The 114572-nt window shown below is 40.4% G+C and overlaps 6 protein-coding genes and 1 long non-coding RNA gene across 8 annotated transcripts; 3 read left to right on the top strand and 4 right to left on the bottom strand.

The window, feature by feature from the left end:
* Positions 1-5178: 5178 nt before the first annotated feature.
* Positions 5179-7262, bottom strand: LOC135085483 (uncharacterized). The gene is made up of 8 exons (XM_063980272.1): positions 7090-7262; positions 6622-6808; positions 6254-6340; positions 6029-6164; positions 5814-5948; positions 5621-5695; positions 5447-5527; positions 5179-5352 (listed from the first exon to the last, which is right to left on the bottom strand). The coding sequence occupies exons 1-8, from the start codon at positions 7167-7169 to the stop codon at positions 5180-5182; spliced, it is 954 nt and encodes a 317-aa protein (XP_063836342.1). The 5' UTR covers positions 7170-7262; the 3' UTR covers position 5179.
* A 1477-nt stretch (positions 7263-8739) lies between these two features.
* On the bottom strand, positions 8740-20100 carry LOC135085190 (uncharacterized). The gene is made up of 7 exons (XM_063979943.1): positions 20027-20100; positions 19511-19602; positions 17995-18115; positions 16907-17053; positions 15050-15789; positions 13765-13879; positions 8740-8839 (listed from the first exon to the last, which is right to left on the bottom strand). Exons 1-7 carry the CDS (start codon positions 20098-20100, stop codon positions 8740-8742), a joined length of 1389 nt encoding a protein of 462 aa, XP_063836013.1.
* A 1713-nt stretch (positions 20101-21813) lies between these two features.
* Positions 21814-68100, bottom strand: LOC135085353 (uncharacterized). Of its 2 annotated transcripts, none has more exons than XM_063980142.1 (4): positions 67878-68100; positions 25249-25396; positions 24416-24651; positions 21814-22003 (listed from the first exon to the last, which is right to left on the bottom strand). In XM_063980142.1, the coding sequence occupies exons 2-4, from the start codon at positions 25363-25365 to the stop codon at positions 21829-21831; spliced, it is 528 nt and encodes a 175-aa protein (XP_063836212.1). In that variant the 5' UTR covers positions 25366-25396; positions 67878-68100; the 3' UTR covers positions 21814-21828. The 2 variants fall into 2 exon arrangements, with proteins under 2 accessions (XP_063836212.1, XP_063836211.1); XM_063980141.1 differs by lacking the exon at positions 67878-68100 and adding an exon at positions 26334-26532.
* Positions 42001-51832, top strand: LOC135085531 (uncharacterized). Its single transcript, XM_063980311.1, has 16 exons — positions 42001-42103; positions 42973-43275; positions 44310-44343; positions 45040-45063; positions 45702-45749; positions 46065-46109; positions 46265-46309; positions 46716-46736; positions 46824-46907; positions 47374-47568; positions 48008-48064; positions 48407-48457; positions 48835-48879; positions 49301-49321; positions 49897-49950; positions 51148-51832. Exons 1-16 carry the CDS (start codon positions 42068-42070, stop codon positions 51729-51731), a joined length of 1647 nt encoding a protein of 548 aa, XP_063836381.1. The 5' UTR covers positions 42001-42067; the 3' UTR covers positions 51732-51832.
* On the top strand, positions 54498-63259 carry LOC135085561 (pancreatic triacylglycerol lipase-like). Its single transcript, XM_063980336.1, has 8 exons — positions 54498-54608; positions 55251-55428; positions 55932-56080; positions 56650-56733; positions 56946-57092; positions 58015-58204; positions 59493-59633; positions 63135-63259. Exons 1-8 carry the CDS (start codon positions 54563-54565, stop codon positions 63190-63192), a joined length of 993 nt encoding a protein of 330 aa, XP_063836406.1. The 5' UTR covers positions 54498-54562; the 3' UTR covers positions 63193-63259.
* Positions 68101-72241: 4141 nt separating the features above from the next.
* On the top strand, positions 72242-76081 carry LOC135085361 (uncharacterized). Its single transcript, XR_010260082.1, has 3 exons — positions 72242-72349; positions 75400-75433; positions 75786-76081. It is a non-coding gene; the product is annotated as an uncharacterized LOC135085361 (long non-coding RNA).
* Positions 76082-77244: 1163 nt separating this feature from the next.
* On the bottom strand, positions 77245-114185 carry LOC135085338 (uncharacterized). The gene is made up of 9 exons (XM_063980115.1): positions 113907-114185; positions 103448-103528; positions 98379-99236; positions 97074-97261; positions 96514-96617; positions 95676-95828; positions 80687-80778; positions 79062-79222; positions 77245-78255 (listed from the first exon to the last, which is right to left on the bottom strand). Exons 2-9 carry the CDS (start codon positions 103515-103517, stop codon positions 77524-77526), a joined length of 2358 nt encoding a protein of 785 aa, XP_063836185.1. The 5' UTR covers positions 103518-103528; positions 113907-114185; the 3' UTR covers positions 77245-77523.
* Positions 114186-114572: the final 387 nt, after the last annotated feature.

Here is a 114572-nt window from a genome sequence, read left to right as displayed (position 1 = left end):
GTCGTTAATAATCTAGCTTGATTTTTATGATTTCGAATTACTACTTATTGGTGTAATTTAACGCTGCATTTACACGAAATTAACATTTTTATTGGAAGCAATGTCGTCGAAAATATTGTTTGTAGGTCAGACGTGAATTATTTCTCGTCCGCCAATATTTAGCTCTGATTGATCGCTACTACAAAGTTATGTCGTTACTTTTAATGGCAGCTGTCATTCTAATCAAGCTATATTGGATAGACTATAGCAATAATTTAAGGCGATGTTATTATGTCAATTTTATCGACAAAAAATGCCCCATATGTGGGCCCACCCCCCTCCTCTTGAAATGGGGGGCTTAATGTTTTAAATTTATTTTTTATGTTACTCTACATAAAAATTGTTTATATTTCTTATTCTGACTTCTGGTCACCCATCAACTTTTGACTTCCGGTCACCCATCCAACTTTTGACTTCCGGTCACCCATCCTACTTTAGACTTCCGGTCACCCATCCAACTTTAGACTTCCGGTCACCCATCCAACTTTTGATTTCCGGTCACCCATCCAACTTTTGACTTACGGTCACCCATCCAACATTTGACTTCCGGTCACCCATCCAACATTTGACTTCCGGTCACCCATCAACTTTTGACTTCCGGTCACGCATCCAACTTTTGACTTCCGGTCACCCATCCAACTTTTGACTTCCGGTCACCCATCCAACTTTTGACTTCCGGTCACCCATCCAACTTTTGACTTCCGGTCACCCATCCAACTTTTGACTTCCGGTCACCCATCCAACTTTTTACTTCCGGTCACCCATCCAACTTTTTACTTCCGGTCACCCATCCAACTTTTGACTTCCGGTCACCCATCCAACATTTGACTTCCGGTCACCCATCCAACTTTTGACCAGACTAACTTCCGGTCACCCATCCACTTTTGACTTCCGGTCACCCATCCAACTTTTGACCAGACTAACTTCCGGTCACCCATCCAACTTTTGACTTCCGGTCACCCATCCAACTTTTGACTTCCGGTCACCCATCCAACTTTTGACCATCCTCAAGGTACTTTACCCTAACTCCACTTACCACAGCTGGTCTGTATGCTGGGCCAGCACGGGCGGCGCGTGGTGCGGCGCGGCGGCGGCGACGGCGGCGCACGCGCGCTGCTCGGCCGCCAGCAGGCGCGCCTGGCGCACCCGGAGCGGCACCAGCGGCGTCGGCGGCTGGCTTTGCCCTGGGAGCGGGCGCAGCTGGCGCGTGGCGCTGGCGGTCGCTTCACTACTACACACATAGCTGGCTTGTGACGCGCTCTGACGGTCGCTAGACTGCTACTTACACAGTTGATTTGTGACACGCTGGCGGTCGCTTCACTACTTACCACGGTCGCTTGACTACTTACCACAGTCGCTTGACTACTACTCATCCATCTAATTTATTTACAAGGTCACATAATCTTACTTAATTCAATGGCGCCTATAGTTTCTTACCACAGCAGTGTCTTAAGCACTAACTATTGACGCGGGTGTTGTGCTCGGGGACCAAGGTCCAATTGTCACCAGCTTGGTTTGTCTATATATACTGGGCAGGGTAAAAAACTTCGTCACCGCGATGCAGGATCGTACGCGCGGTGGAGTCTGCCATAGTGGAGTAGTAACAGCGCCATCTGTTGGTGACTGTTGGGAGTTCTATGTTGCGGTCACCCATCCAACTAATGGCCACTCCTTAGGTTGCTTGATTCTCGGTCACCCATCTAACTTTTAACAATCCTCAAGCTTGCTTGATTGATACCCGGTCACCCATCCAACTCTTGACCACTGTCAAAGTTCCTTAACTTTCGGTCACCCATCCAACTTTTGACCACTGTCAAGGTTACAACTTCCGATCACCCATCCAACTCTTGACCACTGTCAAGGTTACAACTTCCGATCACCCATCCAACTCTTGACCACTGTCAAGGTTACAACTTTCGGTCACCTATCCAACTTTTGACCATCCTCAAGGTTACAACTTCCGGTCACCCATCCAACTCTTAACCACTGTCAAGGTTACAACTTCCGGTCACCCATCCAACTTCTGACAATTATCAAGGTCGCTTAACTTTCGGTCACCCATCCAACTTTTGACCATCTTCAAGGTTGCTTAACTTTCGGTCACCCATCCAACTTATGACCATCCTCAAGGTCGCTTAACTTCCGGTCACCCATCCAACTTTTGACCATTATCAACGTAGCTTAATCTTTTAATAGTTTAACTATCAAGGTAGTCTATCTCACCACAGCTGGTCTGCATGCTGGGCCAGCACGGGCGGCGCGTGGTGCGGCGCGGCGGCGGCGACGGCGGCGCACGCGCGCTGCTCGGCCGCCAGCAGGCGCGCCTGGCGCACCCGGAGCGGCACCAGCGGCGTCGGCGGCTGGCTTTGCCCTGGGGAGCGGCGGGAGCGGGATATAGTAGGTATTCTCTATATATATAAAAGAAAGTCGTGTTAGTTACACCACTTATAACTCAAGAACGGCTGAACCGATTTAGCTGAAAATTGTCAGGGAGGTAGTTTAGAGCCAGGAGAAGGACATAGGATACTTTTTATCCCGTTCGAAATTAAACAAAAAGTCTGCTTATTTATTGCCATTAAGGCGGAACAAAGTTCGCCGGGTCAGCTAGTTTGAAATAAAAGCTAACATACGTAGAAAAAATTTCATTATACACTCGGCATCAAATAAATCGCACCTCCCATAACAAGCACTTTTCAAAAGTATGCATCCCCACTTCCCACCAACATTGGTACCATTTGAAAGCCTAGTTCTAAACTTAATTTCATTAAAAGAAAGGTTTTTACCCCAAAAATGTGTCTTTAGAAGGATCCAGTCACTTCTTCGAAAAATAGGTAGTTACGCTTGAGCCAACTTTTATGGCTATAAAACTGATAAGTTGGGATTAATCGCTATCCATCTGTTAAAGAGGACACGTGAGATCTTTATTTGGTTTTATAACCATAAAAATTGGTCTAATTGATCCCACAAGTGAGCCCAAAGTGAGGTCATTTTTCAAGTCACATTTATGGTATATGTTAATCATTTATTAAGAAATTAAATGTGTTTTTCTTTAAGGATATTTATTGGGCTTTCAAATAACACCAATATTGTTGGAGCACCATGATTGTGTCAGAAAAAATCTCTAAAGTTCGCGTCGCGGAAGGTGCGATTTATTTGATGTTGAGTATTATGTCATAAATGCTCGGTGTTTCTTTACGAGATCTAATCAGAAATGAGGAAATCCGTAAACAAATAAAGTCGCTGACATAGCCCGACGGATTAGCAAGCTGGAGTGGCAATGTGCCCAATACCACTTCAGCTTGCTGCACTAACACCCAGTTGCAGAAACAGACTTTAAATTTTAATGACTTCATTAAACTCTAATGAATCATTAACTTGTTGCACAAACCAACATTAACAAAGATTTTAATGCCTCATTAAATTTAAGTAATGAAGTGTCAATCTTGCACATTAGCTTTGCGTTGCACATTTTTGCGTTGCACAAAACGTCATTAGCGCTAAATGAGCGTCTATTTTGACAGTTTGAGGTTATAATTTTTAATGACTGCTGAAGCGCTCATTAAAATCGTCATTATCCAATTTTAAATCTACTTTTTCAGTGTTTTAGTGCTAAAACCTATTCTTGCCGTCGTAAAATGTCGCTCTCAAGCCTATCGTCGCTGTCGGACCCGGAAGAAGTTGTTTCAACTGGACGTAGAATACCAGACAGAATAAACTTGATTGATGAACACGATGGTGAAAGTTTCCGCCTCCGATATCGTGTTTCGAAAGGAACGGCTCTGCAAATTTCAGAGCTTTTGGATTTAGAACCACTAACACGTCGAAATAAAGCCATAGATGGCATAACACAATTATTAATTTGTCTAAGGTTCTTTGCCACTGGATCTTTTCAGCAGGTATTAGGTGATTTAACTAATATACACAAATCGACAGTATGTCGAATAATACAGAGAGTGACGCGCAAGCTTGCAGATCTGAGCTCAATATATATTAAAATGCCAGATAGGCAAGAGCTGAGAAGAATTGCAGAGAATTTCTATGAGATTGCTGGATTTCCTCGGGTTGCAGGAGCCCTAGATTGCACCCATATCAAAATAGTTAGCCGAGGAGGGTCGTTAGCTGAATTATATCGTTGCAGAAAAGGGTTTTTCTCTATAAATGTTCAAGCTGTATGCGATGCTTCTCTAAAAATAAGAGATTTAATCGTTCGATGGCCTGGATCTGTACACGATTCTACAATATTCAATAATTCCCATTTGTGTGCAGATTTTGAAAGGGGAAAATATAGCCCATACTATTTATTAGGAGATAGTGGCTACTTTAACAAGAACTATTTGCTGACCCCTTTTTTGAATCCTCAAAATAGTGCAGAGGAAGCTTATAATAAAAGCCACATTTCCACCAGAAACACTGTGGAGAGATGCTTTGGGGTACTTAAACGTCGCTGCCCATGCTTAGAAAAGGGAATTACCCTGAACAAAACATCAACAGTTCTTCAGGTGATTGTAGCATGTGTGGTGTTACATAACATATGCATTGAATTAAATGAAGTTGATCCTCCAAACGACATTGAAATTACAATAGATAATAGTAATGTTCCATTGTCTATAAGTTCCCAATCCGCACACAGTGCTGTACGTGCTGCACTAGTAAATAGTGTGTTTTCTTAAATGTATATTATTTAATATACCTAGTATAAAATTGGTGCTTATGCCTTATTGTATGTACATTTTAGGATCTTTATTACTTGTTTATGTAATAACAATAATTTTAATAAATGAGTTATACCTATGTGCCAAGTTTATGTTTTTATTCCATTCATTCCTTTACATAGATGAAAGCAGAAAGAAGTTTATATTATTACCATGGGTCATGGGTTGATAATAAATTATTATAATTAAATATCCTCGGACACTCCTTGGGGACACTGCTATTTTCACACACTTAAGTATGACTTCTAGTTCCAAATTAAGCAAAGCCTATTATGAGTACAAGACAATGGATATACCTATAAACATATAAAATACAAATCCTATTCAACAGGGAAACTTCAAATTGTTATATTTCAAACACTTCTTTGTTTTATGTTTTATTTTGTAAAAAAATATACCATTAATTTCTTTAATGAAAGAACTCAGTCTTAATTAGTTTGCTTTTTTAAAATCAGCATTCGAAGTTCATGCTCTTTTTTCATTTGTAAAATTTCTAGCATGAACTTTTTCCTCTCTAAGTCAGCATTTTGACATTTTTTCTTAAAATATAATTTCTTCAACTCATCTGCGGAGGACTGTTTTATTAATTTTCTTTGCGTCACTGAAACAAAAATACCAATAGGTATAAAATGTTTGAACAATATGTAAGTTCACAATGTAAACCAAGATAGTTTAATGCTTAGCCGTATTCCTACCTTTATTTTTATGTAGCAGTTTGCTATGTGCTGCTGGTGGTCTACTAATTTTCTTTATATTGCCAGACTCCATTGATAACTCTAGAACAGGAAAAAAATTGTAGTTTTTCACATCACAAATTAATAAAAATATTTCTGAAGTTTTACAGTGAAATTTTTATGTTTAATTATTACCTTTTCTCTTATTAACTTTTCCCTGACATTCGGTAGTTACTCTTTTTGGGGTTTCTATTATTACTTCTTCGGGACCTGAAAATGAAAAAGATTACATAAATTATATTATTTATGGGCTAATACCTGCCTAATTCTGGTTAAATAAAAGACATGTACATATTCATATCATACACAAATATTAATTATAACTTACATGAACTCATAGTTATTTCCATTACTTCTTCTTGTGTAGATAAGCAAGGTGTGTTCAAAGAAGATGCACATAATATTTTATCATTATTTTCAATTAATATGTTGTTTTGGCTGGAACAAGTTATTTCAACTACATCTGAAATGAAGGTTTCTCTGTAAGTCACCAAAATCAAAGTTATTTAAAAATAAGTAAGTAAATTTAAAAATTATACAAACCATTAAAAAAAACTGCAGCGCTATCATACGGATTGTGTAGTGGTTCCGTTTGTTCTTTTATTATAGAAAGGACTTTTGCATCAGAGTCTGTAGTTTTTGGTTTCCAATAGCCACCACCAGTTTTTTTCATTTCAATCTAAAACCATAATAGTTTATTAGTTACAATAATAAAGATTAATAGGTACCTATTAATATTTGTAAAAATCATTATTAATGGTATGTTACCTTGTCTTCTTTAATATTCATTAAAGCTTGTGTTAAGTCTTCCTCAGTCACAACTTCCATTTCTGTTGCCCGAATGTATGCTTCTTTCTGTGGAAATAATTGAATCCTAATATTTAAATTTCTTACAATATAAACGCACACTCAGTAAAAATTATGAAGCTTGTCAAAAACAAACTCCTTTGCATCCAACACAAAAGTTACTTTGCAAGCTCTGGTCACTTAGGGTAGTTATACACTTTTGCGGGTCTGCATTGTTGGTTCAGCATTATAAACAACACAACCAACCTTCATTTTCACATAAGCCGCTCTATAGCTACCCTATATTGCTGATCTTAAACCATGCCCTGAGGATTTAATAATAACTTTACATTTTTTTCACCAATTTCTTTGCGAGATTTTTGCTTCATGTTGTCATACAATGCTTTCAGCTGGTCTACATCCCTGGGACCACTAGTGCAGCTGCTGTTATATTTAGAAGTGATGGTGTTCCAAACCTCCTTTTTCCTTTGAATAACAATGCCACCAGTTCTTTTGCTTTCCACAATGTCCTTATATCTGTGAAATAAACAAGTTTACACATAATTATATTGTCCTTCAATCAGATGGTCCATCAGAGATAATAGTGTTTGTTGATGAATCTTATCTTGATGTTGCAGTCAAGAGTTAAACTTTTGTTTTGAGACAAATACATTCTATTCTATTAAACTGGCTAAGATTTACCTATTCTTCTACTAGCGAACATCTTTTAAACTGTAGAACACTGTTCAGAGGATTTATTTACCGGTGCAACGAGCGTAATGTTACCTAAACTCTAAAATAATTTAAATCATACTTACTGCATGATGAGTTGCAGCAATATTGACTTTTCCTCTTGGGTGTAGTTTGCTCCACGTTTCCTTGTTTGCTTTTGCGACATTTTGTTCAATTTATTATTCTAACAATAGAAAACAAACAAAAATATCCACAAAGATTTAGACGCACAGAACAGATGAGACCGACCTGACAGGCAGCAGACGCGCCAAAATCACCACGGAATTTGACATTGACTATAGAACCTTGACGTTTGCGTTCTGTTTCCATTGATTTTACATTAACAAAGTCAACATTTATGTGAACGAAACGCATATCATTCACTCATATCGTTCAATTTTAATTTTAGTGTTGGCAATACTTTTTAATGGCACCTTTAAATATTCCTTAACTAAAGGACCTTTAAAAGGGACTGTTAATGTTTTGTGCAACGTCTTTATTTTAATGAACTAATTAGTACTAATGACTCATTAACTAATGGTATTTTTAGGGAACGCTTTCTGCAACTGGCTGATAGCACATAGTACGCAGAACTGACGGCCGGATGGCCAGCAAAGTTCTGGAGTGGAGGCCACATACCGGAAAACGCAGTGTACCACTGAAAACCAGTGTCTTGGCATTTGGCAGCAAAATGTCAACTGGCAAGATGATACTAAGTGGGTGACCTTCTTGGCAAATTTTTTTTTTCTTTTCCCTTAATTGTTTTTGTACTTTTTTTTATTATTAGTAGTCAAATAAATAATTTTTCTTTCTTTCTTTCAGTGTAGGACGTCCACTCACAAGGTGGACCGACGACCTGATAAAGGAGCTGGATGCAGGCCGCTACCAACAAAATTCTTTCTATAGGTACTTAAGTACTACAATAATTTCACTTCGCGATTAACGAGAGGTTTTGTCGCCTCACTAGTGCACAGATTAAAAATGTTTTAATGCCAGATGGCCATATTTGTTTATGTTTCTGTGAATTCTAGAGAATTCGACTTTATTTATACCCTAAAATAAAATTAAATTACGCCCCTAAATAAAATAAAATTTAATTTAATTAAAAAAAAGCTAATCCTACCTTCTTATTGACTTTATCTATTCTTGGTTTCATGTAACTTACGTTACTCTATAAGAATACGAACAAAGTAAGAAACTTCTACACTCCCACACTCTCACACACGTTACACCTTACACCTCACACCACCCACCACACACCACACGTTTAAATTATGTCTTTTCTAACATAATCAGTAAGAAAATAAACCTTATATTAATTCTTGTATTGCCATGTTAGTTTAGTTTAGAAGCATTCTTTCTATTGCGTTATTTTCGGTTTGAGAGGTGGAGACCTGGTGTCTTGTATTACAGGTTGTCTCAACCCATATCAAGCACCAGTCTTCACAATAAGTAATATTGTTTAAAAAATGCGTTTTATTGTTAGTACATGTAATTGGAAACTTACTTGTGAAGAAATTAATAAAGATTTATTCATTACTAGCGGCCGCCCGCGACTTCGTACGCGTGGATCCCGTTTTACCCCCTTTTCCCGAATTTTCTTTGCTATAAACCTCACGGAGCCCGAGACCTTTCCAACGAATGCAAAACCGCGGAAATCGGTTCGTGCGTTCTGGAGTTATAGCGTCAGGGAGGAAAACCCGACTTATTTTTATATAGTAGATTATTATTTATTATTATTTACCGTTGCTAAGCGAGCTGCTCCTCCGTCGGGCAGCGTCGGGTCGTGCTTCGGGCCGCGATCGCCGCACCACCTTCGTCGGCGCCGCGCCGCTCCTGTGGGCACCGAGTTTACAATTTACACAGGTTTTTGAAAACAATTAATCAAAAAAATCGTCGGCCGTTTGGTGTAGTGGTTCGAAACGGACTACTATTCCGGAGGTAGCGGGTTCGATTCCCGCACAGTACAAACATTTGTGTGCATGAACATATTTGTTTGTATTGGACTGGGTGTTTTCTATGTATAATAAGTATGTATTTACAAAAAAAAAGTATTTAAGTATGTTTATATCCGTTGTCTAGTACCCATAGTACAAGCTTTGCTTAGTTTGGGACTAGAAGCGCAGTATAAATGTAAAAAAAAAAAAATTATAAGTGAAAAATAAAGTCTTAGCCTTAGTCTCTCCACTCGACCTGTGGTTGACTGGCAGAGAATGCCACCTGGCATTAAGTCAGTTTTTTTGTGCAAAAGTATAAATAAATAAATAAAAAATATACAGCTATTGAGATTTTTAGAGGAAGGGTAAAAAGTTCAACCAAAATGTTTGACCGAATTATTTGTTGCTGTCACCATGGTTACCATTCTAAAGGCTGATTTTAACAACCGTCGGATATCTTTTACCCCAAGAATTTTTAGTTTTCTAAATAAAATAAGAATAAAAATTACATTTCGATTTTCGACATATTTCCCATAAGAGAAATATACTATACTAATAGGCCAATTTAATTCTTAAGTATATTTTATTTATTTTTATTTTTATTTATTTTATTTTATTTGGGATAACAAACAATTGCGCAATATTGCAAATACAACTGCTGAACATTAAATAAACTTATACTATTACGCAACCAGCACTATTATCCTCATAGTAATATTACAAACTTATTTTGGTACAGATCGCGCCAAACTTCTAGTCCGCTCTGAAGTTGCTTCGCGCAGGGGTACAGTCACGCACCAAATTAAGTTGATTTGCAACACAAAACCTCCACCATAACTATACACTGAGGAACTAATTTTGCAATAGAATATTATAATAATATTAGTTAAATGTTATTATTACATTGTTATTCTCACATTATTTAATATATCTAGGAATAGGCAAAACACAGGTTTTATTCCAAAATAGTTTTATTTAAAAGTTTATAATTGTTTAACACCTTCAACATAGTTTGATAGTGATATTGTTGAGTTGCTTGAACAACTTGCTTGAACAGCACTGTCATCGTCGCCACTATCTGATTCGTTAGAGTCTGTATTTTCACTCTCATCATCGCTCTCCGATTCCGATTCGCTATCGGTCACTTTTATTATAATTTCATCGGTTAATGTATCTATTACGTGATCACTCTTTCTATACTCTTCTTCATTGTTTCGAACTTTGTTGCACAATGCCGTCCACTCTGATTCACCCATAATATTACATTTTTCTCGGACAAGTTCCATGACTTGATTAATATTCCAGCTTATATTTTTCTTCGCTACATAACCCTTCACAGCTGCCCATGCCATTTCTATAGGATTCAAGTCTGGGTGATAGGGTGGAAGCCGTAATACCGTATGTCCACTCTCTCCTAAAATACGGTCAATGAGAAAACGTTTGTTTGCTTCCTTGTTTTTTTTAATGAGTTCGTATAGTTCAGGTTTCAGCATCTCAGGACTGAAAGTAATTCCTTTCTTGGTGAGCCATGTCTGCATGTCAGATTTTTTTGAATTTGAGGTTGGGCAGTGCTCTTCTTCTTTATTATGGTAGGACGCATTGTCAATAACTACAACAGATCTAGAGGGCAGATTTGGGATCAACTGAGTTCGCAACCATTTTTCATAATTAAGAAAATTCATATTGTCATGATAGTCTCCACTCTTTGTCCCCGCCTTAAACATAAGGAGAGCATTAGGTACAAAACCGGTATTTGACCCGGCATGCACAATGACAATACGTTGCCCCTTTGAAATTTTTTTCTTAAGTCCCTCTTTCGAACCATCACCCCAGGCTTTGGAGCTGACATGTGTCGAGTCAACATACGATTCATCTGTATAAATAATCGGCCTTCCATCATCACGGTAACGTTTAATTTTTTGTAGAAAATCTATGCGTTTCAATCGTATATTGGTTTGTTCAATAAGAAGTTTTCTGTTATCCTCCGTTCTTTTCCATTGAAACCCCATGCGTTTTAATATGCGCCGCAGGCTGGTTCCAGAACCTTCGAAATTTATGTCGTCCTTTAACTTTCTTAAAATGCCCTTTACTGTCGGTAACTCTTTTTCGGTAATGTGAAAATTGTGGACGCACCTTTTTATTACCCCTTCGTTAAAACTGTCAATATTAGTTATCTTCTTTTTTCCCGTCCTCTTCTTCCCAGGAGTTCGAAACACAGCAATAAATTCCGATTTGTTAGCTTCTGCATTAATTCTGCGCACTGTTTTCGTTGAAACTCCAGTAGCTTCTGCCACTCTTTTTTGCACGTGCTTGATGTTTATTTTTATGCCCTCGTCCGCTTCTTTTTGCATAAATTTCAAAACATTGTACACAATTTTTCTAGCTTGACGACGTAAAACCGTATTCCGATTAGGCATGTTCAAAATTTTGTAATTAAAGGAACAGCAAAAAAAACGATAACTGAACAACTAAAAAAAAATTGACAACAAAAGAAATTAAAAGTAACAATTAAATAACTGAGCGTGACTGTACTTCACTACGAAAAACGAGCGCGTGTGCTATTCGGAAGAACATTGAATGCACACTAACGCGCACGCACTGATGATATAGGTGTGGGGGCGGTGAAGTGGGGCGAGCCCTGCCGCCGCCACCTTCAGCCGCTCCCCGCTCATACCCATTTTTTGCTACTGCGACGCGGTTCGCGCTGTGTTAAGAGCGGACTAGAAGTTTGGCGCGATCTGTACAAGCTAACCAAGCAAACAAACAGTGTTATATGTGCTTTAACTTAATGTAAAGAAGAGAAAAAACAAATACAATTAAGGTACATTCGTTAATACATCAAGGATGCACTTTCTGAACTTTGAGGGAGACACTACAAATAAATCGATATCAGTAAAATATTTGTTGTATGCATCCATTAATCGCCATAAAGGAGCTCTTTTGCCAGCGTTAGTTCGACATCGTTTAGGAGCAAAAAGTCTGTGAGTGTAAGCATCTCGTATACGCTGGGAGCGACTGGGGATGCGCAGGTAAATTTGATTAATTAGTTGGTTGCAATCGAAGCCATTACGACAAATTTTAAAGAGAATAGATTGGTCAAGATACAGTCTCCGTTGTTTGAGAGTTAATAACGAGTATTTATCCAAAAGTGATTGATATGAGGCCCATACCTTTACAGATTGGTAATTTAGATTAAGTAGATATTTACGTTGTAAGGTTTCAAGTTGATCACTGTATTTATTGTAAAATGGGTTCCAAACACATGTAGCATACTCCACCTGAGGTCTTACGAGTGATTTGTATAGTAACAGGTGAGTACTTAGCTTCTTGAAAGAACTGCAGGTACGTCTCAGAAATCCAAACATTTGAAAACCCCTAGCAGTGATGTAGTCGACGTGAGCATCAAAATGCAATTTAGAGTCGAAGAGTACACCTAAATCTTTGATTAAAGAGACTCGTTCCAGAGGAGTGTTACAAAGCACATAGTCATATTGAATGGAGTTGATTTTTTTAGTGAAGGATATAACTTTGCATTTAGGTATGCTCAAGTGAAGTTTATTGGCTGAACAGTAAGCAGTTAGTCGGTCCAGGTCCTCCTGTAATTTGACACTATCGTCAATGCAAGTTATTTTACGAAACACCTTAAGATCGTCTGCGTATAATAAAAAGTTACTGTGTCTAAAACAGGTGTTTATATCATTAATGAAGAGTACAAAGAGTAGAGGACCCAGGATCGATCCTTGCGCCACACCAGAGGTCACGCTGACCACATCTGAGCTGAACCCTTATACAATTTTGATTGATTTTTTACCTTATATTAAAGTCGTATCGTTCAAAATTATGTCTTATTTCTTATTATTGGATGGAAGGTCAATGTTCTGTGTACAAAAACTAAAGTCAAACGATTCTAAAACGTCTAGTGGCAAAAATCGGAACTAATAACCCAGTACTGATGGTAGCGCCCTCTTGTCAATGTCATAGCTGGGACGGTTCAATCCCAACTAATCCCAACTAATATTATAAATGCGAAAGTAACTCTGTCTGTCTGTCTGTCTGTCTGTCTGTCTGTCTGTTACGCTTTCCCGCTTAAACCTCGCAACCGATTTTGATGAAATTTGGCATAGAGATAGTTTGAGTCCCGGGAAAGAACATAGGATAGTTTTTATCCCGGTTTTTGAAACAGGGACGCGCGCGATAAAGTTTTTCTGTGACAGACAAAATTCCACGCGGGCGAAGCCGCGGGCGGAAAGCTAGTATTGAATAACTTTATTATACTGACCTATCATGAGGCGGCGGACTATTCTTCCTTGCTAAATCCCGGTCCGTGAGCACGTAGAATTTTGTCCAATGACCCCTAGCTACCCATCCTTATCGCTCGCGCGTTATTATATTGCTGTCGCGACTGTGCGACGGGCGCCCGCAGTGAGTGTGTGAGCGCGATAGCAACACAATTACGCGCGAGCGATAAGGATGGGTAGCTTGGGGTCATTGGACAAAATTCTACGTGCTCACGGACCAGACTATAGCGAGCGTAAACGCGTCAACAGTGACAGTTCTGTCAACCCGCGCCGCCATATTGGCTTCATAGTTGACATTAATACATAGCAACATACTTCAAAATAGTGTGACAACAAAATAGTTTTTTGTAAAAAAAAATGTTTAATCTACATAATGACTAACCCCAATAGATTTTGAACTCTAATACATTTACTTAAAGTCCAAAATAACACCCGCCTTTGATTGAGCTGAGCACTTTATATCCTGTCTCGTCGGATTTTAAACTTTACGTCTTCGCTATAAGGTCTAAAATCAAGCTTCACTAACCTGTCATGAGGCGGCGGACTGTTCTTCCTAGCTAGCGAACGCAGGCGCGTCAGTAATGACAGTTCTGTCAACCCGCGCCGCCATATTGGTTTGGCTGCCTCTGAGTTGTCTCTGTCTACGAAATTGTAAAGCAATCATTAATATCATAAGGTCATTTAGGGCACTTTCAAATAATAATAATAATTACAGTAGAACTTACAATGAAGAGGTTCGACATATTCTGCTATAAAGTCCGGTCGCCGAGCAGATAGAATCTCGTCCAATGACCCCAAGCTACTCATCCTTGTCGCTCGCCGGCAATAGCTGTCGCGGCTATGCCGGGCGGCCGCAATGAGTGTGCGAGCTTGGGATCATTGTACGAAATTCTATCTGCTCGGCGACCGAACTTTAGTTTGTTGACGTAGAAATTATAAACCTCTTAATAAAAAGTTACAACTAGGATGAACATTGGAATAAAATGATATTACCATACTAAATGACAATTTAAGCCAGAGATAATTAAAATTAAAAATTGTGTGCTGTCACTTGTTCTCTCTCTCTTTGCAATAACCCCTCTTTTTGATCTCAAAAATATAAAGTACTAGGTCTAGCGCTAAACTCAGGCAGAGGTATGGGACCGACACGGGAAGTGTTTTTGTAACGTCATCGTCAGAGAGACTTCAAATGTGCTTCAGATTTGTATGCTCTGTCACGTCATATGTCAATGTCACCCCTCCCATACCTCAAGCACTGAGTAAGTTAATCGCTAAACCTACACTCAACATCAAATAAACCGCACCTTCCGCGACGCGAACTTTAAAGATTTTCTTCTGACACAATCATGATGCCCCAACAATATTGGTGTTATTTGAAAGCCCAATAAATATCCTTAAAGAAAAACACATTTAATTTCTTAATAAATGATTAACATATACCATAAATGTGACTTGAAAAATGACCTCACTTTGGGCTCACCTCTGGGATCAATTATACCAAATTTTATGGTTATAAAACCAAATAATGATCACACGTGTCCTCTTTAACAGATGGATACCGATTAATCCCAACTTAACAGTTTTATAGCCATAAAAGTTGGCTCTAGCGTAACTACCTATTTTTTGAAGAAGTGACTCTGGATCCTTCTAAAGACACATTTTTGGGGTAAAAACCTTTCCTTTAATGAAATGAAGGTTAGAACTAGGCTTTTAAATGATGCCAATATTGGTGGGAAGTGGGGATGCATACGTTTGAAAGTGCTTGTTGCGGGAGGTGCGATTTATTTGATGTTGAGTGTATTATAACTCACCATTGCTCCCCTCTCTCTTCGGACTAAGATTATTCACTCGTCTCACACTGTCCCTCCTTGGCGAATCGTACGCGTTTTGACTGTGCGACCGTTCCACATTCGACCTTGCTGCCCTCGTATTAAAGCTCACATTTCCCGCCACAGTCACGGCACTTTGGATCCTATCTACATTAGAATTCACTTCTACCCTCCCGTTAGAGTCAGAATTTACTTCTACCCTCCCATTTTGCGTGGAATTCACTTCTACCCTCCCATTCTGATTCTGCGTTTCACCGTTCACTGTCACAGCTGTATTTGTATTTTGATTTTGACTTTGACTAGGGTATAAATATTCGTACGTAGTGTCACAATTAGACGTTTCTAAATTAGGCAACGAAGATTTTCTCACTCGATCTAGCTTTTTCAATTTCGTCACCGCTTCGTTCGACGTCGACGCTAAACACAGTCGTTCGTAGACGCCATTTTTGTCTGTGCTGCTGTCATTGACATCTGTCAAGTTGACAGTTGTTGTCAAACTCAAATGGCCGTAGTCGTCTGTGAATACGGTTCCGTAGCCGTTTTCAGAGTTGACGTTCACTTCAGTGTTGACAATGTTCACGAATGACGTTTCGGTGTTGTTTTCAGGGTTTTGAGTGAAGTTGAAGTCGAATATGTCAGTTTCTGGGCCGAGGACTGGTATGGCGGTGTGGGGTGGCTTGTTTGACACTTGGATGACAGTGATGTTGGTCGCTTGACGGTCGCTGGAAGTAAAATGGTGGATGATAGCATAGAAAGAATAAAGTTAATTGTGTAATATTGATGTTAACTTTTTATAGACCTAACAGAAATAAAGTAGCTCAACTTTTTGAATATTTACTCTACGGAAATAAATAAAAATACCATTGCTGAAAATAAGCAGTTAATGAAAGACTCTTCTTAAATAACTTTACAAGTTTTCAACCAGACGCGATGTGACTTATTTCTACCAAAGTAGAACGAGAGTTTTTGAGAGGTCTTCACAACTTCGCTCCGTTCCCCTCGCTTTGGTGGAAAAAGGGCCTAAAAACTCCTTACGCTTAACGATTACATTTAGCAGTGGACTGTTAAAGCCTGTCAAATTGTTAACTGTAAGGCTGAGTTGCACCAGCTTATTTTTACCATAAACGGTGTTTTTTGTATGGAGTTTATTTTATTTTACTTTATTCGGAAAACAAACAGTGTTAATTGACTTATTAACTATCTGAGTATAAAGCTTTACACCAATTATATGTTCGTTTGTCAGACTTTTGACCTTTGTGGAAGTTAAAGCAAGATAGTGCAACCCAGCCTACGTTTGTTAGCTGCCAGTCGTGTGTAGTGCATAACCCGCAATGATCAAACGCCTTCTGACTTACTTTTGCGCATCAGCAGTTGTAGCCACTTCGTCAGCAACCACGACCGTTTGCTTGTAGTTATTGTTTATGTGTAGCCTCTCAACTAATCCGCTGAATTGTTCTAACTCGCTGAAATGGTCAGCAAACTTACCTCTGGTTGTCAGCAGCCGTAGCCTTTTCGTCAGCGACCTTGTAGCTGTTATAGAAGTGCAGAAAGCTAAGTTCCTTGGGAGTCTTTGGCTCTTTGGCTAAGTCTACTAAAACCCGGTCTGTGAGCACGTAGAATTTTGTCCAATGACCCCAAGCTATCCATCCTTATCGCTCGCGCGTAATTATATTGCTGTCGCGACTGTGCGACGGGCGCCCGCAGTGAGTTTGCGAGTGCGACAGCAACATAATTACGTGCGAGCGATAAGGATGGGTAGCTTGGGGTCATTGGACAAAATTCTACGTGCTCGCAGACCAGACTATAGTGGCTGTAATCTGCCATGGTCAGCAAACTTACCTCTGGTTGTCAGCAGCCGTAGCCACTTCGTCAGCAACCATGACAGTCTGCTTGTAGTTGTTGTCTATGTGTAGCCTCTCAACTGATCCGGTAGCGCGGTCCAACTCGCTGAAGAATTCCTCGTCGCTGTCCGTTGTGTCTACGTTCCTGATATTTGAATAGAGAGTTAACAGTACATAACTATGATAAAACTATTTCAATTACATACGTTGCCATTCATTTTATTTTATTTATTTATTTAATAGGACAACCAACAAGACATACACTATAAGACAATCAATATTTACAACGTATTTGAACTTAATCTAAGTGCTGCCTTAATAGGTTGCCACGGCATGCAATAGTTGACTTATATATTTTATACATGCAGTGTCTACATTTAAAGAAAAGAGTTTCTTCAGCGAGTATTATTTAGCTGGAATAACATTTCGCCAACGACTTCATGATCATGTCATTAACGTATGTATGTATCATGGAAGAACAAAAAATTTACGGTTTCGGCTATTATCTGCAACAGCTAGACTGATTTTGATGAGACTTTTACAGGTAGATAGATAATTATTTAAGAAAAATCTGAGCAAGCTTGTTCTACCATAGATCGCCTCTATTCACCCCTTGGATCACATTCTTACAAAGAGCAAGCCATCATTCAATGAGGGCTATCGTTTTTATACTTAACAGTTGGCACCCCTGGCGATTGACAGGACCTTACTCTACAGTGGCGCCATCTTGATGAGTGCAAATGCGATAGTCCTCCTACCACTTTAGCGCTCACAAGCTGGTGCCTCTGTCTTCGCTACTAGCAAGTGACAGGACCTTACTCTACAGTGGCGCTTACTGGTGAGCGCTAAAACGATAGCCCTCATTATCTTATAATAAAGGTAATTACTTCAAGATTAATTTTTCATAATATATGGAGAACCTCCAAAAAAATTACTTTTCCTAAATGTGCCTTGAACACAAAAAATTGCGAAACACTGCTCTAGCTTACTAAAGGCGAACCAAAAAGCTCTTACTTTAAAAAATAATATCTATCATTCGCTGTGTAAAAATTACTAGATATTTATTAAAAAACTACCATCACTTACCGTTTCAGTATAGAGTCGTCCAGGCATATATTCTGTCCGCAGATCTTGGCCACGCTCTTCTTGGGCTCACTTTCTTGGCTTGTGCTTGGCACGGGGGTCGTTTCATCCCAGCTGGATATGTCTGGACAAGTTTCAGTCGATTATTATGGATTTTGATGATATTAGACGTGATTTGTGGTAAATTTCTATTTGATGGTATGTATTTCCCGAATCCAATGAAGATTAGTATATTATAATGATGTTAATAGTTAATGTTAGGGGGAGGCCTATGATCAGCGGTGGACGTCTTTCGTCTGAAACGAACGAACGAACATAGGCCCTTTCTAGCGCTTATACGCGTCCCAAATATTTTTTGCATAAGGCTAATATATCGGCTAGTGCAGAGAAGTAGCGGAAGAAATTTGCCGGGCTCTTATTTAATACAGGAAATACAATTTACAAGATGTTACAAGTGTGAGCAAGGCCGGTACAACTCGGTCGAGTTACCTGCGCACTTCGCTGGAACTGGAATGTTCCGTCGCCAGGTGCGCAGTTAATTTCACCGGGCTGTTTAGTACCTCTTTGGTACTGTCAGGAACTAGTTTTTCTAAACCTTTTGACCTTGAATAACTGACGACGCCGACACGTGATTTTATGTGACTTACACAATTTTCAGAATACCAAAATAAAGGTGTATACGAAAATTCAACTTATCATCTCACATTCCGAGGTTGATTCCTTATTTGGTTGGACTAATAATAAAGCTATAATATACCTATAGGTAAATGAAGAGATCCGTAAACGAACTAAAGTCGCTGACATAACCCGCTACCAACCGGGCAATATGGAAAGCATTGGGGGAGGACTATGTTCAGCAGTGGACGTCCTATGGCTGAAATGATGAATGATGAAATGTTCGTGAAGCATTTGAATTGCGAGTGAGTTAAAGTAGCTTTCAATCAGCTTTTACTCAGAGGTGCAGTCGCATTCCGTTTACGTTACAGCTTCGTTTGAACTAGCTGTCAAAACAACCATGATACGGATTTGTCACAACAGCTGATGTTCGTTCGTCGTCCAGTCGCGTTGCAGTTGAAAATTTTTAGCGCAATCGGGGCCCAGATCTAACCTTTACAAGATCTAAACAAGGTGACTGACTGACTGACATAGTGATCTATCAACGCACAGCCCAAACCACTGGACGGATCGGGCTGAAAGGCATGCAGGTAGATGTTATGACGTAGGCATCCGCTAAGAAAGGATTTTACAAAACTCCACCCCTAAGGGGGTATAACGGGATCCACGCGTACGAAGTCGCGGGCGGAAAGCTAGTATGTTATGATTGCAAGCTATAGTCTGGTCGTAAGCACGTAGAATTTTGTCCAATGACCCCAAGCTACCCATCCATGCGCTCGCACACTCACTGCGGGCGCGCGTCGCACAGTCGCGACAGCAATATAATTACGCGCGAGCGATAAGGATGGGTAGCTAGGGGTCATTGGACAAAATTTTACGTGCTCACGGACCGGGCTTTACATACCTATAGGTTGCGGCGGGTCTGGGACAGGCTCGGGCGGCGGCGGCTCGGCGGGCGGCGCCCTGGCCGGCGGCGCCAGCTCTATGCCTGGCACTCTGGAAGTTACAACTTTTGTTATTCAATCACATAACATTTATTTACTTTCATTAATAAGACCTGTGGCCTTACTCACGTATTTTGACAGTCCAGATCTCGCTGACGTTTAGAAGTCGTCCCATTGAAACAGTTCAGAACAACAGTTCAGTTCTAAAGAAAACAGTCTAAATCCGTATTCACAAGAGTCATTTTTGATAGAACGATTAGGTACCCGATAGGATCGCAACTCAGTGTTTTGTTGTCGTTGAAGTTCTGTTACGTGAATAAGGCTACAGCAGGGTTTGTAGTTTGTTCACAATTTTACTGAGTACATACTAATAACGGGGCTATCTTTAAGGCCTCAGCCTCGAACTTAGCGGGCAGCGGGGCGGCGGCGGCGGCGGCGCGGGAGCGGCAGGATCTTATGCGTAAAATCAAATGGACCGGTTCTCGAAAACAGCGGCGCGGCAGCGGGGCGGCAGCGGGCAACGAGCGGGCAGCGGCGAGGGAGCGGGCATCGAGCGGGGAGCGCACTCCTTCTTTTGCCCACAATAAATCGAGCGTTAGGAATAAATTTGAATCGAAATAAAATTGTCGCCGTTGTTCAGACATTTCGTTTGCGAATAAAAACAAATATCTCGACAACACAACCCCGAACACAACACTTCGCCGCTAAAGCGCCGCGCGAGCTGCCCGCTGGTTTCGAGAACGGGTCTGCGTTACCCGCCCCGCTCTCGCGCCGCCGCCGCCGCCGCCCCGCTGCCCGCTAAGTTCGAGGCTGAGGCCTAAGAGTCTCCATACTTGGAGAGGCTAGGGTCACGGTCAGGGGGCTAGGGAACACTTATATGAAGCTAGCCGGCAAGGCGGCCTGTAGTTGTCGGTGAGGGTAGCTATTGTCTGAGTGTTAGTTTGAGGAACGCTATTGTGTGCGGGGAAGGAGGGGCTATAGTCTGAGAGGGGGAGGGGGACTTTTGTGTGGCGTAGGGGGGGGGAAATAGTGTGAGTGGCTAGGGAGTCACTTTTAAAAATTTCAGGGGGCTATGATCAACGTCAGGGAGAAATTTCAGTAGGGGGGGGGGGGGGGGGTCGTCTCATCTATCAGGCAGTTTCAGGGGGGCTAGGAGACACTATCAGGGGGAGCTAAGAGTCACTGTTGTTGGAGCTAAGGATCACTATCAGGGGGATCTAGGAGTCGTCACTGTAGGGAAAGCTAGGGATCACTGTCAGGGGGGCTAGGGATCACTGTCAAGGGGGCTAGGGATCACTGTCAGGGGGGCTAGGGATCACTATCAAGGGGATCTAGGGATCACTGTCAGGGGGGCTAGCGATCACTGTCAGGGGGGCTAGCGATCACTGTCAGGGGGGCTAGCGATCACTGTCAGGGGGGCTAGCGATCACTGTCAGGGGGCTAGAGATCACTGTCAGGGGGGCTAGCGATCACTGTCAGGGGGGCTAGCGATCACTGTCAGGGGGGCTAGCGATCACTGTCAGGGGGGCTAGCGATCACTGTCAGGGGGGCTAGCGATCACTGTCAGGGGGGCTAGCGATCACTGTCAGGGGGGCTAGGGATCACTGTCAGGGGGGCTAGGGATCACTGTCAGGGGGGCTAGAGATCACTGTCAGGGGGGCTAGCGATCACTGTCAGGGGGGCTAGCGATCACTGTCAGGGGGGCTAGCGATCACTGTCAGGGGGGCTAGCGATCACTGTCAGGGGGGCTAGAGATCACTGTCAGGGGGGCTAGCGATCACTGTCAGGGGGGCTAGCGATCACTGTCAGGGGGGCTAGCGATCACTGTCAGGGGGGCTAGCGATCACTGTCAGGGGGGCTAGCGATCACTGTCAGGGGGGCTAGCGATCACTGTCAGGGGGGCTAGCGATCACTGTCAGGGGGGCTAGCGATCACTGTCAGGGGGGCTAGGGATCACTGTCAGGGGGGCTAGGGATCACTGTCAGGGGGCTAGAGATCACTGTCAGGGGGGCTAGGGATCACCGTCAGGGATGGGCTAGGGGGCACTATCAGGGGGGGGGGGGGGTAAGCGCCGCTGTCAGGGAGATCTAGAAGTCACTGTAGGGGGAGCTAGAGGATCACTGTCAAGAAGAGCTAGGGGTTTGCTAGGGGGCTACTTTCTGAAATTTAGGGGCATTGTCAGGAGGGGGTACTGATGATTACTTACCTGGGGACTAGGGATCACTGTCAAGAAGAGCTAGGGGTTTTCTAGAGTCTTGGGGGGGTTGTTATGGGCTACTTACCTATCAGGCGGCACGGGCGGTGTAGGCGGCAACGGTGACGTGGGATCTCTGGCTGCCGCGCGGGGGGCGGGGGCGGCGGGAGCGGCGCAGTACACATTCTCGCCCTTAGAGAGGATACGGAGCTCGTGCAGCTTGTTGCGGAGAGTGGTCACCCAGTCTTGCATCGACTCCCTGTTAATACATGGCGTTGATAATAGAATTGTCGAATATTATATGTAAAAAAATCCAGAATAAATAATAAAAAATACTATCAAAACTAATAATCATTTTATGCAAATAGGCTTTTAGGCCTCAGCCTCGAATTTAGCGGGCAGCGGCGCGGGAGCGGCAGGATCTTAAGCGTAAAATCAAATCGACCGGTTCTCGAAAACAGCGGCGCGGGAGCGGGCAACGAGCGGGCAACGAGCGGGCAGCGGCGCGGGAGCGGGCAACGAGCGGGCAGCGCACTCCTTCTTTTGCCCACAATAAATCGAGCGTTAGGAATAAATTTGAATCGAAATAAAATTGTCGCCGTTGTTCAGAAATTTCGTTTGCGAATTTTTTTTTTTTTTTTTTTTTGCTGTGATCATTTGCAATCAGTCCCAAGACTATGAGCAAATCTGTTCTTTGATGCTGTCATGCGGAGTGGCTTCCCATTGGAAGCATCAACTCATCTGCTGTCCAGATCTACTGGCGATCCTCTAGCTCCAGGATATGATGACGTTTCAGTCGTCTCACATACTGGTCCATGGTAAGTTGGCGAGCAAGTTCGTTAGGATGATGGATTAACCGCTCTTTGTACTTAGTTGCCAGACTCCGAATTTCCTCCTTTATTGTTTTCATTTCAAGGTGCTCGTGGACTTGCTCGCTATGCTACGAATAGGGTACTTTCCGGGCGCGTGGAAGGTCTCTGAAATCATCATGATATACAAGCCTGGCAAAGTGATAACCGAAAAAACATCATATCGACCAATCAGTCTGTTGCCTACTCTGTCGAAGGTAATGGAGAAGATAATACTTCGCAGAATTATGCCAAGCCTCTTGGAGCGCAAAGTGATACCAGATCACCAATTCGGCTTCAGAGAACGCCATGGCACAGTAGAACAAGCCCACAGAGTATGTGACGCCATAAGAAAGTCCCTAGAACAAAAAGAATACTGCTCTTCAGCGTTCTTGGATATCCAGCAGGCATTTGACAAGGTCTGGCATAAAGGTCTACTATGTAAGATCAAGCAGAATATTTCTCACTCATACTTTCCCATATTCAAATCTTACCTCGAAGATCGCATATTTTATGTGAAAGAGGGTGACGCCACCTCTGAGTTCCAAGAGATTGACGCCGGGGTGCCACAAGGTTCTGTTCTCGGCCCCATGCTCTACACGCTGTTCACAGCGGACTTACCGCTGACGCCGGGGATAACTACAGCTACTTTTGCAGACGACACCGCTATATTAGCAAGTAATAAAGATCCAGAACTGGCATCAGAGAACTTACAGAAAAGCCTCAACAATGTAAACGAATGGCTTCAAAAATGGAAAATCAAGGCTAGTGCTGCTAAGTCAGTGCAGGTGACATTCGCCCTAAAAAGAGGAGACTGTCCACCTGTAAAGTTGGGCCAATGTACTCTACCCCACAGTGACCATGTTAGATATCTTGGCTTACACATTGATCGTAGACTAACCTGGAGGCACCACATCAAATGTAAGAAGCAGGAGCTTCAGCTGAAGTACAACAGCCTATACTGGATGCTAGGAAGGAACTCGCGACTCTCCTTGGACAACAAACTCCTAATATACAAAGTTATCCTTAAGCCCATATGGACTTATGGTTTGCAACTGTGGGGCAGCGCAAGCGATTCCAACATAAGTATACTCCAGCGCCAACAAAACAAGATCTTGAGAACAATTGCACAAGTACCATGGTACATTACCAACAACGAAGTCCACGTTTGCGAATAAAAACAAATATCTCGACAACACAACCCCGAACACAACACTTCGCCGCTAAAGCGCCGCGCGAGCTGCCCGCTTGTTTCGAGAACGGGTGTGCGTTGCCCGCGCCGCTGCCCGCTAAATTCGAGGCTGCGGCCTTACACATCCCAGTACTACTTTAATCCTAGCACTGCTTTTGTATAGGAAATGTAATGGGACCACAGAAAATTTTTGTATGGAAGTCTATTATGGCTCTTTTTTTACTCAATAACTTGGACGATATACAGCATGCCATAGGCAACAAGATCAATGAAATTTACAGACAGCAAGATGAGTGCGACATAAAGGACGTAGCACACTTATCAAGTCGGTAAGGGATCGTAACCGTATCAACTCGAGGCGGTCATTATTCTGTGTATGAAACTCCATACTACAACGCACACTTATCCGCACCGTAACGTAAACGCCTCGCCTCGTGGTTGACAGCGCGCAAAAGGCGATACGGTATTGATCCTTTTCAGAGTTTATAAGTCTGCTATGTTGTAAAATATAAATAACTTGAAAAAATCGAACTGCCTAGGGCAGGAATCGAACCCACGACTCTTCACTTGAACTCTTGTTTTCAATATAACATAAAATCAATAATTTAGTACGATAAAATTTAAAGCTTACCAGTCCGGCGCAATCATCCTCACAGGTCCATGGTCGGTATCAATCAAGAAGTCATACTCCAAGCCCGAGTGCGGTTTGACACTAGCCGTCACATGTCTAGCAGTCCTTAGACACGCCCTCCACACCGGCTTATGTGATAGTGTAGCAGGGCTCTCCGCTAGTGGATATTGCTCGAGGTACGGTGAACGACCGTTGTGGACGCAGAATAACGTCCACATTGGCTTTAGGGGTGGTTTCTGGAATGTAATAGGAATATTTCAGTTGGTTTTAAGTAAATACAAATGCAATGACAGCACTATAGTCGACAATTGATTTTTGTATGTAGAAGTTACTACTAGGTGGACCGACGATCTCGTAAAGGTCGCGGGAAGAGCCTGGATGCGGGCAGCGCAGGACCGTGCATTGTGGAAAACCTTAGAGGAGGCCTTTGTCCAGCAGTGGACGTCATTTGGCTGAAACGAACGATGTAGAAGTTAGGCTATAGCTTAAGGTATTGTAACTTTTTTTGGAAAATCCATCTTTTTTTGTTTTAATTATGTCTGTAAAACAGTTGATTTTGCCAATTATATTATTATGATCCTCATCAATGAGGAGCTGAGGAAGAAGAAGATATAAGAGTTCTGTAGTTCGAGTGAAAAAGTTGTACTAAACCTAAATTTAGGAAACTGAGTGAGTTTACTAGGGCTGACTCGCACCACCTAACTTTAGCCATGTTCATAATGATAACTGGTGTTTTTTGTATGGAATTTGTAATTTTTTCGTTTGTCAAAGTTATTAACCTTATTTTAGGACACATTTATGTAGTTCTTGTGTTTAACCATAAATCTACATACCTTGTGCCCCAGAGGCCTGAGTTTGCTTCCGCCACTCTCGTTGGGTATCCGTTTGAGGTACGCATTTTTCTGTATCTCCCTGTAGTAGACAGGGCCCTCGTCGTGTCCGTGAGACATTGTGCTTTGTTCGTAGAATCATTCAGGTGTACTAAAAACAGATGGAAACATGAATTGCCTTTTAATATCTTAGCTCGAATAAGTTTTTATAAGAACAGTTAAGTATTTTATATTCTAACTAGCTGTCCCCCCACTTCGTACGCGTGAAAACCCGTTTTCGCAACATTTTTCATTGTTGCTCTGCACCTATTGCTCGTAGCGTGATGGTATGTAGCCTATAGCCTTCCTCAATAAATGGGCTATCTAACACTGAAAGAATTTTTCAAATCGGACCAGTAGTTCCTGATATTAGCGCATTCAAGTAAATAAACAAACAAACTCTTTAGCTTTATGATATTAGTATAGATAAGTCTGAGTGCAAATACCATACAAGGGTTATGATGGAGACAGGATGTCCACTGCTGAACATGGGCCTTCCCCAAACACATGTAAAACTTAATTTTAATGTTATATTAAAGCCATAATTAGAAGATTGGGGCCTACTAAAAGATTCTTGGAATTTATTTTTAAAAATACACCTTTGTTAAAACTTGATATCCAATTAAAAATATATAGAAGTTACGTAAACAAAAAGTTAACTTTTATTCAAGAAATCATTAAATACTTCTAAAAAGGCTAACAACAAGTAGATAGAAACATTTTTTAAGTTAGGTATCAACTTTCTTGCGTCGTCTGACATACGACATACCATTAATAACATTAATAAGTGATGCTCGCATCAATTAACGGTTCCAAGACAATCCGTGAGTCAATTGAAAACTATGCACAAAACATCCTTGTAAGGACAGAACTTCAAAGGAAGTTACAATGATGATAGAAAGTTGTCCACGACTCGCACACACATGAAACTACCGTGAAAGGCAGAAAAACTTACTGCACAGCGTTGAGGAAGCTTTAAAAGACAATCGTTTGTATAATTACGTTGGAAATAACACGGAAACTATAGCAATAACGCAATAAAAAGTTACCTTGAATAGTTGGTTCACTTTCTCCGAGTGTAAAAACTTGCTCTTATATTACGACCTTCATATTATCAAACTGCGTCTTCTAGTTAATGATTTCGCAACTAAATTAAGATGTAATGTTGTTTTAAACCACTAAACAAATAATATCAAAGTAACAATAGATGAATAGAATGACACAACACAACAATGCACACTGCGGCCATGTTTATTTAATCAGTGACATTTTGTTTTTTAAATTTAGTGATGTTCTTTTCTGGCTTTGGGTGATCGTTCTTTGAATATCTTTTGCATAGATTATAAATTACTCAAAATGTTGAGAAAATCGAGAATGTATTAAATCCACAGTATATAAGTTAATACATAGCAATCAAAATAACTATATGGCGAAGTACTTTTTAAGGAAAATAATTCTACTTTTACCCTAACTAGTCCAACCCACTTCTCGTTTCTTGATGCAATCTTTTTAAAAACAATCAGGATAACGGTTGAGTAAACTACGTACGTTGAATTAATTGAATTAAAAAGTGGTTAACTTAGGAATTCGAACTTCTCTTTGTACCTGTGAGTTAGGATAATTATTATTTGGAGTCTGGCTCCAAACTTGCCATGGCATGGCCCACGCATGGCCATTGAAATGGGCGGGATTAAGTAGTTGTTACTTTTTTTTTGTCAAGTTATCTTCGAATCCCAAAATCCTGGGGTGGGACAGCTTGAAGCTGTCGACCCTGACTGCTTCAAGCGGTCCGTGTATTGCCGGCCTTATTGTGTTAGATAGCTAATTAGTTCTTCTGTCGAGGATTCTGGGTGAAGCTCGCTTCCACCTTCGGTCTGATCATCACTTTCTTTGAAGCGAGATGCAGGGCAAGATCCTCCGATCTCGACGTTGCTGCTGGCGGATTTCTAGTAGCGTATCCTAGGAATTTTAAATATTAAGCTCCAGTCAGCGTCAAAAAGTTCGCAACACTTCTTTGTTACAAATTGAAATAAAGTTAAATCAACTTTTTCTCCATTTGGGTGTCACAAACTATTTGACGCCTACTTTATGCTTTTCATTTTATTAACTGACACATTTTGTCCCAGCCACCCGGCCCTCTAAAATCAGTCGGTACCATCATGTGCATCCAGTGCATTACCAGTTACCACGCATGCCTACCCCATGAAGTTTTAAAATTAGTTAAGGTTTCATGGGAAACTTTATTTTAGGTTTTAGTCATTATAATATCCACCACTGCTTATTATTGTTCTAAAATGCCTAAATTATTAGGTATGCGTGTGTAAAAGTAAATACGCGATAGAACAAAGCCCAAACATACGAGTATTTAAGGCTTGTTCAAATAAAATAGTTGCTAAGAATAATAAAAATTTAATGTTTAACATCACCAGCTGTGCATACCGCATTGTCGTCATTACATTCTTTTACGTAGATAGCAAAATATTACTCATATAAATTGAGAATTAATAAAATAATCTTACAAACTATTTTAATTGATAAACCAGTCAAGGCTGAGTCAGATTGAGTCATTGAGGGTTCCGTTCCTTACGCCAGTATTCACAAACATTACTATGAGGTCTCACAGTGCGCGTGGACGCACTAGGTGACACCCGAACCAATCACAGAGCTCTTCGATTTGCTGCTTCACTTAAGCAAGCATCGTTTGTGAATACGGGCGTTAGAACCTCACTATAGGGCCCACATTCGGTGGACTGACGATCTAGTGAAGGTCGAGAGAAGCCCTTGGATGCGGATAGAGAACGACCAAGGCCTCTCCTGAACATAGGCCTCCTCCAAAGATTTTTTTAGAGGCCGGTTGGTAGCGGCCTGCATCCAGGGCCTTCCTGCAAACCTTTATGAAACTAATGTAGTTATACTTATGTAAATAAACAAACAAATAATTATGTAGTTAAGGTAAACGGCTACTAGTTCGTGATAGTACGTAAGTTCGTAAGTTTTTTTTCTAGCTCAAATAATAAGCAAATGGAATATTATTTATAAAAATTCTTCATTACTACAAAAACTCTATTATTTAAGCTATCTAAAAAACCAAGTACCAACATTGTGGCGCCAAAAATGAGAGCAATACGAAGCTTCAAACTCTCAGAGAGCCAAAAACAGCCGTGCGGCTTGCAAAGGTTGCTCTCACCGTAAGGTTAGCGCTCCAACTTCTTAAGCTTATAAAAAGGCGAAGGAACGTCCATTTAAATAAAACTTGTAATAGTGGTTTCATGTGTTCCTTGACAATTTATTTGGCTTAGAAAAAAGTTATATGAAAACGTAGAATTCCTTTAAAATTGCGATTAATTGACTCACGAAATAGCGTACATATTATTTTTCGGGTGTCCCCTATTTCGTGACACTGCCGATTCAAGGATATTATGGATAACATTTTGATGCTTGGTTTTTAAATAATTATTTATGATAATTTAAATGTAAGTTATGAAACAAATAATGCATTTATTTAAGTTTCTCATGACCTAAATTCGGTATATGTTTCGTTCACTAGAATTTATATGACACGAGTTTGAAGTTCACATATATGACCAATTTTAAGATAAATTAGCATAAGTAGTACCAGCATAATTTTGGTTTTATTTCGATTTGTTTTATTTATCTTTGTTTATTTGTATTGTATATGGGATAGATAATAGTTAATTGACACATTTTGACAATAATCCATGAATTTTACTTGGGGAATTTGGAATAATCAGTATCACGAAACAAGGAACCGTATTATTGTTACTTTTTTCCAAGTTCGTGATATATAAATGTATGGTGTTAGGTACTTTTATGACACACACCATCAAAGAAATCGACATATTTTTTAGTTTTCAATATTTACCTACCTAAAAAATTAATTAATTACTTACTTTTTATTACGAGTCATTGGCGTATCTGGGGTTATTTTTAGGGGGGGGGGGGGTACCCTCACTTGAAACAGCTCCAGGGGTGGAATTATGGGGAGAAGGGGGGGGGTTAAAAATCAATTTTTATGGGTACGAAGGGGGGGGGGGGGGTAAGTCCCCCCACATTTCTAATGGTTAATATAAATATTTTCACATATCGCTAGAAACAACAAATCTAAATTTTATGGGTACGAGGGGGGGGGGGTTAAGTTTCCCCCTCCCCTACATTTCTAATGGTTATATAAATATTTTCACATGTTGTTAGAATTAACAAATCAAAATATTATACTAGACTCACATTATTTCTTATGAATATTTCAGGTAAAATATCGTGAATTTCACATAATTATTTTATTCTAAATTTTTATTATCGTTTTTAAATTTATTAAACCCTTAATCATTATTAAAATATCCTAACTGTATGCATAAAACCTTATCCCGAAATAGGGGACATGAGTTCACGAACTTAGAAACAGAGTAAAATTTTGTCACGAAACAGGATCCAAACAAGAGGTCCGCAGAACAATTAATATAAAAAAAAGTTCAAAGTATATAACTATAAATTATGTATTAACTTACTGTCAAAAGACCAAAGTTTAGCATACAAAAGCTTTCATACTGATATCATGCTTGGTTATTTTTAAATAAAATGTTAAAGTCGTAAGAGCCTTAATATACCGAAGTAGGGGGCACTTACCTTACCTATCTGAATTAGTTGAGGTGAGATCTGTGCAAGGTTGACCGACGACCTCATAAAGGTAGCAGGAAGGCACTGGATGCAGGTCGCTACCAAGTGGATATCATTGGGGGAGGGCTATGTTCAGCAGTGGACGGCCTGTGGCTGAAATGATGATGATGATGAGATCTGTGTTTTGCTCTTAATTACTCTTAAGAGCGTTTACGCCGTTTGGCGCAAAAACAGTACTTTTTCAACTCGTTACAATCATTAACCAGTAATACTACAAATATGTTATAGGCATAAATAGTTAGGCAATTTCGTCGTCTAAATAGTTAATTGAGAAAATATTGCCATTAGTTTAGTATTCAAGAATTCTATCAACATAAGTCCACACAGGTTTTGTAAATTTCCACTTTAGTGTCAGTTTACAAGCTGAAATTTTTATAAAAATACTGTGAAAACGATTTAACAAACATTTATATCCTATAGCATAGATTCTTGGGTAAATAGTTATCTGAGAAAATTTTTAGATTTAAGCATTTTACAATAAGAAATCACAAATTAAAAGAACGTGAACTACCCAAAAATCAAAGTGATTTTTTCACCAATATTCTTCCTTAATTCAACACAAAAATAGCTTAATATGATAGAAGACTATCTTATCTAAAATATGTATATTGAAATGTTAACTAATTCATTGTAATTTTTTTGCTATGAGTATTTGAAAACTACTATAAATCGCCGCGCACGAATCGTTCAAATTCAGTCCGCCTCGAGGCGTTCCAGAGTGAGGTCACGTCGCTCGGTGCTCTGCTGACATGTGTCACGCGTACGTTGATCTTTGACAGGTAGCTGGATGTTTATAGTGTATCCGCAAAATCTTGGTGGTAGATTTTGCAATCACTTGGTAATTAAAATATTTTATTGTTATTTTTCATTACAGTCTATTTTTACAACAAATTCTATTTCAGACGTAATGAAAAATAAAATTAAGTTATTTTTAGCGATGAAACGAAAACGAATGACGAAAATTTGGAACAGCAAGTTATGTATGTATACTAATATTATAAAGAGGAATAATACTAATAATTTATTCACCATAAATAGGTGGTTACAGAATAGTTAATAGGAATGCTCTGCCAGCAGGGAATTACAGTCGGAAAATCTTTGCGGTAGGTACCTCGGATTGTAGTTAGTTGGACAGTGGTCATTTGACGGCCACTTGAATCGTCTTACCCCTAAGCTTTTGGCTACCGCCGGCGCACTAAGCCGGTTGATGCCTAATCTCGGAGGCCCGGCTGCACTGAGTCGCTGACTATACTTTTGCGTCGCGCGTTATATGGTCCTATATGGGGCTCGAGTATGGCACAGTGCTGTGTAGTCGTGGAGCATCCTACTGTTCAAAAAAGCGCAACGCATGATATCACTGAGGCACAGGCTGAGGTAATTCGTGGATACCGCATGTATCCGCAGTCCGTCTATTCCCGGTTGTGGACACTGACTATGTCCCTACTGAGGATAAATGGAAAAAAAATATTGTCATTAGTGGCGACGTATAACAATCCTACTAATATTATAAATGCGAAAGTTTGGATGTCTGGATGTTTGTTACTCTTTCACTCAAAAACTACTGAACGGATTTTGTTGAAACTTTACAGTATTATTGTTTACGATGACGATGTGTGACAAATAAATTTCAATAAATAAATAAGACGTGTCTAAAAAGCGCAATCTATCGTCATTGGTTAAAATCTACAGCGCTGGACAAACTACTGTTTTTAACATTCGTAAATATTCATGCGGGGGAAGCCGTGAAACGCCATCTATCAACATGATATCAAACAACAGATTTTACGAACTAAGGAGTAAAACGAGGTCCACGCGTACGAAGTCGCGGGCGGCCGCTAGTTCAAAATAAAATTAATACCTAATATTTGTATTCATCTGGTCTTACTTGACTTTTACTTTACGTATGTCATGCACGATGACATTTGCGTCAATATTTGTGTACGTCCCCACTAGGCATAATTGGGATGTATTATTCTAATTTGTCATAAGTTGTGAGAAAGCCTGTAGCTACAACTGGGAAAGTATGTGTCACCACTGGTGACAATCGATATTATTTATGCCATTTATCCTCAGTGGCGACAAAGCTAGTGTCGACAACCGAGAATAGACGCCAGTTGCGAGGTGACCATTGGTCCCAAGGGGAAATGTACGTGTACGTGCACTACTAGAGGTGGAAACCAAAAGGTAGAGGCTTGAGGATCTAGGCCCTAGAGTGCTGAAGGGTACGCCTGGCCGTCAGCCAAATTTTACGTCGCACCATAGAGGCAGTTCTGTCTGTATTAGAGGAGTGGGTGCGACGGCATGATCGCCTCACACAAAGGGCGACCCAGGTTCTACCGGGCCATGGGTGCTTCGGGCCATTCCTCCACCGTATAGGCCGAGAGCCTGTAGATGGTTGTCAGTTAACACTGCAGTCTTGGCACGTGAGTCACCGCAGCAGACTGACACGCTCCAACAGTGCCCAGCCTAAGCGAACGAGCGGCGGTTGGAAATGACCTCTCCCTACCAATCGGGAAGAGGCGTGAGATAGATAGATAAATTGTTTATTTGTTGTAACACACTTTTTTTAATGCTTTTAACATACACATTATGTATAGTTGCTATTGAAATTCAATTCAATATCGAAATAAAGTTAGTTAGTCAAGAAACACACTAGGTGACACCACTGGTATTTTGTTACACAGGTTATTAATAATTTCAACAGTTGCAACATAACAAAAGTGACAAAACAACATAAGATAAAGATGACTAGCGTTTCAAATAGTTCCCTGCGTCAGAGTGATGTGTGCCGCAGCGATGCAAAAAGCAAAGAGCTCAGTATAAACACTACCCTCAAAAGGGCAGAACACTGATTTTCAGCTTTTGCTAGAGAACGCATGAAGCGTACAGGTACGGAATGAACCCGCTCGCTTTCGGAAACAATATCTACATTAGTAGGTATAAAATATATGATGAGACAAATAATCTTATGGTATAGTGTGCTTACTTTCTGTGAAAGTGTTCTTTCACAGAAAGAAGCAGCGGAAAGGAGGAGCGAGAGTCCTCAGCCGACACTCCGGTTATCCGCCGCCGACACCCTGGGCGCAAGAGGACAGCTTATGGTCTCCAACTGTCCCTTCCTAACAGGCCTCGGTCGCTAGACATGGAGGTGTCTGGTGGCGGCTAAGGACGAATGCTACAGGCAACAGCCAATGGCGATGTCCCGCGTTCCCTCATATCACTCATATGGATCATGGCAGAAACAGTCAGGTTTTTAGTGGGTGTAGGGGCTACCCACCTTCTGGTAGGAAGAACCCCACATAACCCACTAGCTGCCCCCGCAGCTGGTGGGTATGAAATGTTATGCATTTTCCGGATAAAAAAAGAATAGTAAACAGGAAAAGTTTGTTTTGAATAGAATCGATTTGAAAAAATCTCTCACCATTAAAATTCAATTTTTTTCTGCTGAACATAGGCTGTATAAAATATTCTCAAAATAGTAAAAAACCTTTGATAATTTACTATTTGATAAAGAATTTACGTATTTATTATTGATTAGGACTAATGTATACCATTATTTATAATTATGGAGTCGGTGTTGGAAGATTTGAAGATTTTATAGTTTCCTTGAGCTGTCACTTGACAGCCTGGCACACTTTTACGATGGTGGATCAAAGTATTTTGGTTTGACTATAGAGCGTGAGAATACGCACACAGTCATAATTATTTTAGTGTGAATAAAAATAGCATCGAAATTACCTGAACTTGACATGCCACGCTAGACGTAAACGCTCTTAATTTTGACCCCCCAAAAATTAAAATATTCCTAAAAAACACGTGTAAGTAGGTAAGTGCCTTGATACAACAACTCACGTGTTTAAACATAATCTGCCTACGTCAGATTTCAAGGCTTAGGGTTGATGCACATACCCAGCTTTTTTTTTTTTTCAAAAAACTACCTACATGTAAATCGGTTATTAAAATTTTTGCTTTTCAGTTTTAGATTCAGAGGTCCCGGGTTCGATTCCCAGTGGGGACAACATTTTCTGCTTGGTTTGATTGTTCTTTGGTTGTTCTAAGTCCGCTTGGCTAGCTATCATCATCGTACCATTGATAATTTAGTTTGAGAAGCGACTCTAATCGCTAAGAAAAATAACAAATTACTTCGCTCCTGTTTATGTAAGTTCCTTCGCACCGTGAAGCGATTTCTGTCACGACTGTCATTTTGTCTAGGGGTCTTTGGTTTTACAAAACTTGCGGAACCCTCAAAACTGCACTTGTGCAAACTGCAATGGAACAAACATCACACTATTATTTTATTTTGACAGTACATTGACGCATTTTTTTATCAAAATAGTTTGGTTTGGTCGGATATTGATCGTCTTTTTAAAAGATGTTAAAAAAAAGTCACAAAAAAATTCAAATCTTATCTTTTAATGGTAAGATTCTTATATATGCCCGTTTTCACCATCAATCAGTAATTTTAAGAGACCCCTATGAAAACAAAATGCCTGTTATGTGTCATCATAAGGGTCACTTAAAAATTAGGGATTGATGGTGAAAACGGGCATTAATCTACATTATTTACGGAGGATTTAGTAGAGTAATCCCATTTTCACCATCAATCCTTAATTTTTAGTGACCCCTATGGTAACACATAACAGGAATTTAGCTTTCATAGGGGTCACTTAACAAATAGGGATTGATGGTGAAAACGGGCAAGGCTTTGCCTTTGTTCCACCATCTATCTTTAACCGTAACTTTAACGATAACCGGTGTTTTCTGTGTGGAGTTTGACAGATTTGTGACTTGACGTTTGATAAAGTTAAGTAGGTTTTCATTCCACTGTCCAACGTGTCTCTTATCCCAGGTCCCAAAAATAACAAAATGGCGTTTGATTTGAAAGTTACGCTCGTATTCACAAACATTACTATGACGTCTCACAGTGCGCGTGGGCGCACAGGGTGACACACGAACCAATCACAGAGCTCTATTCAACGCTTGCGTTTGATTTGCTGTTTCACTTAAGCAAGCATTATTTGTGAATATGGGCGTTAGTCAAGTAAATGGTTCACAAAGTAACTATCAATAATTTTTTTTTATTTTAAGCTTTTTTCAGGGCCTGTAAGAAGTTATAAGTCTCTACTAAATCATGTTACCTAATCATACGTCGGCCGTTTGGTGTAGTGGTTCAGAACGGACTACTATGCCGAGAGGTCCCGGGTTCGATTCCCGGCCGGGCAGAAATTGAAATGATGAATTTTAATTTCTGTGACGGGTCTGGGTGTGACTATGTATAATATTTATGTATTTTAAAAAAAAGTATATAAGTAATATATCCGTTTAGCTAGCACCCATAGCACAAGCATTAAGTTGCTTACTTTGGGGCTAGCTGGCGCTGTGTGAAATTGTCCAAAGATTTATTATTTATTATTATACCCTACCACCATAGACATTTCACGTCCGACCCCCTCGTAGCTGATAGCTACGCCATAGATCGACTACGAGCTACGTGGTTTGTAGATCTACCATAGTACTAATATCATTAATTTTAACAAGTTGCTGTTTTAGATGATTTTCACTTCTCACTCTCTCTCACACTAGCGGCCGCCCGCGACTTCGAAAGCGTGGATCCCGTTTTACCCCCTTAGGGGTTGAGTTTCGTAATACCTTTCTTAGCGGATGCTTATGTCATAACCTCTACCTGCATGCCAAATTTCAGCCCGATCGGTCCAGTGGTTTGGGCTGTGCGTTGATAGATCACTATGTCAGTCAGTCTGTCAGTTAGTCACCTTTGAGTTATAATATATTTAGAAGAAGAAAATACTTACCATAATCCCATAATCCATATTATTAGAGAACCACCCCCACTATTCCCGAATGTCGTAAGAGGCGACAAAGGGACAAATATATGCGAACATCAGGCCTCCCCAACCCGTCTTGCCAGCGTGGGGAGTGTAGGCCAAATCCTAAATCTGCCTCTGGTGAAAGAGAGAGTCGTTTCTGCAGTGGAAACAAAAAATTACCTGATGACCTCTGCTCTGGGAAAAATGGGCAGTGTTGAGAAGAAGCAGCGCAATATTACTACAAAAGGTGTGTTTAAGTATATGGATACTAGCTTTCCGCCCGCGGCTTCGCCCGCGTGCAATTTTGTCTGTTACAGAAAAACTTTGTCGCGCGCGTCCCTGTTTCAAAAACCGGGATAAAAACTATCCTGTGTCCTTTCCCGGGACTCAAACTATCTCTATGCCAAATTTAATCAAAATCGGTTCAGTGGTTTAGGCGTGAAAGCAAGACAGACAGACTGACAGAGTTACTTTCGCCTCTTTATAATATTAGTATCTAGATAGTATAGTTATTATAAGTTATATTAATTCATTACGTTAATAGACTACAATTAATTAACCTCTATAGTGCAGTAAATAAATAATATTTACCCACCTTGCAGGCTATCAAAGGTTATAAACACAACGAATACTTCATGCTAATTATTTTTATTCAATTTTACGACCTTTAGCAATAGTGACGTTTCTTGCGCTGCTTCTTCTCAGCACTGGCCCATTTATTGTCCCGAAGCAGTGGTAGGGTTAAAGTGATACTTACTGGGACGTGTAAAAGAGTTTTTTAAAAACCTACTAGCAAAAAATATGAGTTTTGCATATTTTTTTATTTATTTACAAAATCCATAACATAGTATTTTTGTGACAGACATAGCTCGTAGGGCTGATGGCCGCTGGGGCAGAAAAGTTCTCGAGTGGCGACCACGAGCCGGAAGCGTGGGCAGGTCTTCTAGGTGGACCGACGATCTGGTGAAGGTCGCGGGAGGTGATGGAAAGCCTTAGGGAGGCCTTTGTCCAGCAGTGGACGTCATTCGGCTGAAACGAACGAACGACATACAGTAAATAGAATAGAAGGATTTTTAGGTAGAGAAATTAAATAAGTTTAAATAATATTTTTAATTCAGATAGAAGTAATAAATTTCTGTTGCTTATTTTTAGTTTCATCTACCTTTGTCGGGTTAAATTGTTTTTCTTCAATTTTCTACTTATTTCTAGTTGTTGTGGATTCAGCCTGCTAAAACATACAGCCTACATGAATTCAAATTACCATAAAATAATATCAAATAAACGTCATATATCACAAACAATACATTTAAATATAGTAAGTAAGTATTGCGTAGTAATTTAATATGTACATTTAATTATGTGCATATTAAATATCTCACGCCCGTATTCACAAACATTATTAATGAGGTCTCCCAGTGCACGTGGACGCACAGGGTGACACACGAACCAATCACAGAGCTCTATTCAACGCCGTGCGTTCGATTTTCTGGTTTTTTTTTATCCTCAACGAGGAAGCTCTTGGCCTGTATCTCACACGGTAAGTGACGATCAGGCCGAAGGTGGAAGCGAGCTTCACCCGGAATCCTCAACCACGGAGGAACTGGCTATCTTACCTCTAACTGCTGAAAAATAACAATGCTGTTGGGTCATTCCACCGGCCAAGAAAATCACGTGTCCGGGGCCAAAAAGTACCCGAATATCATAATATTTTAGTAACAAATATTTTTATCTAATAGTATAACTTTGGTTCTTGTTGTTAAACCACATAGATAGTTAATAATAGTTAATTAAGTAATTAAAAAAAAATCGTAAGTCGTCAAAAATTGATTACCACGGCGTGTCCGCGCTCCCGATTTCAGAACAAATTTGCTCGTATAAATTAATCCGTTATTATTACCGCTTTCAATGCTTATGTAATCGATTACTGATTAAATAAACATTGATAAATTAAATACGATATAACTATATCACTAAAAGGTTTTGTAAAATAACTATTTGAAGTTGTGTCCGGGCGTTAACCGTGATTACCCCGACACGTCGCTAATGTGCGCCTACGTCCCTAGCTACGCAATTTAGAAACGAGCTCTATCCTCCCCCGTGAATCTTTAGTGGTGGCCTCCGTGCCGAGGTGTCCGGTAATGCGACTCGTCGCAAGATTTCGGAGTTATCGAGATAAGAATATGATTACCCAGACCTTGGTTCAGTGCACGGTTGATTACTCTATCCTGTTTTTTTAGGTTTCTTTACATGGAAAGTTTTTGAGAATGTACAGGAATAATGGTCCATGTAACCGCATTTTTGTGTATTAAAACATTTGGGATTCAACTTACAGATTGGGCAGGGCTCAGGATAAACCTTAATTTTTTGATTACCCCGACCTTGATTACCCCGACTTTTGTCACCGGGTAATCAATAGAACTGTAATTTTACTAATGAATGATTAACTAAATAACGTTTAATAAGCAAAAATAACCATTTACTAATATGAAATCCTGTTAAAACATATTATTAATGATAATAATATCTTATCCTATCTTCCGCCCTACCGGTGTAACAGTTGCCACCACCACGCCTGAGCCTCTGTGGGACCTGAGACACTCTACTCCACCTAGGCTGCTCGACGTCAACGTTAACCCACCAACCCGCGACAAAGTGACCAAGGCTATCCTGTCTCTCAAAATGGGCAAGACCCCTGGACTCGACTTTATCACCGCAGAAATGCTGAAAGCCGATGTAAACTCCGCCGTCGACGTCCTGACACCTGTCGCTGAAAACATCTGGATGGAAGAGGAACTCCCAGATGACTGGCATAAGGGGCTTCTAATTATTGTGCCGAAAAAAGGGTAAAGCAAGGGTATCAGTATCGGAAGACCCAAGAGATGCAATCTGGTGTGAGGAATTGCACACCGTTGGTGCAGAGGCTGTGGAACGAGTCCACAATTTCACTTACCTCGGGAGCATCGTGTCAGAGCCTGGAGGTACCGAAAAGGACATTATTTCGCGCATTGCCAAGGCCAGAGCTACCTTCGCACAACTTCGAGCCGTATGGCAATTACGGAAATTGACCCACGCAAGATCAAAATATTCGGGTCCAACGTCAAATCAGTTCTGCTCTATGGGTGTGAAACGTGGAAGGCCACTAAGGTTATCTCGCACCAGCTGCAGATCTTCTTCAGCCGCTGTATTCGCCGAATTCACCAAAATCTCCAAACGACAAACTCTTGGAACGCTGCTACGAAATACCGATCGGCCAGCAGATCAAACGCTGCAAGTGGAACTGGATCGGCCACACTCTCCGAAGGGACCCCGATAATATCCCCAAGCAGGCTCTAGATTGGAAACCTCAGGGAAAATGCAAACGTGGTCGCGCCAAAAAAACATAGCGGCGCACTGTAGCAGACGAGGCGAAGAAGATCGGCAAGACTTGGAGCGAGATCAAACGCGAAGCTCAAGACCGAATGCGATGGAGGACTGTTGAGTTGTGGACGCCTTCTGTCCCATATAGGAGACATAGGACATTGAGTCACTAATATTATATGTATAAGCGAAAGCTTTTTACTCTTTTACGCAACAACTACTTAACAGATATTGTTGAAACTTTACAATATTGTCGTTTATACATCAGAATAACAAATGGCTAGTTTTAATAACATTTATTTCACCATAACTTAAAAAAACCTTAGAAAATAAAATATTTTGTTTTATTTTTGATTACTCTGACTCCCAACTTTGATTACCCCGACCATGAAAATTTTGATGTCACATAACTTTTTATACCTGCTTGCTACAGATGGGCCAATATAAAAAATATGCACGTAAAAATGTCTATTTTGAAATGTTTTACCTAAACTTACTCTAAATTCAAAAATAAAAAAGGTCGGGGTAATCAACTAAATAATCCAGATCCGGAGAAATACCCTGTTAACATTGTTGTATGGCGACAGACTTAGGTAAGATGGTGGTAGTTAGCCAGGCGGACTTAGAACAAGCTCTACCACCAACCAAACCGTACAGAAAAATTAAGCAAGCATCGTTTGTGAAGACCGGCGTACAGTGGTGATTTTGACATTATTACGACGTGACAGAACATACTCAGATGTCTCACTGACGAAACAAAAAGCACCCCCGTGCCACTTCCATACCTCGGGCACTGACTGAGCTAAAGCGCTAGACGTTTATCTCCACAGGACTTTTCCCACCTCTCGTTCCCACCGCTGCAACTCCTGTGTAGCCAGGATCTACAGCTTGACCGCCAATAACCCAACCAGTGAAGGGCAAGTTTGTCCCGGGGGAAAGTTAAACTGTCATTGGACCCGCAGCGAAATTAATCAAGAACATAGGAGGAGTTCGAAGTTACAGTTTGTCAAAAACTCTTAAACCATAAAATATAGGTATCAGTGATCCGTCTGCTCGTTTGCCTCCTGTCCCATAAAAAAATATCAGCATTAAAAGTCCTAGAATGCAGAGTCCTCAGCACTGGCCCATTTATTGTCCTGAAGTAGTGGTAGGGTTAATACTGGGACGTGTAAAAGTGCTTTTTTAAAGCCTATTTACAGAAATAAATGAGTTTCATGAGTTTTTTATGCCATTGTGTACAATTTCTGTAGGTATGTAGTACCTCTGTCACATGCCTTTGTAATTTTGTATGAACTAAATAAACATTTTTTTAATTTATTTTATAATTTCCATATTTTCTGCAAAAATGTTTCCAAAAATGACTATTCATATTTATTTATCGATGCAAATAAAATTCATTATTAATTTTAACCGGCTGATGGTTTATTTATTTATTTAGAACTTATATTATGGACATAACACTGTACATAATGCGGACTTAATGCCAGTCGGCGTTCTCCTCCAGTTAACCTTAGGGTCAAATTAAAAATGGTTCGCGTACCGGAATATTATGCTAAGGGACCGGGTTCGATCCCCGTAAAGGGCAAATGAATGTTATGTATTTCAGCCATAGGACGTCCACTGTTGAACATCAGCCTTCCCCAAGGATTTCCTTAATGGCCGGTTGGTAGCGGCCTGCATCCAGCGCTTTCCTGCTACTTCTATGAGGTCGTCGGTCCACCTTGTACCCACAAGTCTACCCGGACGTCCTACGCTGGGTTTTCCGGTACGTGGCCTCCATTCCGATCCGTAAACGTACTTAAAACTGACTGACTTACCTTTTTTTGTTACAGGGAAAAAATGCGTTGAATCGCATACCTACCCTGCGGGGACAGGGTAGGTTATGTGGGGCTCACCAAGTCAGAAGGACGAGGCATACCCACTAAAAAGACCCGGTGCTCTGTCACTCGCCATAAGTGGGAGGAGACTGTGGGTTTCTGGACAAACCTAAGCCAACTTACTATACTATGAGGACATCATTATGTTCATATCAACCCTTACCCATATGACATGCAATAAATAATTTGAATTTGAAACTTGTGGGTGTTGCACAGAATTTCTTTACGAGGACGAATCAGAAATGAGGAGATCCGTAAACGAACTAAAGTCGCTGACATAGCCCGACGGATTAACAAGCTGAAGTGGTAATGAGCAGGGCACTAAATTAATAAATGAAAAATAAAAAAAGGAATTGCAAGAAACAAAAAAAAAGGTAAAAAAGCAAATGGAGGTGGCTCAGCGCGTGCTGTTTTTAAGGACTACCTGTCCAAGACAGCACTGATTTTCAGCTACCCCATTTCTCATGAGGTGTTGATGGAGTAAAATGGCAACGGGGGCTTACGGGACTATTCCCACCTCTCGTTCCCACCGCTGCAACTCATGTGTAGCTAGGATCTACAGTTTGACCGCCAATAACCCAACCAGAGAAGGCCAAGTTTCTCCCGGGGGAAAGTTGACTGTCATTGGACACTCAACGAAATTAATCTGAAGAACATAGGAGGAGTTCAAACGTTCACGGGGGCGAAAAATATGAGTAAAAAGAGAAATAATAACTGACTAAATAGAAATAATTAAACTTTTAAGTTTTTAACCTTGGAGTAAAAACGTGCCGAAAATATTTGTAAAAAATATCCAGTGATCGGAGTAAGAAATGTGATCACATCTAAATATGTGTTTATCCAGCTGTTCCACTCCAATTATCTATGTTATTTACTCACCAACGTATTGGCTATATATCAAATTAAATATAAGCATCAACATCTGTGTAATTAATACAATATTTGGAATAAAATTAAAATTTCCTTGCTATATAAAGTGGGGGTTTTCGGTGCTTCTTCACATTCGGTTGTCGCTCTATCGTCAGCAAAATGATCGGTCTTAAGCTGGTAGCCATCGCGTGCCTGGTAAGTTCCTTTTATTGCACTTTGCACTCCCTCCAGTGCCTTCCAGTCGAACCTTTACTTCGAACTCCTCCTATGTTCTTCTTATTAATTTTGTTGCGGGTCCAACGACAGTTTACTTTCCCCCGGGACAAACTTGACCTTCACTGGTTGGGTTATTGGCGTTCAAGCTGTAGATCCTGGCTACACAGGAGTTGCAGCGGCGGGAACCAGAGGTGGGAATAATCCCGTAAGTCTTTTTCTTTGTCGACGAAAAGCCTCTGTGGTCTAGTGGTGAGAACCGGGTTCGATTTCCGGCTGGGGCAAAATTTTCTACTACACTTGCAAAAATAATTTTCGAATAATGTTTCCCGGCTTCGCAACATTTTTTTAATTTTAGGGACTTTTACGTAGCATTTTTCTTTACTGCTCCGCAAGTCATTGTCTTTCTGAATAGCAACAATGTATACAGCATTGTTGTATTTCAGCAGTTGGAGGTAGGATAGCCAGTTCCTCTGTGGTTGAGGACTCCAGTAGCTCGCTTCTATCTTTGTCCTGATCATCACATTCCATAGATCAGTTAAAGCAGGGGTTCCCAAAGGGGAGGCGCTAGGACCTTTAAAGGGGGGTCGCGGGCTATCTATGTAGTTAAGTATTAAAAACCTGCGACCCCTGAGAGGAGACATTCCAGACTGCTCGATACGACCACTAAATAATCTGGACTGGAGGATGGGGGGTGCCGATTTTTTTATGGTCGAAACTAAAGAGGGCGCATCTCAAAAAAGTTTGGGAACCCCTGAGTTAAAGGCCAAGAGGTCCCCCGTTGTGGTTAAAACGACCGTTAGAAGTAAGATAGGCAGTTCCTCCTTTGATTTGATTTGTATTTGTTACAGTTCGCCTCCGCGTACTCGCAGCCAACGCTCGACTTAGGCAGTGCCTTAACGGGTGACGTAACCGGTGACGTAACCTCAAAAGCTGTAGACACAGTTGAGGGTGCAGGCAAGACTGTCCTAGATACTGGTCTAAAGGGTGCCGGTAACCTTGGCGGCGGTTTGGGTCTTGGCGGCGGTTTGGGTCTTGGCGGCGGCTTAGGCGGCGGGCTGGGCGGTTTGCTGGGCCAAGTCCTTAAGGCACCCCTGAAGCTTGCAGGCGGTTTGCTCGGTGGATTGGGAGGAAAAGGCGGCCTCGGACTCGGGGTAAGATCACAAGATTTTTTCTTCTCAGCACTTGCCGTATGTTAATCTCGAAGCGCTGGTAGGGCCCAAAAGATAAGAAGACATGTAAAGTGCCCCATAAGGACCTTTTTTATTAACTATATTTTGACGTTCATAAGTGCCACTTGTGGCACAGAATAATAATAAGTACTACTTTGTGGTCTAAATTGCATAAAATATTTTTGATTTTGATTTTGAAAGATTAATTTTATTTGTATATGCTAGTTTCCTAAAAAGATACTTTCAGTCCGTCAATTACATTAGCAAAATATATTGGACACGTTATATTTTTATTTGTCAAGTTATGATGCGTTGAAGTTCCGGGTGACGTCACAAAGTGTTACTATTTTAAGCATGCCTTGACGTCACGGACCTCGTTGAACTTTGGCGCGCTTTATCTCTTTCAAATTTTCATTAGAAAATGTGAAAACACGTGTCGAGTATTTTTTTGATTTGACAGATGGACCAATTTAAACTCTTGCTTTTTTACCCAAGAAATATCCCTATTTGGTCCTAATGGATAGTCCCATTTACCCCATGTTAAGCTAAGTTATGACAAGTTTAAACTGAAGTAAGGTCATAACAGACTTATCAACTGTCAACCGCGAGGCGAGGCTTTTATAGTTCCAAAATATTGAACTGTCCTATCCATGACATTGACAGTGGGGCGCCACCGTCAATACCGGATCGCTGGTTCCGATTTTTGCCATGTTGGAAACCTTATATGTAGTTGAACGATGGTAGCGCCCCCCTGTCATTGAGTTTGGTGGGACAGTTCAGCGTGGGTCATCTATACGTTACGGTGCGGATGACGTGCGTTGACAAATAATACTACTGCCTCGAGTTGATATGGTCACGATCCCTTTCCGGGTAGATAAGTGTGCTGCGTCCTTAAAATTGAGCAAAATACCTTTTGTAAATGTAAATTTTTACGTTGAGAGATTTTTAACTTTGTAAATGTTAGTTTTTTGCTGGTGTTTTAATTTTATTTTGGTAAAAACAATAATATTTTACAGGCAAACGGCAAACTTGGTCTCTACGGAATCTTCAGTGAGTAGATGTTTCTAGACTTTTAATTCTGAAATCAGTTTTCAGCTTTTTTAATAGTACATTAAATTTTCACGGCACACTGACACCAGTACCTCTAGCATGAACAACTTTCGTCTTCGAATCGTTTGCGTATTCGATAAAATTCGAAACTCAATCTTCGAATTAAACGATAACGTGACAATTTTGATTCTCAAAATAAGTTTCGTGCAACTACATCTCATACTAAGTTCACTTTACGACACGTTCACAAGGGCGCTGTTCAAAAGATTTAGTACGAAAACTGCAACAGCGCCCTTGTGAACCTGTCGTAAAGTGAACTTAGTATGAGAAATGGTTGCACGAAACTTATTTTGAGAATGAAAATTGTCACGTTATCCTTTAATTCAAAGGTTGAGTATCGAATTTTGTCGAATACGCAAACGATTCGAAGACGAAAGTTGTTCATGCTAGAGGTACAGAGGTACTTTTCTATGGACATTTATAACTAAAATTGGTCATAATATGTCAAAACTTACGTAACTTTTCTATGGACATAATAATATTAGGCTTGCTCGATGCGTCTTAGGCCCAGCTCAGTGAGTTAGTTGTCCTTATTTTTGGGACACCTGTATTAAAATAAAAAGATTACGATGTTTTTATTGTTTGTTTTGAATACCTACCTTTATTTTGATTTATTAATGTTTTTAATATTTTCAGATGCCCTCGCTCGTGGTCTTACCAGTAAGTAAAAGTACTATAAATTAAAATTCTTTAATGAAAGCCATTTTTAGAGCATTTTCACGGTCAAAAATACAAATATTGGTTAAAATAAATAAAAAATTAGCTAGCCATTATTACGCGACTTTGGCCTGTTTTCACTATCCTAATTTTTAAGTGACCCTTATGAAAACAATTTTTTTATGCATAACAAGGCAGGTATTTGACCACAATCACACCTGATGTTAAGTGGGATGGAATGCAGTCTAGGATGGTACATATCTGCCCTGTAAGTGCCTATTCACTCTCGCCTCGAAAAGGCCCGGATTATAGTCTTCGGGAAAGACAGCAGCAGGCAGCGAATACCAGTCCCTAGTTGTTCGCATTATAAAAGAGTCATCGAAATGCTTAGTGCGAGCTGGTGGAATGTCAACAATATAGGGATGGTACGCTAACCTGCGTCTGGTTCCTGTTATGTCACTTAAAAATTGGGGAAAAGTGTCGATGAAAAGCAAAAATAGATTAAAGAATTAATATTTTTTAATTATTAAATTAGGTTGACGACTAAAAAGTTTCAATTTCTTTTTATTATTTTTTCTTTGCACTAAATTGGTACTGTCCCCTTTCATTTACGATGGACTAACGTATTTTTTATTTTTTAGGCCTCTCTGTCGACTTGGGCGCCCTCTTGGAAGATCTTAAGGATCTGAGTAAGTGTTTTTTCAAGTAATTTTACCGTAACAAATAGAGAAAGCTTGCAAATATTTATTTGTAATAAAAGTTCAATCTTCAATTGAGAAGAAACATGTCAATAATTTTTTTTTTACTATTACTCTTATGAATAAATGGTATGGTAATGGTAAATCGTAAATGTTGAAAAAAAAAAATTCCAAGAAAAAACATAGAATGCTTTTATGAAGCCTTATAATAATCATTATGTCTCATAATCTTTTGACGCGCCTCGTAATATCGAATAAGTAGAATATAATTAAAAAGCAAATTAATAATGATAATTTCGTTTACAGAAATCCCAGGCACAGTCGACGACGTCGGCAACGTTTTGATCACTGGTAATGTATAACAAATAAAATGTTATGTAATAATATAAAAAAATATTTAAATCCCACTTTTTCCCGCGACTTCTCCCGTGTCCATGCACCCGTGGAAGAAAAAAAAGAAGAAAAAGTAGTTTATTTCACTATTTAGAGTTTAATTTTTTTTTCAGTTGCCAGATTCGGCGGTCGTGTGATCAACTCCGTTCTCCCAGGAAGTAAGTTTATTTTATTTTTCTCAGTCAACTACGACAGAAGTAGCGTCTTTTGTCATCTTTTTTTACACGTTTTTGACCGCTTTAAATTTTAAGTAATATGTAGGTACCTAAAGCATTATGAAATTACAATATTATGAATTTTCATTGTGTGTGTATATTTATTATTATTTATACTAATCTCCAGTTGTAACTATTTATAAATAAATAAATAAATAAATAAATAAATAAAAAATTGTTTATTTGGCACAACACATTAAAATTACAAATTAAAACTTATGAAAGTATTTTTTAAATGGTCAAAAAAGATGCAGTGACCGCAAAGGGAGACCCCCTTTACCCTAATTAAATTTAATTCTATTGTTTTTTATGGGAATGTATTTTAACCAATTTGTTTTTTTGTTTTCAGCCGGCACCATCCTCGCTAGATGTAAGTACTTTCCGGGTTGATAAGTGTGCCATGTCCTTTAAATCGTAATAATATTGTATTAAAATAATTTTCATGGTTCCTTTCCAGTGGTCATCGGTGTGCTCAAGAGCCTCATCTGTCTCCTGGGATCCCCAGGTCTCACTGGTAGCATCCTCAACGACCGCAGACCAGGTAAACATACTCAACAATACACCACGAAACCTTTAATAAAGTTTAAAAATTGTCTTTCAACACTTCAAACTCCTCCTATGTTCTTCTGATTAATTTCGTTGCGGGTCAAATGACAGTAACTTTCCCCCGGGACAAACTTGGCCTTCACGGTTGGGTTATTGACGGTCAAGCTGTAGATCCTGGCTACACAGGAGTTGCAGCGGTGGGAAAGTAACACTAGAATGATGGAAAAAACTACTTACCTCGAAAGACGGAGAAGGGATTTTTAATATCAAAAAATTGCGAAAAATATTAGCCGCCAAGTTTAAATTAATAATAAAAAAATAACCAGAAAATAGTACTGTTCCCTATCTGTCCTAAAATTTAGTAGAGTCGTTAAGACCTACTTACAGAAACTAATTAATAACTAATCACTAAGTTATTCAATAAAGAATTTATTTATTTATTAATCAATCCTTTTGTCCAGGACTCAGAAACTCCAGGGACATTCCAGCCATCTGCCGTGCAGGATACGCCAAGCGTTTCGGAGTCAAGCCATACACCGGCGACTACGAAAACGGTGCTGACATCTACAACTTCTACGACCTTGGAAAGATCAACGACGAGTTCCAAGTCGCTCTGAACAAATACACCAAGGGCAAGGGTCTTAAGGGACTGAAGGGTGAGTTTTAACGGTCATCATCATCATTCCAGCCATAGGACGTCCACAGCTGAACATAGGCTTCCTCAATGATTCCATATTGACTGGTTGGTAGCCGCCTGCATTTAAGGGTCATTTAAGGGTACAGCTAAGTGCCTGCGACTTCAGAGATTGATTGAATAATTGAAGTTTTGGCAACATTTTTCGTTGATCCTCCGCTGCTATTGGTCATAGCGTGATTCTATAGTATTTCTCAGTCAATAGACTATTCAAAACAAACATATTTTCAGCTTGATTTCAGTCGAGTACCTATAGTAGATTTGCTCCTCATACTTTTCTACTGTATATCAACGGGAAAAGGCCGAATTACAGATTTCGATGGTTTCTACACGTGGTGAATTTGTAAGATCATGATTATTTATTACTTTTATTTATTAATATTGTTTTTGTTTTGTTCCAGGATCACAAAAGATCATCGCCAAGTGGGTTATCGAGCTGACCCTGATCGTGAAATCCCGTAAGAAACATTTTATTCTAATAAAAATCATTTGTTTCTTGATTATAATTGAACAAAGGTAAAATCTAGATTATCCGGATATCTGATTATTCGGATTGACTGACACCCAATTGACTAAAATGATGAATTATGTAAAACCTTTCCTATAATAAAAAGTTAATTTTTGTTCGACTTGACTTTGAAATTGATTATCCGGAATACGCCTGGTTTTAATTGATCCGTATAGTCGGGATTCTACTGTACCTATGTACACTAAATCATGAGAATTTAAATTTTCTAGTAAATCATCCGCCATTTTTGTATAGTTTTACGATGGTATTTATTTTTCTGTTTTATTTTCAGACAAGGACGGTCATTACACCAAAGCTGAGTACACCCGCATCGTCAGACTGCGTAAGTTAAAATTTAAATATTTGTTAGATTTCATATTTCCGTTAAAATAATCAAAACGCATAACTTTTAACCAATGTGTAATTGCCATCCGTCTGGGTTTCCCCGTATTTGTCTTAGTTTAGTTAGAGTACCCTCTACCCTCATTCAAAACACATTACCTATTTACTATATTTTACCTATTTCATAGTGAATTTTGGGGTGATTGGTAGCGTGCCCTATATAATTGTAGTGCGTACCATTAATGACATGCGTACCATCAATGTCACGCATGCCATTGGTTCGCCATCCCTGCCCATAGCTATTTAGCTCTTCCTACAGCGCCTAGCTACTAGTTTATAGCTCTCAATTTGACGTTAAATGTGTATATTTCTTTCCAGTTATCAAGATCATTGGAGGAATCGGAAACTCATACAAGAGTGGACGTAAGTTGAAACATTATTATTATTTTGTTTATAATAACGAATATTTCTCTACAACTCGATCGAGTTAACTGCGCACCTGGCAGCCGTGACGTCACAACGGGGCGAACGCGGGGAGGTGTGCGGGTGAGTGCGAGGAGAGTCGCATTCCAGCGAGGTGCGCAGTTAAATTTTCAAATTCAAATTCAAATTGTGTTTTATTATTCAAATTCAAGTTAGCTCGATCGGATTGTAACTAACTCAAAATTATCTTGATTACTTTATTTTCTTTATTTATGTATCTTTAATTTTGACACACAGTCACTCTAATGACGTGTAAATGAGTTACTTATTAAGTTAATACAAATTATTAAATAATTGAAGCCCTTATTTCGATGAGTTTTGTTGTTTATTGTATCTAATAACTCTTTCTTATTATTTACAGTTGGAGACAAACTTGCTGCCGGTGAGTATACAAAATCTTTCTAAACCAATATTTGAACAAATTTTAATATGAAATGTCTGTGAGACTTAAATCGAGCTAGTAACAATGGTTTTTTACTGAGTTGAGAATAAGCAATCTTGGATAAAAAAATGTCCATGTTCCAAGGGTGACTGAGTTTCTTCTGCCACTTTTTCTCAGCACCAACCGGTATGTCGTCCCGAAGTGGTGGTAGGGCAAGCTATATTTGAAAAGAATCTAGCGGGAAACTTTCAAAAACTAAAATTTTCATACATTTTTTACGCTCACTAGTGAGCGCGTTTGATGTAAACTCACACTCAACCCACAGTTATAAGTACGAGTTTAAGTTAAAAGGGTGGATTCGATCAAACAAAAGTAAATAATAATCTCAGAATAAATCGTCAGTTATTTGACATTTTTATTTCCTATACTGAAACTGTCAATGTGCCAGTTATACCAGGAGTTATTCTCGGATAAAAGTTTGGTCGAATCGGGCCTAGTAACTTAAGTGTTTACGCAGCGTTTCACAGTTACCTACTTATTTCCGAGTACGTAACTTATTATGTGTCTGTTTCCAGAACTTATCGTTTACTTGGCTGCCAGCACTAAGGGCAATGGACAAATCAACATTGGTGAGTATCATTAATTTTACAAATAGTGCAAAAAGACAGGGTAATTTTGCAAACACTTGCTAAATTTTTAGGAGCGACTCAGAATAAATAAATAAATATCCTTATACATTTTATACTGCGCCGCTAGTCCCAAACTAAGCAAAGCTTGTACTATGGATACTAGACAACGGATATAAACATACTTAAATACTTTTTTTGTAAATACATAGAAACATCCAGCCTCGTCACATAAATTCAAATTCATCATTCAAAGAAATCATTTTTTTCTTTAATTATTTTTATCCGCTGCGCGCGGTTCCAAAATTGGCACACGTGCAAATTGGGAACACACTTAACTACAGTTCAGTTTTACAAAACTTAATAGACATTATGGTGCGCAAATATGACTTACCTTGTCATAAAAGGGAATAAATCTTCAATCGAAAAATATTACGATTAAAAATAATTACGATAAAGTTATATTTTATATTGTTTGATAGAGCTAAATTTTGGCAACTGTTTGCGAAATCATCCTGTATAAAGGCCTATTCAAACCTGAGCGATATTCGCTGCCGCTGTGGGTAGAGGTACATACCACGCGGGTTTCGCTCAGGTATTTAGTATCAAGTACCGCGGCAATACCGCTTAGGTCTGAACAGTATTATTACCGCCCTTCAGCACAAAAAATTGCCTTGTTTCTTTGTAGCAAGTAAAGGACGAAGCACACTTGTCAACCCCGAAACGGATCATAACCGTATCAACTCGAGGCGGTCAGTATTCTTTGTATGAAACTCCATACTGCAACGTACGCTTATCCGCACCGTAACGTAAACGCCTCGCGGTTGAAAGCGCGGCGGAAGGCGATACGGTGTTGATCCCTTTCCGAGTTGATAAGACAAGTGTCATCCTTAAAGATTAACGCCCGTATTGACAAACATTACTATGAGGTCTCACAGTGCGCGTGGATGCACAGAATGACAGACGGACCAATCACAGAGCTCTATTCATTTTGCTGCTTCACTTAGGCTGAGTTGCCTAACTTTGACTGTAACTTTAAAGACAACCGGTGTATTTTGTATAGAGTTTGACAGATTTTTGACGTTTGTTAAAGTCAAAGTAATATGGTGCAACCCAGCCTTAAGCAATCATCGTTTTCAAATACGGGCGTACCTATTCTGAATAATGTTGCATCATTCTGATTTAGTCGTTTCGTTTCAGATTTGTCAGCGGAATTCCCAACTATCAAGAAAGAGATAGACGAGTGCAGCAAGGACAACTTCAAGGGTGCCTTCAATGACGACAACGGTGACGACAGCACTGGCTCGTACGCTACCATCGACAACCAAAATTCAAGCGACGACAACTCAAATGTCAACTCAAACGCAGACACAAATGAGAACACAGACACATCTGACAACTCAAACACAAATGAGAACACAGACACATCTAACAACTCAAACACAAATGTGAACACAGACACATCTAACAACTCAAACACAAATGTGAACACAGACACATCTAACAACTCTAACTCAGAATCAGACTCAGATAACTCAAACGGCTCAAACACCAACTCGTACAAGAACACCGAGACCAACGACTCCTCCAAGAACTCCTCATACAACAAGAACACCTCAGACCAGAGTTCTGAAAATAACACCACCCAGCAAAACGACGGAAACTCATCCTACTTGAGCGCATCATCCTGCAACCAATCCTCTTCTACCTCCGAGCAAGGAGACCAGAGTGAATCTACCCACTCATCCAAAACTGAGGAGGGCAGTGAAACTACCGTCTATTAAATAAAATATTTGTAGTCTTTATACAAATAATTTAACTGCGACATGCATTAGCTTAAACTAGAGTGAGATGACCTCTTATTGAAATAAAAGCATTCCAGAAATACTGTGTTTACATTATTCTATCCTTCGACCTTTTAGCCTAGGCGCAGACCATCGATTTTTCGTCGGCCGATAGTTTAGTCGGGCAGTTGATCAGTATGGGCATGTAATGGAAGTGCGCACATTACACCGATTTGATTTGGCCGATTCTTCATACAATAAAATTAAAATCGGGTCCAACTATCGGCCAACTAAAAATCGATGGTCTGCACTTTAAGGTCATCGCACATTCATTAATCCGGAAAGGGATCGTTACCGTATCAACTCGAGGCGGTCAGAATTCTTTGATGATGATACGCAAACTTATCCGCACCGTAACGTAAACGACAGCGCGCGAAGCGCAAAAGGCGATACGGTGTCGATCCCTTTCCGAGTTGATAAGTCTGCTATGAGCTGGCTGAGTTGTACCACCTTATTTTAACCGTGACTATAAACATACCCGGTGTTTTTATAAGATGGTGCTCGTGTGGAACCCAACCTTACCCGTATTCACAAATGATGCTTGCTTAAGTAAAGTCAAAGTCAAAATTTCTTTATTTGTAGGTATAGACTAAATATAGTGCTTACAAATCGTCAAATATTTTGCTCTTAAGGAGCCTCTACATGTCTCATAATCTTTTTACCCTACCAGCGCTTCGAGACCAACTTAGTAAAGCAGGACATTCAATGCACAGCGTTGAACAGAGCTCCGTGATTGATTCGTGTGCCACCCTGTGCGTTCACGCGCACTGAGAGTCCTCATAGTTATGTTTGTGAATACGGGCATTAGTTAGCATGATGAGGCAGTAATGATGATGATTATCATCAAAAATAGATAAATTGCCCGGATAAAAATTATATAGTAATCATTAAGTAGGGGTCAATCAATTAGGTACTAATTAACATAATGACTTCACGAATGTGTTATCTTATCAATTGTAATTAGATCTTGATTCAAATAAAAAACAATTATTGATAAATACATTTATCTTGGACACGTGTTGCAGATTAAGTATCAAATATTTTCTAATAGTACTATTAATTATATTATTTATTTATTTTATTTTATTGACAAAGATCTACCAACAACACATTTTTACACAAACAATAAAAAATACATGCAATAATGACAGGACTAAAAGATATTGGAGGTCAAATTTGTTTGTAAATATAGGGTTTCTAAGAACTTAGGTACGCCCGTATTCATAAACATTACTACGAGGTCACACAGTGCGCGTGGACAACGTGGACGCACAGGGTGACACACGAATAGGGTTGCCAGGCCTGTTTTTGTTAGGCTTTTTATGTGGCTGCCGCGCCAGTCGAAACTCGAGCCACAGAATAATGTAAGATGATAGTACCCACTCATGAGCTATGACGCTTATTGCACCCCCCCCCCCGTGACATGGTACGTTAGCTATCACAGAGAGCACAGAGTCCGGCTTTTGCGTTTTTGGACCTGGCAACCCTACACACGAACCAACCACAGAGCTCTATTCAACGCTGTGCGTTCGATTTGCTGCTTCACTTAAGCAAGCATCGTTTGTGAATACGGGCGATAGACCCTGTATCATCATACTTATCTAAGCCTACAATCGATTATCTAGTAATTAAGTAAAATATTAAAGTAATTAGGTTTTCACCAGGTGTTTTATGCGTCACAATAACATTTCAAGTCGTAAGTACTCACTAAAATTAGATCACTGGCTGTGTCATTGGGGAGACCTATGTTCTGTGGGCTGAGTGTGAGTTTACTTCAAACGCGCTCACTAAGAAAATGTATGTTTTGGAACGTTTTCCGCTAGGGGCGCTATACAATCCGTCATACATTTAATGTAATTTTTTGACGCGCTCACTAGTGAGCACGTTTGATGAAAACTCACACTAGGCCCTCTAGATGTCCTGTGGCTGAAATGATGATGATAATAATATGATCAATGAAATATGTAGAAAAACGGGAAAATTATTTCAAACAATTTTCACACAACAACCCGATCGAGCTACGAGTAACCTGTACGGCTAGCACGAAAAACTTTCGAGTTCGAATCGTTTGCGTATTAGAATCGCCATCAAAAGATTTAGTACGAAAACTACAACAGCGCCCTTGTGAACGTGTTGTAAAGTGAACTATGAGAAATGATTGCACGAAACTTATTTTGAAAATCAAAATTGTCACGTTCTCGTTTAATTCGAAGGTTGAGTATCGAATTTTGTCGAATACGCAAACGATTCGAAGACGAAAGTTGTTCATGCTAGAGGTACTGTGATTCTGGTGGAATGCGACTCCTTCCCACTTAGCGTTCGCCCATGTGACGTCACGGTCGCCAGGTGCGCAGTTAATTCGACAGGTTGCACGAAGTCGGTACAGATACGGGACTATTCCCACCTCGTTCCCGCCGCTGCAACTCCTGTGCAGCCAGGATCTACAGCTTGACCGCCAATAACCCAACCAGTGAAGGTCAAGTTTGTCCCGGGGGAGAGTTAACTGTCATTGGACCCGCAACGAAATTAATCAGAACATAGGAGTTCGGGTACAGCTAGTTCGATACCAGAATGTTATTAGAAGTTGTCATTTTGATACAAACACAATATTTTACTATACTTCTAAATAGATTGAAAGATACCTCCGGTAATTCCTAAGATAGCTACCTTTATCAATAATCATGCGTTGAACCAGATATAGGAAAGTATATAAAGAGAATTTCCAAATATATTGTCAAATCGTTGCCATTTTTGTAGAATTTTTAACAAAGATGGCTCGTTTCATCATTTTGTTGTGTGCCATCGCTGCAGCTTCAGGTAATTACTTTCTAAAATATGATTTGAAAACGGTAAACTCCATAAAAAAACAGTAAGATCCAAGAGCGATAAGAAATAATTTATTTTCAAATGGATGAAATGTTAGGTTCTCAGTAGCATCTTGTATGCTTTGAATACCTGTGTATTTGTGGAGCTATCCTAAGGGTGACTGACTGACTGACTGACTGACTGACTGACTGACTGACTGATTGACATAGTGATCTATCAACGCACAGCCCAAACCACTGGACGGATCGGGCTGAAATTTGGTATGCAGGTAGATGTTATGACGTAGGCATCCGCTAAGAAAGGATCCACGCGTACGAAGTCGCGGGCGGCCGCTAGTTTTAAATAAAAAACTTGAAAAAATCGAACTGCCCAACATTGATGAAATAAAAATGCGGCCATAACAGCGAACTATACTTGAAAATTTCGACAGGTTCATCCAGTGTCTAAGTAGCTCAGTTGGAAGAGCAGTCGCCCGGCAAGCGGAAGGTCGTGGGTTCGAGTCCCGCCTTAGCCTTGGTTTTTTTTTAACTTGTTTATTTAAAATTAAGCTTCCTCCGCTTCTTTGAATTTTTCTCCATGAGTGAGAAGCAGGCAGCTTCCTTGTTGTGGATAAAAAGCCATCGTTTTTCACAGCTCTCCCAGCTCAAGACCAGGTCATCACCAGGCTGGTGCCCGATGGCCCCCGGTTCATGTACGCTGAAGGAGAAGATGGTCAGAGCCAGCTGGTGGACTCCTGGATCAAGGTCAGCGACCTCGCCAGGATGGCCAGGTACAATCCGGAGCAGTCCAACCAGTACCATCTGTTCACCAGGTAAAGTGGCTTGAAGGTTATGAATTCTTTGAAAATAAGGCAGGGTGTTTAAATCGTTGGCATCTTTTTAATAGAATACTCTGGGTAATCATGATACATAGTACTTTCCCCAAATATGAGACAAATTTAAAGAAGGTACTTTTCCAGAGAATCTAAAAGAAATTGATTCTATCTCTTTTGTGACTGGACTAAATTAATTATCACCATCAAACCGAAATGTAATGTTTTAACGTTTAACGAAGTAATTTTTTTTAGTTACGGATTAACGATTAACGAAGTATTTGATTAACGGAGCCCAGCTATGTTTTCCAATAAGTTCTGTCTCTTTAGACCCCTATAGCTTCAATCACACCAACGCGTGCAGATCGCCATCGCCGGCGCGATCATAGGCCAATGACAGGTCGCGTGACCTGCACGCGTTGGTGTGGTTGAAGTTATGTGTGCCAAACAAAAAACAATTCTATTCCTATCAGACCTTGGGCTTAATATTGCTAATCCGACAGGTCCAACCCCACAGTCAGCCAGCCCCTCGTCATTGGAAACAACTTGATCCTCCAGCAGAGCAACTTCAACCCCCAGAGAAGGACTGTGGTGCTTATCCACGGGTTCCTTGGCTCTGCCACTGCTGGATCCAACGCTGCTCTGGTCCCTGGTAAGTTATAACAAATTTTAATAAAATGTAGTTCACCTACTAACCCAAGGGATCCCAAAACTGTGCGGCATTATTGAAAAAAAATGTAGGTAGGATGGACACGGAAAATGGAAAGACACGGGTCTTAACGCGACATTTATGACTGAGTTACATTATGTACTTACTCACGGCTTGACGTTTCGGCTGCTATGCTGCAGTCGTGGTCACAAGCATAAATAATGCGTTAAAATCTTATAGAGCTCCATAATTTTCAAGCTTGAGCCCTGTTTTAAGAAAAGAATAGCAAGCACATCCTTCTCATTATTAGCTACCTACCTATTAGTAATTATTAACACAATAAAGTAAAATAATCTTCCCTTAATTAATTTTCGTTTCTAGGTTTTGTTTTTGTATAGGTACATAACTCCCACTAACTACAATGCAAGTAATACATGAAGCCAAGTATTATGGCCTAAGATGACCTACATTCTCCAAGCTAGCCTAAGTAGGCTGATATTTGCATGTTGGTACCTTAGTCGCCTTTTACTATGACATCCATGGGAAAAGATAAATGTAAATTTTGTCTGCAGCTTACCTCCAAGGTGAAGATGTGAACGTGATCGTTTTCGACTGGAGTGCTGGTTCCCACTGGGGCCCTAACGGATCTTTGGCAGGTGAGCATATTTCTTAAGGTTTGAAGTCCTCTTTTTTCGGGTTTTTGCTTATATCTCGGAAACTATGCGTCCTAGAGACATGACCACTATCAATCAAACAAAGCTGATTAAATATACTACAAGTGCCTTACTCAAGTTTTTCTGTATCTTGTAAAGTTTACGAGATATTTGCTCTAACAATAATACTTATTATTTTAATTGGATTGTCATAGGTCGTGCCGCTGCTCTCTTCTTCAATTGGCTGAACCAAATGACCGGAGCCACCGCCTCTCAGTACCACATCATCGGCTTCAGCGTCGGAGGTCACATGGCTGGTATCGTCGCCAGATTCATGAATGGGAACGTTGCTTATGTTACTGGTAAGTTTCATACATCATCATCATCAATAGCCCTTTACAGTCCACGGCTGGACTATGAGCCTCCTCCACTATAGTGGAGGGTTTTGCCATAATCCCCACGCTTGGCAGGCGGGTTGGAGACAGTGAGCGCTGCTGTCCGTTCTCTGTTTGATGTGTAGTCCCTAAGTCGCCTCTTACGACACCCGCGGGAAGAGTGGGGGTTGGTGATAAATGTATTCTACTCTGCCGTCACCACACGGCTTGATATAGGAGTTTCATACACATACGAAATGCTATCAACCTGCTGAAACTTTTTTAATGCAGAAAAAGGCAGGTATTTAACCGCAATCACACAGTCTAGGGTGGTACATACCAGCCCTGTAAGTGTGCCCTATTTACTCACACCTTGAAGAGACCCGGATTATAAGTGTTCAAGAAAGACAGCAGCAGGCAGTGAATTCCAATCCATAGCTGTTCGCATTATAAAAAAGTTAGCGAAACGCTTATGGCGAGCTGGTGCGAGTGTCAACGTAGGGTGTACCATACACTAACCTGCGTCTGGACCCCGGGGATGGAAGGGGGATGGTGGAATTGAATTACTTACTTGTGTACCCCTTCTTATGCTAGGTGTTTCTTTACGAGATCGAATCTGAAATAAGGATAGCCGTAAACAAACTAAAGTCGCTGACATGGCCCGACGGATTATCAAGCTGAAGTGACAATGGGCAGGGCACATATTACGCAGAACTGACGGCCGATGGGGCAGCAAAGTTCTGGAGTGGAGACCTCGTACCGGAAAGCGCAGCGTAGGACGTTCACCCACAAGGTGAACCGACGACCTCATAAAGGTAGCGGGAAGGCGCTGGATGCAGGACGTCCTATGGCTGAAAATGATGAATGATGTACCCCTTCTGTCAAATTACAATATTCTCATCTATTCCAGCCCTGGACCCTGCCTCCAGATGGGAGCTGGACGACCTGGTGGGTCCCAACGACTCTCTCTACACCGAGGTCATCCACACCAGCGCAGGGGTCAGTGGATGGGGTGACCCTCTTGGTCACACCGACTTCTACCCCAATGGGGGCAGGGTCATGCCTGGCTGCTTGTTGAACGTCATCTGCGACCACCAGAGGTATTTATCATCCTTTTCTATACGGGGTTTCCTTAATGGCCCTTGCCCACGGCAAGCCAGTAATGCAGGATCCCCAGAAAACTGGACTTTTGTTTTCATTCACACGGCAATATCCCGATTTTTTCAGGTACGGTTTTTTTGCGGGTGTTTGCAAAAACATAATATTTTTTTTGGTAGTTGCTTAGTGGGAACACGAACAATTACTTTTTACTTGTCCAGCTTAGTGACAAAACCGATTTCTAAATTATCAGATTTTTGCTGTTTAGTTTAATATTTTATTTAAAACGCTGTACCTACAAAAACGGGATGACGCCGTGGGAAAGTGCCTTAATGGTATTGTCTAGCTAGGGTCTTCTTGTCTCCGGGATAAATTCTCCTATCACCAGCTTCAGTGCCAGAAGATAGAAGCTCTTGGCTTGCATCGCACTTGATGGAAAGTGAAGATTGTAGTAGCGAGGTGGACTCATAATAAGCCTTACCACCAATCCAACCGATCAGAAAATTGTGCCCCTACTAGGAATCGACTTAAGAATCCCTAATGTACAGTCACGGAATGAATGGGTTCGTCAGTTTTCAAATTGATTCCTTCAACGAATCGCGAGCACATATTACCTTTTGAAACTACGTTACAGAATAATCTCGAGTTAAAGAAAATAATCTTTAACTGTTTGTCAGTAAAGTTCAAAATTATTCAGATCAAAGTTGTTTGACGATTTATCTTGTCAAGAAGATTATTATGATTGATAAACTAAAACCTTCTTGTTGGTTCAACCTGCCATTATTATTTCTATTAAATAAAAAAATTATTGTCAATTGGTCAATGTCATCATTGCATTGCACTGATGGGATAGAAAAATAAACAAGCAAAACCTTATTCGTTAGCAAACGTCATATTTATTTAAATGTTAGCAGCACTGTTTCTTGCACTGTTATGTTGGCAGGTTTGACTCTTACAGTACCTAGTGCAAGCGAAAACCGACACTAAGGTGACGAACCTTTTCATTCCGCGACTGTACCTATGGGGCACACTGAAAACCAGCGCCGTGGCCTTCGTCACCGTGGGCCACGGCATATGCTGAGTGGGGTCCCGTTGCAGTGGGCATCTTGTTGGTGAATGGGTGGCACTGCTCAGTTTACTCTTGTTTTTATTTTTTTCTTCTTTTATTATTATGTGCCACTGTCATGTCTATGTAATTGCCTGTATTTGTGTGATGTCCATTGTAATAAATGTATCTTTCTTTCTTTCTTTCTAATGGAAAATGATCTGATGATGAATCTTCTTTTAAAGGTCCTACGAGTACATGGCGGAGTCTGTAGCCACTGCTGGCTTCACCAACAGTATCGAGTGTCGGAACAGAGCTGAAGCCTCCATCGGTGCCTGCACTCTGACTAGACGCCTGCATATGGGAGGACGCATACCTAAGACTGGGTAAGACTTGACTTAAGGTCCTATGTCCCCTAGATGGGGCAGAGGGCGTCCACAACAGTGCTCCATCGCGCTCGGTCTTGAGCTTCGCGTTTGATCTCGCTCCAAGTCTTGCCGATCTTCTTCGCCTCGTCTGCCACAGTGCGCCGGCAAGTTTGCTTGGGGCGTTTGCGTTTTCCTTGGGGGTTCCAATCCAGAGCCTGCTTGGGGATGTGATCGGGATCCCTTCGGAGAGTGTGGCCAATCCAGTTCCACTTGCGGCGCTTGATCTGCTGGTCGATCGGAAATTCGTAGCAGCGTTCTGGTTAAGACACCTCATGATTAATTCTTTCACCCGTATTCACAAACATTACAATGAGGTCTCACAGTGTTCGTGGACGCCCAGGTCACAAAAATCTATTTACAATACTTGATTTGCGGAGTGACACACATGAACCAATCACAGAGCTCTATTTCGACTTCGCATAGCGTTGCTGTTTCACAAGCAAATATCGTTTGTGAATACGGGTGTTTGACTTTTGGCATGCTTTGACTTTATTTACAAAGCAGCTACCAACCGGGCGATGTGGTGTGGAAGTCATTGGGGGAGGCCTTTGTTCACCAGTGGACGTCCTGTGGCTGAAATGATGATGATGATGATGAATAATGCATGTAGATACTCGTACATTGGTCATTAGGTAGTTGCAGATATAAAAGAATCATCTTTGAAGCAATGACGTAACGATGAAAAGGTCAAAAGGCTTCCAGAACAGTATTACCATGTCTCCAGACAGAAATTAATGACGTCATTACTCTTTCCTTCCTTCCTCCTTCTATGTTCTTCTGATTAATTTCGTTGCGGGTCCAATGACAGTTTAACTTTCCCCCGGGACAAACTTGACCTTCACTGGTTGGGTTATTGGCGGTCAACTGTAGATCCTGGCTACACAGGAGTTGCAGCGGTGGGTATACTTAGTCCCGTTTTCTTTCCTTCCTTCGGTACCTATTCTAAATATAGATGACCCACGCTGAACTGTCCTACCAAACTCAATGACAGGGGGGCGCTACCATCGTTCAACTATATGGTTTCCAACATGGCAAAAATCGGAACCAGCGATCCGGTATTGACGGTGGCGCCCCACTGTCAATGTCATGCATAGGACAGTTCAGTATTTTGGAACTATAAGTAACTCTAACTGTCATTCCTTCATTCCAACGTTGTCTGTGACATAATGTAGTGTCCGGTCCGCTTTAAATTGAACCAAAAAATTATTTACCTTTTGATTAGATTCGGATAATAAACTAGCATTTATAAGCCTATCAATGTAACATAGTAATCTAACAAAATTGATAGTTTCTTCCAAATTACAATAAGTAGTTCCAATACCCCCCACGTATACAATCATTAATTACTGCCTAAACTAATTCTATTAAACAAATTATCTTCATGAAGAAGCACTTTTACAAAGCGGTACCGATAATAAAACTAATCTTTATACATTGAAGTAATCTTTTTAATGCTTTGGTAAATACACGATTAAATTTCACGCTTGTGATTAGTGTAAAATTAATAGATATCGGTATTTAGGCACGTGCTGTCAAATAACCGTAGTTCTAGTTATTGACAATGTCACTCAAGGTTTTTTTGTCGCGGAGGAAATGCTTTGCGCAACGTCACCACTGCTGGGGGACAGGGTGGTGTGTGGGACTCCCGGCGCCCTGAAAAGGGCGCTGCTCCGTCCTGAAAAGGACGGGTATACTAAAACCTCCGCGGCGTTCCGTCATCGCCCGAGTGGGGGTGTCGCGAGTATCAGGCCATAGCCCTAGGCCCTAGACTTCCGCGACCTTCACTCAACCCCTAGGAAACCATGTTGTAGCTCAAAATTTACTTTTAAGTCTCTTTCTAACTCAGTATTCGTTGGTTTCAAACCAAAGGCGTCAACTGCTGGACTTTCTCCCTTAAGGATTTCCACAAAGACTGGTCCTGCGCTGCCCGCATCCAGGCACCTTCCGCGACGTTTAATAAATTCAACTTCAAATTCAATAATTTATTTGCTAGAATTCAAAATAACTCGTAGAACTGATGGCCGTTGAGGCAGAAAAGTTCTCGAGTGGCGACCACGGGCCGGAAGACGTAGTGTGGTCAAGCCCCACTAGGTGAACCGACGATCTGGTGAAGGTCGCGGGAAGAACCTGGATGCGGGCAGCGCAGGTCTAGGTAACTGGTCGTTATGGAAATCCTTGGGGGAGGCCTTTGTCCAGCAGTGAATGGCATTCGTCTGAAACGAACGAACGTCTGGCCAGCGTGGGGAGTGCAGGCTAAATCCTCCATTTGCCTCTGATAAATTAGAGGGTCGTGCTCCTGCAGTGGAGACCAAATGACCTGATGATGATGACGTTATTTATTACCAAAACACTGTCCTTTACGCGTAAGCAGAAGAAAAATATGACATATTAATTAATTAGAAAACCAGCGCCGTGGCCTTCGTCACCGTGGGCCACGGCATATACTGAGTGGAGTCCCTTTGCAGTAGGCATCTTGTTGGTGAATGGGTGGCACTGCTCAGTTTACTCTTGCTTTTATGTTTTTTTTTCTTCCATTATTATGTGCCACTGTCATGTCTATGTAATTGCCTGTATTTGTGTGATGTTCATTGTAATAATTGTATCTTTCTTTCTGTCTAATTATGACGTCCAAAACTGATAATAAATCGTTATAATCCAATCTTTACCACTTTAAAAATCATCGATTATTTACTGCATGCTCAGGTTCATGTATAAGATTCTGATATTCCTGACTTGATCGATGTCGATGATGAAAGCAATAAAGAATATAATAATATTGTTATCAAATCAATCAATCAAGTCTGTGCGTGATATATTACGCGATAATTTAGGAATGTGTTTTGATAATTGTTTATTTACTATAATAATTTGGACATTAGATATTTGTTGAAAAATTTTACCTACTTTTGTTTTGCATTGGAGAGAAGTCGAACCTTAACTCCGAACTCCTCCTATGTTCTTCTGATTAATTTCGTTGCGGGTCCAATGACAGTTTAATTCTTCCTCGGGACAAAATTGACTTCACTGGTTGTGTTTTTATTGGCGATCAAGCTGTAGATCCTGGCTACACAGGAGTTACAGCGGTGGGAACGAGAGGTGGGAATAGTCCCGTACCCAATTATTATTAGTCACTAAAATCATCATCATCATAATCAGCCACAGGACGTCCACTGATGAACGTAGGCCTCGCCCAATGACTTCCACATCGCCCGGTTGGTAGCGGCCTGCATCCAGCGCCTTCCTGCTACCTTTGAGAGGTCGTCGGTACAACTTGTGGGTGGACTACCCAATAGATGGGATTAGCCCGTGGATTAGCTACAGGACGTCCACTGCTGATCATAGGCCTCCCCCAATGACTTCCACATCGCCCGGTTGGTAGCGGCCTGCCTGCATCCAGCGCCTTCCTGCTACCTTTATGAGTTTCCTACTTATATTTTAACCTGTTTTTTTTGTCCACAGAGCAACTGGTCTATACTTCCTGACGACCAACAGGTCTCGGCCTTTCTCTATTGCTTAAACAAGGAATACCAACTAATTAGTAAAATATGGCACACTGAAATGGATAATAAAACGCTTAATTGTAATTTGTTGTTTTAATTTACCTGTATTCTTATTATATGACCTAAAATGAAAGGTGGTTAAGCTGGATGAGAGCTAGTACTCGTATCATAAAAAAGCAAAAGCTCTACCTAACTATACATACATATAACTGATATAACTTTGTCGGCCGTTTAGTGTAGTGGTTCGGAACGGACTACTATGCCGAGAGGTCCCGGGTTCGATTCCCGGTCGGGCAGAAATTTGAATTCTAATTTCTATGACGGGTCTGGGTGTTACTATGTATGTATAATATGTATGTATTTAAAAAGTATATAAGTAGTATGTCCGTGAAGCTAGCACCCATACGTAACACAAGCATTAATATTAAGTTGCTTAATTTAGGGCTAGCTCACGCTGTGTAAAAATATCCAAAGATAAAAAAAAAGTCGCCCGCCCACCCCCGCGGTAACCGCTGAGCGATATTCGCTGCCGCTGTGGGTAGAGGTACATACCGCGCGGGTTTCGCTCAGGTATTTGGTATCAATCAAGTACCGCGGCTAGAGCGTTTTCTCTGCAGCAGACGATAGCGATTACCGCTTAGGTCTGAACAGTATTATTACCGCATAGCATACCCACTGGGTTTTCTCTGCCGCAGACTGTAGCGAATACCGCTTAGGTCTGAATAGGCCTTTAGCCTGGTATGGGAGCGGCACGGGAGGGTGATTTAAGGGATGTTAAATGTCAGCGAGACTTCAAATGTGCCTCAGATTTTTATGCTTCGTCACGTCATAATGTTAATGTCACCCCCCGTACCGCTCACATACCTCATGACTGAGATAAGCTCTAGAATTATAGTGCGTAAAAGCGCTTAGTCTGATTGCACTGAGATTGTTAGTTTTGGAGGTAATCTTAGTACAACCAGTGCAAAGCAGTGACAAAAATCCGGCATGAGATATCTAGATTTACTAATAGTAATTTTTGGCTATACTATTATCATTAATTTAAAACGCCTATCCTCGATAAGTAAGCGGCTTAAAGTAAGACTGATTAGTTAGTTTGTATTGGTCTTGCACCGACACAAGCCAGGATTAAAAAACTCTATCAGAATAACAGTGATATGATAAGCTTATGATTTTTAAAGGATAGCCCATTTATAGAGGAAGGCTTTAAGCTCGTAGCAGATTCACTCAGACAGACCCGTATTCACAAACATTACTATCAGGTATCACAGGGTGACACTCGAGCTCTATTCAACGCTGTGCGTTCAATTTGCTGCTTCACTATTTTTTTTACACAATTTTGACTGTATACAATCCTACGCCCTACAGCCAATAGGGGCGGAGCAGTAAAGAAAAATGTTGCAAAAACGGGAAATATGAAAACTATGTTTATGCATACGAAGTCGCAGGCAATGCTAGTTAACTAATAGAGATAAGAAACAGAAAAAAATATGATGATTAAAACTTCTTTACTTTTTTTAAATAAAAACCCTTTTTAATGTGTTTTTAAGTCTTCATTGTGAAATAAAATTAAATGAAATAGTTTATTCAATACATAGGCCCTTTCCAGGGCACTTATACACGTCCCAATTATAGCTTGCCCTACCACCACTTCGGTACAACAATCATGGGCTGATGCTGAGAAGAAGTGGCGGAAGAAACTCAGTCACCTTTGTCAGCCTTTGTTTTATTTATCTCAGCATATTATTTCAAAATCTTATGAAATCATTGCTTCAGTTTCTGTTATTATTAATAAACACTGTGTTCTTTACGACATCCACGTGTAATTTACTTACCTAGTAATAATAAAAACGTATTTTATTGAAACAACTGAGTCCAACTTTATTTTTCTACTTCTTTATTAATGAGGAAAGATTTGATTGTTTGTTTGCATTGAAAAAGGCTCCGAAATTACTGAAAAGATTTAAAAAAATATTACATTAGGTATTCCATTTATTTTATACATTATCAAAAAATGGGTCGTCACGGTGCAGAGGCCCGGTTCTATTATTATTATTATTTGTATTTGTTAGGAATTGGGATAAAAAGGAGTAAAAATGATACCCGGGCTCAGGGAAAGGGCTATATTAAGGAATAAGGGAACATACAGGAATACAGGGTATCGAAGCGACAGCCAGATGACAAGAAGCAAACCATAGAAAAAAATAAAATTATAAAAACATAGACTTAAAAGGAGGCCGTTCGTAACATCTCTCCGTCTCTCTCAACAATGATAGAATACGAGTATCAAAGGAAAGGAGTGAGAGCGGGAGAGATTGATACCAGGCCTGGCTCACTCCGCGCGGTACATCCGATAATTACCTACAGCGAAGCGCCCCGCCGGCGGGTATTATATCAGTCGAGTGTCGCGCGCGCCCGTCAGGACGCTGGCGTGCGTTGTAGTAAATTCTATGATCGAAGTATTATTTAATAATGGACATAAAGAGAAAGAAATATTGTGCGGCGTTCGGGTGTTTGGGCGTTGAAATCTACCGGATTTATCTTTTTTTTCGCTTCCCAAAGATGCTGAAAGGTATGTTGGCCATGTAGGTAATCAATAATTCTTAGGATAGTATAGGAACCTAACCTACCATGACTACTGCTCAGAATGCGTTCGTTCGTTTCAGCCAAATGACGTCCACTGCTGACAAAGGCCTCTCCCAAGGTTTTCCATAATGAATGCGTACTTACATACATACGTGTCATGAGGTACGTACCTCATGACATATAAGTAGATTAATTATTTTTTTCACTAGACAGCAACCCTAACAGCGTAAGAAGAGTTCAGAGGCACGCGATAGAAAGAGAAAAAACTTGTAGGTGAATAAAATTGTAGGTACGTAGTGCTGTGCGAGCTGAATTCCACTGTATCGCGTCGCAGCAAGACTCGCATTTATTTAAATCGTCTTGCGGAGTAATCCTTCTGTACCTGTACTAGTTATTACTTATTCTGTGTTGATACGACCGGCCTTAAAATGGGATGTACATATGTATATACAACGGCCTTCAGACAGGCAACCGAACAAGTTTTCTTAACGGTCTTCGTAACACCCCTCCCGCTGTGGAGACCTCGGCCACTCTAACAACGTTATAGTTATTATAAAAACTTTCAAAGAACTAAATATAAAAAAGACAGAGGATATATGGGGCATATCAACAGACATAATAAAACCCATCATTCCTCTTATAGCTCCCCATTTAGCTCATATCTTTAATGAATGTATTAACGAAGGTCAGTTCCCTACCCTGATGAAACATAGTAAAATCATACCATTATTTAAAGCAGGAGACAAAAGTGACCCATCCAACTTTAGACCTATATCGATACTACCTGCGCTCAGTAAAATATTTGAAAAAATTATTTTCAATCAACTACTGTCTCATTTTAACTTAAATAAACTGTTTCATGAAAAACAATATGGGTTCACAAAAGGGAAAAGTACGACCGATGCAGGGGTTGCTCTTATCAAACACATTTTCGATGCTTGGCAGGAGAAAAAGGATGCTATTGGTGTATTTTGTGACTTATCGAAGGCGTTTGACTGTGTTGATCATCAAACTCTGTTATTTAAGCTAGAACATTATGGCGTATCAGGCAAGGCCTTAAGCCTATTACACTCTTACCTCTCAGACAGATTACAAAAAGTAAATATTCACGGAACTAACTCTTCGGGCGCCCCCCTAAAAATGGGAGTGCCCCAAGGCTCAATACTGGGACCATTGCTCTTTCTGATTTATATAAATGATCTACCTTTTTATTCAAAGGACCTTTGTGAGATAGTATTATTTGCTGATGACACTTCTTTAATTTTTAAAACTGACAGGCGTCAGGAAATATTTGACGACGTGAATAATGCTCTTTCCAAAGTATTAGACTGGTTTACAACTAATAATTTGCTATTAAACGCAAAAAAAACTAAATGTTTAAAATTCACTATGCCTAATGTCAAACAAGTTAATACTAATATTACAGTAAATAATGAACGCATTGAACTGATAAACTCTACTGTCTTTCTAGGTATTACCCTAGACTGTAAATTACAATGGGGCCCCCATATTGCTGCCTTGGCGGGAAGACTTAGTTCAGCTGCCTTTGCGGTGAGAAAGATCAGAAACTTGACTGATGTTGAAACAGCAAGGCTTGTATATTTTAGTTATTTTCATAGTATTATGTCTTATGGTCTTTTACTGTGGGGCTCAGCAGCAGACATAGAATCAATTTTCATTTTACAGAAAAGAGCTGTTCGGGCAATATACGGTCTTAAACCACGTGACTCGCTTAGAGAAGTTTTTAAAGAAATCAATATATTGACTGTGGCTTCGCAATACATATTTGATAACATTATGTATGTCCGTAAACATATACATTTATTTACTAAGAAAAGTGACGTCCACTCATTTAACACGAGACATAAGAATAAACTTGCTGTTCCATCATTTAGGTTGCATAAGATAGGTAATTCATTCTTGGGGAAATGTATTACCATATTTAACAAAATACCACACAACCTTGTCGAATTGCCAATAAACAAATTTAAGATACATATAAAAAATACCCTTATGTCCAAAGGGTACTACAAGGTTCGAGACTATATTGATGACAAGGATGCGTGGTCAGTTCAGTCTGCACATATTTGATGTACTTAAATTTGACTATTCTTACCGTTAGATAATTCCTGGCAATAAGTGGTGACTGAGTTTGTTCCGGCGTTTCTTCTCAGCACTTGCCATATGTTTGTCTCGAAGCGCTGGTAGGGCCCAAAAGATAAGGAGACATGTAAAGTGCCCCATAAGGGCTACCTTTTCTTTTTTTATTATTTTCTATTGACGTTCATAAGTGCCACTTGTGGTCTAAACTGAATAAATATTTTTTGATTTTGATTTTGATTTGATTTTATCTCCACCCGGAAACAGTTTCTTTACTCGACCTCTGGGCCAAGTTCCCCGCGGCAAATTCCCGTCAACAATAAGGACGAGGTCACCCACACTGAGAGGGGTTCCTTCAACCTCGCTGCCGCTGCGCCGAGGAACGAGGGTTGGAAGGTATTCTTTCAGCCACCTCTGCCAAAAGAGATCCGCCAGTCTCACAGTCTTCCTCCAAGCGGTTCTACCATACAAGTCTTGAGGGACGGCGCCAACATGATGGTTTCCCGTTGAGGAAGTCCCGATCAGAAAATGAAATGGTGTGAGAGCTTCGTTACCTTCTTGTCCAACCGAAACGTGCGTTAGTGGCCTTGAATTCACGATTGCCTCCGCCTCAACGAGAAGGGTGGTGAATATCGGTTCTTTAGGGGCTCTGTCCTTGAGGATCACTTTAAGGGCCGTTTTAACGGAACGCACTAAGCGCTCCCAAGCTCCGCCCATTGAGGGCGCCGAAGGCGGTATGAAACGCCATTCTATTCCGTTGTTCACAGTGAAGTCGTTCAATTTTGGACCGTAGAGCTCGCGAAGGAATTTCGTCGCTCCAACAAAGCTAGTTCCATTATCCGACCAGATCTCCTTAGGCGTGCCTCGACGGGCTACAAACCGACGTAAAGCCATTATCGCGGCGTCAGTTGACAGATCGTGCACAACTTCCAAATGAACTGCCCGGGTCGTCAGGCACGTAAACAAGGCGACATACCGTTTTTCGTGCCGCCTGCCACTCGTCACCTGGACGGGGCCGAAGTAATCTAGTCCAACACACGTGAAAGGACGACAATGGTGGGTTAGACGGGAAGCAGGTAGATTTCCCATAGGAGGAATCACAGCGGTTGCTTTCCTGATACGGCAAAATTGACACCTGTGCCCCACAGATCTGACGGTGCTTCTAAGGTTTAAGATGAAAAACTCCTGGCGTAGCTCGTTCACGACGGTTTCATTATTGCCATGGGCTAGTCGACGGTGCTCGTGCTCAATTAGTAGTCGCACGGCTTGATGAGTTCCATCCAAGATAATAGGAAAATTCATTGCATCTGGCACGCCGGTAATTACTCCCACACGCCCTGAGAGTCTCAGTAGGCCGTCCTCCCCAAGGACCACATGAAGCTTTTTCAGCTTGCTTTGCCGAGGAATGGGCAAACCTTGGCGTATAGCAGCCATTTCTTCTTGAAAGGAGTCCACTTGGGCCTGGAGAAAGATGTGAGACCGGGCGATGTACATATCATCGGCAGACAGCGGCATAAGTTTAGTAGAGCTAACAGAGCCAGGAGCGTGGGAGGTTGAGGCGCACACACTAGCTCTACCTTTCAAGCTCCTGATGTACAAATGCGCGCGCGCTGTAGAGCGGAGCAAACGCAGCCATTGGCTGAAGCGGAACGGATCCGCACACAAAGGTATGACAGATGGAATAATGGATGTGGTTGAAATATGACCTACGTTAATGAGGTTAATTCTAGCGCTTGGTTTTAGCTCGTCAGTGTTAAAGTGCCCACTGGTAGAAATTTCAACAGGCCAGTCACTAGACGGGGCTTTCAAGAACTCTGGACCTTCAATCCATCTACTGTTAGGAAGGGGAGTATTTGAGTTAGGACGTGTGGCATCGTCAGCGACATTCAACACAGTTGGAACCCAACGCCACTCATCAATGGTGGAAAGCTCCAAAATATCTGCCAGGCGGTGCGCAACAAAAGGAAGATATGACCGCGCGTCACTTCGTAGCCAAGCAAGAACATTCTTTGAGTCCGTCCAAAAAAACCTGCGCACTGGCTTGTACTTGTGAGCTTCACATATTGATGAAGCTAAGCGAGCAGCAACCATAGCAGCTTGTAATTCTAAGCGAGAAATCGTTGTAGGGGCTAACGGTGAAACTTTTGATTTGCTACATATGAATGAGAGCTGAATTTGATTATCAGCAAAAAGTGGGCGCCAATAAGCTACCGCAACATAAGCATGCTCACTGGCATCACAAAATACATGCAATTCGCGCTCTAGCAACTTAGCTACCCTGGAATGCCAACGAGGAATACGAAGCTCAACAGCCGATGACATTAATGAAAGCCAAGCCATCCACTGAGAAAGCAAATCCTGAGGCAGAGCTTCGTCCCATTCTACTTTTCTACGCCACAATACTTGGAAAATGATGCGACCTCTAATAGTGATTGGAGCAAGCATACCAAGTGGGTCAAATACACGCATTAGTACGGAAAGCGCGTTGCGTTTAGTGATTTTAGATGGCAAAGCGAAAGGTTTTAAAGCAGCGGTATTAAAACCGAGCTGATCAGATATGGGGTACCAAATAAGGCCAAGTGTACGCACGCTTTGCTGATGATTACTAATATCTACAGAAGTATTATTTACAAGCTTAAGTTCGGAAGGCACAAGAGCGAGAGCCTCAGGTTTACTCGATACCCAACCACGAACTTCAAAATGAGCTCGCTTTTGTACATCCACAATATCTTTTGCTAAGTGAGCCGCTTTTTCAACTTGGTCTACACTACCTATATAATCGTCCATATAAGTGTCGTGGACGATAGCATGAGCGGCTTCAGGGAATGAATTTCGATTCTCCTCTGCATTTTTGTTTTTAATATAAAGTGCTGTAAACGGGCTGGATGCAGCGCCGAAGATCATAGAAGACATACGAAATATTGAGATCGGCAAATTGGGAGAATCACGCCACAAGAAACGCTGTGCATCCCTGTCCTGGGATCTAATCTTAATTTGAGGAAACATCTCCCTGATATCAGCTGTCATGGCAACCTCATCTTCTCGAAACCGGTAAATTATATCAATGAGCGACGACAATAGATCAGGACCACTCAATAAAAGGGAATTAAGACTAGTTCCCTGGACACAGGCAGCAGCATCATGGACAACCCGTAACTTACCGGGCTTATTAGGGTTCACGACTCCGAAATGGGGAAGGTACCACTCCCTTGAAGAGTCAGTGGTCATGGCACATGGCTCCGCATAGCCTTTATCAATCATAGCGTGAATGTTTTCCCTGTAAAGAGCAGCGTAGGCTTCATCCTTTTGGAACCGTTTTTCCAAACTATTGAATCGTGATAGAGCTAAAGGGTAACTATTAGGAATTTCATGGTCATCAGATTGCCAAAGCAAACCAACTTCGAACTGTCCATCAGGCAGACGACGGGCGGTGTCCTTACGAACGGCCTCCTTTTAAGTCTATGTTTTTATAATTTTATTTTTGTCTATGGTTTGGCTTCTTGTCATCTGTCGGTGCCTTCGATACCCTGTATTCCTGTATGTTCCCTTATTCCTTAATATAGCCCTTTCCCTGAGCCCGGGTATCATTTTTACTCCTTTTTATCCCAATTCCTAACAGTATTATTATTCCTGTTTTCATTAATAAGTTGAACTCTATCGACTAGAGGTTCTGTAACTAAGTAGGTAGGTATTGTGGTCCTGGGTCGTTTCCCAGAAGGCTACATCAGATGTATCTTTTGCCCATGATTCATTAACGTTCTAAATTATTAAGGTTTTCCATTCCATTCTTTTCTTTATTAAGCACTATTAAACAATTTTTCATTATAATATAGATTTTATTACAATATTAATGAGTAGCTTTTGCCCGCGGCGGCATCATCATCATCATCATCATCATCATTTCAGCCATAGGACGTCCACTGCTGAACATAGGCCTCCCCCAATGCTTTTCACGTTGATCGATTGGTAGCGGTCTGCGTCCAGCGCTTCCCTGCTACCTTTACGCGGTGGCTTTACCCGCGTGAAAATTCGTTTGTCACAGATCGTCATAAAGTATAGCCAAATGTTATTCTGGGTTATAAACAATAATAATGAAACTGTACAAGTTTCATTAAAATCCGTTCAGTAGTTTTTGCGTGAAAGAGTACCTAACAAACATCCAGACATCCAAACTTTCGCATTTATATTAATAACACTAATTTGTTGTCCCATGTAACGCCGCGGGCAAACACTAGCTAGTATAGGTATGTAAAACAGATTCCAACTCACCATTTTTATTTAAAGTCGTTTAAAAAAACAAACGTGTGCTTATTCTGTATGTATTCTTTTAATATTTACTGTTTGACAATGATGTGACTGTACTCAACTATAAAAGGAATAATAAATGGTTATAATTTACCATTATACAAGGTGCAGGTGTGTGTGTAACTGGCTTGAAAAAACATCTGGAAGATGAAAACATCGATTGTCTTCACTCTTTTGGCCTTGGTAATATCCAAGATATTTTATTATCTAAACGCATACCATTTATATGTAGGTAACTAGCTGACACGGCGAACTTCGTACCGCCTATGTTAATCAGAAATAACAGAATTCTAATAGTGAAAGAATTTACTCTCTCTTTACTTTATGATTTACTAGCTGTGCCCGCGACTTCGTCCGCGTGGAATAATGACTTTGGGTAGGCACTTTTAATAATTTAGTCTAATTATTTTACAAATAGCTTTTGCCCGCGACTTCGTCCGCGGAGAAGTCGAAAACGTTCTCATACGATTTTTAAATGTTTTTAACGTTATTATCTAAATGTTTGAATACTTATAAAATATAAAAATCTTAAAGGTTAAATAAACATGAAAATAAATTTTTCTTATATTTTATGAATATGCAGCTCGGCCTTTGATCCGGTGAAAGTTACTCGGTGGTATTATCTTTTTACTACGAAATCGAAAACTACACCTACCGCAGTATTATTGGTAAACTTTTTTTTTATTTTCCTACGGGTGCTAGAATTACCAAGCTTCTAGCATGCCACTGGCCGTGGGAGAAGGAGCTTTTCCTCAAGTCTACTCCCACGAACTCAAGGGCCTCCGCCAAAACTCTCGCGCGAAAATGAGTTTTTGTATTACAGCGCAAGCAGGTGCCCGCGGCATGACCGTCATGCATTACTATGCATTGTTAGGCGAGCGCACGCAGCGGGCACCCACTCCGAGGTTAAGTGGAGGCCCCTAGAGTATGATAGTCTGTAACATGACATGATTGTAAAAAAAATGCACTAATGAGTAGGTAATTAATATCAACTTTGAAGCAAATCACCACTAAAATAACTTTCTACCCCTTTTTAACATAGTTAGGGGGTGCATTTCACTAAAATACGAAACACATCTTCCATTAATTCTGTTATAGAATGCTTATGCGAAAGGATGATGGGCACAAATGTATGGAAAGTGGTACCCGCTCCAATAGCCATAACCAATATATATTTTAAAAGGCCTTTAGATGTAGGAAAATTTCTGCTATGGGGCCAGATCTAATTCACGTTTTGAAAGCAGTAATTCCACTAAGTATTATAATGAAAGTATAACACAATCATCCATGTATACGAGTATGTATTATGACTACGATCTATTAATATAACTAAAAGAAGTATTGAAAAGGAAAGGATTATACCTACGATGAACTACCCAAGCTATTAGACCTTTATTCGCTTTCATCATCATCATCGTGATCATTTTAGCCATAGGACGTCCAGTTGAACATAGGCCTCCCCCAATGATTTCCACAATGGTCGGTTGGTGGAGGCCTGCATCCTGCGCCTTCCCGCTACCTTTGTGAGGTCGTCGGTCCATCTTGTGGGTGGACTTGTTGGGTCTTGTGGGTTTATTCGCTTTAGCAACCCATAATAAAACCCTTAAGAAGAAATAAAACTTTAACCCCTTTATTAATAAAAGTTACACCCTAGTTGAACTCTGGCTTAAATTGTTATTTGGTATGGAAATGTCATTTTAATCCAAGGTTCTTCCTAGGTGTAACTTTTTATTAATAAGGGGGTAGTACTTCTTTAAATAAAAATATTTATTTCACAATCATCCCCATCAATAATATGCTGGAACAGTAAACCCTTCCTGACTCGCATAACCTAAGTACCATACGATGGACACGTATGATACTTCTTCTTTTTCTTCCTCGGTCTCTTCCTCCCTCACTGATGAGGATCGCGACCACAGATAGTGTTCCTCCACAGACTGCGGTCATAAGCTGTGTGGACCGCACGATGCAAACTCCCGCCCACCGTCTTCCTCACCGCGTCCGACCATCTCGTCGGTGCCCTGCCCCGAGCGCGTCCCCCTTCATACTGTATGATACTTAGGTTACACAAAAAGTATCTTTATCTTCGAACGCAACCAGATCTGAGGCTGGTGGCTATAGTAAATGTTGTTCGTCTTGGTAAGACCTTTCAAATGACACTACAAACATTACTATTGGAGCCGGGTACCATTCTGCAAAAAAGTATGTATATCTTCGTACACAACCAGATCTGAGGCTGGTGGTCATAGTAAAAGTTGTTCATCTTGGTAAGACCTTTCAAACGATACTAGACTCATATCTATTGGAGCCGGGTACCATTTTGCCCATTGTCCTTTGAAGTAGATTGAACGAAGGAATCTCGTTATCCCATACAAACTTTGCCACCCCTTTTTACCTCCTTAGGGGTAGAATTTTGGAAAATCCTTTCTTATCAGATACTTACGTCTTACAAAGAACACACCGTCCAAGTTTCAGGTCTCTACGATTAGCGATTTAGGCTGTGCATTGATCCATCAGTGGCGCGCGCAGTACTTGATCATTATTTTGCTGCGATGATATTTTAAAACTGCGATATCTCCTAAGATATTTATTAAAATCGAATGGTGTAAAGGCCAAGTATGTTTAAAATTAAATACTTGTGATGAATAACTTATTTATTTGGATAAGGATTAATATCATGTTTATGAAAAAACCTCCGCAAATAATGCATTAATATAAAACAGATTTCTTTTTGCATAAAAAGGGTTACTATGAGCCAACCTTAAAAGATAGACATATACTATCGCGGACTTTTTTTTAGAACTTTTAAAGGGGAACAATCCTGTCATACATGATTTTTGCGAAACTTTAACCGTTTACGCAGCGTCAGCTCTCAAAAGGAAAAAAATCACTGATTTGAAACATTCTTCATTGGTGTTCCGCTCCTATTGGTCTTAGCGTGATGATATATAGCCTAAAGCCTTCAGGAACTAACGGGCTATCCAACACAAAAAGAATTTTTCAAATCGGTCCAGTAGTTCCTGAGATTAGCGCGTTCAACCAAACAAACAAACAAACTCTTCAGCTTTATAATATTAGTATAGAAGTATAGATATAGATGAAATTGCGGATTGTTTCTTCAATATTCATATTATACTTCATTTAGAAATTTATGAAAACGGCTAGTAAAATTTAAAAATATCGAAGAATTTCTTATTATTTTGTTAATGATTGTTATAAATGCTAATTTTCAGATCGGAGTAGGCGCCATAATGGTGGCAGGTGATGGTAAGTTTATAAATAGATCTGTTAATAATAAAACCATATTAATATTTATGTTTATCATAAATCTAGTAGGTATTGTGAAACGCTCAAAAATACTTATTCAATCCGAGTTCAAGATTTTTTAAACCGTCCCGTTAACCCCTCGTATTAGCACGTGCTTAGGCACAAAATATTTTGTGGACAAAGGCTAATTAAGTAAGTATGCTTGTGTATGTACAAGTGAGTTCACTACACCACAATAGTCCAGCAGCGGCGAGTTCATATACCTACCTACCCGCGTTCCTCTGATGTCAAGTCGACCAGTCCAACTCCTTTTCACCAAAACTAATGTGGGAATTTTTATTTATAATTTCAGATGTACCTTGTCCCGACGGGGATCCGAACGCGGTATACGTTGAATGTCCTTCGAACTGCCAGCCAACATGCCAGAAGAAGATACCTGATGAAATCTGCAATTTCGCGTGTTTGCCTAGACAATGCGTCTGCAAACCGGGTTATATTCTAGAAAAGAAGGATGGCCAGTGCATCCCCGAAAATAACTGTTAAAAACAAATAATAAAAACAATATATTTTTGGTGTCAGATATCATTATATATATTTATTTTATTAAAACAGAGGCAATAAAAAGTTATATTACTATTATAATTTGTATTAACTAGTTTTTCTTTCTAGGCTACCTATGGCATAAATATTGATAGTTAAATTCAAAATCGATATTGGCGATCATTTTAAGTTCAGTAACTATGAATATTGGACTATGGATACTTAGGGCATGCCCGGGAGTCGATTCACCAACCTCTTTATCGTCTCAGAGGCAGTGGGACGAGCCGCTTGTTTCCGTTTTCAGAGTGATCTATTGGCTTCCTCTGAAAATGCTGCTGAGCGTGCTCGCCTACTAGCGGTCTTTCAGGCAGAGTCTGGTTACTGGCTACATGCTCTTTCTTCTGCTAATATTGGGACTCTGCTTGACAGGAACACTGTCTCTTGCGATTTCACTCACGACTTGGCGTCAAGACAAATCGCTGTCGTTGCGGTACTCGCGTCGGTGAGTTAGGACACCATGGCCTTTCATGCCAAATGAGCGCTGGTCGAGTCTACCGACACGCCTGCATTAATGACGTCATCCGCAGAGCTCTTGTCGCCGACAATCTGCCAGCAGTTTTAGAGCATAACAGCATATTCCGTGACGACGGCAAGAGACCTGACGTTCAAATCAAATCAAATCATTTAAGCGTTAAGTATGACGCTCATTTCCTGGAAGCAGGGACATTCTCTTGTTAAAAAGAAACCAATGAAACGTTCGTTAAAAAAAATGACAAGTTTTTTTGTTGCAAAAATTCCGTAACAGTGATAAAATAAATATAAATAAGTTCTCAGGCCTACAAATTGTAGAAGAAGTGTTTTAACACACAATTTTTTGTGATATTTTACGAATTCGTAATAATTTATTATTATTACTGACGGGATTGCTTTGCTACCATCTACCTTAATTTTGAGTTTACGTAATTTCGGCACTGTTGCAAGCGCCATGGTCACGGAGTAATAGTAATAATTATTATTTTAGTGACCATGAAAGTTTAAAACAATAATATCGTAATAATATTTTCGTACACTGCCACATGTGTTAACAAAATTCAAACTTCTCGTGTAAATGAAATTCAATACATTTTAATCATAAACGAAAATAATACACCTATTTGAGAATGTCGACAAAGTTATTGTAGATTTTTTTATAATTATACACGTGTAGAAAGTATGCAATGATTTTGTGAATAAAAGTGAAATAAAATTAAATGATTAAAGTAATACGTCCTTTATTAATAACAATATTCAATATATATACAATAAAATAATAATCTCATTTATTTGACATTATTATAACGTCATTTTAACAAAAAATGCTATGAAACCGGCTTAGTGGTCGATTTGCATAAAATTCGTTCGCATGAATGTGCGAAACGTCCCCTCTTAATAATAATTATTGTAGTAGTTTTAGCCGGATGTATTAAAATCTCGTGTTTTTACTTTCTTCTTGTTTTTTTTTGTGCTACTGATTGTCATGGGTTTTTATATACCGATTTATTTATTATGTTTTAATAATCATAACCAGACCACCAACCCCCGTTCTGACTAGGCCTGTGAGTAGTGTAGGAATTAATGCCATAATTATTATTATTATTTATGTTTCCTTGATTATATCCACTAACTTCTGGATACACTATTTTGTGATCATTATTTACATTATAATCATTATTGACTAATCTATCATTATTAAACTGCTGCCTATTATTATTTCCATAATTACTACTGTCCGTTACAATACTATAACCGCCATTATTTTGACTGTTTTGATTATTATTTGTATAATCATTATTATTTGCATTCCAGTCTGGATTATTAAACTTATTTGTTGTCTGGCTGTTACCCCAATTTTGATTGCTAATAAGACCATCGTTTCCGTTGTGATTACTATTTTGCTGGTTTGTATTCCACGCTTGATTATTATTTGTATTTTCACGATTATCATTATTATTACCAACAGGGGGTCGAGGAGTTCTGTTATTATTTGTGTTTTCACGATTATTGTTATTATTCCAGTTGTTATTAACAGGGGGTCGAGGGTTATTATTATTCTCGTTTCTGTCACTATTATGGTTGGTTGTGTCAGGGGCTTTGCCGAAGACCTGGGCAGCTATGAAGGCTCGATGGAGGGTAGCATACAGAGCTGGTGTATTTGGAGCTCCACAGGATCTTCCGAGTGACGTGACAGCAACCACTCTCCACACGCAGCCATCTTGGATTTGAGCTGGGCCACCGGAATCACCCTGCAACAACAATGATTTGGTTATTATGATATATGATAGTAGTAAGCTTTGATGTAGTTGGGTTTGACCGACTTCATAAAGTTTGATAGGGTCCTCCCTCGTAATCGCTTCGCTCTGAATATTTTCTTTGGTAGTTGACTTCAACCAATAATGAATCGTGACCTGTAGGCCTAAGATGCTCGCCGCGATAAGCGGTTATCACGCCATGTATCCCGTGGATCCCGTTTTACCCCCTTAAGGGTGGAGTTTCGTAAATACCGTTCTTAGTGAGCACCTACGTTCTAAAAGGAACCCCCATGCAAAATTTGAGAGGTCTAGCACTTGTAGTTTCTGAGATTTCGTGATGAGTGAGTGAGTCAATCAGTGACCTTTCGCTTTAATAGATATAGATATACTAGCGGCCGCCCGCGACTTCGTACGCGTGGATCCCGTTTTACCCCCTTCATCTATCTTACGCGGTTTAGATTTTTTCATACAAATGTTTTTTTTTCGCTAAACCCGTTCCCGTGGGAATTTTGCAATATCTTGGTGTAACTAAGCTTTAAGTTTACTAAGGTACCTGCATGCCTTTCAAGCGTCTAACTTAATCGGTTTAGATTTTTCATACAAAAGGATTTTCCCGGTAATTCCCGTTCCCGTGGGAATTTCGGGAATTCCTTTCTTAGTGCATCTCTACGGTACCTAAGCTACGTCCCTTCCAAATTCCAAGTGCCTACGTTTAGCCGTTTAGGCTGTGCGTTGATACGTCACTAAGTCAGTCAGTTTCTCCTTTTATATATTTAGATTATTTAGAAGATTCTACTAACCTGACAAGTGTCCTTCCCGCCTTGTTTTTCCCCAGCACAGACCTGGCTGTCGGAAGACGGTCCGTTGGGTAGTTTCCGAGAGGTGCCGAGGACTCGGCCGCATTCGGATATATCCCAGATGGGGACGGATACACTTCGTAATTCTTCAGATTGGGTGCCTCCTGGAAATAAAGCATATTAGGTATAATAGTCATAGACTAAATCAAAGAGGGAAGATACGGCATCTACGCACTTCATCATCATTTCAGCCACAGGGCGTCTACTGCTGAACATACGCTATGGGACTATAGTCATAGTCATATATGTTTATTGCATCCGTTCCCACCACAGCAACCACGTAACCATCTATTCCCACCTCTCGTTCCCACCACAGCAACTCCTGTGTAGCCAGGATCTACAGCTTGACCGCCATAAAACCCAACCAATGAAGGTCAAGTTTGTCCCGGGGGAAAGTTAAACTGTCATTTAGTTCGAAATTAATCAGAAGAACATAGGAGTTCGAAATTATGGTTCGACTTCCCTCCATTGTAAAGCGGATGACAGGTGACAAACAAAGGTTTAAAACCTTTAAGAAAGGATTATCCACCACGGACAATAAATATCAATTAAGGTGGCCTATCTTATGAGCAATTAGCAACTGAACATAGGCTAGGCTGATTTCCACATAGCTTAGTAGAGGCCTCTATCCAGCAACCTTTATGAGGTCGTCGGTTCACCTTGTGGGTGGACGTCCCAAGCTGCGTTTTCCGATACGTGACCTCCACTCCATAACCTTGTTGCCACATCGGTCAGTTCTCCGTAGGTAATAAATGTGTCCTTTTTTTGTCGCTCAAGAAATGCTTTGCGCACCGTCACCACTGCCGGGGGACAGGGTGGTTTGTGGGACTCCTGGCGCCCTGAAAAGGGTGTTGCTCCATCCTGAAAAGGACGCTGCTCCGTCCTGAAAAGGGCGCTGCTGCGTCCTATAAAGGGCGCTGCTCCGTCCTGAAAAGGGCGTTGCTCCGTCCTGAAAAGGGCGTTGCTCCGTCCTGAAAAGGGCGCTGCTCCGTCCTGAAAAGGGCGTTGCTCCGTCCTGAAAAGGGCGCTGCTCCGTCCTGAAAAGGACGTTGCTCCGTCCTGAAAAGGGCGCTGCTCCGTCCTGAAAAGGGCGTTGCTCCGTCCTGAAAAGGGCGTTGCTCCGTCCTGAAAAGGGCGTTGCTCCGTCCTGAAAAGGGCGCTGCTCCGTCCTGAAAAGGACGGGGTATACCCACTAAAACCTTCGCGGCGATCGTCATCGCCCGAGTGGCGGTGTGATACTTTAGCTTGCTAACTCGTCGGGCTATGTCAGTGACTTCAGGTCTCGTTCTGATTCTATCTCGTAAAGAACAACTTTCAAAAACCATGTGGTTCTGCCAGAGTAGAATAGTATCTCAAAGCCAGATGCCAGCATTGGCATTGGTGACAGGTAAACCTGAAACTACAGCGTTTCGGTAGCCCTGCTGATCATGACATCATCATTTCAGCCATAAGACGTCCACTGCTGAACATAGGCCACCCCCAATGATTTTCACATCGAAAGGTTAGTAGCATCCAGCGCCTTCCTGCTACCTTTATGAGGTCGTCGGTCTGCTAATGATGATGCTTACCGAATTCCGTTCTGCCCCAGCCTGATGCGATGATGGGTTCTCCCACTCCTGGCGGTACGCCAAGACACGCTGGCTTCACCACTTGGGAGAATCTGAAATGTTTACACACGAAGTATCAATATATTGGCTATTCTTAAAATTATTTTCTTTTATGCAGAACAAGGCAGGTATTTGACCGCAGTCGCACCTGATATTGAGATGCAGTTTAGGGTGGTATACAGTAGAGACTGGCTGAAATCCCGAATCACCACTATATGAAAACTCCACACGCTAGGATAGTGAGTCAAGGACAATAATTGGGATCCTCATATAATTCCTAAATTCATTATTTGCAAATTATATCTCAAGTATTCATTATTGGAAAGCATAAATTATACATACAGGATGTGGTTTTGTAAAACAACGCCCATCTCAGAGGTACACATGAAAGTGGGTGGTGCAATTCAACCTAAGTGTTTTACTTGGCGTGCCGTCGTCTGTACCTATACGTATAATGTTATTTAGAGGCTATGTTATTACAGTATTGTAACGCAACACCGTATGCCAGCCTATGCCTGCCTCGCCAAGCCAGCGCCAAGCCAGCGCTAAGCCAGCGCTAAGCCAGCGCTAAGCCAGCGCCAAGCCAGCGCCAAGCCAGCGCCAAGCCAGCGCCAAGCCAATGCCAAGCCAATGCCAAGCCAACGCCAAGCCAACGCCGCCACATCCGTAATGCAGAGTACGCCATTTGACTACATCCGCTATAAGACTGTGACGTCACTACCGGTTGGTTATCGATGGCCACACCATTTGGGTGGGGGTTTTGTATTATATAGCTGAGGAGCTCATTTTCCGGGGCATTCGATACCGAATACTAAGTTAAGCTGAAACTCTGTCCGATTACTGTGCGAAATATAAAAAGTTGACTTGTAAGCAAGTGTTTCCATTCCCTTCTGTTTCACTCAGAAGTGGGATATGAAACGTAATCGTCCTGGAGATGGAGGCTACGAGGTCCGGCCACCTGGATGGAATTCTTCAGACCGAGAACCACACCAAAACGAAAACGAAGATGACCGTGATTTATCACTACCCCCGGCAAGAAAATTATTGAAGCATATTTTGGAAAATGAAGTGGACAGGGCGATACGTGACCTAGAACAAGAAACTGTGCTCATCGTGCTGCATCGCTCATACCAGAATTTGACCCAGACGGAGAAGAAAAAAGTATCTACGTGATTGAAGAAAATCGATCAGCTTGGAAATATACACGATTCGAACGATAACATCAAGGTGGTGAACACTGGTGGAAAGGACGTCGTGTGGATAGCTGGTCAAGTCCTGACGCGCGCCTTGAGCTGCGAGGAGCCAACAGTAAGCCAGGTCAGTAGCCAAGCCATGTCATCTTATGATTTCTGTTTATTTAAAGTGCCAAGCCAGTCTCAACTCAAAAGTGCCTCGCATATGTTAGATTCACATTATGTCTCATCGGTAGACTAAAAGTCCGACCCTATGATAGGTGGTGTTTCGCTGACCGATATAAGGATAGGAAAATTAAATGAAAACGAGCGTAGTAGTTTGATTGCTTTAATAATGCAGTATGAAGATAGTTTTGCAAGTAGTACAAACGGCATAGGATGTACAGATTTAGTTCAAATTAAAATTAAACTCTCCACTGATCAGCCCATATATCGACAACCTTATAGATTATCATTGTGAGCAAGAGATACTAAAGTCTTAAAGTTTCGGAATTATTAGATGCCGGTATTATTATAAAAGAATCTGATTCTAATTAAGCATCGCCCGTAATATTAGTAAAGAAAAAGAACGGCGACAGCAGGCTTTGCGTAGATTATCGTGCCCTGAACACTGTAACGATAAAATATAGGAAGATCACATTTCAAAATTAGCCGGTAAGGTAAATTTTACTTGTCTCGATATGGCACAAGGGTATCCATCAGGTTTTACTGTCTCCTGAAGACTCTCACAAAAGTGCTTTCATTATTATGTCAGCAAGGACAATTCGAATATGTAAGCAAGGACAATTCGAATATGCCCGCGTTCCCTTCAGTCTAGCCAATTCACCGGCTGTTTTTATGCCTTTTATTAATAAACTCGTGAACGCTAACCAAAACGGAACAGCATCTAATACTGACGGTCCTCAAAACGAAATCCTGGCGTTTTTAGATGATCTCTTATTGCCCTCGGTAGATGTCGATTCAGGAATTCAAATATTACAAATAGGTAGTGTTGCAAAAGTTCTAAATAAAAAAAAAACTTTTAACTTTTAACGAAATAAAGTACCTACACCTATTTAGGTCATGAAATTTCACAACACGGATTACAGCCTGCAGAATCAAAGTTGACTGCAGTTTCACAATTTCCAGCACCCAAAAGTGTTCATGAGGTCCGTCAATATATCGGTTTTTGTAGTTATTTTCGAAAATTTATTTACAAGTTCGCACAACTAGCCCGTCCGTTAACTGATCTAAACAAAATAAAAAAAAAACTTGTTTGGAATACCTACTTTTGGAATAGTAAGTAAACAAATCGCCAGTTTTGAGGAACTGAAAAAGTGTATTTGCACTAAGCCGGTTTTAGCATTATAAGATTCAGCCTTGCCGACAGAAATACGTACAGATGCATGCAAAGCAGGAATAGCGGGTACTTATATTATTACAACGAAAATCTGATGAAACTTTACGACCTGTCATGTACTTTAGCGGCGTTACTTACTTGTAAGGAAAAGAGCATGTATCATACTTAGCTACGAACTCGAAACATTGGCGGTAGTCATGTCGTTACGAAAATTTCGTGTGCATGTAGTAGGTAAACATGTCAAAATTGTAACTGACTGTACTGTAGTGCGAGCTACTTTAATGAAGCGTGATATTATCCTACGAATCGCAAGGTTGTGATTATTTTTTTACTCAAGATTATGATATAAGTAAGTGTTGAATACAAACCAGGCGAGAGGATGCGTCACGTCGATGCCCTGAGTCGTCATACAGATACAAGTTTCAGATTGGTTTGATCATAAAATAGTTAGCTTAATAAAGCACATTTTAGTAAATAATTAAAAATACAATGAAGTGATTAATTCCGATTCCATTATATGTCTAGATTATATACTTAAACTGAATATAATACTACACAAATGATTCATAAAATACACATTAAAATGTCAACATTTATTCCTTTGGAGTTCTTATGGAGTAGAAGCACTTAGCTAATAGCCATTTGTTTAAAGTGTGTCTAAATTTATTTAATGTTTCAAGTCTCAGTAAACCTCAGTAAATTTCAGTCTCAAGGCGATAAATTAAAAATTATACTTGATCAGTTAAAAAGTAGTACGGCAGGCCTCGATATAACAAAAGATTTTGTGTTGATAAATGATATGTTTTACCGAAAAAACACTATACGGGAATCGTCTTGTAGTAATTTCCATTAATTGGTAAGATTCAATAAGATGCTCCAGAACAGCTAGGTGGTAAATACCTAGTTCAAATGCATCATGACGAAAAAGGGCACGGTAGGATTTAAACGTTGTATACCTAGAATTGATCAAAACTGATTTTTGGTTTCCTAAAATGTCACGATTTATTCGTAAATATGTAACAGTTTTTTTACATTGTGCTTATAAGAAAGGCGAACATGGCAATAAGGAAGGTATGTTGCACCCTGTTCCCAAACCAAGCGAGCCTTTTCGAATGGTCCACGTAGACTATCTTGGTCCATTCTGTAGAATAAAATAAAAAGGGCAAGCGTTATAAATGTTAGTGATAACCGACGCATTTTGTAAATTTGTTATTGCGGAACCAACTCGAACAGTAAACTCAATAGAAACTATCAGAGTACTAAAAAGGATTTTAGTTTGTTTGGATATTTTTACTAGTACTAGATATTTTAGGAAAGGACATTGGGAACTTTAATATGAGAAAATGCCCCACGGCGGACAAAGATGAAATGTATTTTATTTCAAAGCTTTATACTTGTAAGTATATTCACTTAATGCGCTATGTTGTGATATATGGGAATTCTGAGATATGACGAGTCTAAGTTGAAAATATATTTGTCTAAAATGATTTGATATTTTTATATGTTATGTTGATTGGTATTGCAGAGTAACCAATAAAAGTAAATAAAATAATATAAATAAATAAAAAATATAAATAAAATAATATAAATAAATAAAATATTATAAATACTTAAATAAATATTAGACAACATCTCATATATTACTCCAACCCAAAATAAGTAGCTAAGGCATTTGTGTTATGGAAATCGGGAACGACGAACCACAACACACCCAAACCAGAGACAATGTGAAAAGATCGTTTTCTATATTGTCCCGGCCGGGAATCGAACCCGGGACCTCAGGATTGGCCCGGCACACCTTGAAAACCGGTGTGTGCGCCTCTCCGCCACCGAGGTCGTCAAAAATGTTACCTAAATGTAAAATAAAATAAAATATTAAAACTTCATTTTCTCAATATTCCCATATAAGAGAGAAAAAAAAATGCACGGAAATTCATTGGATATTAGCATGTATCATCTGTGATAGGTTTCGTTTGTGTCCGCTACTTTTCGAAAAGTGGGGCAAAAAGTTCCCAATGTCATTTGGAACAGATAGACAGTTTAAACATACGTTGACAGCTATTTCATGCCCGCGTGCTAATGGCTACAAACAGAACTATTCGCAATGCTTTGCGTGCTACGGACCCGGGCGAGGCTGCGGATAACACTGGTCCAATTCGTTGCCTGATGTAGTCTGGGGTAAATGTGATGTATTCATGCTATAGCTATACCTACGCATCTTTATTGTATCGAGTGTCGACGCGCTGCGTTTCTTTTCTAAATAAACCAGTCAGTCGCGGACCACCGTGTTATCAATTAGCTCCCGTAGTTAGTACCTATATCGATATACATACACTACACTGGCAACGAGGATCAAAATGGCGGACCAAAATTCCAGTGCAATTGGGAACATTAAAGAGTTTAATTTAAATACGGACACGTGGAGTAGTTACATAAAACGTATCAAAGCTTTCTTTACCGTGAACAATATAAAAGTGAACGTGCAAACCTCATATCTAATCACGTTGGTGGGAAATGAAACATACGACCTCATGACGGTTTTGTGTAGCCCTGATGAGCCGGAGAATAAAACTTTCGACGAATTAGTGGATATCGTAGAAAAACACATTAACCCTAAAGCGAGTGATATGGCGGAACGCATGAAATTACGCGCGTGTTTGCAAAATCAAAGTGAAACAGTGAACGAATATTTATTGCGTTTAAAAAAACTGGCGATGACGTGCAAATTCAAAGGTCAAGAGTCATTGGAGGAAAATCTTAGAGACCAATTCACCTATGGTTTATGGAACGAAAAATATAGACAAAGATTACTGACTGAAAGGGAGCTCAGTTTTACAAGAGCTGTGACCTTAGCTACGTCATTAGAAGCGGCTGAACTCGAAGCGAAACTCGGTGGTGGCAAGAACCAGGCCGGCGAAACTAGCAACAGCGCCGGCGTGTACGCGGTGCGGTCCGGCGGCGGCGGCGGCGCCGGAGCGGCGCGAGGGGCGCGAGCGAGTGCTGGGCGCGGCAGCGGAGCCAGCTCGCAGCGCAGCACCCAGGCGGGCGGAGACCGGTGTTATCGGTGCGGATCGCGGCAGCATTCGGCGGATAAGTGCGGTTTCAAAAGTGCAATGTGTTACAAGTGTGATAAAATAGGTCATATAAGTCACATGTGCCGTAATAAAAAGAGCCAAAGAGTGTTTCAAGTGGCAAATAGTGATTCGGAGGGGGATGGCGAATCTCCTACGCTTTATAGATTAAGTGATGGACAGGAATCAGATAGCCCTTGGTATTGTAAGTTGAATGTAGAAGGTGTTATGTTGAACATGCAGATCGACAGCGGTTCCTCGGTAAGCGCTATTTCAAAAGATACTTATAATAGATTGTTTAAAGGCAGACCATTGATCGAATCCAACAAAGTGTTGACTGTATACAGTGGCGAAAAAATCAAACCACTTGGCATAATGCCAGTCAACGTCATTAATAGTGACCAATCTTTTACTTCGAAATTATATGTTTTAGATAATGGTAATTGTCCACCCATTATCGGTAGAAAATGGATGCGACACTTAAAAATTTCACTGCCCATGATAGCACAAGTGTCTGGTAATGACAATGAGAGCGTAATAAATGAAATAGTACGTAAATACAGTAATGTGTTCGCCCCGGGAATGGGAACATTCAATCGCGGCACCATTAGCTTGCAAGTGTGCGCGGGCGCGCGGCCCGTGTGGCGCCGGGCGCGCGTCGTGCCGCACGCGCTGCGGCCCGCGGTGGACGCCGAGCTGGCGCGCCTGGAGGCCGAGGGCGTCATCAGCCCCGTCGAGGACGTAGGCGGTTGGGGTACACCTATTGTACCCGTTAGGAAACAGAACGGCACTATTAGAATTTGTGGAGATTTTAAAGTAACCGTTAATCCAGTTCTGTCCGATGACAAATATCCACTTCCTCGGATTGAGGATTTGTTTTCCTCTTTGAGGGGAGGTAAGACGTTTAGTAAAATTGACCTGAAAAGCGCATACCAGCAACTTTTATTGGATGATGAGTCAAAAAAATTATGTACCATCGTGACACACAAGGGGAATTTTGTTTATAATAGATTACCGTTCGGAATCAAAACGGCCGCAAATAAATTCCAAAGAGTAATGGATTCTTTGTTTAAATTAAACCATGTAGCAGTTTTCGTGGACGACCTAATTGTAACTGGTGAAACTAGGGATTTACACATAAAAAATTTAGAAACAGTATTCAAAATTTTGAACGACACGGGTCTAAAAATAAGTAAAGAAAAATGTTGTTTTTTTCAAAAGAAAGTTTCTTATTTGGGGCATGTTATCGATTCAGAAGGTTTGCACACAGAAACAAATAAAATTGATGCCGTTCTTGCTGCGGAGCGACCTCAAGACGTCAGCGAGCTCAGAGCTTTTCTAGGTCTCATCAACTATTATTCAAAATTCGTAAGAAATTTCAGCACTGTGGTCGCACCCTTATACTCCTTATTAAAAAAACATAAAACATGGGAGTGGTCCACCGAATGTGAAATGGCTTTTGTCAAAATCAAGGAGCTCTTGAAGAACTCCGAGATCTTAATGCATTTTGACCCCGACCTCCCCTTGGTGTTGTCGTGCGACGCGTCGCCGCGCGGCGTGGGCGCGTGGCTGGGCCACGAGCTGCCCGACGGCCGCGTGCGCGCCGTGGCCCACGCCAGCCGCACGCTGTCTTCGGCAGAACAGAACTATAGTCAAATATGTAGGGAAGGTTTGGCAATCATTTTTGGAGTGCAACGATTTCACGAGTATGTGTATGGTAGGCATTTTATTCTTGTTAGCGATTGCAAACCTTTGTGTTCAATTTTCGGACCCAAAACTAGTATTCCTTTAATGGTGGCTGGCAGGCTGCAACGATGGTCAATAATTTTGAGTGAATATGATTACACTATTAAATGTATTAAATCAAAAGATAATTGTTTAGCAGACTGTTTATCACGAGCGGGCAAAATTACTGTCGATAAGGGCATAGAAAATATTAAGGGTAGCAGCGGGGACGATTTAGAGGGTACCATGAACATAAACTTCATTAATTTGTCTAAACCTATTGATTTTAAAGAAATTGCGAATCATACAAAGAAAGATACGATTTTAAACAAGATTTATGGTTACGTTTTGCACGGGTGGCCAACGGTTTCAAATATACCTACCGAATGCAGGGATTTTTTCAATAGAAAAAACTTTATTACATCCGAACACGGTTGTTTATTATTCGGTTACCGCGTGATCATACCTAAAAGCTTGCAAATTTCATTGTTAAATGAATTGCACAGCAGTCATTTAGGCATTGTGAAAATGAAATCTTTAGCGCGCACATACGTTTACTGGCCCAACATTGATAAAGATATCGAACATATGTGCGCAGCATGCGAGGTGTGTGCAAAAGAGAGAGATAATCCAGTCAAAAGTACATTAATGCCATGGTCGTGGCCCAATGAGCCATGGTATAGATTGCATTTGGACCATTTGGGCCCATTTATGAATAGTCAATACTTGATAGTTATCGATTCACATTCCAAATGGATTGAGGTTTGTAAAGTCAACTCCACTAACACAGACACTACAATAAAACAATATTTGCTCGTTTCGGATTACCGCATGAAATTGTCACAGATAATGGGTCAGCTTTTACTAGTGAAAAATTTCAATCTTTTATTAGCAAAAATGGTATCAGCCACATATTAACCTCACCCAGGCATCCACGAAGCAATGGTGCCGCAGAGAATGCTGTAGGATTGATAAAAAAATGCTTTAAAAAAGCCTTACGTGAAGGAATCGCCGTTGACATTGCTCTGAGTAGATTTTTGTTAAATTACCGCAACTCGATTCATAGCACAACTCAAAAATCGCCCAGTGAATTGTTATTGGGACGTAGGTTAAGATGTTGTTTAGATTTGCTGAAACCATGTACTAAAAATATTGTCATCAATAATCAATCTAATCAAATTAATTCTTTTAAAGGAAAGTTAAGGGATATGTCAATCGGGGATGTAATAATGTTTAAAAAATGGTTTAGAAATAAGGAAATTTGGGAAAAGGGCACAATCGTAAATAAAATTGGCAATGTTATGTATGAAATCAGCTGTAATAATGAGACTTACAGACGACACATTGACCAAATATTTAAATTGCCAAAAATCAATCTAGATAACCACAGCCCTATTTTTGATGAAGGCTATCCAAATGTTAATAATGAGCTTAGTGTCACTCCTACACGTAAAAGTCGAACACCACTGCCATCACCCACTGGGAAGCCTACATCACCACACTCGCCGCCCTATGAGGAGGCTGAGAACGACATGAATTCGACTCAGGGGTCACCGCCCTCTAGCCCGTCTAACTTAATAGATAATGATCGAGATTGCGAGTATGATAACGTAAACACCCGTCGGGGAAATAGGATCAATGTGTCATACGATTTAGAGTAATAAGTTTATATAAGTTTATCATCATAAAATATTTGCTTATAAGATATTGTACTTAGTTTTTAAGTTTATTGCACGTTACCTAGGACTTGCTGATTGAAGTTTAAAATATTTTTCTTTTGTATGTACTGCGTTATGTTGTACATACTAGATACTATATACTTAAGCGTTGGTATCAATGTCATGTTATAATTAGGAACTCAATATATCTATACTTTAAAATAAGTCTTGCTGCACTATCTGTACTTCATTTACTTATCATTAAAAATGTTCACCTTTACGGAGGGGGAATGATGTGATGTATTCATGCTATAGCTATACCTACGCATCTTTATTGTATCGAGTGTCGACGCGCTGCGTTTCTTTTCTAAATAAACCAGTCAGTCGCGGACCACCGTGTTATCAATTAGCTCCCGTAGTTAGTACCTATATCGATATACATACACTACAGTAAACAATACCATTAATGAAACTACTGGGTTTAAACCATATGAGTTGATGTTTTCTCGTAGTGGTAGGTCAGTATGCGATGTTTCTATACCGGGGCGTGTTGTTGAAACCACACAAGAGCAAACCTGCGAAAGCAAGTGATCGTATAACAAAAGCTAGTGCCAGGATGAAACGTAATTTTGATAAACGTCGAAAAAATACGCTCATGTTTGTAAGGAAGGTGACCTGGTGCTTTGGAGACAGGCTCCTACTAGTAGTACTGCTAAGGCCAACACTAAGCTACATAGCTCTATTCTAGTCCCTATATTATAACCAAAGTTGTTGGCAAAGATAGGTACAAACTCAGAAGCATCAAGGGTTTAAGATACAAAAGTCTTAGAAATAACACCCGCTACGTCAGCGTGACGTCATATCGTTCGATCCTGTTGTCTCTGTCTTAGAGAGGGAAGGCACGAGAAACCGGCCGTCCCGCGCACCGCGACACTTTGCTCGAGCGCTTGGCTGTGACGGACGTTCTCTCGGTTCAGGGACTGTGATATTTGTGACCTAGATCATTATTTCTGCCATAGGCATATTTCTTTATTACGTTAATTTGATTTGTGGAATTATTGGTTTCGGTTATGTAATAAATCGATATTTGCTGGTGCCGTACATTACTTTTAAAAAGCACTCTCACCTCTGATCCTTAAGATCAGAAGTGGGATTGACCACGCGTTCTAACCGTTTTTGCCATCTATTTTTGCCTTAGTTTGTGATTATCAGTGCAGTGTTAAAAGTTAAGATGACCAGGCGTTCGTCTAGATTAAAAAAAGAACGTGATTATTCTCGTAAACAGTGTCGTGATAAAAGTTAGTTAAACGTCGGGTTTGTTAGAATATCGAATGCCGCCGTTAAATGAACGTGTGCATCGATTGAGTATTGAGTATCGAGGTAGGTCACCTAGGCGATGTGTACGCACTCCGCGTCGTAGTCCTATTGGGAATCGTGAATATTCACGTAGCCCTCATAGTGATTTTTGTAGGCGCTGTGACAGTTCGTACGGCCGCCGCCATAGCTCGCGCGACGATGTGTTTGGGAAATTTTTGTCGCGAAATGACTCGTTTGAGGGTGTGGTGGATTGCAACCGTCAGTGACACCGTCCAATATTTTTCTGGAGCTTGTTTGTGATGGAATTGTTACGTGTCTCATTTGCAGCAGTATGGGCCATAAAAAGGGTGGCGCTGCCCATAGGAAACTAAATACGGAGAGTGCGGTCCTACAGCGCGACGCGACTGCGAAACCGTCACCGTCGACACCGGATGATGGGAAGAGTAATAAATAGGCTTGTGTAGTACATGTACTATGTACTAATAGGAAGCAATTTCTTTAGTTCACTTTAGTACAGCCGATCACGAATAAATAGGTGTGAACGAGACGTTAAATTGGTGACAAGCGCGCGCGTGCGAGATGGATCCGGCTCTGTGAGTGTGTTGCGAGTATTTTGCGACATTGTACTTAAAGGTGATAGTAATAAAGACGTTTTTCGTCCGATCTGATTAAAAAAATCGGTGTACGAAAATGAACTAACTACATTTGACCAATTGTACTAGTTCGGAGCGATCCGTCACAGATCCGTTCAGTGTCCGAGTAAGAACAAGCCTAATAATATTGCACGTTTTGTATTGGTCTTGTCGATTCTCGCTTTCAAAAGCAGCGTTGGGGGATTCGAGTGGAAGGCGGTCTTCAAGTGTGTTTTTGCTTAGAGTCGAATCCCAGCTCAGTGGTATAATACCCGCAATATTAGTGTAAAAAGTACCCGTTAATATTTTGATTGACAACGGGTCGGACATTTCGTTAATGTCCTAATGAGTTTTGAAGCGTTTTAATTTTATCAACCGACTTCAAAAAAGGAGGAGGTTCTCAATTCGACCCGTATGTTTTTTTTATAATTCTTTCTTTCTTATTTTAATAGAATCCCGACTTATCGTGTGATGCGAGGAATCGGAAGTCAGGAGGTCGAATCAACTTCGTACCTACGTGACGACTTTTCAAAATCTTGTAAGCAACGCGATGGTTCTTGTAGTTTTCGTGATGGATCACAAGACGATGTCTTAGTAAAAATTTTGGTTTGACCAAACAAAATAATTATGTAGTGGGTAACCTTCCCACGTTTTCGTCAGTAGTACTACTGTCGACTACAATATCGCGCCCTGACCCTGAGTGTCGTGCACTGCCTTTGCTGGATTCCGAGAGGCGCATTCCTGTGGATCCGGTGGCCCCAGGGCATGGAGCAGGAGCAGCAGCGCGATCCGCGCAACTACCAGGGAGGACGTAGTGAACAGAAATATTGGCGCTTTGTCTGGTTTGCTACAAACAAGGTCCTGAACTTTTGTATTTCTTTTTTTATCTACCCTTGTATACTCACGGACATTGCCCGCGGGCGGCGTGACCGGAGGAAGCGGCGAGCGTTCGGCGAACGAACGAGCAATGTTCGGTTCGCGAGCGAACATCGAAGAAGACGATCCTGATGAATATGTGCATAATTTTTGATATTTGATGTGCAGAGGAAGGCCGAGCGTGTATTTTGAAGTGAACCTGCTGCCCATACAAGTTTAAACGGGCGCTGGTGCATCACCGCTATGACTTGGAGTTGCTGGCTGGGTCCTGCATCGAAAAACCCAGGAGGCCGCCGAGCACACTGGCCTGCGGCGCGCCGAGTGGACTCCAGGGGCTTGCGGAACATTCTTGGAGGATGGCGAATCTTCATTTGACATGCAAATACGGCCTCTGTCAGTTTCTGGCTTTGTCCAAGCAGACGCTGACTGGTTTTAATACCTGCAGCGTAGTGTTGATTTTGACATGCAAATACGGCCTCTGTCAGTTTCTGGCTTTGTCCAGGCAGACGCTGACTGGTTTTTAATACCTGAAGCGTAGTGTTGACTTTGACAAGCAAATACGGCCTCTGTCAGTTTCTGGCTCTGTCCAGGCAGACGTTGATGGTTTTTAATACCTGATGCCTAGTGTTGATTTTGACATGCAATTACGGCCTCTGTCAGTTTCTGGCTCTGTCCAGGCAGACGTTGATGGTTTTTAATACCAGATGCGTAGTTTTGATTTTGACATGCAAAGACGGCCTCTGTCAGTTTCTGGCTCTGTCCAGGCAGACGCCGCGGGTTTTTAATACCCAAGGTGTAGTGTTGGCATGCAAATATGGCCTCTGCTGACGGCGCCGGGTTAGTAAGCACATTATGCAAACTTTGGGCCTCTTTTGTGCTTACTGTTCTAACTAATCTACGGATAATAGCATTCCGGAGCTATTATTCGTAGGACTAGTAATTTTCTTTCACTAATTGTTTTTATTTTATTATTCACTATCTGAGTTTAGTTAATTTGAATGAACGTCAGTTTGGGTCTCTTATCGCAATCCAGATGATTACCATGGAACCGACTAGCATTTGTGAATTTTAACTTCAAGAAACGACGGTTTCACTTTGGTTCCTTGTAACTGTCATACATTGAACATATACCACTGACATTCCAGATGATTACCATGGAACCGACTAACATTTGTGAATTTTAACTTCAAGAAACGACGGTTTCACTTTGGTTCCTTGTAACTGTCATACATTGAACATATACCACTGACATTCCAGATGATAACCATGGAACCGAACATGGATGAACCAACCTGGTGAGGGTCAGCCTCAAGCTGCACCTCAGGGCTCCGAGCATCAGCTTCCTGCGGACCAGGGCTGCGATGACCAGCCTTTGGCGGGTCCGAGCTGCGCAGATCAGTTTTCAAACGTCTGGGAGGTTATGCTGCGCGCGGAAGAAGCCGTGGCTGATGGGGAGCAGGCAGCGGTCGAGGACGCCGCACGATCAGGAACGGCCGTCTTAGAAATAACACCCGCTACGTCAGCGTGACGTCATATCGTTCGATCCTGTTGTCTCTGTCTTAGAGAGGGAAGGCACGAGAAACCGGCCGTCCCGCGCACCGCGACACTTTGCTCGAGCGCTTGGCTGTGACGGACGTTCTCTCGGTTCAGGGACTGTGATATTTGTGACCTAGATCATTATTTCTGCCATAGGCATATTTCTTTATTACGTTAATTTGATTTGTGGAATTATTGGTTTCGGTTATGTAATAAATCGATATTTGCTGGTGCCGTACATTACTTTTAAAAAGCACTCTCACCTCTGATCCTTAAGAAAAGTTTTACGGCATTAGTTTCTGCAGACTCTTTGTGGCCTTACCAAAGTATAGCTCCTGTGTCTGACAGTGCCAGCAGCTCGGACGAGCAGTTGGAGACTGAAGATTTAATAGATTTGCTATGGAAAGCTAATCACAAACCTCTCTGTTCCCATTGCGGGAGCAATTGTTTCAGGATGGCCGATTGTAACGCAACACCGTATGCCAGCCTATGCCTGCCTCGCCAAGCCAGCGCCAAGCCAGCGCTAAGCCAGCGCTAAGCCAGCGCTAAGCCAGCGCCAAGCCAGCGCCAAGCCAGCGCCAAGCCAGCGCCAAGCCAGCGCCAAGCCAATGCCAAGCCAATGCCAAGCCAACGCCAAGCCAACGCCGCCACATCCGTAATGCAGAGTACGCCATTTGACTACATCCGCTATAAGACTGTGACGTCACTACCGGTTGGTTATCGATGGCCACACCATTTGGGTGGGGGTTTTGTATTATATAGCTGAGGAGCTCATTTTCCGGGGCATTCGATACCGAATACTAAGTTAAGCTGAAACTCTGTCCGATTACTGTGCGAAATATAAAAAGTTGACTTGTAAGCAAGTGTTTCCATTCCCTTCTGTTTCAGTATTGTGAGAACTGCTGCCGACAAACTGTGTCACAGTTTGGCAGAAAATATTAATGTTTACTGTGTGTATTTATATGGAGAATAAATAAATAAAATAAAAGTATAGATAATTTTTTAACTATTATTTTATTAGTTACCTTGTTCAAACTTCTCCTAAAACTTTCAAGACGGCGCATGTTACCGAGCACATGCGAGCGAGCGAGGGGACTGTCCGATATTTTGCCCGCGTAATAGCTAATACCATTTTCCTGATTTCATGGATTTTTCCATGAATTATTTTTTTACTGTTTTTGGCATCAGTGTCGTATACAGGGTGGAATTTTGTAATGCCACCTGGAGGGAAAGTACTACTGTAGATAGAAAATTTTACTCAAAGGAAAAATTCCTTAATTTGGGAATTAATAAAACTGCATGTTGGCGAATTTTCGAAAAAATTTAGAAAATCTTTGAATGCAGTTCTCTTTCTTTTCAAAAATAAAGTAATGTTTTCTTTGAGTAAAATTTTCTATCTACAGTATTAAGAGGACTTTCCCTCTAGGTGGCATTACAAAATTCCACCCTGTATACTACCACCCCTAAGATTGGCGTTGTTTTCCACATCCGGTATTATTATCCGGTGCTGGGACTACAGGCTTATTCATGGAGGGGCTAGTGGGAATATTGCAGTTTTCTATCTTTCTCTATAGACCATTTTAATAGAATTCAGAATACTCACGTTACAGGCCTCACCATCTTCACAAGCGCTATATCGTAGTACGACCTCGTCATGACATACTTCGGATGGGTGACCACGGACAGAACCTTCATGACCAGCGCTCCTGTGTCGTCCAGCGTGCTGGACCCTAGCTGGACCACTCTTGGCGCTCCACTGGAAAGCAAAAAGAAGTTTTAGAAGTCGTAGACGTCATAGAAGTCGTGGAAACTATAGCAGTCATTTCTAAGTCATTTATTTTTGGCAATGAGGCTTCATTTTTCACGACCCAGTTAAACCCTGCCACTGCATCAGGATCATAATGTACCTAAACCTTAAAATGACTTAAGTTTCTTGCGCTACTTCTTTACTGCACCCATACTGTGTACATGTATTGTTCCGAAATAGTGGTACCTATAATCTGGTCTGTGAGCACGTAGAATTTTGTCCAATGACCCCAAGCTGCCTATCCTTATCGCTCGCGCGTAATTATATTGCTGTCGCGACTGTGCGACGGGCGCCCGCAGTGAGTGTGCGAGCTTTAGATGTTAAAACATTTTTGCGATGTGTAAAGGTACTCTTTAGAGTCCCTGTAGACTGTAGACTTTTTATCGACCGATAAATTGGTCGGCTTCTAATTTCTATGAGGAATCGGTTGATAGGTACTAGATACCAAATCGGTATCTCTGTCGACAAAAAGCCTGTGGGAGGCTCTACTATAGATGTGCCATCTTACTGATAAAATACATTTTGTGAATATTCAGTCAGCGTGGGGAGTGTAGACCAAATCGTGAAGTAAGTGCACCAGCAGTGAATGCTTAATGACCTGATGATGCTTGTATGAGCATTAGAGTGTACTTACATGACAACAGTGTCATCCTTCTCCTGGTAGGCGCAGTGTCCTGCTGTGAGAACGAATTGGTCGCTGATCAGGGAGCCTCCACACTTCCAGGAGTATCCACCACCCTGGAATATTTACAACCATATTAATATTTAATATCTGTGATAATGATGCCCTAAATGTGTCCATTTAGTTACTGGTATTATACATATTTTATGACATTGATGACGAAAACAATAAACCAACTAAAGTCGCTGACAAAACCCGAAGGATTAGCAAGCTGAAGTGGCAATGGGCAGGGCACATAGTACGCAGAACTGACGGCCGATGGGGCAGAAAGGTTCTGGAGTGGAAGCCGCGTACCGGAAAACGCAGTGTGAGACGTCCACAAAGTAAACCGACATTATAAAGGTAGCAGGAAGGCGCTGAACGCCTGTACCTCAGGAAATCATTGGGGCAGCCTCTTAAAGGTAGCAGAAAGGCGCTGAATGCAGGCCCCTACCTCATTATGGAAAACATTGGAGCGACCTATGTTCAGCAGAGGACGTCCTTTGACTGAAATGATGATGATAAGTACTGACCTGTAACCTAGTCCAGCCGAGCAACGCCATATGCGGGAACTCCTCAATAGTCACCACCCTTCCTCCAACCACCAGAGGAATCTTCGTAGGAGAGCAGGTCGTCACGTTGACTTGTACTGGCTGAGGTGACGGCAAAAGAGGTATGGCTTCCACCTTCTTCACGTTTAAAGCTTTGTATTTGTCGCACACTGGAAAGAAAATATTATGGTGGTAAGTCAAGCTATATTTGGGACATGTAATATCGGCAGTTAAACTATCCATTTCCTTTTTTTTCTCACACTCTCATCAAACGGTGGTTTTTTGCGATAGAACGAGGCGATATGAACAGAAATTGATAACTCGAATGTGGCCGATAAATATATACTATCGTGCCTTGAAAAGAGCCTACGTGTGCTAAAGAATTTGAATTTTAAATTGGTTGATGAAAAAGGATTGATGCTACTGCTCAAATATGACAACTTTCCCTAAAGAAAGGAAATTCAAATCTCCCAAAAAAAAAACAATCTTCTCTTACTAATTGCCATTTTGAGAATTTGGATATTATTAAGTTGTTGCATTTGAGCAGAATGAATCAATCCTTTGAGAAACCCTCCTATAAGACATACTGTATAAAAAGTGGCATTAAGGTCATAGCACACTTATCAACTCGGATAGGGATCAACGCGAGGCGAGGCGCTTACGTTACGGTGCGGATAAGTGTATGTTGCAGTACGGAATTTCATAGTATCAGCCTGGAGTGGATACGGTTACGATCCGTTTCCGGGATAATAAGTGAGCTTCGTCCTTTAGGTAACCATAACCCAACAGTGTCGGCATCGGACTTTCGCCAGAGATTTCAGGATCGCTAGTCAGATACCTATTTACCACTGGACTGTAGTGATGAACACAGTTATGTCTTAAAAGGCTGTAGTTTTTTTTATCCACAACGAGGAAGCTCTTGGTCTGTAATAGTCTGTATCTCACCTGATGGTAAGTGATGATCAGGCCGAAGGTGGAAGCGAGCTTCACCCGGAATCCTCAACCACGGAGGAACTGGCTATCTTACCTCTAACTGCCGGAACACAACAATGCTGTTAATATTGTTGTTATGGCGACAGACTTAGGTATGATGGTGGTAGCTAGCCAGGCGGACTTAGAACAAGCCCTACCACCAACCAAACCGAACAGAAAAATCTGCCCCCACTGGGAATCGAAACCGGGACCTCTGCGTCTGAAGCAGGTGGTCTAACCACTAGACCACCACCACAGTTCGCGGGGACTTTATGGATCTTACATATTTTCTTGATATCTCAGTATTATACTTACTTCGCTCAGCCAAATCAATGTATCTCCTCTTTTCTGCACTGCTCATCTTGTCTTCATCAGCTCCCACCACCACTTCAGGACTAGTATCCTTCTCCACTGGATACCTTATAGCACTACTATCAGTCGGCTTGGGGTACACAGCGAAAGGCCTAGTAGTGGCTGGCTTTATCGTAATAGGCCTCGCGACTTCAGGCCTTCTATTGACTGGCCTTGCAACTTCAGGCCTTTGAGTGTCTGGCCTTGGAAAGTCAGGCCTGACAGTGGCTGGCTTATTCGTTATTGGAGGCTGATTCGGGTCTACAGGAGCTGGTTTCACCCCAGGTCTGTGGTATAATGGATTGTGCGTCGTGAATAAATTGTACTCAGATCTGTTGTCATCGTATTCGATTTTAGGTTCGTAGTTAGGTTTATTATTGATGTTGTTAGGCCTGGAATTGGCTGTAGGCCTGTTTATAGCAAATACAGGTTTTTCAGTGACTAAATTAGGTTTATAATCAGCAACATTATTAGAACTATCGTCGTAAAATGGCCGTTTATTATTATTTAATAATAACGATTGGTTCTTATTCTTATTGCTACTATTTCTATGACTAGAATTCTTGTGTTTCCTAACGGGCTTAGGAGTAGTGAAAAAGTTTAGATTAAAGATTTGGGCTGTGGTGGTGGATTTTCTTCTAGATTTTGTTGTAGATCTAGAAGGTTCTCTTCTGTCGTTTGTGATGGAAGGTGGTCTTCTTTCTTCGTCGCTGTCATTTCTGATGAAGCCTTCAAATAACGGTCGGTTTTCTAAGAATTCTTGTGGGTAGATGTTCGGTCTGGCAGTTTGTAAGTTGTATGGCTGGTAGCTTGAGAATAAATCTGGAAAGAATAAAATTTATTTTTAAAATAAAAAATTTTACCAGCGTAGAAAGGACGCTTAAAACTCGAATCGAACTCTGGCAATAATTTATACTAGGTACCTTAAAAAAGTATTGACTGTGGTATTGATTTAAAAGATATTTTGTCAATAAACCTACCTATATTCGATTGCATAGTGAATTAATGTTTCTTTTGTCGCAGACTAAGTACTTATACGTTACTATTGATATGACAAAAAGGTATACTAGTGTGGCCGTTGGGGCAGAAAGGGCCGGAAAATATAGCGTGGGTAGGCTTCCCACTAGGTGAACCGACGATCTGGTGAAGGTCGCGGGAAGAGCCTGGATGCGGGTATCGCAGGACCGGTCGTTGTAGAAATCCTTGGGGGAGGCCTTTGTCCAGCAGTGGACGTCATTTGGCTGAAACGAACGAACGAACAACGAGTATGATATATAAAAAGGGTGCGTGACAGTTTATATAAGTTTATATGATATAAATTCATTTCAATAACGTTCATATTGTATAATAAACGTATGTTATAATAACACTTGATATAATTTTTTTACATATAATGTTTACTTCATATAATGAATCATTTCTAATAATGTCATTTCAGATACCAATCAAAACGCATAAAGACATTTGATATAAACCTTACTTAATCTAAGACTCATTTGATGTAATTTTGTTTTATATAAATAATATTTCATATAATCATTACATAAAATAAATATTATTTGTTATAACGACTATTTGGTATACTCTTTCATTGATATAATTTCTGATAGATACAACTTTTAGTATGTTCTTCTTTAGCTTGACTTATAAATGACGTTAGTGACAAAAACGAATCGCCGTAAAACCGACTCCACGTAGTCTTGTCTGCCCTACCCCTAGAGTGTAATTTAGAAGCGCGTAGGCACGGAGGGGCGAGGCGGCCCGCGGGCTGAGGAGCAGGTGGCTGGAAGCGAGGCGCCGCGGCTGAGGCTGGCCGGCAAAGCCGGCCAGCAAGCCGAAGACGCGGTGTCGAGCGAAAGCCATCTGCGACGATTAGCACGCGAGGGACCGCCAGAGCCCCGCAGTGCCGGAGCCGTGACAGAAGTCTCAAGTTTTTAGTCAAATTTGCATGCCTGCTTGCTTGCTTGCCTGCTTGCCTGCTTGCATGCTGCATGCCTGCTTGCCTGCTTGCTTGCATACTTGCCTGCTTGCTTGCTTGCTAGTCTGCTTGCTTGCTTGCTTGCTTGCCTGTTTGCTTGCTTGCTTGCTTGCCTGCTTGCTAGCTTGCTTGCTAGCTTGCTTGCTAGCTTGCTTGCCTGCTTCTTGCCTGCATGCTAGCTTGCTTGCTAACTTGCTTGCTTGCTTGCTTGCTCGTTTGCTAGCTTGCTTGCTGCATGCAATGCTTATTATAAGAAATGAACTTCATATAAAATTATTATTTTTATATGATTTAAGTTTTATAGGAAAAGAATTTTATCTCATTTGATTGTTAGACATTTTATTTTTATATGATTTGAATATTATTTGTTTTAAATAGTATACATTGTAAGTTTTATAGAAAATATTCATTATATCAAACCATTTTATATCAGTTGTTAGTTATTTGTCTTAAAATTATTCGTTTTAAAATTATATTATTCGTTTATTATAGTAAATAATTATTATATTAAATGATTTTATATAATTTGATGTTATATCCTCTAAGCATTATATGATATGTAGTTATATCATACATTACACACCCATATAAAAATGCCTAATTTTTGACCCTACGAAGAACATAATAACTTAAATGAAGAAGGTTTTTAATTAATATTCATTTGAATCGACATTCCTTATCAAGGAAAAAGGTAGGTCAGCCAGTGGAAAAAAGACCATAGGTTCTTTTTTGACACCACAAAGTGGTTTATCCACTCAATATTTTAAGTAAGTTATGTTTAATAACAAGTTTGTTTTGTAAATAAAACAACAACGCGGTATTTTTGTGCAACCTAAAAGAAAAAGAATAGTGTTTTTAAAATATTGACTTAGATTATTTTAGTCCTACGCCACCGCCTTTCCTTCTACTTTATTCAAAGCCTTTTTACTTCATTTAAACAATTTCGTCTAGGTTGTCTGAGGAGATCGCTTCATAGCGCGATAAGACCGCCTAAGTTGAGGCTTCTCTTTTGTGCATTTCTACCTTTTCTTGATTTGTGTGTGTCCATCGGACCGACGACATCGTAAAGGTAGCAGGGAAGCGCTGGACGCAGGCCGCTACCAATCGATCAACATGGAAAGCATTGGGGGAGGCCTAGATTCAGCAGTGGACGTCCTATGGCTGAAATAATGTGTGTCTATCTATCACTAATAATATTCTTCTCTGATCACCAAGCGTAAAAAAGAAGCGAGATCCAAACTAAGGACCAAAATGAAGATCAAAAGTTTCAGTTCTATGCAATTGCTCTAAGATTTTGTCGGGCGTTTACTTTTGAATAAAGTTTGAAATAAACACAAAGAATATCAAGGTAAACCACTGTGGCATCGTAGTAAGTATTAGTAATACCGTAGTACTTATTATTATTCTGTGCTAATACTACTACTACTATTAACTGGCCAATGTGATAATCATTGGGAGAAGCCTAGTTCAGCAGCGGACGTCCTGTGGTTGAAATGATGATTACTTCTTATTGAAAGAAGAAGCAGCGCAAGAAGCTTAGTAATTATTGTCAGACTACTACGAGTATAATAACAAATCGACGGAATCCATGGATATTTATTAATTAATTAAATCTGTTTTATTTCGAATACGCATATTTACAACATTTCTATTTTTGCTCATCCATACCATCCATATACCTATCCATACTACCACGACTTTGAAACCTTAAACTTTAAGCACAAGGTAGAAAATCAATTGAATCCCTCATGCTAGGTAGGTACTTAGTCTTAAGTAAATAATAAAGTTATTTTTATACTCTGTAGGTTCTTTACGCCATTATATGCAAATTTACCACAAAGGGCGTGGAATCTTTAACTTGAGCGTTTACGTCAAACGTTTATTGAAATACACGTTTTATTGTTGGCGTAAAACCACAAGTTATTAAGAAATTACTTTTAAAACTTAGGCCCAGAACAGACGGTGAAACGCAACTGCAACGAAACTGCAACTTTCTGATGATTCGTATGAATGAAACTGAAACTGAAAGTCAAACTGGTCGCGTCATGTGTGGTCTCTCAACGGACGCTATGGCAGAAACTTAGATGCAACTCAAAAGTAACTAGCAGTTGCAGTTTCGTTGCAGTTGCGTTTCACCGTTTGTTCTGGGCCTTAATAGAAACTCAATTCTAGCTTATATCCTTTGATTGGTCTAAACATTATGTAATTAGAATAAGAACTATCGTCTTCTAGCCCGTGGTCGCCACTCGAGAACCTTTCTGCCCCAGCGGCCATCAGCTCTACGAGCAATGTGCCCCGCCCACTTCCAGTTAAGTTTGGCAATTCAGCGGATACTTTGTTTAGGTTTGGCTACGTTCGTTTCAGCCAAATGACGTCCACTGCTGGACAAAGGCCTTCCCCAAGGATATCCATAACTATCGGTCTTGCGATGCCCGCATCCAGGCACCTTCACCAAATCGTGGCAAACAACCTGGTCGAGTGAACTGCGCACTTGGCGGTCGTGACGTCACACCGACGCTCTGGTACGGACGGGGCGAACGCGGGGAGGTGTGCGGGTGAGTGCGAGGGAGAGTCGCTTTCCAGCGAGGTGCGCAGTTAGCTCAATCGCGTTGTACTTAAAGGTGACCGACTGACTGACTGACATAGTGATCTATCAACGCACAGCCCAAACCACTGGACGGATCGGGCTGTTTGGTATGCAGGTAGATGTTATAAATATCTAAATATCTATCTTTTCTTTTTAAATACATACATATTATACATAGTAACACCCAGACCCGTCACAGAAATTAAAATTCATCATTTCAATTTCTGCCCGGCCGGGAAACGAACACGGGACCTCTCGGCATAGTAGTTCGTTCTGAACCACTACACCAAACGGCCGACTGACGTAGATATCCGCTAAGAAAGGATTTTACGAAACTCCACCCCTAAGGGGGTAAAACGGGATCCACGCGAACGAAGTCGCGGGCGGCCGCTAGTACATAATAGAAGCAATGTAGCTAGTACCACAAAATAATAATAATATGTTAGGTATTTAGTTACTAGTACTTACCATAAAATTGTGAGTGCACGTGATTTGTCAAAGAAAATATGGATAGAAGTATGATAGTCCGTCTTGCCATTATGTCACCATCTGGAACAAGGTAATAAGTAAATAAACACATAACACACGACTGGTAGAGAATCATCATCATTTCAGCCATAGGACGTCCACTGCTGAACATAGGCCTCCCCCAATGCTTTCCACGTTGATCGATTGGTAGCGGCCTGCATCCAGCGCTTCCCTTAGATCAGACATGAGAAAATCCGTAAACGAACATAGCCCGACGGATTAGCAAGCTGAAGTGGTAATGGGCAGGGCACATAGTACGCAGAACTGACGGCCGATGGGGCAGCAAGGTTCTGGAATGGAGGCGCGTACCGGAAAACGCAGCGTGAGACGTCTACCTACAAGGTGGACCGACGACGTCGTAAAGGTAGCAGGGTAGAGAATGCCACCGAGCATTAAGTCCGTCAGTGTTTATGTGCAAGAACCTAGATATAACTATCAATTTTGCAAACAGTTTCACCCGCAAAGCTTGTCACAGATCGTTATAAATTATAGCCTTTAATATGTTATTCTGATGTGAAATCGGTCATTCTCACGATCAGGCGTTCTCAGCCTAATTACCATATCATTTTTGAAATTTGGCTTAATTGACTTAAATGCATTTAAATATAAAACACATGAAAAGTACGAATTTAACAATCGTAAAGGCGTCAAATTATTCAAAGCGGTTTTCGCGTAAATGAGATCCAAAAATTTTATGGTCACGGTAATTAGATAAGGCTAATACTTAATCTAACGGTAATTAGAAAAGATATGTAAAATAGCAAAAAAAACAACATCTTGCATTGATAAATTTGTATACAAATATATAGCGTCATAAAAAAAGCTGTAGGTACACTTAATAAACCCTTTGCAAAAAGAAAAACACTAATTTCTATTATTTATTGTATCAAGTTATTTTCAGTATACTGCAAGAATCGAGGCTATAACAGGAACACTTAGTTTCAGCAAGAAGGGGCTACGTGTCACATTTCAAATGAGAGCATTTAGCTGAATCAGAATCTTAATCATAATTTATTTGATTTAAATGTGGTATAAACGATTTAACGTACAGATAATTAATGGATTAGGAGGTCTCACGAATTAGACTTTTCGGATATGCATGCATATATCGAAAAAGTAATTAATGATATAAGTGATTTTTCCTCTTTTTAATCTATCTGCGATCAGCCATCAGCCATTATCAGATTAAATTGAATTTGTAATAATGACAGTACCAGCTCTGCATATTCCATGATTTGTCACCTCGATTCTTTTACAACAAGTTTTCAGATTGATGCTATTCGCTTTCTCCTGAGCCTGAATGCAGAATTCTCAGAATTTAGAAGGGATGCAGCAAATAGATTTCATGACGGTCTAGTCTTTGTTTGTAAGCTTTACAAGAATTTTCTACACCCTCTTTGACGTTTGGTATCACTTCAGTGGACTTTGTAAACCAAGGTGCACAGCTCAAGATTTTTAATACTTTATTTTGAAAACGTTAAAGTATTTCTACATTTGCGAGACTAAGTCGATGCCGTATGTCTACATGGGTCTTAGGATGCATTTGTATATAGTTTGTTCTCCAAGCTTCTTCTGCCCAGTATCCATTGCATATCACGGAGTTTTTTCTATGCATAACAAATCAGTTAGGATGCAGTCTAGGATGGTACAAAGTGCCTATACACTTTTGTCTTGAAAAGTCCCATTGTCTGTTGATTTGTTCCCTTTTGTTCTTAATGTGATCACGCCAGGTAAGTGTTAATGTTGGACAATCTCATCTTCTTAGGGCAAAGGTAATATGGATAGATTTTAATGGTATTATATTAGAATTAATTAATGATTTAACATGTAAATATCAATGATATTCATAGTAAAAATAAGTGTCTGGTACGAGACATGTTTCACGCAGGGGTGACATCTCCTGGCCATCAAGAAGCCCCGATTTCATTCCAGCTAACTTTTTATGGTGGGGTTACCTTAGGGGTTAAAATATACTCTAAAATCCAACAATCATGCAGCAACTGAAGCTGAACATTCGTCATGAAATCGAATCTATTTCAAGGTTACTATAACGAAATCTTTTAAAAATTTTGATGTCAGATTGGAAGAAAAGTCCGTAAAGTTGTTATGGGAAAGTCTAGGTATATTTCATATTTTATCATCATACTTATTCAATCGTAAGTGGAATTTGTAGGTAATAATTTCATACAACGGTGATTATAAATATATGGTAATTAGTACATGGAAATTATAAAACGATAGTTTTTCTTCAAAATTTCCAAAATCTGCAGCGTATGCAAATACTGTCTTACTACAACGTATGAAGGCCAAAGTACTGATTCTATTTAAATTAACAACGTGGATCTACCTTCAAAAATCGAATATAAAAATAAGGACGTGGTAAATAGAAAAATTGAAAAAGAAAGATATGGTAATTATACTCTTACGCAATTCATCGACGGTACGCCAACGCAATAGACGTCTACTTGCTAACAGGTCTTAGAACTAACTAAGGCCCAGTTTTTTGATTCATGGTTAAAATAACAAATTGTTAAATTTTGCTACTAATGGTTAAATATTAACAAAATGTTAACTGATAGTTAAAAAATGTACTAAAAGTCAAGCTAACCATTGTTCGAAAAACATTTTTTTCTGATATTTAACCACTTGTCATTTGACATCTGTCAAATTTGACTATTGGTTATTTTAACTACGAATCAAAAAACCGGGCCTAAGGGCTCGCGCCGCGCGCGTAAATGATGTGTCAAATATTATTATTTAGGCTTGTGTGCCCAAAAACAGAAAACGTCACGGGAATTAGGACTTTCGCTCGGACAAGCGAATTCTAATTATTTACAGAATGGTTCTATCGAATAGATATTTTGCTATGCATAAGACAATCTTTTCTACTCTTTAAAATGTTGATTGGAGTGAACCAAATCTATACGACATAAAAATTACAGCCAACTTTTAACATTAAGTCGGGATGCGGACGCGTAACGGTAATTAGAGAACAGAGGTTCATGAAATTAATTAAGTCACAAATACTTAAAATAGAGGCCTATGATTTAATGCACAACTGGATAGGGTTGTTAAGTAACATATAAAAATACTTGCATGTCTCTAATTTGTCATTTTTAACGATTTAACAGCCCGGACACGAAAAAACTAGCTCATCTGAGAATGGCCGAAATAATAATCAATAAAGGTCGTAGCAGACTTATCAATTCGTAAAGGGTCAACACCGTATCGCCTTTCGCGAGCTGTCAACCGCGAGGCGAGGCGTTTACGTTACGGTGCGGATAAGTGTGCGTTGCAGTATAGAGCTTCGAGCTTCATACAAATAATACTGACCGCCTCGAGTTGATACGGTTACGATCCCTTTCCGGGTTGATAAGTGTGCTGCGTCCTTAATACTGTAATGTTTCATCAAAATTCGTTCAGTAGTTTTTGCGTACATCCACACAGACTTTTGCATTTATAATATTAGTATGTAGGACTAAAAAAGGCAACACGCAAAAGAAGTTACCTACCTATATCAGAGCTTGTTTATTATTATGAAAAAACATAACATATTAAATAACTAAAATACTTTGGCTTGTTAGTCACATAAATGAGTACAAATATGCACATATTTAATCAATTATGTATCGTAATACGTGGATATATAATACAATATTCATTGCACAATGGTTGCGGTTTGTATTTATTTATACCTAGTTATTATTATAATAAGACTTCAAGGTGTTTGTTTAATACTTCCTATCCGTTTAAAGATACACATGGCATGATTAAATTGTTAATCATGATTTCCTGCTTAAATCGGTTTAACGGGACTATTCCCATCTCTCGGTCCCACCGCTGCAACTCCTGTGTAGCCAGGATCTACAGCTTGACCGCCAATAACCCAACCAGTGAAGGTCAAGTTTGTCCCGGGGGAAAGTTAAACTGTCATTGGACCCGCAACGAAATTAATCAGGAGAACATACTCATAACTCCCCTTATCGTAAAGCTGGGGTTCCGAGCTTGAGAGTGCCCATTTTCTACTCAAGGATGAGTAAGTAATTATTTTAATAGGAAAAAGAAGATGAGGAAACTTAACCCAAAAATCTAAACACAGAAACTACAGGATTTTGTTTCCACTGCAGGAGACGACCCTCTCTAATTTCTGCACTCCCTACGCTCTGGCCAGACGGGTTGGGGTTTTCCGACTATATTGTGTGTGTGTACTTTACTCGAAATGATTGTACCTAACTATAAATGTTATTAGTAATCAGTTATCAAACTACATCCTCATTAATTGTAACCGACATGTTTCAAATCAATTCTCACTAAATTACTATTAATAGTACAAATACCCAATGCTTAAACTGTTACTCATTTCTGAATCACTTTACGCGGCTTGCGTATTTGTGGGAATTAACCTTTGCCTATAGACGATGGACTTCGACTCATAATCATCGTCAGGTCATTTAGTCTCCACTGCAGGACGAGCACGACCCTCTCATTTACCAGAGGCAAATGGAGGATTTGTCCTACACTCCCCACGCTGGCCAGACGGGTTAGGGAGGCCTGATGTTCGCGTATTTGTAACTTAGTCGCTTACGACATTCACAGGAAGAGTGAAGTCCTGTTCACTCTGCCAGAACCAAAATGGAGGATTGCCTACACTCCCCACGCTGGCCAGACAGGTTGGAGAGACCTGATGTTCGCTTAATGATCCCTAAGTCATAAAAGAAATTAATTTTCTGCAAATAGGCTTCTAAAAAGAGCTTTTACACGTCCTAGTATAGGGTTGTTCTTACAGAGACATCCCAGGAACTGTTTTTTGCAGAGTCCCGTTTATCAGTGTAATAGTGTTTTGATATTAACGTTCACACGAACGTCCCGTTTACAGTGTCCCGAAAAAACCGATCCGTTCAATAACCAATTTCAAACGCACAAAATGGTGTTTTCACAAGACAGTTCAGTTTTGTATTATCCTGCTACTGGATCTTGCAAAATTGTATTGCCATGGGACTAGCCCTTACTTTTACCTAAGTTCGTTCGTTCGTTCGTTTCAGCCGAAAGACGTCCACTGCGGGACAAAGGCCTCCCCCAAGGATTTCCACAAAGACCGGTTCCTGCGGTTTACCTAAGTAGGGTGAAGTAAATAACAGTCGCTTACGACATTCACGTGAAGAATGGGAGTGGTTCTATTTTATTTTATTCTGCCGGAAGCACTCGGTTATTATAGATTATGTAATAATTTAATTGCCTTGGTTTACAATCGGTAGCATACGTCAGTCTGTTAATTGTTACTGATAAATTAATAAACACATTTGAAACAGGTTATTGAAGCACCTTCGATGTTTCCAAGAAGTGTTATGAGTCTTAAAATAACTTAATTAATAGGTATTTCTTATCAAACTGTAGGGCATATCCTCCATTTGCCTTTGGTAAATTAGAGGGCCGTGCTCCTGCAGTGGAGACTAGGAATGTTGTGGATAATATGTAGTTTCAGTATCATAATATTTATTATACCGGTTTCGGTTACGGATATTTTTTTATTTCGGATATCTGAAAGTTTCGGTTACGGGTACGGATATCTGTGCTGAGTATAGAATGCAATAGTGTAGATTCCAAATCCAATAGTTGTCCAACACAGTTCATGCCTTACGAATAGAATGGGTACAGAAGAGATTTCTTTGACATCTGTCACCTTCTTTTGGTCTCACAAAAAAGCTTTCATCTTATCGGAAAATACTCATGTACATGAAATCATTAAATCAGCGTAGGGACTTGCTTGACTCTGCCTACATTCGAAACTATCCGAAACTTTTGAATCGGTTATGGTTACGGTTACGGATGACCTGATGATGATGAGATCTTTACATTATAGGACTAAGGAATTTTCATTTCTTGTAATGTAAGTATTTGCTGTATCTAATAATAGAAAAAGAGACTGACAAAAGTGACTGAATTTCTTCCGCCACTTCTTCTCAGTACTAGCCCATAATATGTTGTCCCGAAGTGGTGGTAGGGCAAGCTATATTTGGGACGTGTATAAGCGCCTTGGAAATAAATAATTACAATAAATAATTTTGAATTTGAATTTGAATTTGAAAGGGCTTAAGTAACTGAATATGATTTGAAATGAATTCCATGAAATCAGAACGCAAATGTTTTAATAATATTTGTCTGAATGTCATACTGGACAATTAAATTATTATCTTTAACTGCTATGCGTGGGTTGTATCCGTTACTATCGTATTTTATAGTAAATGGCTACAATTATAAATAATACTTTGTCATACTTGTGTTTACTACCTATGTGTATTTACGTACAAACAAACATTATTATCTATACATAGGTCTAATGACTAAAATTTTACCCAACTATGGCGTTTACGCCATACTTAATTATGTACTTTGATTGAGACAAAAGAAGAACGGTCTTCATAGCAAAATCTTTGGGATATGGGCTCTTCCTTTTCTGACCAGGGTTTTGTATGGACTCTCCTTTACCACAACGGGACTATTCCCACCTCTCGTTCCCACCGCTGCAACTCCTGTGTAGCCAGGATCTACAGCTTGACCGCCAAAAATCCAACCAGTGAAGGTCAAGTTTGTCCCGGGGGAAAGTTAAACTGTCATTGGGCCCGCAACGAAATTAATCAGAAGAACAAAGGTGGAGTTCGAAGTTAAGGTTCGACTTCCCTTCCTTTACCATAAAGTTAAATAAGTTTATTAACTACCTTTACATAAACAGAACAGACAAGCGTAATCTACTTATATTTTGTGTTATGAACGATTTTCATGCCCGTATATTCACAAACAATGCTAGCTTAAATGAAGCAGCAAATCGAACGCATAGCGTTGAATAGAGCTCTGTGATTGGTTCGTGTGTCACCCTATGCGTTCACGCGCACTGTGAGACCTCATAGTAGTGTTTGTGAACACGAGCGTATATCTACTTGTGCACGACTTTCATCCACAGTAAAATAACCGACCAAGCCAGTTCTATAAATAACCCATGGGTCAATTGACCGAAGTTCAATCGGACTTTGATTTAACCACAGTTTAACTGTTGATGGACCGTTACCGTGATCTATGTTAGGTCAAACCACTGGAAACGGGGCCGAACATATTATTTTGAGCCTACATTCTTTAATTATTTAAGACTAGCTTTCCACCCGCGGCTTCGTCCGCATTGAATGTCGTCTGTCACAGAAAAACTTTATCGCGCGCGTACCTGTTTCAAAAACGGGGATAAAAACAGTAACTATCCTATGTCCTTTCCCGGATTCAAACTGTCTCTATGCGAAATTTCATCAAAATCGGTTCAGTGGTTTAGGCGTGAAAGCAAGACAGACAGAGTTACTTTCGCATTTATAATATTAGTATAGAGTATATATTTCATCTAAATCTGTTCAGTGGTGTCTTGAAAAGGTAACAGACAGACAGTATTACTTTCGCATATTATAATTTTATAGATTCAACTTTTCTCATTGCAAGAAAGTTGAAGGACTTTTCCAAATATGGTAACTCGTTCACACATCCTGAAGCAGGTTAAAATATCTTTGTTAGTGTTGTGTGGCTGTCGATAGTTTACTGTCGATATTCTTTGATGTCCACGACAATTCAGAGTGTCTATAAGATGCATATTATATGACTGAGTTTCTTCGTAGGTAGGTAGGGCAAGCTGTAGTATTTGGGACGTGTGTAAAGAGCCTAGATACTAATAAATAATTTTAAATTTTGTGCATGGCAGGCACAGTAAACACTAAACCTTGCGAACACAAAACTAGCATGTAACCATGTTATACATTCGGCAAAATAAGTTCAATTTATTGTTTAGGGGTAAAAAAGTGATAAAGTGAATAGAAGTCTATTAAAAGTATAGATTCCCGTAGCAAAGATAAATTAATTAAAACTCGTTAGTGTGTTTATTTTAGATTAATAGTATTATTTATCGATAATAAGTATTAAAACGCATTTTATAGCATTTCTTCTTAGTTTATCGAAAATGAACTGAGATACAACACTAAATTATTTACAAGTTTTTTTACCACTTCCACATCCTTTTGAAAAATATTTTTTAATTTAAATTAGGTGCTAATGGGAATTTTGAATTGTCTTATTATAGGTAACTATTGTCTTAACTACTTATAAAATTCAAAATTACTTATTGTTTTTCTACTTTAAATGATAATAACATTAAAAAATTCTCACATATTAAGTAGGTGACCGGTTTTAAGACCTCTACATTTTGGAAGTTCACCTCAGAAAGATGATACATAACAAATACTTTTAATTAGGTACTTTTTTATTGTTTTTTATCCACAAGGAGGAAGCTCTTGGCCTGTATCTCACCTGATGGTAAGTGACGATCAGGCCGAAGGTGGAAGCGAGCTTCACCCGGAATCCTCAACCACGGAGGAACTGGCTATCTTACCTCTAACTGCCGGAACGCAACAATGCTGTTAACATTGTTGTTATGGCTACAGACTTAGGTAAGATGGTTGTAGCTAGCCAGGCGGACTTAGAACGAGCCCTAATTTTGAAGAGGCTGACAATTGACTGAGTTTCTTGCCCTGCTTTTTCTCACTAGCCCGAAGAAATGATACGAGCTATCATTGCTTCATTCGAACTATCATTGTGTTTCACTCGAGAACACTGCGGTGTGGGCAGACCCCCACTAGGTGGACCGACGACCTGGTAAAGGTCGCGTGAAGATCCTGGATGCGGGCAGCACAGGACCGGTCGTTATGGAAATCCTTGGGGAGGCCTTTGTCCAGCAGTGGACGTCATTTGGCTGAGACGAATTTTCACAGATTTTTTCGCGTGCGTGAACCCCTATTGTTTCAAAACCGAAATGAAAATTTACTATGTACCTATTCTACGTTTTCTCTGAGTATTAACATAAATCGAAGGTTCATGTATGAAAAGGTTGACTGACAGAGTTTTTTTGTATTAATATTAGTACGGATTACTTACGTTTAGTTAAACAAAGAAAAAAAACATACAAATAGCGGAAAGTTTCCCACAGTGTGCGTGTTGGATTGAATTAATGACAGATGAGATGCATGCAGGTTAATGTTCTATACATAGGATGTGTCTATAGATAGGGATTATAGCATAGTGCGCAGTTAAGTTAGATAAGTAGCTAGTTAACGGAGACAAGTCGATTTTAGATTATATTATTTCGAACTCATCCTATAATCTTCTGATTATATTCGTTGCAGGTTCCAGGACAGTTAACACGGGACTATTCCCACCTCTCGTTCCCACCGCTGCAACTCCTGTGAAGACAGCTGTAGACAGCTTGACCGCCAATAACCCAACCAGTGAAGGTGAAATTTGTTTATATATTTGTCGTCCGGGGTTCGACAGTTATTATGAGACTTGTAAAAGTCCCTATCGATCCCATAAAATGGGCAAGAGTATCCCCACCAGACTAGGTACAGCTTTTCCGGCCGATTTCTAATTTGTATTTGTATGAGGAATCGGCTGATACCAAATCGGTGTAATGTAGATACGCATTCATACCTACATGTTCAGTTCTTGTTAACTTCCCGACTAAACTATCGGATCTGCCGATAAAAATGTCAGTAACTTTTTCCCACTCCCACTAGGTGGACCGACGATCTGGTGAGGGTCGCAGGAGGTGCCTGGATGCGGGCGGCGCAGGACCATGTTTGTGGAAATCCTTGGGGGAGGCCTTTGTCCAGCTGCAGTGGACGTCTTTCAGCAGAAACGAACGAACGAACTTACTTTTTTTGACGCAAGATGTGCGCCACGCCAAGTTACTGACAAACCAAATATTATTTTAGTTTTGTAAACAAATTAATTTAATGTGGAGTGTGATAATGAATTATGCTTCATTCTATTGTTTTTAGTAAAAATAAACACTCCTTAGCGATAATTTTATAGAACAAAGTAAGATCAATCTTTAAACTTCAAAATTCATTTATTTTTTGCAAGTGAGCTTTTAAAAATTTTACACGTCCCAGTATTAACCCTACCACTGCTTCGCGACAATAAATGGGCCAGTGCTGAGAAGAAGCAGCGCAAGAAACTCGGTCACTATATTACTAATAGTGTTTCTTTTATTTGTCCCATCTGAGAATAGAAAACGGGATTTGAAGATATTCAAAAATATTGATCACTAAGGAGTCTAAACAACAGTTTTTGGTTTCCAAAATAACAGACAAACCATTATTTTTGTTTAAAAATAGCAAATAAAAGTTGTATCTCCACATTTTTACTCGTCATCATCATCGTCATAAAATATTCTCCACTGCAGGACCTTCTCTAATTTACCAGAAGCAAATGGAAAATTTGAAACGCCGATTGGGGAGGCATAAAAACCTCAAAACTTAGTAAAAATTCTTAAGTATTGCTTTTAAAGAGTACTTTGTCTAAACAATCAACTCACCTGTGTCCAAGCAAAGTAAAAAATCATCCACAGTCAATTAAAACGATATTATCACCATCATTGTCAAGAAAAACATTTGAAAACTTGTCACAATCATCAATTTAACACCACTTCCACGATTTATTTTTAAAATCTTCAAAAATGTCAAACGAAACTCGTTCTAGAATTTGAATTTGAAAACAAACTCGTCAACAAGTTCTTTTTAATTGATAAAAAAGGTTGTGCTCGTATTTTTTTGTTTAAACGACGCGTACGCATGTCTTGTGTAGCTAAACGATACTGAGGTATTTGCCGTTTTGCGTTGAGCTTAGGGATGGCACTTTAAGTTTGAAATGCGTATGCGCATGTATACTTACTTAGGTACTAATATTATAAAGCTGAAGAGTTCGTTTGTTTATTTGAATGAACGCTCTAATCTCAGGAACTACTGGTTGGATAGCTCATTTATCGATGAAAGCTTTAGGCTATAACATCATCCTACAGGCAATAGTAAAGAAAATTGTAGCAAAAACGGGAAATATTATTCAAACTATTTTAACGCGTACGAAGTGTTGTTATAAAATCTATGTCTATCACTGGGTATAGGACTTACATTTTTGATATTTTTAGCAGGGAAAGATATTGCCATGGGACCCGCAACGTTGCGCAATTTATATTCTGCAAATA

The sequence above is a fragment of the Ostrinia nubilalis genome, chromosome 28 (genome assembly GCF_963855985.1).
Source record: "Ostrinia nubilalis chromosome 28, ilOstNubi1.1, whole genome shotgun sequence".
Classification (NCBI taxonomy): domain Eukaryota; kingdom Metazoa; phylum Arthropoda; class Insecta; order Lepidoptera; family Crambidae; genus Ostrinia; species Ostrinia nubilalis.
The sequence above is the reverse complement of the archived record's forward strand: the minus strand, read 5'-3'. Positions and strand labels throughout refer to the sequence as shown.

Excerpts from the sequence above, each read along its gene's own strand:
- LOC135085561 (XM_063980336.1), top strand. The coding sequence starts at position 54,563 with ATGGCTCGTTTCATCATTTTGTTGTGTGCCATCGCTGCAGCTTCAG. Across the intron at positions 55,429-55,931 it reads CAGTACCATCTGTTCACCAG|GTCCAACCCCACAGTCAGCC; the intron begins GTAAAGTGGCTT and ends CTAATCCGACAG. Across the intron at positions 56,081-56,649 it reads CAACGCTGCTCTGGTCCCTG|CTTACCTCCAAGGTGAAGAT; the intron begins GTAAGTTATAAC and ends TTTTGTCTGCAG.
- LOC135085483 (XM_063980272.1), bottom strand. The coding sequence starts at position 7,169 with ATGTCGCAAAAGCAAACAAGGAAACGTGGAGCAAACTACACCCAAGAG. Across the intron at positions 6,809-7,089 it reads TTGCTGCAACTCATCATGCA|ATATAAGGACATTGTGGAAA; the intron begins GTAAGTATGATT and ends TTTATTTCACAG. Across the intron at positions 5,353-5,446 it reads ACTGCTACATAAAAATAAAG|TGACGCAAAGAAAATTAATA; the intron begins GTAGGAATACGG and ends TTTTTGTTTCAG.
- LOC135085531 (XM_063980311.1), top strand. The coding sequence starts at position 42,068 with ATGATCGGTCTTAAGCTGGTAGCCATCGCGTGCCTG. Across the intron at positions 45,750-46,064 it reads GGAAGATCTTAAGGATCTGA|AAATCCCAGGCACAGTCGAC; the intron begins GTAAGTGTTTTT and ends TTTCGTTTACAG. Across the intron at positions 48,065-48,406 it reads GACCCTGATCGTGAAATCCC|ACAAGGACGGTCATTACACC; the intron begins GTAAGAAACATT and ends TTTTATTTTCAG.
- LOC135085190 (XM_063979943.1), bottom strand. The coding sequence starts at position 20,100 with ATGCCCGCTCCCTCGCCGCTGCCCGCTCGTTGCCCGCTGCCGCCCCGC. Across the intron at positions 19,603-20,026 it reads GCCGCTGTTTTCGAGAACCG|AGTGCCAGGCATAGAGCTGG; the intron begins GTCCATTTGATT and ends TGTAACTTCCAG. Across the intron at positions 13,880-15,049 it reads GAAGAGAGAGGGGAGCAATG|ACAGAGACAACTCAGAGGCA; the intron begins GTGAGTTATAAT and ends ACAATTTCGTAG.
- LOC135085338 (XM_063980115.1), bottom strand. The coding sequence starts at position 103,517 with ATGGCAAGACGGACTATCATACTTCTATCCATATTTTCTTTGACAAAT. Across the intron at positions 97,262-98,378 it reads CATTGATTTGGCTGAGCGAA|TGTGCGACAAATACAAAGCT; the intron begins GTAAGTATAATA and ends TTTTCTTTCCAG. Across the intron at positions 79,223-80,686 it reads CTGGGGCAGAACGGAATTCG|GAGGCACCCAATCTGAAGAA; the intron begins GTAAGCATCATC and ends CTTTATTTCCAG.
- LOC135085353 (XM_063980142.1), bottom strand. The coding sequence starts at position 25,365 with ATGTCTCACGGACACGACGAGGGCCCTGTCTACTACAGGGAGATACAG. Across the intron at positions 24,652-25,248 it reads TCAGGCCTCTGGGGCACAAG|AAACCACCCCTAAAGCCAAT; the intron begins GTATGTAGATTT and ends ATTACATTCCAG. Across the intron at positions 22,004-24,415 it reads AGGATGATTGCGCCGGACTG|GGAGTCGATGCAAGACTGGG; the intron begins GTAAGCTTTAAA and ends ATGTATTAACAG.